The sequence below is a fragment of the Catharus ustulatus genome, chromosome 22, assembly GCF_009819885.2.
Source record: "Catharus ustulatus isolate bCatUst1 chromosome 22, bCatUst1.pri.v2, whole genome shotgun sequence".
In the NCBI taxonomy this organism is placed as follows: domain Eukaryota; kingdom Metazoa; phylum Chordata; class Aves; order Passeriformes; family Turdidae; genus Catharus; species Catharus ustulatus.
In genome coordinates this window covers 7,293,280-7,396,247 of record NC_046242.1, presented here as the reverse complement: position 1 = coordinate 7,396,247, position 102,968 = coordinate 7,293,280, and the positions used below count along the sequence as shown (strand labels likewise).

The 102,968-nt window shown below is 42.2% G+C and overlaps 3 protein-coding genes across 4 annotated transcripts; 2 read left to right on the top strand and 1 right to left on the bottom strand.

Moving 5' to 3' along the window:
• The first annotated feature begins 2,704 nt into the window (after nt 1–2,704).
• Nucleotides 2,705–33,890, top strand: ANKFY1 (ankyrin repeat and FYVE domain containing 1). Its single transcript, XM_033078183.1, has 25 exons — nt 2,705–2,764; nt 7,382–7,574; nt 9,141–9,259; nt 11,557–11,692; nt 13,096–13,219; nt 14,351–14,500; nt 14,982–15,147; nt 18,184–18,388; nt 19,111–19,179; nt 19,878–20,077; nt 20,483–20,580; nt 20,960–21,185; nt 22,116–22,214; nt 22,581–22,734; nt 23,913–24,081; nt 25,204–25,322; nt 25,665–25,821; nt 26,757–26,957; nt 28,178–28,354; nt 29,238–29,385; nt 29,654–29,744; nt 30,067–30,191; nt 30,402–30,548; nt 31,031–31,121; nt 32,107–33,890. Exons 1-25 carry the CDS (start codon nt 2,755–2,757, stop codon nt 32,237–32,239), a joined length of 3,507 nt encoding a protein of 1,168 aa, XP_032934074.1. The 5' UTR covers nt 2,705–2,754; the 3' UTR covers nt 32,240–33,890.
• A 2,026-nt stretch (nt 33,891–35,916) lies between these two features.
• On the bottom strand, nt 35,917–42,297 carry LOC117005999 (neuferricin). The gene is made up of 4 exons (XM_033078184.1): nt 42,075–42,297; nt 41,050–41,190; nt 40,319–40,505; nt 35,917–38,740 (listed from the first exon to the last, which is right to left on the bottom strand). The coding sequence occupies exons 1-4, from the start codon at nt 42,295–42,297 to the stop codon at nt 38,527–38,529; spliced, it is 765 nt and encodes a 254-aa protein (XP_032934075.1). The 3' UTR covers nt 35,917–38,526.
• Nucleotides 42,298–43,293: 996 nt separating this feature from the next.
• ZZEF1 (zinc finger ZZ-type and EF-hand domain containing 1) lies at nt 43,294–100,246 on the top strand. Of its 2 annotated transcripts, none has more exons than XM_033078182.2 (55): nt 43,294–43,661; nt 47,736–47,880; nt 48,890–49,084; nt 49,968–50,139; nt 51,571–51,770; nt 52,742–52,952; nt 54,437–54,553; nt 54,767–54,945; nt 55,971–56,069; nt 57,146–57,237; nt 58,135–58,283; nt 59,683–59,794; nt 60,732–60,947; nt 61,431–61,531; nt 61,868–62,037; nt 62,773–62,906; nt 63,205–63,275; nt 63,714–63,828; nt 64,421–64,580; nt 65,496–65,617; nt 65,717–65,827; nt 66,488–66,654; nt 67,191–67,272; nt 67,884–68,085; nt 69,784–69,932; nt 70,283–70,523; nt 72,050–72,129; nt 73,010–73,103; nt 73,671–74,187; nt 74,798–74,962; nt 75,566–75,685; nt 76,550–76,711; nt 77,343–77,472; nt 77,717–77,855; nt 78,088–78,253; nt 78,722–78,984; nt 79,925–80,097; nt 80,627–80,774; nt 81,342–81,478; nt 81,903–82,180; nt 83,198–83,372; nt 83,881–84,013; nt 84,995–85,191; nt 85,741–85,860; nt 86,754–86,942; nt 87,293–87,393; nt 87,906–88,041; nt 89,028–89,387; nt 91,219–91,362; nt 92,216–92,384; nt 94,417–94,515; nt 95,264–95,429; nt 96,071–96,221; nt 96,716–96,787; nt 97,224–100,246. In XM_033078182.2, the coding sequence occupies exons 1-55, from the start codon at nt 43,326–43,328 to the stop codon at nt 97,296–97,298; spliced, it is 8,907 nt and encodes a 2,968-aa protein (XP_032934073.2). In that variant the 5' UTR covers nt 43,294–43,325; the 3' UTR covers nt 97,299–100,246. The 2 variants fall into 2 exon arrangements, with proteins under 2 accessions (XP_032934073.2, XP_032934072.1); XM_033078181.1 differs by having other exon boundaries at nt 81,339–81,478.
• Nucleotides 100,247–102,968: the final 2,722 nt, after the last annotated feature.

Genomic DNA, 102,968 nt, shown 5'->3' with positions numbered 1-102,968 from the left:
CCTTGGGGACAAAAAGGCATTTAGTGTAAGAAGACTTACAGGGAAGGGTACTGCTTCCTCCTACAGGTGGGTTAGATAAACAGGTATGTTTGATATCTACATTTACATATTTGGAAATTAATTATGTTGTGAAATAATTTGTTAAATTAGCTTTTAAAGGCAAGTACATGCAAGTACTTAATCCCCCAGACACCAGAGCTGATTTGAGCTCCTGTTGGAGCACTTGTCTGAAAGGTCTTCAGAGCAGGTTTCTTTCCCATCAGCTGACTCCCCTTTTCCACTTAAAGTTGGGACTGTGCAGAATTTCAGGACATGGTGTCACTCTTTCCATTAAAGAAAAGACTGGAAAAAAGCTCATCTTCTTAAATCTAGCAATGGACTTACTCCCCCACTGGCTGCCCTTCCTTTTCATTTTCCACAGTGTATCTAGAACTGAGGCACTTCAAGGTTATTTGTTGCTTTCAGCAAATTCAACAGTGGGCTCTGTTTTGTCTTCTAAGGTAACACAGTTCACCATGGACTCACCTGTAATTTCACAAAATGGTTCAGAGTTTTATGTCTGCTCTCCATAATTGCTGCTTGTTCGTTCTTTAGGGGATAAGCTTGGAAATGTTTGTCTTGCTTCAGTGGTATGGAAGAACTGGGAATGAAACAGCACTGCTCCTTCCCCTCTTTGTAAATTCAAATATATATTTGGCTTACCCAGATGGTTTGTGACCCCACCTGATCCAGCTAATCCCCAGGGAGGAGAGTTACCCTGGGATGCTGTTAAGATCTGCAAGCTGCAGGTATGGCTAATGCCCAGTGACTGAATGAAAGAGGCAGCTCAGGGTCTGCTGCCAAGTGTCCAGGTTGTAGGAAGCCTATTTCACTTTTCTGTGATCACACTTGGCTCTGTTTGTTCCTGCCCCACACTGAAAGGGGCACTGGTGGAAAGCTGTCAGTGATAAAATCAGATAGGAACACCACAAGGAGCTGCAGTATTGACAAGCAGCATGAGCATTCTTGGTGAACAAGGAAGTAAAGCAGCATTCCTCAGTTTTTCTTGTACAAGACTTTATATTTGATTTGGTTTGTGCAGGCTCTTTGCATCCTGGCTGCAGTTGACACTGTAGGTTCCCCAGGGGTTTATCCTGGCTGAGGGTTTGAGCTGATTTTTGCCTCAACATGTTTGCCCTGCATTCCAGATATCACTGCATCACTGGGAGAAAATGAAAAGCATCAAATACTAATGCAGGTGTAATTAGTGTGGCCATGCTGCACCAGAGATGATCCCTAAAACTCAGGACTCTTAACTGTCACTCTAAAATTCCTTCTGCTGCAATGCCTGAAAACACTTACTGGACTTGGATGATTGATAAGCAGAGCACATGAATTCTGAGGTGATTAGAAGTGTATTTTGGGCTTTGGTAGGCCGATGTGGGGTGGACTCCACTGTTTGTACCATCTGGTGCCCTGCTCTTGGTGCAGTGCCATGGCTGCACACAGAGCAGCAGCGTGAGTCCCTTCAGAAACAGCACGAGTGATTCTAAACCAAACCAGAAGCTGCTTGGGCTTTAGAGAGACTGTCATACAACAGCTTCCTGCCCAGGCAAATCCCCAGAGGAGATTACAATTCCCTCGATGCAAAACATAGCAGTGGTTTGAAATCTGATCCCTGTGGTTACTGAGAAATTAAACTAAATCACAGTTCTCAGAGGATCAATAGTAGCACCATGAGCAGTGGGGTAATTTGCTGTACACCAATGTCACACACAGCTGTCATCAAGCTGTGCAAAATGAGACAGGTTCTTTCGTGGGATGGCTAGAAAACTACAGTCTGTGACCCTCCTGGGCTCAGCTCTGGATTTGCTGCTTTATCCAACACCAAAATAAATAGGATGCAGAGCAACTTTTAGGTCACTTCATGGTGGAGTCCAGAAAAAACTATGTCTGTAAAACAATACTGTGCATAAAGTCTTCAAACGTTAAATTCAAAGTTCGTCCTCAAAGCAAGCAACAAATTTGCTGTTGGCCCAGCATGGAGTATTTGGCATTTCTGTTGCATCTAAGCAGGAGCGATGATGAGCATCAACAGCCGAGGGGCAGCTATGTTGTACAGGGCTGGGAAAATGATCCTGTTATTGGTCATTGCCTGTCGGCCTGCAACCACTTTCCACCCAGCGGGCCCCACTGCGGTGTCCGGGAGGCACAGATTCAGTGTGCAGGGTTGTTGGCTCCGAAACGCAGCAATTGAAGCGCCGAGGAGCCCCCGTGTCCCGAACTCCCCGCCGTGGTTCCGGCAGCCGTGCGGGCACTGCCTGGGCCGCAGGTGTGTTCTCGGCTCGGGGCGGTGATTTCCCGGGCCAGGCGAGCGGAGGTGATGCACAGCTGCGTTTGTCCCGGGGCTGGCCGGTTTTCTTCCAGCGCTCCCCAGCCGTGCCAGTCACCGCTTTATTGTTCCCCCCAGCCCAGCGCTCCGGCCGGGATCTCCGGGCGCCTTCTCCATGAGCGGAGCGCACCCCGGGGCGGCTACACCTGGCGTCCCACCGCTGCTCGGTGCCGGCCGAGGGGCGGGGAGGAGCTGCAGGACAACGCGGGATAACTCGGGATAAAGCGGGATAACTCGGGAAAAGGCGGGACAACGCGGAGCGAGCGCCTCCCTCCCGGCGGCGCGGCCGGTGGCGGCGCTGTCGCGCTGCTCTCGCGAGAGCCGCCGCCCGCCCCAGCGCCAGAGCACAGCGGTCTCGCGAGAGCCGCGGCGCCAGAGCCAACATGGCGGAAGGTGAGGGGGGGAGCCCCGGTGAGGGGCCGGGCGGGGCCGGGGGTCGCGGGGACCAGGGGTCGCCGCTGCTCGCGGGGCACTGCAGTGTGCGGCTCCCGCCGCTCTCCCGTGCGGGACGGGCTCGGCCGTGCCCGCGGCGGGTGGGGCGGGCCGCCCCCGAGGTGAGCGGGAGATGGCGGGACCGCGGGCGCACACCCCGGGCGGGGCCGCCTGGCGCGGGCGGCTTTGGCTCTCCGGAGGGGCCGCGGGGTGGCCGTGGGCGGTGGGACCGGCCGGGATGTCCCGCCGAGCCGTGCCCGCAGGCCGTGGGTCAGGCGGGGCTGCAGGGGCTCCCGCCCGGTTCTTGGGGCTCATCCCGGCGAGCCCTGCCCGAGGCTTTCCCTGGAGCAGGGCGCGCTGCCGGTGCTGCAGCCTCCCGCTCACTTGTGCCGGAGTGCTTTTGTCAGGCTCGGGTGAGATCTGCAGAGCTCCTAGAGCGCTGCTGTTTTGCCTGAAGGCTGTCAATTACACCATTCAAATTAATTTAATCTAATGGGATTTGAGAAAAAAACGCTTGGATTTTTACAGTTTCTGCAAAACAAGCTTCCTCTTTTTCTTGGAGGAAACTGAGTGGGCAAACGGAGCTAAAATGCTCCAAGTTACAAAGGAAATGAAGTTAGAGTCGTGAAAGAAGAGCCTTCAACTCTTGAAGTGCAGCTCTTGGACAGTGGAGAAATTTTAGGAACATTGAGTAAGATGGAGCAGATGCTGCTGGGCTGGCATGCATCAGCTGAGAGGATGCTGCAGTCGAGCTGGTTTGATAAGTCCTTAGAGGAATTCCTAACTTTTTGTGTGCTGCAATACCACTGCTGGTATTTAGCTGACCAGTCACTTATGCTTGCTTTTAAGCCTTGGTAACCCAGTTCTGGAGGGCTTTAGATGTCCAAGTTGGCTGCAGGTAGTGAAACTTTCCCCAATGAGACCCTCAAGGATGTGAGGCTCTGGCTCAGGGTCCTCTGCAGAATTAACCAGCAGCTGATACAAACAAACACTGTTTCAGACAATCTGCACTTCTCAGAGATTCTTCCCTGACTTAAGTAATTCTCTGATCTTTTGGCTGAATAAAGCATGTGACCAGTGAATGATCCTGTGTGAACAGGAATAACAAGCTGGAGTTGTCACCCTTCTCAGTTGCTCAGGATGTGTTGGAAGAGGGGCTCATTTTGTCCCTGCAAAGGAGATACCTACGGCCACACTTTTCTTGTTAAGAGCTGCAGTTGAGTCAGCTGAGAAATGAAGACCTATAAAGGAAGGGAGCTCAAATTGTGGTTATTAGCTCAGGAGCCAAGTGCTTTTTCTCATAAGGAACTGTTGCCTGTGTCTAGAAAAATCCTGCATCAGGTTTATTGCAATTGCTATCTGCAGATTGACTGAATGTCTTAGTAAGACAAGAGCCACGTTTGTAATTTCTGGGTTCTGTACTGCTAGTACCAGAGGTTTACATGCAGGCATGGGTAAGAACTGATAGATTAATGCTTGATTGTAAAGGAGCAGTAGCTGTAGAGCTTTGGAGTGGTGGCAAGGTAATGATCAAAAGTGTGCAAAAGTGAGGAGGAGCAAGAAAGCAGTGACTTGGATGTCCTTGGGGAGATAAGGGTCAGAGTGTGGAGCAGTGGAGGGGATAAGGAAATAATTTGGTTTTTTGAAATATTTCACTCAGGTCCACTTTGTAAGTAAACAAAGTTTGTCTGTTTGGCTTCTGGGACTGCTTTTGATGAGTGGAATGGGCTCTTGATGGGTTCCCCTACATCCTCCCTCTAATTTTTGATAGGTGCTATCTGTCTCCTCAATGCCTTTTGCCTCCCTAAATACATTCAGCTGTCTATTTGCTCCTGTGTACTTCTGTGCCTTCTCCTATAAGGAAATGACAGTAGCCTTTCCTGAAATCCTCCTCAATGTCTTTGATATGAAATAGAAACTCCTGCCAGTTCACAAGATGCTGATCGATCTGCCAGAAAGTTGTTAACAAAAGCTGCTCTTACTTACCTGGTCTGTGGCTCAGAAGAAGAGGCAGTTTGTGTTTTCCACTCTGCCTAACCCAGGCATCCTCTTCACTGAGGTGTTTGGATTTCTGTTCAGCCAGAGGCTTACTGGGATCTAACTGAACCTGTCCTTTCAGTGTCTTGAGGCAAGGACCATCATTAAGTGTGTGAGTGTGCCTGCAGTAATTGTGAGTTTTATCTGTTCACTCTTTCAGTGAACATTTATAGGGAAAACTGAGGCTTTGCTCTTGTGCTGTAAATGGTGATTAACTGGACCCTGAGAACTCTCTTGAATGTGTATTTGAAATGTGCTGTAAGATTAAGTACTGTCCTCAAGTGTAGCTACTGCTCAACATGTGTGCAGATTGTAGAATAAGAGAAACTCTTCATTTTACAATTCTTGTAACTGGTACAGTAAGCAAATACTTAGATAGAAGGACTATCAGCCCTTCTCACGGGGTTTGCAGGAAGCATATGGTGTCAATCTGAAAACAAGAGTTCTCAGAGCTTTGCTTCTTTGAGGTACTTTCACTGCTGGTAGGGATTGTCTGGGATTGCCCTGAAAGCTGCAGTAACCAGCTGGATTGTTGGTCATGCACAAAGCTTCAGCTACTGCTGTTTGGGGATTTCAGGCTGATTTGGAGCTAGTGAGCTGACTTTGGTAAATTGACAGAATTTACAATGTTACCTCAGGTAGGGATTCTTTATTCCCACCTTTGCACTCCCGTGATTTGGAAGATGCAGTGTTTCTGTAAGGTGGTGCATGCACTGAGCTTCATTAGGCAGCTTCTTATTCCTAGCATTTGAATTTGTATGCCATCTAAAAGTCTCACTGGATGAGCAGTGCTGCTGCTCATACACTAATTTTTGGTGCAGTTCTCAGTGTCTTTTACTCTGGGCTCCTGTCAGACTCCTGCTCTCCCTGCTGTGATGTTAGGACTTGCTTTGTGTCCCCCAATACTGTGGAGAAATGAGGAAGGAGTAGTTGCTGAAGGGACATGTCCTTCTGGTTCTGGGAACACCAAAACTGCACTCATCTTCACAGAAAGACTGACCACAGCAGGATTTCAAACCCTCCCTGAGGCTTGGTGTGGTGCTGATGGCACAATTCTGAAATCAGAGTCTATTTCAGTAGGAAAGGAAAGGTATCCCAAAGGAGATGGTATCTATGGGATTTTGAAGGATGAAGCTAACAAAAGGGCTGCTGAAGGAAGTACCTGCCAAACCTGCTTATGTAGTATTAACTGAAAAATAAAATGGGATATGTTGCCTCTTGTTTATCCATTACAATAGTTGTTAAATTAAAAGACTTATGAGGAAGCATTTGCTGCAGGGTCTGTAGAGGACAGCTAAACAAGGTGTTCTGTCTGCAGCAGAGCCAGACTGCTGCTCTGCCCTGGGGACCTGTGTCAGAGCAAGGCCAAGGTCAGCTGTGCTGTTGAACTTTTCTACAGAAGCGAGAAGAAAACACTGATCAACAGGGCTCAGTTTCTCATTGTTTGTACTACTGATATTTTGTAAATTTTTAGAGAAGTCATTGAAATATGAATTCCTGGCTAGTAGGGAGTAATCTTGTAGGAACTTTCCCACCTAAAATCACTGGCTAGCATCCAAATTTATCCTCCCTGCCCCCTCTTATTTTAGGACTGGTTTGGGATTTGGCCTTACTTGAAAAATCAATTTCGTGATGGGGAAACAAATGAAGCACTAGGATTGATAGCAAACATACAGTTTTTGCAACTAATCCATAAACAAGCACTCATAAGTTGGATTGGTTTTATATACCTGTACAGATGTTTCCTTCCAGCAGTGAAGTGTAGAGGTTTTGAGTTTACTGAAAAACTTGTTGTGGAGTGACCAGTTAAGTGTGGTAGAAAAGTGGGTTCTGCAGTGGGGTAAAAATTCCTGTTCAAGGCTCAGATTGCCAGGTGCTGTCACTTTGCTGATCCTGAACTGAAATAACCATCATGGACTTGACTCCATTTGTGATGCCTTACCTGGGGAGTGCCTCCAGTGGAGGAGGGTGTGTGCCTGCAGGAAGTAGTTTTATATACTTATGGCTGGCCTTTAGCACATAGATTCTGGGACAATCTGTTTTGCACTCTGGCCATTTTTTGGGGAATTTCTTAGCTGTCAGATTGAGGAGTTCTAAACAGTCTGAGGTAGATATGGTACATCAGCAACTGTAGTAATGCTCATTTGTGGTTTAAGTATCAGCTGTGAAGTCAAACAGCATCTTAACTAGGCTGAAAAAATGGGTAAAAACCAAAGACTTAATCCTCTGCCTCACCATAATTCCCACAGAAATGAAGTCCTATGACTTTAGGAACTTTATGGCATTCCTGACCAAACGGAATTCTGAACTTTCTTTGCAAGTGGCTTTTATCACTGTGTTATGATTTTTCAATGTGTTTAGGAAAATGACACAAAAATAGGAGGTTTAATACTGGGGGTGAGATGCTCGGATGTTTGGAAGAGGAGAGACTGTCCTTGGAGTGTTGTAATTAAACAACATGTGTAATCTGAGGGTTAAGTTACCCTCAGATACCAAAGGTGTGCATGTCTCAGCCTCGTAGTAACACTGTGTGCCTTGCAGAGGAGGTGGCCAAGCTGGAAAAGCACCTGATGCTCCTCCGCCAGGAGTATGTGAAGCTGCAGAAGAAACTTGTGGATACAGAGAGGAGGTGCAACGTTCTGGCTGTGGAGGCCAACCAGGACAATGCCAGTGACACCTTCATCAGTCGGCTCCTGGCCATTGTAGCTGAGCTCTACCAGCAGGAGCAGTACAGGTAAGGAATCCCCTCTGGGGAAGGGGGATTACAGGAACCCTGGATTTTATTGACTGCACTAGGTCCTGGTCTTAGACAAGGAAAACTCTTTGCTGCTAGGTGTGAATAGGGTCCTGAGTTGGTGCCATGGTCTGGTTGAGGTGTTAGGGCATGGGTTGGACTCAATGATCTTGAAGGTCTCTTCCAACCCAGTCGTTCTGTGAATCTGTCAGTTGCAGTTGTAGATGGAATAGCATGCTAAAGTCATGGCATACTGAATTCAGTTCTTGAATTGAGAACTCTAAGCAGAAGTTTGTCTCTTAGGTTCAGAGAAAACTAACCATGATCACTGTCAGCAGTAAAGCTCTCTGAACAGAAGGAGTTTTGAACTGAACCGTACTTAGTTGATGGATTAATTAGACAATCGGTCTGGGAAAACTGTTCCTTTCTTGAAAGGCTTTGTCCTGAAATGTTTTAAGTTCTGTATTCCTGTTGTGTGTGAAGAAGGCTGATTAATTTGGCTTATCTGTGACTTAGTGTTACACTGTATTTTTGAATCTCAACACAAAATTATGGTTAACAGTTTCTTTTCCATAGGCACACTAAGGATCCCTTCCATATTCTAGATCCCTGAGCTGATTAAGTTCTGACACTATTATGATATTTATCAGTTTCTTTGCTGTTACTGAAAGCAATGCCAATACAGTAAAGGAGTTTAGTCATGGAAGGGAAAATCTGTTTTAGTTAAAATTTCTTTGCACCAACATCTCTTCATGAGGCTCTGTGCCTGCAAGAACTCACTGTAGCCTGCTGGGTAAAAGATTTGATAGGTGGGGTATGTGAGAAGGGTTGGAGCACTTTATTTCTGTTCAATTTCTTAGCTTTAAAGGCATTGAATAGTTGTCTAAAAGGGCCTTCATATCACAGAGTGAGAAAGGTAGCAGGTCCCAGTGCAGGTTGCATTAAGTAACATCTCTGTGTTGTAGTTTATAGCAGTGCTTTGATTTGGAAAATGGTCTGGAAAGCACACCTGCACAGTCAGAACATTTGCAAGCCATGGGATTTCAAAATGAGAAGGACAAGTATTTTCTAACTGCAGTGGGTAACCTGGTGTAAAGGGTCAGGATGAAATGGGTGTTCTTGACAGCTGCTCTCCTGGGAGCTGGGGATCCTGCCTTGCACTCAGACTGCTGTCAAACAGCATTGTTCTCTTGCTGGTCTTGCCTGAAAGCATTGGTGCTTGGCTGACAGTATTAGTATGGACACTGTGACATAAATGTTTAACTTCAAGATTGGCTTTTCCTGACTTCTACAATAATTCTCTTGCTGTTTATTCTGAAATGGTTTAAAAAACCAAGCCCAACCAAGCACTTGAAATATTAATGACTCATTGCATTTCTCCCTAGAAAAATAGGAGTTGTCACTTGACAACATGTTTTACTTAGCCAATTGTGTTTTAATGTCTCAAACAACTTGAACCTAAATGTGGATAGCCAGACATAGATATTGTGGAGATGCTGAATCTAGACATACCTAAGTGCAGGAGAGGTCTGCATGATACATGTTTGTGCTTTTTTCTCATATCAGTGATCTGAAGATAAAGGTGGGGGACAAGCACATCCATGCTCACAAATTTGTCTTGGCGGCGCGCAGCGATACCTGGAGTCTTGCCAACCTTGCCTCAACAGAGGAGCTGGATCTGTCAGGTCAGTCACTGCTGAGTAATGTGATGCCTCAGTTGTCTTTAGGGTGACTTGTGAAAGGGCCTCTTGGGAGGTTACTTAAGTGCCTTTCAGTCTAGTGCTGTCCACTGAAAGTGGTGCTTAATCTGTTGATTGCTGAGTTCTCTCTCTCTGAAAAGTGATAGTGAGCTTGTGAACTGGGTGCTAGTGATAGTTAAATCAATAACCTGCCTTCTTTCTCTTTAACAAACAGGGGTTGAGATTGGTGGCCTGTTTGTCTTTTCTAGAGTCAACTAAACATAATGAAAAGCAAATCTATATGGAGGAGCTTGACTTCTTCCTTTTTGAGGAAGGACAGGGCTGTTTGAGGTAGTATGCATAATTTCTCTGAAGCGTGCCATGGAAACACCTTGCTGCTTGTTAACATAGTGTGTGTGGGAAGTGAATGCAAGTACTGATGTGTTACTGAAATTGTTTGCTTTGCATACCTTTGTAAAACAGGTGAGGAAGAGAAGTTTTCTAAAGGATCATCTTCTACATGAACTTGTTCTGTTGTAGCTGTTTCTTGCATGGACTTACACTGGGCAGTGCTTCTGCAGATTGAACCTCTCAAAAGGCTTTTATGTCCTTAACAGTGTAGGAGAGCCTCATACAATTAATTTGTGAGCAATAAAACCAGGTATGAAGTTAAGCAGGCTTGCTGACTGGCATGTTGAACATTAAGCATTGGCTTCATGTTCTGCACTTAATCTTATCATGAATTCTAAGTGCAGACAAACTGGAAAGTAGCAAGTCCCAGCAAGCTGGTTTTATGGGACAGCATGGGCTTCCTTGCAACATGATTTGTGGATCTTTCTGCAACCACAAGAAAATAGATGCCAAGGAGTTTTGAAGCTGAGTGCTGTGCTTACAAAAATTATTACTAAAAAACTCTTATGTTAATTGTAGTGTCACTACAAGTGGCAGTCCAAAGCATTTCTAACTCCATGGCTAAATTAGAGAATCTCAAATATAACTACAGTCTTACATGTTTAACAATGCAAACACTGCTCAAATATATGCTAGTAAATGATACTTTCCACTGTAAAGTTGAATTATTGATTTTTTTTTTTAAATTGATGAATGGCACAAGGATTAGCTTAGGAAGTAGCTGGAGCAAGAAACAAACTGTTCCCTGGAAGTGGTTTTCTTAAGGGGTTCTCTTAAGAACTTACAAGCAAAGATTGCCTGAATCTTATCTTCAGAATGCAGGCAGCATTTGAGATTGAGCACTTTTAGAGTTCATGTAATCTGTAGAATTTTCTAATCTTTATACGAGTAGAAAGAGATGAACACACGTTCTCTTACTGTGAGGGAAAAAATGCACTCTTACCTCTGCCAAGGCTGAGCTGATAGTACATCTCAAGTAGGTTTTCTGATTGCTTTGAGTTTGGCAAAAAATCCTTGTCTTACTAAAACCTTGTGATTCCTGGGAGGCAGTCTGCATGCCAAGTACTGCTACTACTCTGCAGATAATCTGGGCCAACCCTCCATCTAAAGGAGATGTTTTAGGATGGGTATTTCAGTATCTTTAAGGTTTTTAATTGAATTCTTTTTTTAAAGAACAAAACAGCTCAAAGGACTAAGGGTAATTTTTAAATGAATGGTATTTCTGTTGTAGTTCATCTGATCTTCTGAAGTTATTCTTATCTACATCCTTGTTAGATGGATGGTCATTTTAATTGTGAGTTAGTGACAAAGGTCCTTGGCCACTGCACTTGTATCTCAAGGTGTGATTTTCAGTTTTTTCCACTGTGTAAAAACACCAGTTTGTGATCAGTCTTGTAAAGACCCAAAATCTAACCAGCTCCTTAAACTGGCTCTTTTGCACTTTTCCAAGAAATGGCTACCAGCAGTTTGAAGTGCTTTGTGGTCATCACCAAAGTCTAACAAGGTGTAAGTGCCTTTGTTGGAATGCAGCAGTTCCTAACATATGGCTGTTAAATTAAAAAGGTTTGTGGATGTGCATGAGGCCCTGTGTAAGGACTTTTTAAAGGCCCTTCAATATGCACCATTGGTGTAGCAGATAGATGTCATAGGGCTCCCTGCATTCTGTACAGTGTTCCAGTGTGAGAAGGTTTTCCTGCTTGGTGCCAGCACTGTTATTTCAACTTCTGACCAATTTCACCAGTTTTGACATTTTGAACTAAGTACAATTTCTAAACAAGATTGTCTTTTCCTTTTTATGGTAGCTGTTACTTTTAGAAATCAAAGAAATAGCAATTACTATGATAGGTGATTGGTTTTAGGTATTTTATTAATCCTGTTGCTCCCTGTACCAGATGCTGACCCAGAGGTAACCATGGCAATGCTGCAGTGGATCTACACAGATGAACTTGAGCTGAGAGAAGATGATATCTTCTTGACAGAGCTCATGAAATTAGCTAATAAATTTCAGCTCCAACTGCTTAGGGAAAGGTAAGTCTTAGTAAATATACTTGAACTCTTAAACCTTTTTTGAACAGAAGTAAGATGATAGCTGCTGGCAATAGGCTAGAATTATGCTTTTTTGAAGTCTTGAGCTTTTAATAATACAACATGTCATTCAGTTTATCAGGGGAAATGAAACATTGAGCTAAACTGTAGCAGACTTGTTGTAGGTTTTACGTTTGCTTTTCAGTTCTTTTCCAAGTCAGACTAATAACCCTTATCTGGTGTTGAGAGAAGATCAGTAGAATAGCATCAGGTTCAGGAGAATTGCAAGAAAGGAGTTGTTAGAGAATGCTAGGAAGAATCAGTGGCAATTAGTTTGCAGTATTAAAGTGACACAGGTGAAATTTTTGTAACTTCTGTATGTCTTGTGCAACCTTTCTTCAGAAATCAGGTTAATGTAAGAGTCTGATGCTTTCCCGTTCTGAGACTATGAACACACTGTGACACTAGGGGCTAGGTTATCTTGAATTATAGTGTTCTAAACCATTTAGAGTTAGTGAGAAGCCTGAATGTACAAATTGAAACCTCATCAAGTTTTGTACAACTTCAAAGCCTTCAATTTAGTCAAAGTACCCTTTGATAGAATAATCCTTTGCCCAAGGGATGTCTGTGGCAGTACATGACATTCATAATCTATGATTTGTATGCCTTCAACATGAAGCAACCAAATTGCTGTCAAGTGTTCTGACCAGAGAAATTGAAATCTGTAATACCAATGCTAAAACTGTTTCAAGTACCAGCCTAAGAGCTGCCCTAATGTTGTACTGTGAACTTAGCAGCTGTCTGGTCATATTAGTGCAGTGACAGGCCCACGTGTGGGACACCATTTGTAATTATGAGATGTGAATGATGGAATTGTTTAGGCTGGAGATGACCACTAAGATAGAGTGGTCATCAGCCCAGCACTGCCCAGTCCATCATTAACCATGTCCCCAGGTGCCACATCTGCTCAGCTGTTAAATCCCTGCAGGGATGGTGACTCCACCCCTGCCCCAGCAGCCTGGGGCAGTGCCTCACTACCCTTTCAGTGAATGTTTTTCCTAATATCCAACTTCAACAGCCCAGTACATCTTCCCTACTTCACAGCAGTGAAGGAGCTGCAGTTTGTACCCTTGGGAGAGCTGGGATGGATCTCTACTTGCAGACTGCTGCAGTGTGGTGTTATCATGGGACCTTGGCAGGTGGATTGTGGTAGAAGGGGGGAAGGTGTCTTCTAGGGCTGCTGATGAAAGTGTGTTAGTGTGTTTATGCACTTCAGCCTTCTAATAAAGCAAGTCCATGCCATATTCTAGTGGTACCTATGAAAAGGAGTATTGGAACTCTGTTACATGGGAGAGAGATCTAAGTAAAGCTTTTTGATAACTGACCTGGCTTTCCTGTCCTGACAGATGTGAAAAAGGAGTTATGTCACTCGTTAATGTCAGGAACTGCATCCGTTTCTATCAGACTGCTGAGGAGCTCAGTGCCAGCACGCTCCTCAACTACTGTGCTGAGATCATTGCCAGCCACTGGGTGAGTTCTGGCACAGGGAAACAACAGGAAAAATGTTTGCACATTGTAGAAACTTAATAGTAGGATTTTGCTTACCTTACCACACTGTCTAACCTCAGTTGGTCAGCTGTCTTGAGAATGTCTTGGTGGGGGGAGTAACTTCTACCCAAAGACTTGTTCTGCTCCTTATAAATACTTCATTGTACAAAGTGTCTTAGTTTCCTAAACATGAGTGAGATACAAGGACTGTCTCCTGATGAGCAAGAGGGATGTTTATCACATCTGGGCTCCAAAGTATTTAGAAGTTGATCCATAGTTGGTCTCTGTCTATACAGATCACAAGGCCTGCTTTTACTTCTAAAAATAATTAATGGAAACCAGGGAAATTTGTCTTTATCTTTATGCCAGTCTTGCTGGCAACCACCTTGGAAGTTTCACTTGCTCTGATCTCTTACTTTGAAGAAAGTTTGATTAACTGAGTAATGAATTAGCCTTTAAAATAACACTTGTCAGCAGTAGGCTTGAGGGGGCTTTAGGTTATTCTAAATCTAAAATACATACTCTAGATGTGGAGGTGTCTTTCCTTGGCTAATTCTAAGGCAGATAGAAATGTTTTGATACATTAATACATAAAAATTAATATATGTGAACCTGTGGATCAGTAGTTTTAACTCTTGACTTTCTTCTTGACTCTTAACTTTTGATGCTTATCTCTACCTGGAAATGAAATTGCTTCTGTTAAGTCAAATGAGCACTAACTCAGACCTAGGATCTTTTTATTCCTAAGCTTCTGTTTACTTTTATTTATGATTGTATGAATCAGTCTTCAATAGCTGTAGGACTTTTTGTCAGAGTTAAGAATAAGTTGGTAGAGGATTATTTTACAGACTAGATATTAATCTTCCATAGTAACATTAAAATGCTCCTTTTCCATGTCTGTAGACAAAAAAGAATAAAAATTTCACTAACTGATCTTGAAACTAAAATGTAAGGTTTAAAGCTTCCTGATTGTTTCTTCCTAATCTTAAAAGGCTATCTGGGATTGATTTTAACTGAACTTGTGTTGTGGACTTCAGAATTACGTTGTGCAATGCCTTGGCTATAAATAAAACAGGAGTATTGCTTACCCTTCTCTTTTTTAATTGCTCCTAGGATGACTTGCGTAAAGAAGACTTCAGCAGCATGAGTGCTCAGCTATTGTATAAAATGTTCAAGTCAAAGACAGAATATCCTTTGCATAAGGCCATTAAAGTTGAGAGAGAAGATGTAGTCTTTTTGTATCTCATTGAAATGGATTCTCAGGTATAGTGAGACTATCTTGATCTATATTCTAGAATTTGGTGTTTCAAATAACTAGTTCCTAAGTATTAGTCTGAACCTTGTCAGTGATTTTTGTCACTAATTCTTATTTGCATGTTTAGCATTGCCACAGCCACTTCTGTGTCTGTAATGGAGGTCTGGCTAGCAGTAGCTGCATGAGGATGTAATTTAGAAGTGATTCATAGCACTTAAAACATCTTGCATGCAATGGAATATATCTAATAAAATCAATTACCTGATATTGCTGTGCACATTTAAAGCTGAGTGGTTATAATAGACAGCTTTGCTGTTTCATGCAGTTCAGTAAGAATAATTTCCTTGAACAACTTTTCAGTTGAAGGCTGAAGTAACAGGTATTTGTTGAAAACTCCAAACAACTAGCAAATACATTGTGCCCCCAACAAAGGGCAAGGAAGAATTATTCATGTACTTGTAATGTCAGTTGGCTGTATTTGTGTTGTAGCTTCCTGGGAAGCTCAATGAATTGGATCACAATGGAGATCTTGCTCTGGATCTAGCCCTGGCCCAAAGACTGGAGAGTATTGCAACTACATTGGTCAACTACAAGGCTGACGTAGATAGGGCAGACAAGAGAGGCTGGAGCCTGCTCCATAAAGCCATCCAGAGAGGTAAGTAGATGGGATATGAAACTTTGTTAGCTTCCAGTTGTTCCCAGTGTGGAATACATATTTCAAAGTTTATTCCTGTGTCATGTTGTAGTTGACACTGCAGTTAGAAAACTGTACTGAAGTATGAACTTTGTCCTGTTTTGCTTTGTTTTTTTTCAGACATAAAAGCAAACAGACTGTTATTTGAGATCTGAGAGCCAGTCTGCTGGCTGGGCAGACTTATGTCACATCCAGGTGCAATCTAGTAGAACATTGCCTGCTAAAATAAGAAATATGAGAGAGACACTGGGAGTATTCTAATTTGACAGTATTCTTTCTGACAAAGAGTTGAATTGAGCATGACAACATAAGGGTCACAAAGGTGAAGTCTTTTTCTAGACTTGGGTTGAATTCAGCATATGCATCTTTGAGATATGGTTAACAGTAAGGGCCCTCGCTACTGCACAGCAGTTTCAGAAGAGGAAAATCTGACTGAGAGAAGATGAGGAGTAAGTAGAGGCACCTCTGCTCCAGTGCAGTTGGAGAATGGAGTCTGAATACAACTACATGATTATATTGAGCTGTTCTCCACCTTAGAGTGGAAAATGCATCTTAGGAGAACTGGAGCACAGCAGGTTCTGGTTACCATGGCCACAGTACTCTGAAGGCTTTGGATCAGCAGCATCTTGGCCTGTGGTCAAAGTGTGGTAAAAATCTGCAGCCAACACCTTGTGTTGCTCGTTATTTCTGCAGTGTCTTTGGCAGCTCCGTTCCAGAAAGTTTATTTCTAGCACCAAACTCAGACCCCTAGAAGTAAAGGAAGAAGCTGAGAGCTCTGTTTTAAGCTCACCAAATTTAAATTAATCTCCTGCATATCTAAACTGGCATCTGATCCTGTGAGTGAGGCTTCAACTGTAGGACTAGGAGACATTGGAGGCATAGGTCAGTGTTGTGATGGCTGCAACCCTATAAAACACTGGAAAAATTGCAGCAGGCTGCTCTTCATTCTTAATACTGGCATTTGTCCCTAGTTCTAATGTCTGCTTTTAGTCTGAGCTAGTGCTCTGAGAATGAACACTTGCTTTTCAGTAACCACAGCTTCAGTGAATTACAGTAATTTCACGAATACAAGCCGCACCAATTTGACCAAAATTTTGGTGGAAACCCGGAAGTGCGGCTAATATTCCGGGGCGGCTAATACATTAACAAAATTCTAAAAGCTGCCAACACGGAAGTGAGAGCCCGCGGCAGCCCCAAGCCAAGCTGGAGCCCGGCCGGCCCCGGCAGAGGTGGGAAAGCCTGGCAGAGGCGGGGCCAGCAGTGTGGGGGGCGGGCGGCTGAGCCTGAGCCAGCAGGGCGGGGCAGGGGGGCGGCAGAGCCGGGTCAGTAGGGCGGGGGAGCCTGGGAGAACTGGGGCTAGCAGTGCAGGGGAGCATGGCAGAAGCAGGAAGGCCGGCGGGTGGGGCTGCCTGGCAGCGGGGGAAGCCCAGCAGAATCGGGGCCAGCAGCGTGGGGGAGCCCGGCGGTGCGGGGGCCTGCAGTGCCGGCCAGGGCGAGGAAACGCGGCGGCGGTGCAGACGGGAGGGGGCGGCCGGCGAGCCGGGCGGCGGCGGGCAGGGCTAGGGAACGCGGCGCGGCCGGCGAGCCGGGCGGCGGCGGGCAGGGCTAGGGAACGCGGCAGCGGGGCGGTGCTGACGGGAGAGGGGGGCCAGCGAGCCCGGCGGCGGCGGCAGTGGCTGGCCCGCCGGCAGGGCGAGTACGTAAACAGCGCAGCGGCGAGGCGGCTGGCATGCCTGCCAGCGGCGGCAGTGGCTGGCCCGCCGGCAGGGCGAGTACGTAAACGCAGCGGCGGGGCGGTGCTGACGGGAGAGGGGGGCCAGTGAGCCCGGCGGCGGCTGCAGCACCACCCGGCCGGCCCCGTCGGCAACCATGAGCGGGCCGAGCCTTCCTGGCCCCGCCCCGAGCCAGTAAAGCCCTCTATGCCGCGATCCTGTTACTAATTGGCCAATTTGTGAAAGCTGCGCACGGATTCTCGCGACGAACGAAAGTGCGGCTAATATTCGGGGTGCGGCTTATCTATTGACAAAGACAGCAACATTGTCGAGGCACCGGGGGTGCGGCTTATAATCCGTGCGGCTTGTATTCGTGAAACTACTGTAATCACAGTTAGCAATCACATGTTCTGGAAATGGAGCTAAGGCAAATTGCACTTGCCACATGATTCTTGCTACTTATGACCACTGAAAAGTGGGGGAATGTCTGATATGGAAGTCAGAAAATGGAGTTTTTGTTGGCAGAGATAATCCAGCACTATAGATTGAAACACTATTCTTTGTTCTCCAGTCTTGCATTCAGGTCAAGCAAAATGTGAATAAGTCTGTGCAAAGTAGCCTTGAAGCAAGGGAGCTAGTATTTTACTGAAGTTATGTTTTTCTTTGGTGTTTCAAGTTCAAGGTTTCATGTGTCAAAGTGGGTGTGAGTTTGGACTCCTGAGAAGCTTTCAGAAGGAGCTTTTGGGAGTGCTCTGAATGATGGGTCTGCACTGCTAAAGCCCTTTTATAAAAACTCTGTATATATATAAGGGCCTGAATTCCCAAGAGCAAAGGCAGTGTTATTACTTGTTTATGTAGTAAGACTCAACAGACTGTCTTGAACTAGAAACTTTGACTAGGCTTGGAATAGTACCTTTTGTTCAAAAAATACTTGTATGTTTGGTATCACAGTTTGTCCAATGCTTTATTAAAGCAACAATGCATTTATCTTGCTAGAGGAATGAGCAAAGTCAGTGTGTCTATAACAATAAGCTTGTGTGAGAACTTGAGTCACAGGTAACCTGTGGGAAAAACACTTTTTCCAAGGGCTTGCTGTGAAATATTCTAATCCTGACTTTGCAGTGACCCATAGTTGAAGTTGCCTGTTGCTGAGGCATTCTAGGAGCAGATACTTGTGTTGGAATGAATGTATGGTATGGAGTGAAGTCATGTGTATCCATTTCCTGGAGTATAAAATATATAGGCTATATATAACTATTAATAACCTTGTTTTGTTTCACAAAAGGAGATAAATTTGCTGCAAACTTTCTCATTAAAAATGGTGCCCGTGTGAATGCTGCTACCCTGGGAGATCAGGAGACTCCTCTGCACCTTGTGGCATCTTACAGCCCCAAGAAACACTCACCAGATGTCATGGCAGAGATGGCACAGATTGCACAGTCCCTCCTGCAGGCAGGAGCCAATCCAAACATGCAAGACAGCAAAGGCAGGTAAATACTGGGGGAAGGAAAGTCTGCTACCAGTGTAACAGACAGTGCTGTGTGATCAGATGCAACCTCCTAAGGACCTGTTCAGGTCTTTCAACAAGGTACAGCTGATGCTGGAAGCAGGCATTCATTTAGCCAGTTTGAGATCTGTTGGTAGCACTCAAAGTAGAAAGTTGTGCAGGCAGAGTGGTCATGGCCTGTCATGGCCAATTAAACATAGTTGACAGAACACATGGCACACAGTTCAATAGCCTTTATTGAATCACTGAATGGTCAAAGCTAACTAAGATGGTAAATAATATACCTGAAGCTGTTAGGGACACTAAAGTGTTCTCCAAAATGTCTTTTTTTTGCAGTGTGTTTATCTGAAGTGTAGGGCCTGTAAGCTTTTTCATAGGTTAGGTTGGGTTGGCAAGCAAGTTCATAAAATAATATAGAAGACCTGGAATATAACAGCTGCACAATTCTGATAGGTGAAGCTGTTGTGCTTCTTCCCTGAAAGTTACTTCTTGCATTAGTGAGTTTCTTACTACCAAATTAATGGGAGTCATGTTCACTGAAAGTTCAGATTTCTCTTTCTTTTAAGAAGTGCTTGTGCCCTTCTCCTTTAAGCAGAGATGGAAGTTCAGCCCATGGTCCTCTAGGGACACATTGGTGACGGGGGCCAAAGTCTGAAGTGTCTCACTTAGTCCTGCTGTAACTTCTTCTGTTCTTTGCTCCAACAGGACCCCGTTACACGTGTCCATTGTGGTCAGGAATGAGCCTGTGTTCAGTCAGCTCCTGCAGTGCAAGCAGTAAGTGTCACTTGAATGTAGAATACACTGAGGTTACGTTGTACAGTGAAGATGTGAAAACTGGTGTAACAACTCCTGTGCCTTTTTGCCTTATAATAAGACTAGTAGTAGCTTGGGATGCATAAGTGAAGACGTTAAAACCGTATCAGAAGCGGTGTAAGTTTTTGCCCTACTGTAAAGAAGCAGCAAACTGCATCTCTGTGTTTTTAAAAGAGCCTGAAATAATTCCAGAGGTGAAATAATGTAGGAAGCTTGATTTGAAGTGAAACTAAAAGGAGTAATAACACTCTTGAAGTATGCCAATATATTCTTGAGTTCAGCTTGGTTTCTGCTTAGAGGTGACTTCTTAGGGTGGTGAAGCAGAGCACTTTATTTGACTCAGTTTCATTGCAGCTGCATTTGCAGTTCTTGTCCATGGCTTACTCAAGGAAATTTGCCTCTTTGTTATACTTAGTGGGACCCCAGACCTTCCAGGGATTCTACTCTTCCCTAGGAGCAATGAGCTTGAATTTAGTAGTCAGTAAAAAGTGCTGTGCTTGTTTCAGAGTATTCACAAATTCTCTGAAGTAACTGGAGCTGCAGTAGTTGTCAGAGGTATGAGATGAGCTAGCACAGCTGTTCAGACACTTGGAACTTCAGCTATGTTGGGGAACCACTTTTTAACATGCAAACTGGGGGACACTAACTCTTGTTTTTAGGCTAGACTTGGAGCTGAAGGATCATGAAGGAAGCACAGCTCTGTGGCTTGCAGTCCAGTATATCACTGTATCATCTGATCAGTCTGTGAACCCTTTTGAGGATGCCCCTGTTGTGAATGGAACCTCATTTGATGAGAACAGTTTTGCAGCAAGGTTGATCCAGCGAGGCAGCAATACAGATGCTCCAGACACAGTAACAGGTAAACCAGAGGTTTGTATTTTCATTGCAGATGGAAGGATTGTGTGTTAATTGCTTAATGCTGACTGCACTTGGAGGAGCTGCACAATGTTTCAGCAGCATTTGCTCCATAATAAATGCTAGGTGGTAGTTGCTTTACCCAGAGCTGGTGTACTCACAAGCTGAGATAGACTTGTAGGAAATGACAGAAAATCTGGAGTCATTGCCAAGTTCTAATACCTTCTTTAAAATTTCAAGATGTGTAGTGACTGAATGGAAGTGCATGTGGCAGTGCAGTGTTGGAAGGGGACTATTAGTAACCCTAGCACCAAGGGTTTTCCTTGTTGACTTCCAGGTGTAATGTTGTAAGGTAGTGGGTTAGTATCAAAGTGTGGTTGGAGTAACAGTGTTCATGGTTTTTCTTTAGGAAACTGCTTGCTTCAGAGAGCAGCTGGTGCAGGAAATGAGGCAGCTTCTCTCTTCCTAGCAACTCATGGAGCAAAAGTCAACCACCAAAACAAATGGGTAAAAGCAAAAATTTAATCTGAAAGTTTCCTTACTTCTCTTCAGAAATAAGATAGCAGAGGTCTCTTATAGCTAAACCATAGTTTAAAACTAATTGGAGTACTTTGTGAACATTTGCATCTTTTCAGGTATTTGCTAATGACCGCTTGCATTCTTGTCGCACTGTTCTTGCAGAGTCACAGTTGTTAACATGCTTTTAGCACTTACCACAGTGCCTGCTGTAATAAAATCCTTAGTGAAAGTAGCTTGTGTAGTTTGGAACTCCTAGCTTCAGCTACTAGGAGTGAAACTCTTCACACCAGCTCTTGTAGTTTTAATAGTTTGAAAGCTGCTTCTCTTCATGTCTAAAGCTGTTAACCCAGCACTCTGTTTATTAAAGGGAGAAACCCCACTGCACACAGCCTGCAGGCATGGCCTAGCAAACCTGACAGCAGAACTCCTGCAGCAAGGAGCCAATCCCAACATCCAGACTGCAGAAGCAGTGCTTGGGCAGAAGGATGCATCTGCTCCTCCATCAGCAGAGAACGTTCATCTGCAGACTCCCCTTCACATGGCTATTGCTTACAATCACCCAGATGTGGTGTCAGTCATCCTAGAACAAAAAGGTAGGTGTCCAGACTGTTGATGCTGCAGTGAATTGGTGTGTCATGATGGCATCCAAGCTGTTGAGCTGTTGTGACAAGCTACTAAGAAAGCATGTCTTCCTGTAAATAGTGTATAAATACAGCAATTAATAAGACTAGCTAACTAGTCTTAAATCGTCTGCTTGTTAAAACAAGAAAATTATTTTGTCTGTGTTTGTAAATTCTCCACTGTAGATAGAGGACTTGAATAGTTAGTCTTGGGTTCTGTTCTACCTGTATAACTGAGATTGCTTCAAAGCATTTGCTTCAGGTGAATGCTGCAATCAGTTTTGGATAAAGGCATCTTTCTGTGGTGAGACTTCTGCCTCCCTCAACTCCTTAGTAAGAGAACTTTATACAGAGCAGTGCTGGTATTATAGTACAGTTGAGACTTGAGTGCTCAAATACCAGCAGATGAGTTCATCAAATGCTACAAGTCAGCTTCTTTCTACCAGCAGAAATGGAATTTGACAGCTGAAGCAGGGCCATTTTTTTCTCCTGCCATAAATGGGATTTAAAGGAAGTAGGTGAACTGGAGTAAACATTGTCCATCCCCGGGAATGGAGAAGGAGAGATGCTGCCACCATATTGTGGAGCCTCCACTCTTTATTCTCAGGACTTTGTATATGCCACTCTATTTGGAATTGCAGCTAGAAAGAGACAGGTTAGGCCTCTTAGCTAGAAAATTGATTTTTTTGGTAGTATATGTATTAAGATCAGGCTGTAGTGGCAGTATGGTCTGAATTCTAGGCAGTGTCACATCAGGGAAGCTGGAGGTACTTTGCTCAGATCTTACAAACTGACTGCTAAAGGAACAGCCTGCTACAAAATGTGACATTGCTGGGCAGCTTTCATTGTGTGTGACTGTGGGTCAAGTACAAGAATGCCCTAATACCTTGTGCTTTCTTGTAGCTAATGCTCTTCATGCTACCAACAACTTGCAAATTATTCCTGACTTCAGTCTAAAGGACTCAAGAGACCAGACTGTGCTGGGATTGGCTCTTTGGACAGGTATGTGCCTTCAGGATGAGAATTCACAGTGATGGGGAAGCTACGATGTGAACAAGATTTTCTTAAACATAAAACAGCTGGTGTGTCTTCATGTTCTGGCTTGTGCTGCAGGGGAGGAGTTGTCAAGGAGTGCTTTATATGGTTCTTCATATTTTAAAATAAGTGTTCACATATGACTTAGTGAAAGATTTCTAGTCCTACAGCTTCTGCTCAGAGCTGTACTTGCAGTTCAGTGGAATTCTTCCTCTGTGAAGTTTTCATATCAGATCAGTGTATTGTCTGTGCACGTTAACTCCATTCTGTCAGTCTCAGTGTGTCTGTTTTATAGAACTGAAGGTAAAATACTAATGAGCTTGAACTGTCCAGGTATGCACACAATAGCAGCTCAGCTGCTTGGATCTGGGGCATCCATCAATGACACCATGTCAGACGGACAGACGCTCCTACACATGGCAATCCAGAGACAGGACAGTAAGAGTGCCCTCTTCCTGCTGGAACATCAGGCAGACATAAATGTCAGGTAAGAGCCTAACTGATGCAACTCACCTGTTTATCTAAGAGCAGAGCAGGTGGCAACTGCCTGTGTGTAATGGCTTGAGATTTGTTTCAGGTGGTGATTTACACATAGTTACATGTTTGGTACTGTTTTGTGGCACTAGTTATGGCTGAGGGACTACATATGATAACTTGGACCTATGTATGGCTCCATTGGTTGGTACCTCCTCTCAAGGCTGCAGAAGGAGGTGTCATTTAATTCCAGGTAAAACAGCATCCTCTGTAGCAGACTGAAGTCCTAGAGAGAGGCCTAAAGGCACTGAACTTCTATTGTCTCATCCATTTTCCAGCTTGTTAGAACTGCATGTTTGCTACCATCTAAATTAGATACGCATCCAGCAACAGTAGTCTGATAAACTTGCCTCCTCAGTATCTCCTAGACAACTTATATTAGATTTAACAGAACATTTGTCTGCTTACATGACTGACAGGCTGGCTGTTAAATTTGGCAAGCTGTATGTAGTGAATGTCAAGGGTACAAACTGCCTAATGCTGCTGTTTTAACTTCAACTTTTTAACAGTTGGTATTTGACTGTTGCTTGAAGTGTTGCCACATTGAAGATAAAGCTGTTTGCTTCTGTGGCAGCAGGCTGGCTCAGAAGGAACTCAGTTCAAATTATGGCTGCCCAAATATTAGCAATACAATTCCTGGAAAATACCTCTTATTTAGCTGAATGTCTAAGAAAGCAGGTAAAAGAGACAGACCTTCAAAGGCACATCTGCTGATGCTGCTTGATTTACTGTAGGTCTTTGTCATTGCTGAAAGTGAGGTAGCCAGTCCAACCTGCTTTAGATCTGTCTATCAATGTATATGGACAAATCCTTGAATTGTTAATAAATACCACGTAGTTAAGGATGACACAGTAAACCAATGAAGTATTGGTCTGGAAGACTTGAAAATAGGAATTGAATGTATCTGATCTAAGAATACTAATTGGTTTTTCCAGCTTCAGAAATCAGTTACTTGGTAAAAGTGAAGGGAGGAAGAAAGGTACACTACAGAGCTGTGATGAAATACAGGGTGTGTTGGTGATCTTACCACAGCAAAAATACATAAGAGAGTCAACTCTTGGCTTTGCCAGTAAAGTGCTGTCACTGAACTTTATAATGCATCTGTAACACTTGAAAGTGTCCCTGCTGCAGGACCCAGGATGGAGAGACAGCCCTACAGCTGGCCATCCAAAACCAGCTGCCACTCGTGGTAGATGCCATTTGTACCAGGGGAGCAGACATGTCTGTGCCAGATGAGAAAGGAAATCCTCCTTTATGGCTTGCCTTGGAAAACAACCTGGAAGATATTGCATCAACTCTGGTAAGACTGTCAGTTGGCTTTAATCTCACTTTTGTTCATCTTCCTAGCAACAAAAGGCTTCATCAGGAAAAACAAATTCATTGCATGAAGAGAACAGGCTAGTCCAATATTACTAATTTCTGGAAGTCTTTTTTTTGCCAGAAATTCCTCTTTACTGCAGGAATCTTACAAATACTGTAGTCTGCATAACCAAATATCTTTAATATAGCCACTTTAATTAAAATGTATGTTCTGCATATATTCTGCTGTCTGGATTCTTGATCTGGGAGGAGTAAGGATCTGCTTAGATCAGTCTGTAGCATACACACCTTGTGTAATGATCAGCTTTCTGAGTAAAACTGAATACTCATTTTATACTCAGTGTATGTGCTACTTTTTGTTGCATCTTAAAATTGAACCAAGAAGGTCTTTAAAGGCTTATATTTACTTTAAAGACTGTTTATTTTCAGACCTGGGTGACAAATAGACCTCCTTGTGCCTTTTTTGTAAGGAAGTTACCTGAAAGCTTTGTCTGCTAGACACAGCTATTTAAAAACTCTGCTAGTGACCTGAGAAATGCATTTTGTAACTGTTCTTGACTGTGCTGGTATTGGGTAAGAGCATTTATGGAGTCAGCACTCATAACTACTCTTGTTTAAACCTTGTCAATAGTTAGTAAAGTGGAGTAGAACAAGTCTTAAGTGCTACATTGCTCAAGTATGCAGTTCTGTAGTTGAAGAATACAAATATAACAATACAATTCCTGGAAAAAAAACACTGTTTAGCTGAATGTCTAAGAAAGCAGGTAAATGGGACAGATCTTCAAAGGCACATCTGCTGATGCTGCTTGATTTACTGTAGGTCCTTGTCATTGCTGAAAGTGAGGTAACTAGTGCAACCTGCTTTACATCTGTCTATCAAAGTATATGGACAAATCCTTGAATTGTTAATAAATACCACCTAGTTAAGGATTACACAGTAAACCAATGAAGTATTGGTCTGGAAGACTTGAAAATAGCTTCCTGAAATTCAGTGACTGTCACAAGAATAGACAAGACATCTCAAGTTCCAGAAGCATTCCAGGGACTGTAGTAGGAGCCTGTTGGAAAAACCTTCACTGTGTCATTGGGCTTCTCCTTCCAGGTTAGGCATGGCTGTGATGCAACGTGTTGGGGGTCAGGACCAAGTGGCTGCTCACAAACCCTTCTCCACAGAGCTATTGATGAGAACAGTGAACAGATTGCTTGCTTCCTTATCCGCAGGTCAGAGCTCTTCCAAAATCCAAACCCTCTAACATGTGGGGATGTCCCTGGCATAAATTAATGGACTGCTGTCTTAAATCAGTAACAACTATGTGCTTCCTTAGGCTTTTGCTGGGTGGGTGACACTTAAGGAGTTCTGACAAATCCAAAAGACACATTCTGTTATCTACAATAGCATCATGTTCTTGATGGCAAGAGTCAAACCAAAACCAGGAACTTGTGCTTTTGTAGAATGTGTCGGCAGTTGCTGGATCAGCTCTTGTAATCATTCCTGTGACCTTTTTTGAAGCAGTTTAAATCTAGATTTAACAAAATAAATTGACTGCACTGTGTTTGTTTTAGTGGGTGTGATGTGAATAGTCCCAGAAAGCCAGGCCCAAATGGAGAAGGAGAAGAGGAAGCCCATGATGGACAGACACCCCTGCACTTGGCAGCCTGCTGGGGACTAGAGGAGGTCATCCAGTGCCTTCTGGAGTTTGGTGCCAATGTCAATGCTCAGGTATGTGGACAAATCATGAACAATTTTTTAAATTAGATTCTTTGCCTCTAACATTTAGAAAACAAATTTTCCTCTCAGCTGTGTATTTTGCTTGATAGAGAAAAGAAAATCTTGCTCTTAGAGCTGAGCCAATGCAATGTGCAGTGACTGGATGCTGCTCTGCTTTCTCTCCTGTCCCTTTTTACCACACCTGGTGCTTATCTGCCCATATGGTGATTAATTCAGGAAGCTATGCTGAAGGAAAATGGTACAGAAAACTTACTGCAGTGTTAGTGGGATTCAGTGTCTTCTGTCCCTAGAGTGAATTAAAGGCAGGAGCACAGCTGCAATTAATCATTAAATCAGCTGCAGTGTAAAACTCCAGAATACTTTGTTGGTATGTTTGGGAAATGTCTTCTGTAACTGAGTAAACGGAGATGATGGAAGTATGAGTTACACTTCATTTTTGATGACACAGTAATCCTTAAACAGAAGCTTTGTAAGTAACAACAAAAGGAGTGAATGGATAACATTTTTAGGTCCTGATGCTGAAAGTTGAAAGTGACATTAAAATGAATCACAGAACACAGTCACAAAGCAGCCTTGGCTGTAAACTGCTGCTTGATGCAAACAAATATTTAAATGCCTCAGCTGACTTTGCTGTTAAATTTGAATGCTAATCTCTGGCCCCAAAATGACTGACTAAATGGGAGATGTTATGGTGAGCTATTTCAAAGGCTGTATAGCAGAGGATTGAAGTCAGCCTGTTGGGAGAAACAAATCTCAATTTACTTTTCTTACACTGTGGATTTGAGCTTGCCCTGCAGCTCTTGGTGTCCATGCTGAAGGAAGCTGGGGAGGTCACAGGACCAAACTAAGTTTCCTTGACCCTTCAGAATTAGGGAAGGATTTATATACTGAGTGCATACATAACAAACTTCCTGGTTTCCTTCTAGGATGCAGAGGGAAGAACTCCAATCCATGTTGCCATTAGCAACCAACATAATGTTATCATTCAGCTGATGATTTCCCATCCAGATATTAAGCTGAATGTGCGTGACAGGCAAGGAATGACTCCCTTTGCTTGTGCCATGACATATAAGAACAATAAAGCAGCTGAAGCAATTTTGAAGAGGGAACCAGGAGCTGCAGAACAGGTAAGCTGGAGTGTTCAGACCATGCTGGTTTTGTTACTGCACTAGTTTGTGGTAACAGCTGTCCCACTAGCCAGTTCTGTTTTATCCTTTTGTGGCTTTACATGTGATCTGTTTGCCAGATGCCAATTCTCTTACTAGGGAACTGTAGGTATGTATGTGATATGTGTAAGAACATTAAGGGTTAGTGTCTTGTGAAATCTTCTTATCTTGTCAATACTAAGCTGAGAAACGGGCATATGTGTGTATAAGGAGAAAATTCTAACTCTACTCTTGTCTTGTGCTGGACTAGTACAGAAAAAAATCTATTACCCAGCTCTCCTAAAGCTATCCAAAACAGAAAACTTGACCTAAAATAACTGAATAACAGATGCTATGCTGCTCTGCTGAACTGTAAAACCTCCAACTGTATCTTCAGGCTTCTGGTGTGACACTTCAGGCAGCTGTTCAGGAGATTCTTCCTATCCTGTGTAAGTTTAATTACTAGTAAAATATCTGAGTGCTTAGCAAGCTCTTGTAGTATACCTAAAACACAGTTACAAACACAGCCAGTTTAAATATGCTTTAACGTCAGCTGCAAAGCAAAATTGAACAACATGTACTTGGTAGTAAGCCAAAAAAATTCTCAGGTTGCCCAGAGCAGCTGTGGCTGCCCCATCCCTGGAAGTGTCCAAGGCCAGGTTGGATGGGGCTTGGAGCCACTGGACAGTGGAAGGTGTCCCTGCCATGGCAGGGGTGGACTGGATCACTTTGGAAGGTCCCTTCCAACCCAAACCATTCTCTGCTTCTGTGAATGCACTTTGCATCAGTGTGGCAGGATTCCATGTTGCTTCCTTCTCCTGGATTAATTGCCAGATGGACTCAAGCTTGTTTAATTTAACTGAGTTTATCATTAACTGCTGCTCAGCACTTAACCACAACAGCTGTTAACCTTTTGTCTGACTAACAATACTCTGTGTGGTCAAGAAATGACAAGGTTATAAAATAGAAATAAATTAGTGTGAGGCAGACTGGACCGAGCAGTTACAGCAGATAATTTCTCCGTTTGGTTATTTGATAGTTACATCTATCAGATAAGTCTCTAATGTCAACCAGTGAAAGGAACAAGATTCTACAGTTCAAGCAGAGGGTGCAAGTGTCTCCTAGTGAAAACATGTTCTACTACATAAAACACCTGTTCTGTAGGAATAATAAATTAATTTCACGTGCCCTTTCTGCTACAGGTTGATAATAAAGGTCGGAATTTCCTCCATGTGGCTGTTCAGAACTCAGACATCGAGAGTGTGCTGTTCCTGATCAGTGTGCAGGCCAATGTCAACTCCCGGGTCCAGGACGCCTCCAAGCTGACCCCGCTGCACCTGGCAGTGCAGGCTGGCTCGGAGATCATCGTGCGCAACCTGGTGTGTGCTGGGCTCACCATTCCTCTGCTCCAGGGTGTGCACTGTGCCTTACTGCACAGTACTGCAGGATCAGAAATCACATCAGTGACACCACTTCTGTGCTGGGGTCACCATTCCTCTGCTCCAGGGTGTGCACTGTGCCTTACTGCACAGTACTGCAGGCTCAGAAATCACATCAGTGACACCACTTCTGTGCTGGGCTCACCATTCCTCTGCTCCAGGGTGTGCACTGTGCCTTACTGCACAGTACTGCAGGCTCAGAAATCACATGAAGTGACACCACTTCTGTGCTGGGCTCACCATTCCTCTGCTCCAGGGTGTGCACTGTGCCTTACTGCACAGTGCTGCCAGCTCAGAAATCACATCACAGTGACACCACTTCTATGCTGGGGTCGCCATTCCTCTGCTCCAGGGTGTACACTGTGCCTTACTCTACAGTGCTGCCAGCTCAGAAATCACATGATAGTGACGCCACTTCTGTGCTGGGGTCACCATTCCTCTCCTTCAGACTGTACACTGTGCCTTACTGCACAGTGCTGCAGGCTCAGAAATCACATGAAGTGACACCACTTCTTCTCAAACAGCTCCCTTAGCTTGTACTGTTAGCTGAGCTGCCACAATAACCTTCACATGAGCATGCTGGGTTTGTGGCAATCACTGGGTAGTGTGGTTCAATTGAAAGAATCTTTCCTTGCCCTTTTCTGCGCATTTGAACACAAACACAAGTTGTAGCAGCTCAGTAACGATACCATTTTATACACTCTGGGGGCCTAGAAGTATCTCTGTACTGTAGAGTGTTGTGTGCTTCATTCACAGAAATAAACTGTTGACTAAAATAACTCTGAAACCATCTTTGAACTTATTCCTTCTTGCATCCTGACAGCTGCTTGCAGGTGCCCAGGTGAATGAACTGACCAAGCACCGTCAGACTGCTCTTCACTTAGCAGCCCAGCAAGACCTGCCCACCATTTGTTCAGTCCTTCTGGAGAATGGAGTGGACTTTGCAGCTGTAGATGAAAATGGAAATAATGGTAAACTTCAAGTTACACAAGTAAATGCACAACACTTCAGTACATTTGTTAATGCTGTCTCGTAGTGGTAGAGAGCTCACTGTGAATGGGCTTGCACTGTAAAGGTGAAAGAATCAAAGTCAGGAAATCAAAGCAGATGGAAGGAGTTGTTTGAGAAGGAGGGTTGGGAAATGGAAGGAGGGTAGTTATTAGGCTGTAATTATGGCTGATGGATACACAGAGTCTTGAACCTTTTTCCCTTTTTATTTATTTTTTTTTAACTGTTCAGCTCTGCATCTGGCAGTGATGCACGGTCGTCTGAACAATATCCGGGTCCTCCTCACAGAGTGCAATGTGGATGCAGAAGCCTTTAATATCAGGTAATTATTTATAGTCTTAACAGACTAAAAGAACCACTTTGTATTTTAAAATATGTGCTGATATGCTGCTTACAAATATATATCTGGCTTGTATTATATTATTTATACATTAGTTTAGAAGTGTGCAGATGATGCTGTGTGTAAATTATATTATATGTATACACCAAGGAAGGAAAGTTAAGGAGGGAGTTGTGTATGATGTATTGAGTTACTGAGATGTAGCATTGTTCAAGTCTGAACCAAACTTGAAAGCAAAGAGAGTTGGATGAGTAACTGCAGTAGCAAGCAGACTTTGATCAGGATAACAAACTCTTTTCCCCAGAGGCCAGTCACCAATGCATATTTTGGGACAGTACGGGAAAGATAATGCAGCAGCCATCTGTGACCTCTTCTTGGAGTGTATGCCAGAATACCCTCTAGACAAACCTGATGCTGAAGGAAACACAGGTAGGTGGACTCACCCACTATTAAACTTGAAAGTTACTTGAGTTGTGTTTGTGGTATGTCACTTTTAAAGCTGGAATAGTTGGCAATACATTAAATACAGTAGGAGACACACAACACTTGAAAACTTAAAAACTAAAGATCCTGTCTAGACTGAATGTAACACAATCTGCCACTCTGTTAACAAGGAACTCTCTGGCTTTTATTTTTCAGTGCTCCTCTTGGCTTACATGAAGGGAAATGCTAACCTGTGCCGTGCAATAGTGAGAGCTGGGGCTCGCCTGGGAGTTAACAATAACCAAGGAGTCAATATCTTCAACTATCAGGTTGCTACAAAACAGCTTCTCTTTAGATTGCTGGGTAAGTACTACTTGCTTGGGAAAGTATTTCTGGCTTCTGCTTCCAGGATACTTCAGAGGAAGGAACTCTGGACATTTGACTTAGATGACAGTATTTCCAGAGAGGTGGAACTTGTGAATTTTATACTACAATCAGTGCAGGGTAGAAATACTAATTTTTCTGGTGATTGTCTGAAAACTTGTACAATGCAGACTGTTAGATACTTCTTTTTCTGGAAAGACAGACATAGAAACTATTGGCTGGTTGTGTAGTCCAGTGTAGCTTCAAACACAGACATTGTTTTTTAACTGGTGCTGTACAGTTGCTGTGGACAATGTGATGGAAAGCAGCTATGGATTATCTACAAACGAGACTCCAGCTCCTGCAAGAGTAGTTAAATCCATTATACTGGATACAACCTAGAACTGGAAATAGCCTTCAGATTTAGTGTACTCAGGAGGTGTCTGAGCCCATTTTGCCTTCACATTTTTACCTCTTAACAGATATGCTGACAAAAGAACCTCCCTGGTGTGATGGCTCCAACTGCTATGAGTGTGCTGCCAAATTCGGAGTCACGACAAGAAAGCATCACTGGTAATATGAGCCACCTTCTGTGCTTACTAGGAAATGGAGTCCTCCCCAAATGCAGCTAGGCTTCTTCCTTCCAGAAGTTTAGGAAACCTCCATGTTAACATAGGTGTATAACCACTAATCCAGCTGAAACATTCCATCCTGTCTTAGACCAGAAAATTGTAGCCTGACTGAAATCATATTTTAAGCAGCTTGTACATGTGATACTGTGATTGGTTGTAAATGAGAAATCATGTCCAAGTTCCAGTAGTGAAGGAGGATTTAAATTGTCAGAGCACTGGGTGTTTATGCAGAGATGCACTCCACAGAGGAGCTACAATATATTTTATTAAGACAGTGAGTTAACAGAAGTTTAATGGCAGTGGTTTATCAGGACCTTGTGGCAAAGGTGCACTTGATTATTTCCTGCATGGAGGATGGGGTCAGGGAGAGCCTCCTGTGGAGCCATGAGGCTCAGAGAGGACAGCCACTGTGCCACTGGGCTGTGGCTTACACAGGAAAGACAGGAGGGAGCACACCACCATCACAGGTAAGATGACCTGCTCCAAAAGAGGTGGCAGATTTGGGCAGGTGTTGACAGCTCAGGTTTGGGATCCTGTTTGTAGTGTGGAATTGGCTGCAGATGAACATGAGCTGCTGTCTTGTAGATAGGAGTTACCTTTTTTAAAATAGTCTGAACCTGTACAAAACATGCTGGGTTGGAAGGGTGTTAAGCTGAGATTTTTCTTAGCTCAGTGTGCTAAAGGAACTGCATGTGCATCAGTTGAAGCAGTACCAGGTGAATCACTAGTACAGAACCAGCATGTGCTGTTGGCATTAGTCAGTTATTCCATCCATGACAAATATTAGGAGATACAAGACAGTCACAGCGTTTCAGTTGCTAGTGTGTATTCAGTGATGCTGTCATTGATAAAGAATGTCAAACAGTAACATCCTGGTGATCACTAGCAGGGAATTCACTTTTCTCCCACCCTTCTTCTGTCAACAGCCGACACTGTGGACGCCTGCTCTGCCATAAGTGCTCAACAAAGGAGATTCCTATCATAAAATTTGATCTGAACAAGCCAGTTCGAGTTTGCAACATCTGCTTTGATGTCCTGACTCTGGGAGGAGTCTCCTAGTATGCTGTGGAAGTAAAGGGATTCCCAGTCAGTGCTCCTGACAGCAGCTGTGCTTACAAGCCCTCTGGATAGGGAAGAGGAGGCCTATACACATCTTCTGCAATAGACTGAACTAATTAAGGACCCTGTTCTGATATACTCTGGTATAAATGATTTTGTATGACTGTAAATGTATCAGGCTGTGATAGACTTCACTAGGAATCAAGAGTGGATTGTTCAAACCAAGTGACAAAAGAATTTAGACCCTCTTCTAGTTGCAGTGGGGTATGGAAGCTGAAATTTATACTGATTGAATCGGCATAAAACAGGTCTGTCCTCAACATGGTGCTTTGCACTGAGCAACTCTATTAAGTCCTGTGGCTTTCAGGTGGCTTAGTAGAGATGGTATTAAGTTTCAGGGTAACCAGGTATCTTTCTTTGCTTTGTCTTAAAGATAAATGTTCCCCTTCTCTAGAGAAGACTTTTTGTGAAGCTAAATGGAGCTGTTGCAACCACTGTTCAAGAAACTCTTCAGACCCGGGGTAGTTCTAAGTATAGCTCAAGAATTGTGGCCTTACAACAGAAAGCTTTACAACATCTGATGCAAAGCAGTCAGAATTGCAGATCCACATCCTGATACCTCCTCAGCAAATGACTCATTAGCTTTAGCATGTTCAAGAGAAGTGCAAGATTGTTTTAGGAAATGCTCTTGCTCGTATCTGCTGGAACTGTCAGTCTTCATTGCACTTTCATATTTGCATTGCTGGTCCTTCAGTTCATGGCACTTGCATAAATGACCATGAGTTTGCTGGGAGGCCTGAGCATGTGCTAAAGGAGGAACACTAAAACTGGTGAAGTCTAACTCACAGTACAGCAATAAATGCTGAAGTGCATTAGGAATCCCAGGAGGGAGAGGAACACCTTCCTGGGGCTCCAGGGGCCTGGTGACTGCTGTGGGAGAGTCAGTAACCCTACCAAGTGTAGAATGTGCTGCACCTCTAGACACTAAACTTGGGTCCATTTTCAGTAGGATTGCTGGTGAGTGGAAGTGTACCTGGAGGCTTCCTGTTAAGAGTAAGCTGCAGTATTTTAATCTAGGCTGGTTGTACTCTCTTAAACATGCTGAATCTGTGGAAACCTACCACCACATTGTCTAGGTAAACAGGAAAGTTCTTGGCTGGTAGACCAGCTTGTGATTGGGTGGGCAAAGGCTTCAGTTAGAAAAAAATGGGTACTTAAGCAAAACTACATGCCATGTTAAGGCTGTTTTTATTTCAAGAGATAAAGCTAGTATAGGCTCAATTCAGCATTCCTCATCTTTACTCCATGAATCGGTGTGCATTTTTTAATGACTGTTATCTCTGCTGAACAGTACGGACAGGTGAAGACTTGTTGCCCTGTTTGGAGCAGAGACCTGTTGGTCTTAAAGAGCAAGATGAGATGATGAACCAGACTGCTGCTGCTATGGGACACTTGCTCAGTTTTTCTCAAGCTTGTACAAGGAGAGGATAGGAGAGGGTGTAATTGCTGACATTTGTATGATTCATTTCACATCAAGTCTCGCTTCATCTGCACTTTGATCTCCCAATATGCATTATGTTGTAACTGGAATCACCCCTGTACCACTAGGGAAGAACCATGGATGACAATACAAACTTGCCTCACTGTTGGATGTCTGCTGCTGTCATCTTGGAACAGAATGCTCTGGGTAACACAGCTGGTTTCTAACACAGTTACTAATGCAAATGGTGCATCTCTGGCATAATATTGTAGGTGAATGGGGAAAATGGTGGTGTCAGTTAATGTTAGCTACAGCAATTGAGGGTGTCAGTTAACTACAAGCTACAGTTTGGGGGGTTTGGAGTGAAAGAGATGGTGGAAAATATTGTACTTTGATATTTCAGGGTGTTGTTGGTTACAGATCTCTAGCAGTGAAAGAATGATAAAGTGCATTTGGTGAAAGAAGTCTTGCCTGTAGTGCCATGATAACATGTTGTTTTCCTTCTTGGTTTGGAGCTGAAGTGTTATAGAGGTGTAAGAGTGCTCAGAATGCTGAGAGTGCAGAGGAGGAGTTTTCCAAGGCTTCAGCCTAAGTGGAAAACTGCACAGCATGTAATTGCCAAAGCACTGAACATCACTTTTTCAGTGGCTTCTCTGATGTAAGGACAAGGGAACAGGGAGCTCAGCTCTAACAGATTAAGCAAGCTTTTTAATGATGGAAAACGTGGATCTGGTGAAAATTCAGTTTAACTGAATGGCAAGTCAAGGCTGAGTAGCTGCTCTTCTAAAAAACAGGATATTGATTATAACTGTGAAACTGTGGGCAAGATCTGGGAAGCCATCTGTAGTGCTCCTGGTTTGCTGTTTGCAGCCAGAACTGTCCCAGCCTACTGACTGAAGTCTGAAAGGAAAGCTGAGGTTATTGTTAAATATACAGCCTGAGGTGTCATTTAAAGCAACTTAAATTCAGCAAATTTGATCCTTTTAAAGTGCCTTTGAGATAGTTTCCTTCCAGCCAACTCTAAATAGCTTTCTGCCAGAGCTAAAGGGGAAAAGCTCACAACTTGAACCAAAACCCAAGTTAGTTTTTTTCTAGTTCAGCTGAGGAGCTGACCCCACCAGACAACTGGTGGGACTCAATCCCTCACACACTCTGCCTAGTGTTGGTCTGAACTCTCAGACCACTGAGATATTTTTTGGGAGTTTTGCTGGCAATGCTCCACTACAGGGTACAAATGTGAATGAGGCACTTGGTAATGTAGTGGTGGTCAACACATTTCTAACTCTAAACTGCTCTTCCCTTTTTGTAGCATAATACAGTTGTTACCAACCCCCCCACCCCTCTCACCCCTACTTTTAGTGTATATATTAACTCAAGTCTGCCAAGCACTGAACAAAAGGTTAGATGGAAAATGAATTTGTGTCCCTGGAAGTGCTGCTTCACAGGAGGCTTCAGGCACTTCAGCAGGGCTGCATGGGGAGTTGGGTGGTTCATGCTGTAGCTTTTTGTTCTGAGACTGGATTCCTTTTGATGCAGTCATCCAGCACTCTTACAAGAGCAAATACCATGGTCCAGCACTTACACAAGCACAAACCATGGTCTGGCTGAAATTTTTTGTCTGTAAAAAGTGCAGTCACTGTTTCACACCAGTGAGTGGAGTGAGAATGTTGCTGTTCAAGGTACTAACAGAGCAGAGTAAGTTGCTGGCTAAAAGCTGACAGATGCCTTAATGACTTCCCATGCTGGAGATAACAGCTTGTCCAACTGCTCATGTAGTGCTTATAAACTAACATGTAACAGTATGAAAGGCAAAGCTGGATGGTTTTGTAGATCAAATGTTAATAGGCAAGTCCTCTTTTCTGTAACCAACAGAGGTGGTCACTGCAGCAAACTCATCTAAAAAAATAAAAGCTTGTATGAGTGACAGAAATAACTGAACCTTCTAATACCCTCTGTGAAATAGAAAAGGAAGTCTTAGAACAATGGCATTTTATCTGCAATGTTTGTCTGGAGTCGTTGTAAAAATGTATTTTTCCAATATGCATTACTTTGTTGTGTAATGATTCTACTTGTAATAAAACACAGTACTAGATGATGCATCGTGAGGTGAAACCTTGCTAAGGAAGTATCTGCTCCTGTAGTAGCTGCCCCTCTGCAAGCTCATCCTTACAAACCAAGAAAACCAGGGATACAACACCCAATTGGGCACAGCAACTTTATTCTTTGTTCTGAAATGAGTCCATGTTGTGGAACTGCTACAACTGTTGTTTTGGCTGTCGAGGTCTGGTGTTCTAGTTTGTACCATGTAGTCATCTCGAATGCCTTATACTAGACTTACCTAGAATCAGTCTTGTGAAACAAACCCGAGCTCCCCACGGGCCAGAGCTGCTTCATGGAGTCCATCAGTTCAAGTTACCAACACCTGGTGCACCCACTTGTGTACTGGGGGCAGCTCAGCCCCTGGGAGAGCAGAGAGCTGCTGCAGCTTCACTTCAGGAAAAGGAAAACTTCAGTGCAATAGCAAACCCAGCCAAGACTTCTGGGTGAGATTGTGATGCATTAGTCTTTTATTAATAAAACTTATGAAGTACAGATGGATGGTGAGCTTTATTAGAGCACTGTCTTTGGGGACTGGAGGCCTCTGTAGCTATCACTGTTTTCTTCCCACCCTTTTCCACCATGGGAGAATCCAGCTGAGCTGCTGAACTGGAGTCTTGGAGCACTTCAGGTCAGTGAGGGTGTCTCCTTGTTTGCTTTAATAGATTACTTATTCCAGTGCAAGACAAACTCTCCTCTCCAGTGTTTCCAAACACTAAACTGAGGAATAAGCTGGGAACTGGTTTTCAACCAACTTCAACTTGAACCAACACCTTCCTGCCCTGCCTTTCTGCAGCAGTTTATTTGATTTTTGTGTAGCTCTTGCTATCAAAACCATCCCCTCAGCACTATTTGCATAGTGATTGAGTGTTACAGCAAGATGAAACTTGCTTAGAAAGTCAAGCTGGTCCACCTTCACTGGGCCTGGTGTGCCCTCACAAACTCCTTCTTACAGCATTTAAAAGTCTGGAATTTGCTGCAACTTTTAAATGGCTTTAAAAAGCTCTTTTGAAGGCTCTTTTAAATCATTTGGGTGGATGGTTTCACTACTTTAAATGCAATTTCTTTTTAAAGCAGTGGTGTCTTCTTAAATGTGGCAAAGGCCAGAGTTGTGGAGGCAGTGAGGTGCTGCTTTGCAGCTCTTTCCTGCACTTTTTACAAGGCTTGCTCTGCAGCACTGTGTGAAATGAGTTTCTCCCTCCACCACCAAAGACGGCTCAAGCCCAGGGCTGAGGTTTGGTTCTGCCACACATCCTGCTCCCCTGTGAGTGATCCCAGCTTCTCTTCAGGATGATGAGAGGTAAAAAACCCCCAAAATAAAAACACAACCCCCTCACACCCCCCTGTTACAACAAGTGTGTACATATTTAAGTTGCTGTGTGGCTTCATCCCTGACAGCTGCAGCATCCTCTGAGCTTTTATCAGTGAGAAATACTGCACAGGAGTGAATGCTGCCTCCTGTAAACTTGATAATTAACTAACTGATCACTTGGATTCTGGGCCTCTCTTTAGAGGTGCTGGTAGCTAAAAATCAGTTTATAAACACTTTCCAGCTGCTTAAATACAGGTGGCAGCTGCCTTAAGGAGAAGAACTGACCACAACTCAGCAGGGACTTGTGCCACCACTGGACCCTGATCTGCATCTCTCTCAAAGCTCAGCTACACCAAAACTGATTTTAACAGCAGATTCCTTTAAAACCAGCAACTGCTTCCCTGCAGCTTGAGGTCTGTAGTGCCTGAACCCTGTGCAGGTATTCCTTCCTCCCTTTTAGCCCAACCCAGAAAGGGTAATAACCTGTCTGCATTTCTGGGAGTCACTCACACTGCTGAATTCTGCCAGCTGTGATACAGCAAGTATGGATTTTACAAGTGCTGGGTCTTGTAAGGGCACATCCAGCTCAGGTTATAGTCTGAGAGGTACAGACCAGATGGGAGGAAGTCTTACACCAGAATGGAAACAGGAGGCAGATTATAGTAGGATGGTTCTGTTGCCACCCAGGCAATAAAAAGAAAGCTATTTAAAACTACTCATTCCTGATCAGAGCAGTTTGAAAGTGGTGAATCACAGACCAGGAGAGTGAGGTTAATATCAAACAACAATTATCATAGGTGGCTTCAATATCTTGGCACAGTATCTAATGCAAACACTGAGTGAGGAAATACAACTCTGGCCTTTGCCTTCTCTCCTCCAAGAATTTGATAAAGCTTGTGTGTAACTGCAGAGGAAATTCAGGGTTCTCCCTGCTACCTTTAAACTCTTTGGAGTGAGTCAGGTGCCTGGGAAGGAGCATCAGCACTGCCCTGAGGACTGCAGGAACTGTGTGCAGTGATGCTGCAGCAGCTCCTGGGCTCACTGACCTTGCTGCCTTAAACCACAGCACAGTCCCACCCTGTGCACACAAACATCCATTTCCTGACTGCACAAGAAATGTGCAGAAATACAATTCAGGCTGTGTATCTTACAGTTTGTTCCCAGGTGCAAAAATATTTCCTACAGAAATAAAGAAAGCATCCCATTCCTTGATTTTTTAGCCCCTAACCTGGCTGAAGTGTTTCCTCCTTCTCTCAACTCCATCTCCATGTGTTAGAAAGCATCACAAATAACAAGAGATTGTTCTTGCTCCCTTTGCATGGACAGGTGGAAGGGATGAAGCTGGAGCTGCCCACCCGCAGGGCAAGGTTTGAGTGCAGGACTGTCCCTGCCCTGCAGTCAGCCCGTGAGGAGCACACACTGCTCGGCCAGGGGAGGGCAGCCCTCGTACTGCCGCAGGTGGGGGTTGTCCAGGTCCCCTCTGTCGCTGTGCTGGGAGTGTGGCTGTCCCCAGGGAGGGCCCGAGCTCCTGACACACACACAGCGGCTCCCCTGCCAGCCGGGGCTGAACAGCTGCCGAGGGACTCCGGCCCAGTCTCTGTGCACGCCCCCGCTGGGAATGCAAAAGGAAATCCATCACCATCCCAACCCAGGGAAACGCTCCCAATCAACACAGAATGACAAGGAAAAGAACCTAACACAACCTGGGAAAACAACCAACACTGAGGCAGACTTTGCTCCCAGCAGCCACCATCCCACAGCTGACACCTTTCCATTGGCTGTGCTTCAGAAACCTGGGGCCTGAACCTGGTTTCATCACTGCTGCCACAGGCTCTACCCTTCTGAGTGACCAATCCTGCATTCCATGTTCCCATTGCTGGGAGAGGAATCAGAGCCTTCTGCAGCACAGCAAAATGCCTTTCCTGGAGGTATCTAAATGTTCACAGGTGACCACACATCTTCACAGAATCACAGAGGCTTGGGGTGGCAGGGACCTTAAAGATCATCCAGTCCACCCCTGCCACAGACAGGGACACCTTCCAGTAGACCAGGCTCATGTGCCTTGACTGACCACAGTGGTTTTGAGAACTGGGGCAGAACAAAAAAATTCATCATGTTTCTCTATGTCTAAGTGTCTCTATGGGCCAAATCCTGCCTGTTCCCCGACCACTGCAGCTTTTACACAAGTCACTGCCACATGACACCTGGTCCTAAGGCTGTCCCCAAGCTCAGTGACACAGAGAAGATCCCTGGGGTACACAGTGCTGCTGCTGGGCTGACATGAAGCACAAGCATTTTGCAGTGTGGTCTGTGAAATGGTTTCATCTTCAAACAAAATAGTCCCTAAGCTGAGAGATAGCTACTAACAGGAAAGTAAGTAGGAAACGATTATTCAAAGCTTAAGCTCATTTTTATGTGGTTTAAGTGAAAATTAACCAGTGTTTTGGTATCAGCCTGTGAGTCAGGCTGTGAAACTGCCTGAAAAAACACAGGTTACAGCTTGTATTCCTGATAGGTGACAGAACCTGTTTGAATCCCCATCCTACTGGGGTTTCTGTGCTGTTTTGCTGAGAACAGGAGGATCAGGTGCACATGTGGTAAATTCTTTGATTCCAGTGTAACAGAAGAGGCTCAGCCTGGAGAAAAGGAGGCTCAGGGGGGTCCTTCTCACTCTCTACAACTCCATGACAGGAGTCTGAAGCCACGTGAAGGTTGGGCTCTGCTCCCAGGGAAGAAGGGACAGGACAAGAGGAAACAGCCTCCAGCTGCACCAGGGGAGGTTTAGGTTGGATATTGGGGAAAATTTCTTTATGGAAAAGGTAGCCAGGCACTGACACAGCTGCCCAGGGCAGTGGTGGAGTCCCTGCCCCTGCAGGGATTTAGAAGCTGTGTGGATGTGGTACTTGGGGGCACAGGTTAGTGCTGGGGGAATGGTTGGACTTGGTGCTCTCAGAGGGCTTTTCCCACCTGAACAACCCAGTGAATTCAGACAGGGAGAGTCCCTGCCTGGCACATTGCGGCCCTGGCAGCACCACTGCACACACAGCCTGGGCCAGGTCACAGACCTCACCCACCCATGGAGCATGGAGCAGGAGCCAGGACATCTTCCCACAGCCCTCCTGCCAGGAGAGGCAAGAACAAAGCACAGGGCACCCAAAGAAAGCCTCTGCTCCAAAGGGGACAAGCTTACCTCTGTCTGGAGCACCAGAACCGGGTGCCTTTAGCAGAGCTCCATTCAGAGTTGCAGGGTGGGAATTGCTGCTTCCTCTGCTCACTTTCTGCTTGGAATTTGAGAGCTTCCTCAATGGCAGCCTCAACTTCCCTCAGGGCTTCTGTTGGTGCCCCATTTTCATCGTAGAATCTGCCCACCAGCTTCCCTGGGAGAGGAGATCAATTAACACCACAGTTTTTCCAGGCAAGGAAAATGCATAGTTCTGGTGGGGTTTTATTTTTAATTTGTTATTTAAAGACAAAAATAAAAGGAGATGTCACCATGGCCCAATTTTAGAACCAAACTGAGCTTACATCCCTTCAACCCTTGGCTCACACAGCAATTTACCCACATTAATAAATCGATGCAGGATAAGCTCAGGCACAGACTCATTACAGATCTGAAAACCAAAGCCAGTTTCAGCTGCACAACCCAGAATCCATTCCCACCCATGCACCTCATTTCCCAAAACAGCTTCCCTGCACTGCTGCTCCTACAATCTCCTGAGTCCTGGTGATCTCAGGCTGTCTCCATGCTTTTTGCTTGGCAGACACAATCAAGGCAGGACAGCAGCCAGGTGGGGAAACTATTGAACTTTCCATGGGAGGGGAGCAGACCTTGAAGGTCTGGCTTGGCTGCAGCTCCAGCTGGTTCCTTTCAGGGCTGAGAACCTCGGGCTGTGCATGAGCTCACCCCCAGGTGACACCTACCCACGGGCTCGTAGTTGTCGCTGTAGAAGCTCAGCCAGCGGTGGATGGAGAGCAGCTCTGCGGGTGACAGCCCCGACACGGTGTCCACCAGCCCCGCCGGGGTGAAGTCGCCGCTGGCAAACGCTCTGGTGGCATCTCTGCCTGCGGGGCAGGGGGTGGTGAGACCCCAGAGGGGGTGAGAGCTCAGACACAGAGGGAATTCCCCCAGGGAATGAACCCCCAGGCATGGAGTGAATGCCCCAGCCAGGGGTGTGACCCCAGCCTTGGAATGACAGCCCAGGGATTGCAGTGGGCTCCTCAAACAGGGGGTGACCTGTCCCTGCTCACAGCCAGGGAGTGAATGCTTCAGGGGTGAATGCCCCAGGGGTAAATCCCCCAGGCATGGGGTGAATCCCCCAGGTATGGAGTGAATGCCCCAGGGCTAAATCCCCTGGGCATGGAGTGACTCCCCCATGGGTGAATGCCCCGGTTATGTGGTGAATGCCCCAGGCACGGAGTGAATGCTCCAGGGGTAAATTCCCTAGGCATGGAGTGAATGCCCCAGGCATGGAATGACTCCCCCATGCTCCAGGGGTAAATCCCCCAGGCATGGGGTGAGTGTCCCAGGGGTGACTGCTCCAAGTATAGAGTGAATCCCCCAGATATGGAGTGACTCCCTCATGGGTGAATCCCCCAGTTATGTGGTGAATGCCCCAGGCATGGAATGAATGCTCCAGGGGTAAATCCCCCAGGTACGGAGTGAATTCCCCAGGTATGGGGTGAATGTCCCAGGGGTGAATGCCCCAGAGGTGAATCCCCCAGATATGGGGTGAATGCCCCAGGGGTAAATCCCTCAGGTACGGAGTGACTTCCCCAGTTATGGGGTGAATCCCCCAGCACGGATCATGTTCCCCAGCCAGCGGTGAGACCCGCTGGCACCCCCCATACCAGCCAGGGGGTGAATTCCCAGCCGGGGGCGATCCCCTCCCTGTCCATGCCAGACCCACACCCAACCCAACCCCCCCTCCCTGACCCTCCGGAGCTACCTGCGAGCCCGCTGTAGGCGCCGCCGGGCCCGTAGTGCTTGCGGCCCCGCTCCACATCGAACACCCGTCCCAGCAGGGCGAGGTAGAGCCCGGGCTCGCCCGGCGCCCCCCGGTAGCGGCGCAGCTCCGCGGCGCGGAGCAGGCGGGCGCGGGGCTCGAACCCGCGGCTCAGCAGCCAGGCGGCGGCCAGGCACAGCAGCCCCGCGGCCGCGCCCCGCCACATCGCGCCGCGACACCACGGCGCTCGCACGACAATTTCCTCGCCGTACGGCAGCGCGGCGGCCAACCACGTCTGGCGCTGCGGGCGCGTGCCGGCCGGCGCAGGGCGCGCTTTACGGCAGTGTGGCAGGGGGGCACGGAAACAGTCCTGGCGTGCTTGGGGGTGGGAGGGACCTTAAAGATCATCTCCTTCTACTCCCCGGCCCTGGGCAGCGACACCTCCCACTGCCCCAGGGTGCTCCAAGATCCCTCGAACAGCTCCAGGAATGGAGCAGCCACAGCTTCTCTGGGCACCGTGTCAGGGCCTCACTACCCTCACTGGGGAAAAGTTTCTTTTTAATGATGTTATTCTTAAGGACATTCACAGAATCTTCAGGGTTCTTAGTGCTCTCTAGAGATCACTCAGTCTAACCCCTGACAAGGCAGGGTCTCCAAGAGCAGGTGACACAGGAAGGTCCAGATAGGTTTGGAATTTTTCCAGAGGGAGACTCCCATGCCCTCCCTGGACAGCTCGGTCCCAGGGCTCTGCCACACCCACGCCAAGGAGTTTTTGTCAGGTTGAGGTGAAATTCATCGTGTTTTTGTTCATGGCCATTACTCTCTATGCTGTCACTGGGCACTACTGCAGAGAGCCTGGCACGGCCCTACTGGCACCCGTCGGAGATGCTTCTGTGATTTAATGAGATCCCCCTTAGTCTTCGCCACATGGACCAGGCGCAGGTCCCGCAGCCTCTCCTCACGAGAGAGCTGCCCCACACCCCTCCAACCCCGCTGCTCCCCGCCGGATCCTCTCCAGCGGCTCCTCTCTTTCCATCGGGGGTGCCGGGGCGGGCTTTGCGGCAGGGGGAGGCGCTTTGCGGCGGTGTGGCGCTTTGCGGCGGTGTGGCGCGGGTGCCGCTTTACGGCGGTGTGGCGGCCCCGCGCTGACAGGTGCGGCGGGCGGGAAGTTGCTGACTAAGGCGGGCCGGGCCGGGCGGGGACCGGCGGGAGCGGCGGCACCGGCGGCGGCTGCGAAGGGCTCCCGAGCGGCTCATGGGGACGGCGGCGAGCCACAGCAGCGAGGAGGAGGAGGAGGGTGCCGAAGAGGGCATGGAGGGGACGGCCGGCGCGCCCCAACCCGGCGCGGCCGCGCCGGCGCTGCCGCCGGCCGAGGTGCTGCTGGAGCAGGCCCGGCTGCGGGAGGCCACGGCGCGGCTGCGGGAGCAGGCCCTGCCCGAGCCGCTCGTGTCGCGGCATCACAGCGCGCTGGTGCGATGGCTGGAGGAGCGGCTGAGCCGCGGCGACGAGGCCGTGAGCCTGGAGCAGTTCTGCGAGGTGCTGGAGAGTGTGTCCCGGCTGGCGGCCGGGTCCCGCGGGGAGAGCGAGGAGGTGAGAGCCGCCAGGAAGCGCCGTCCGCAGGGATCGGGAATAGCTCGGGCAGTGAGGAACCTCGTAGATCAGCTCGTTCCACCCACACTTTCCAGTAGAGCGGGTTGCTCAGAGTTCCGTCCAACCTTGGACACTGGCAGAGATGGGGGTCCCGTGCAGGGATCCGCCTGTCCGGCCCGGGGGTGTCGGTACCGGGGAAGGGCGGCGGTGCTGGGGGGCTCGGGCAGCCCGAGCCCTCGGGGTGGGCGCTGGCCTCGGGTCCGTGGCCATCCACACGACCCTGGAGACCTCGGCCACACGTCCTGGTACATGGGGAGAGGCCAGGCCTGAGGGATCTGTACAAGTTTGGAAAAGCAGCTGCTGCTGTTAATATACAGCCTGTCAGCTTCCAGATATCCCTTTTAAAAAAAAACTTGTGTCAGTTATTAGTGATCATGCTCAGCAGCCACTTAAGAATAAAATATGCATTTAAAGCAATATTTCTCTGTTGCTACTGCTGGTGCAGCTGGGAGTACAGGTGTGGTGGGGACAGAGGTAGGAAATCCTGCCTGAGTAATTCTGCTCGATGCTTGGTAGCGTTATCAGCAAGTCAAAGTTTACCACGCTTAATTTTATTGCAGCCTTTAAAAACCAGCAGTGAAGTTGTCAAGTATGTCTTTCATTGTAAAGCAGGACTTTTGGAAAACTTGTAAGAAAGTAGTGTAGCAGAGATCCCCTTCCACAGACAGAAGGTGTTATGGTCAGCTTTTAATGGTAGAAGAGAGCAATCTTCTTTCTGCTGAGATTTCAGTTTTCCCCTTCTGTGGGAAAGGATATGGAGAATTTAATGTCTAAAACACTTAAGCTTTAGCTTTACTCTGTAGCAGTCCAAAATGCAGCAGAATACCCTGTTGGGAATTCCACACTCACTTGACAAAGTGGCTGTGCCTGAATTCCTTAGTGCAAGCAGTTCCTGAGGCTCAGCAGTCACTTCCTGCTGGCTTTGTTTTGCTCCCGAGTAGCAGAAGAACTGTGTAAACTGTTAAATCATGCACACACGCCTCAGATCAGGGCTGACAGGTGAACAAGGCTACTGGAAACTGGAAGGAGATTGATTTTCATGTAGAGATAGGTGTGTTTTTACCAGACTGGTTTAAGTAAAATGGTAAAATGCTGCTTCTACTTCCAGTTCCTTTAGGAGAAGAGCCAGTAACGAACATGTCTTCATTTGTAACAACAGCAAGGGTGAAATTAGTCCATTGGGGTTCTTCCTGTTGGCACAAACAGCTGAGCTTTGTGGGCTGCAGAAGTATTTTGAGGATTGTCTGTATTTCACCTCCTCCTCTGCATGAAGAATCTATTTGTTTTGGTTTCATTTCCTGCTCTAGGGAGTGGGGAAAAAGCTAGTCACAGGATTTACCGTGGTGCGGGTATGTGGTCACATTTGGTCTGTCCTGCAAAGTGGAGATGTTAAGAATTCTGTGGAAAAGCTTGATGTCATCGTTTCTGTAGCTGGCACTAACCCATGAGCTGTGGTATTTGAGCTTTCCTTGTACTCTGATGAGAAGTCAGTTTAGGCGTGGCAGGTCAATAGGTTTCACTTTTTAGTGTCTGTAGAGCCCTGTCAGGCACAGCCCAGGTTTGATCTGCCCGTTCAGTTGTTTCTCTGCTCTCAGTGCAGGGCTTTGAGCACAGACTTCAAATGTTTTATGATCAATGTTTAAATGCAAAATCTGTTTTCTAGATAAACTGAACCTGTGAATCCTTCTTAGTACTGCTTCAGCAGTTGTCATATATCCAGCAACATTAATGCTGCAGTTCTGCTGAGAGCAGAGGATGAGATATGAAGTTCTCCCAAACCACTTTTCAGATAGCTTGTTATGCCATCCAGCTCCTGAGCTCTGGGATGAGGGGCTGGTTTTTCCATGTGCTGTATTTCCAAGAAACTCTCACTCATCATTTCCTGTGAAAGATGTTTCTCGGATGCTTCATCATGTTCGGGGTTGGACTGTGTGGAGTTACTGCTTTTATTTAGAACTAGGGTGAGCTGGCTTGTGTAAGGCTGCTGCTGAATTGTACCACGTCCCTGTCCTGCACACAGCTCAAAAATTCTTTAAGTACAGCTTGACACTCTCATTTTTCCCCCATTTTTTTCTTTCTTTTCCCCCATTACACAGGACAGCAGTGGAAATTGTGCATGTTTTTTGTCAAATACAGAGTTTCAAAAAGTGATTTTAGAGTTCTAGGTTTGCTGCAATCTCCTGAGATCATAGAGGGAGTTTAAAAATAAAAAACAAAATACTGCATTAAGATGTGAAGAAAAGCATATAAGCAGTAATCCCTCCTTATGTGAGAGTATAAAAAAATTGGTTTAAAGTAGGTGTCACCAGATTCAGCCTCGTTGTTTGTGTTTTATTGTCACCAGTAACATCACAATTGTTCAATTTGTAGTTTAGTAATTGTGCAGTTTGACTTCAAATAGGAAGAAAAATGGTGAGTGTGATGTGAAACTGTACATTGAATTCTTTTGGCAACTGAGTTATGTCTATTGGAATTAATTCCCTCTGGCTTGTTGTCCTCGAGCAAAGGTGGTGGTTTTTTGTTTTGGGATCTGCCCAGTGCCTGGGCTGGACTGGCCATGGTGCCTGCTGGATGCTCAGCACCAGCTTTGCTGCTCAAAGTAATTTTTAAAAGGTGATCATTATTAGCTTGGGTTCAGCTGTGTGTATAATAAGACTTTATAAAGCTTCCAAGCTAAAATCCAGCTCTGTGCCACAGAGGTGCCATGAGAGCTTTAGGCAGCTAAAACACTGTGTTTCAATTCTATTGTCTTCTGGGGACTTTGCTCTCATTTTAATGGTGTAATTATGTCATGGGTAATTAGCAGGTTATTTTGAGCTAATCATTTTGGGTTACTACTCTCTAGGATAGCACTGTTAATGGTACATCAAGTCTGATAATCAGGCAACAAACCAAGAGATTGAAGCAGGAGCTTCCTCCTGAGCAGCAGTGATTCCTGACTCAGATCATCTGTTCTTAGAGACCAAATTTACTTGGCTTGTGTGGCTGAACTTGGAATACAAAGTTCAGGGCAGTGAGACTCAAGTCTTGCTCGTGAGGAAATACCTTTTGTAAGTGGATTCCCAGTTTATATGAAAAAGGTGGATGCTCCTGAATTACTGCATTTCTCTTTTGGAACAAGTTCCATTTTTAGCAATTAAACAGAAGTTTGTTTCAAAATTAACTCTGATTGTGAAAATATAGCCAGATTTTTAATAGTAGTGTTCACTGGATCATGAGGTCTCTGAAGTAGCTAGTTAAAGTAAATTACATTTATGAGCTTAGTTCTGTTTTATAGGCTCAGCTGAGTAAAAATACCTTGTATGTTTGTTAGTTCAAAGCTGTGAAAAGCTGTGAGTTACTTCTTGTACATGCTCAACACAAGTTTTTATATTAAATTTTTTATTAAGGTCAAAGTTAATAAAGCTGCCAGTGGCTCTCTTCAATAAAAAAAAATCCCAACCCTTTTCAAACTCTCTCCACTGTTGTCACAAATACATAGATGAACTATATTAAACTGATACTTTGTGTAGGAAGACAGTTTATGGAAGGAAAAATCAAATGAAAAAATATTGCTGTTCTTAAGACAATTTCTTAAATAAAGAAAATGTGTAAACCCTGAAGGAATTTGAGTGGATGCAGTGAGAGGGATGCAGCAGTGATGAGTAATGGAAGGTGTGGCTTTTGGAACCAAACCAGCCTTAAACTGAGGAGCTTTTTGGTGAGCACCTTCCTTAAAGTCCCAGCTACTCATGGAGGGATCCTGCTGATTCACTGGTGTATATGATGGGCTGTCTCCACCTAAGCATGACTCCAGTTGGCTTTTATAGGAATGCAGTGCAAATACCTTCAAACTTGCTAAACACTGCAGATTTCCAGCCAGGCTGCTTCTGGTTACTGTGACTTCAGTACTTGGGGAAATGGGTTATTTTGATTTTGTTTTAATGCTGTTGCAATGCTTGTTGCTATGGTTTCTATGAAATACCTTGCTTTAAGGAAATATGCTGAAATAAATTTTTTTTTGTTACTCTTCAGGCCTTTGCTCAGTTTGATGCTGAAGGAGATGGCACTGTGGATGTGGAGAATATGCTGGAGGCTCTCAAGAATTCTAGTGGAGCAAATCTTCAGGGGGAGCTGAGCCATGTAATCAGGCAACTGCAAGCTTGTTCACTGGTGCCAGGTATGAGAGCAGAGTGTTGGAAGAAAGGATTTCCCAAGCCCTGCCCCATAGAAGGGCTGCTGCTTCAATAAATTGCTTTAATAGCATTGCTTGTCCTAATCTTATCACAACCATCCTCCAGAGGTTCTTGGTTCTTTAGTGTCAAGCAAGTGGAGTTGTAAATTAAACATTTCCCAGAATTACATGGAGAACTTCCTTTCACAAATAAGCACTGTTTCCTTCTCTGTGTGACTGGGAGTGTCTGACCTCTGTTTGGTTTATCTCACAGACAGAAAAATGTACCTTGCAGAATTTTGGTGAGTGCCCAGCTAATGCAGTCCTGTGCTTGGTAACTGGAGGAATAAATCCTCTGTGCAGTCTATTCCAGGGGATGAGTCACAGATTTTATTATTATTATTATATTATTACTCAGCATTTGAAATCCTGATAAAACATAATTCAGGTTTTATGGTTTATAGTTCAGAAAGTGTCAGTTTTCAGAATTTGATTTCTGGGATAAGTGTCAGTTACTGGCTTTCTTTCCAAGTGTTTGGTGATAAGTGGCTAAAGGGGATTTGCCTTAAAGGATCAGACAAGAAACTCTAGAACTGCTACAGAGAACTTAGAGGAGAGGACTTAAGAGAGTGCTGTTCTGTGCATGTAATGCACTGGGATTCAGAGTACTGTGTTCAGGGACTGCCATTTCTGAGCAAGTTGGTGGAAAGCATTGGGCACCTCTTAGGAAATAACCCACAATGCCAAGCTCAGTGTAGCTCAGGGTGAGTGATGCAAGCAGCTGAATGTTAACCAAGCAGTAACTGCTTCATTTAGATTTTGAAGGAAGTGTTTGAGGCAGCAAAATAAACGTAAGATTTTTGGTAATTGTTTTGAACTCCTTCGGGCATTTCAAGTCAAAAATACTTTCCTGCACTTTTCCCTGCTGTAGAGGTTGCAGACTTGAGCTACATTCTCTAATAGCTCTACATCCTTCTTACACTGTGGTGCCTGAGGAAATAATGTCTCTTTCCAGGGTTTATTGATATATTTTCTGAATCAAAAGAGCGCCTGGGCCTTCATGCCTCAATGATCCTGAGGTTCCTGCACCGGAACCGCATTTCCAGTACTGCCATCCCTTACCCAGTGCTGGAGTACTTCAACAACATCTGCACCATGCGCTCCTCCATGCTCAAGGATTCTCTGGATCGACTTCTGCTCAAGGAGAGAGGTATGCAGTGACTTCCTTCTTCTACAGGGGGTGTAATGTGACCATGGCTTTGTAAAAGAGACTACAGGTAAAATGGAAAGCTTTCTTTACTATGTCACCTCTAACAGGCCTCTTGTTTTATAAAGTTGATCTGCATGCTTCTCTGGATTTTTGTTGGTTTTTTTAAGCATATAAATTAATTTCTGAACTACCAGCAATCTGAGTAACACTCTGGAATGTTCTTATCTTTCTCCTGGCCTGTACCAGAATCGATGGTTACTCATTTCTGATATTCTGTATTCAGTCAAATATCTTTACTAGTTGCTGGAAACTTCGTTTCCATGTGGAGGTGGATGTTTTCTGAAGGTGATCGTTCAATATTAAAAGATATTTTATCATTTTGGACTGGAGGTGGTGAATCTTTTACTGTATCTGATGGGACTGGCCTGGTTCCTACAGGGAGGGTTACTTTTCTTCAGAGCTTGACTAGATATTTTCAGATTTCTGCATTTCTATTGAAAGAGCTCAAGTTACATGGGAAAGAGAGTGCTTTGTCCCTTCCCTAAAATACATGAATTGAAGTTTTCTCCATGGTAATTTACTTTTCCCTTTTATCTGTTTGCATTTGGGTACAAAAATAATAAAGCACTGGTGAGGCCAGTAATGACAGATAAAGGCTATTGAATTCCAGGGAATGGAGATGTTTTCATACTGAGAGTGGTAGATAGAGATTATTGCAATTTCGTCTGAAATGAGACTTTGCTGTCTCCTGGTTTCTGTCAGAAACAGTCCTTTGGGGACTGTGTTTTGTGCCAACAAGTTAATTTGTGTGAGATAGCTCTTATAAAGGTACAACAATACTCAAAAAGGCCTAAGAAAAATATTTTGAATGATTTCTTTGCAGAATACCCCAGTGATCTGAATGGTAATGAGGAGTCAGACAAGCTGAAGTCTGTCACCAAGTGCTACACACACATTGAAACCTCCTCCAATTCTGCCGATATCGACAAGATGACGAACGGAGAAACTTCCTCCTTCTGGCAGTCGGACGGGAGCGCTCGCTCCCACTGGATACGGTGAGCTCAGGGCTGGGACTGAGTCCTGGGCTTCACAGCCACTGGGTGTTGGGCTGGATTGATCCTGGCTGGGTGCCAGCTGTCCTCTGCTCCATGACTCCCCTCCTCAGCTGGGCAGGGGAGGGAAAATGAAACAAAAGGCTCTTGGGTCAAGGGCAGGGAGAGCTCTCTCATCAACTGTCAGCACAGACAAAACATCCTCGATTCAGGGAATTTAGTTCAGTTAATTAAAACAGGGTGGGGTTAGGAGAAACAAAACCAAATCTTCCCCCACTTCATCCCAGGCTTAGAGAAAAAGGGAAGAGAAGTTCTCTCCTCCCCTGCAGAGGCACAGGGGGTGGGGAATGTGGGCTGCAGTCAGTTCATCACATGCTGGCTCTGCCTTCCTCCCTGACTCCTTCCTCCTGTGACTCCTTCCTCCTCAGGGGCAGGACTCCTCACACCTTTCCCCTGCACCATCATGGGGTCCCTTCCATGGGAGACAGTCCCCCTCAAAGTTCTCCAATGTGGCTCCTTCCCATGGGGTGCAGTTAGAGAATCACAGAGTGTTGAGTTGGAAGGGACCCCCAAGGATTGTCTAATCCACATCTTAAATGAGTGGCCCCTATGGGGATCCCTCAGGAAGAGGCTGCTCCAGCAAGGGTCCCCCATAGGATCACAAATCCTGCCAGCAAACCTCCAGTGCACACTGCTCTCCCCATGGGGACACAGATCCAGCCTCCAGCAACTTCTCACACTCTGTAGCCCCCCACTGCTAAAACCTTGTCACACAAACCCAATACAGGTGCAATTGAAAACAGCTGGAATTAATGAGTGAGATGAATACAGACAAAAGCAGAAGTCATTAATCTCTGCATACAATTTAAAAACCTGACTGTCAAATAAAAGTCACCTGTATCTGCTCTGGTGACACACAACCTCGTTGTAGGGTGAAGCTTTCCAAGCTGTAACACAGATTCAGTGGTTCCACCTGAGTAGAAACACTTTGCCACTGTCCAGGAAGTTCCATGAAATCAAAATGCTTAATGAAACACAAATGTTTAGTTGGTTTTTTCAGTGGTAGATCTAAGAATATGTGCTTCAAAGAAAAAAAAAATCTCATTTTGGTCATTATTGACGTTACATTTTTATTTCTGAGGGAGGAATTCTCAGTTATTTAAAATAGAAATAGAAAATTCTACAGTCTCTCAGAGGCAACTGTTATCTAAATCAAAACTTTTTAGCTTGTTCAACATGGTGTGGTGTTAAGAACATCTGTGAAGCATTAGGTAAATTTCAGAGGATTTGTTTGTGTTTGTAGAGAGGAAAATCAGAATAATAATAAATACCTATTATATATACATATATATATAATATTGTGATATATAATAATAAAACCAAATGCTTGCCTTACCTTCTCTTTGCAAGAACTCTTTTCTCTTTGCTTTGCAGTTTAAAGATGAAACCAGATGTGGTTTTGAGACACCTGTCCATTGCAGTGGCAGCTAATGACCAGAGTTACATGCCACAGCAGGTGACAGTGGCAGTGGGAAGGAATGCCAGCAGTCTCCAGGAGGTCCGAGATGTTCACATTCCAAGCAATATCACTGGCTACGTAACACTGTTGGAAAACGCTAACATTAGTCAGATGTGTGAGTCAATAAAGATACCATTGGGATTCTGCTTTGGTGCTTTCTGGAAGGTGAAAGGTTGGGTAGATCATGGAGAGATGTGTTGAAGTGTCAGTAACCAGGGGTGACACTTTGGGCCTTGTCCTTGGGTCAGAGAAATTTTCATTCTACTTTTAATTTCTAGCCTGTAAGAGTTTTCTGAGCCTTTCTCTGTAATGTGCGCTAAGGGTTGAAGAGAAAAATGACTAAAGATGCAATTTTAGCCTTTCAATGTGAAGGCATGGGGCAGTTTTAAAATATCCTTGCTTGCAGAGTGAAAGCATATGTTGGCTGATAGTATCTAGCTAAAAATCTGCATTTTTTTGGTACTGAAACTCTGAAGTTGGTTCAGTGTAAGGCAGGTTTTATTTTTGATTCTAGTAGCTCTGTGGGTGCTATATTGGAATCAATCAAGAAAAGCTGCTCCTTCCTTAGATGGTTTCTGCAGCTTCAGGAATTTTGTCCCTTCAGTTCCAAAAGATGCTTTTCTCTGAGAAGAGCTTGCACTGCCACAGAAGTGGGAAGCAAGGATGTTATTCCTCAAAAGTAATCAGGACAAGCCATCTGTGCAAAATAGTCAAGAACTTGTGGGAAAATTTTTATGTAACTTTAAACTTTACCTTTGGGCTTTTCCCTGTTATCTCCACAACCACTTGCTTCCAAGACATTCCTATGTATGTCAGTAGGAATAATCTACAATCTATTTTTCACTTTGAGGGTATTTTATTACAATTTCTCCTAGTTTCTAGCCATAGCATCTGTAATGGATCCATAGAATTTTCCAGATCAGAGGGTGCCCAGTCTGTGTGGTTGTCCATATCAGGCAGTGCTGTTCCATAGCTGCCGTTCCTTTTCCAAGAGCTCCTGCACTAATTTAATGTTTGGAATATCTGGATTCTTCTAGCTCTAATCTAGAAGAAATGGGAAAAAAGTTCTATTTTGTGTTTTGACAGATGTACAGATAAACATCAAGCGTTGCCTTAGTGATGGATGTGACACCAGAATCCACGGGCTGCGGGCTGTGGGCTACCAGAGAGTGAAGAAGGTGGGAGTGTCCGTGTGCGACGCCTCGGCCATCTGGTACTGGTCCCTGCTGACCTCTCTGGTGACAGCTTCCATGGAAACAAACCCAGCATTTGTTCACACCATTTTACAGAATACTCAGTGAGTACCAAACTTGCATGGGCTGGGATTTTATCTACTGCTTAATTTTTTAAAGAAATACTTCTGGCTTTAGTAAGCAATCTGCCATATGGAACTGGTTTCCACTCCCTCCATTAAGGTGTTTAAACATTTTTTCTGTCTCATTGTTCAGATTTTTTCTGTTTTTCCTCTGTCCATTTTGCACACTCCTGGCTATTTCATCTAATCTAGTTGTTAAACCATGACTGAATGGACACTGAGAAATAGATTTTTCACCGATCCATTTACTTGTAATGACTTTGAGCAGCCTAAAATTAATTCATTTTTCTTGTCCAGAATTAATAATCAATAAAATTAACATCTTCCCCTTAGGACTGAAGCTTAATTTAGCTTAATTTTCAGCAGATTTCTCTTTATGTAATGCCTTGTCATGCATTTTATGGGGATATAGTTGAGTATATTCACCATCTCCATGCAAATGTTTGCTAGTGGTGATTGACCATTTTCTGTGTAATGTTTCCTTGTTTGATTGCCAAACACTTCTGCTTGATGACTTGAAGGATTGGAATCCTAATAAAACCTCTCCACACCCACATCAGCTTTTACAGAGCTCAGTTAGCACCATGTCACTGAAAAGCAGGGCTGTCATTAGGTTAATGAATCCTGTAGGCTAAAGTCCACTAAACCTGTCTTCTAATTTATCATCTATGAAATCTCTTTAAAGTTTAGATAACTTCATACATGCTCATGCCTTAGTTGCAGGCTTTGCTGAAACTGAGGGCCTTCAGTTTTGGTGAAGTTTAGATATTTTTTAAAAATACAACAAGAACACTGACCTAATAAAGCATTAAAAATTATAATGGAGAAATCCTGACTAGAATCATGCTTTCAGGAATAAGATTCAGTGTTTAGATTTATAAAGCAAAAACCCCAAACTCTAGAACTGCATGGAATAAATGTAATACTGAATGGGAAAACTTTAGTATTGGATGGAATAATTTTGGTGAAACTGCTTAATAATTCCTAATTTCAGGGGTTATCACATTATCTGTGAAAATTCAGAAAAATTCTGATTTGAGCTAACAAGTGTCTGTCTTAGTTTGTCTAATTCTTCTGAGGGAATTTAAAATCAATTTCCCCTTTATTCACAGTCTCTTGCTCAATTCTAGACCAATTTAAAATGAAGCAGTGCTTGGAAACTAAGCTATTTCTAATGCTGTCATAGATTTAATTTAAAACTCCTTGATATGTTTGTGTCATTAAATCTGAGATTGAGACTAGATTCAAGATTACCCAGCAGTCATTGGACTTTGCCTGCCTAGAATGCAATACTGTTACTCCCTTTTGAAGAGATTCTGTGTAAATAGATTTTGTGCACTCAGAAGCAATTTGCAGAGACCTGCCCACACAAAGCATGAAGATTCAAGCATCTAATTCACATTAGGAATGTGAATTTTCTTCAATTCTAGCCTGGTTTCCTGACATTATGTTTCACTTTTTCCTAGGAAAGCACTGCAGCACATGCCACCTCTCTCCCTAACACCAGGCTCCACAGATTTTTCAAGCTTCTTATCACCAAATGTTTTGGAAGAAGTAGATAGCTTCCTTATCAGAATAACAAGGTGAGCTTGTGTGGTTGATGCAGTGGGAAGTGGTTTAGAAGAGTCTGTAAATCAAATTTTTCCATCTTTACTCACATGCTCTTTTTATTTTAGTATCTTGAAAAATACAAATACAAGAAACAGGCACCTGAGAGATTCTGTGGCAGCTTGTCTTTATTGAAAAACAGAATGTCCCAGATTTTCTTCTCACACTGCTGTTGTTCTCCCTCCCAGCTGTTGTACTACTCCAGAGGTGGAGCTGACACTCCTGGCCTTTGCCTTAGCCCGGGGGAGTGTTGCCAAAGTGCTGAGTTCCCTTTGTGCCATCACTGACCATTTGGACACTCCATACAAGGCTTCCTCACTTATCTCTTCCATGGCTACAGTCAGACAGAACCTGCTCTATAAATACGGTAATGGAACAATCCTGGCTCCTTCCTTGTACAGGCTGAACAAAACACACAGCTTTCAGTTGTTCCACTTGTTGGGGTTTAAAATTATCCAAATCTTCTGAATTAAAAACTATCACTGAAATCACAACCTAGCAGCTGAACTGCCCAAAAAGTTGGTGGTTGTTCAGCTTTCTGTGATCAAAGACTTAAACCAAGTAGGATCTTCTCAAGAGAATCAACATGAACTTAGTAGATCATGGCCCCTGTATCAGGGTGGTGATGATGGTGTTTGTGTTGCTTAAAAGGCAAATGACAGGAAGGATTTTTCTTCCAGTAAAACATTTGTTTGTGTGAGTGAGCCTCAGTGAGTGCTCTCTGCTGTGGGCACATGGAATTTAAGATGCATTTTAAATGTAATACATTAGCATCTCTTTATGGTACTTTCACTTTTATAAGTTGAGTTAAAATTAAGTTTTTGTAGTCTGAGTGTAGAGCTGTTCATGGTCTGGCATCAGGTGGTGATTTTGCTGGATTTGCTGTACTTGTTTGATAAATCTGTATTTTCTCAGGTGTCAACTTCTGAGATTCTCATTAGACTCCCATGGAGAATTCTACCCTTTATTTGCCTTTTAGTATGTTTTTTCAGTACTTCTTGTCTTGTGCCAAAGAACACATGGATTATTTTATAATTAATGATGTTTACTTTCAAAAATTTTGAAAATTGGTTCATTTTCCCCAGAGTAGCTAATGCCTTTTGTAAGACAAGTGGTATTTAATGGATTGTGAATTCCAAAGTGTGACAACAGTTGAAGGAACATTAATTGTCATGAATTTCATTGTCCTTCTGTCTGTATCTAAAACCCTAACTACTTTAGATTGATGTATGTCTCATATTCCAGTTTCCCTCCCTTTATTTGGGCCTGACAGTGGGAAAAATCTAATAGTATTGTAATTTTTTTCCTTTTTTTTTCTGAATGAAGAACATTGGAAAATATATTTTACCATTTCAAGTGGATTTGATAAATCTGTTGGTTTTTTTGACTTAGGAAAGCCTTTAAGACTCACTCTACAAGCATGTGATGTAAAGGGAAAAGAAGATAAATCAGGGCCTGAAAACCTCCTTGTGGAACCATGGACTGGGGATGGTAAGAGTCTGGACTTCAAATCCATAACATTAGAATCATAAAATCATTTCAGTTAGGTGATTCTACCAAACATAAGGATTGTTAACAATGCTGTGAAGGTGTTCCATATTTACTTATATATATTTGACTCTTTATAGTTTTATGCTATGGAAGATTTAGAATTTTAAAAAAAGGTAAACTAACAAACAAAAACTGAAACCAAAACAATGTGTAAATTTGATTTTGCAGCACTGTGGATTTCTCATAAACCAATTTATTGTCAAAACAAGCCAACCAAACAAAAGGGTTGGATTTTGGAGAGAGTTATTACTATTCTATGTGGAAGTCAGCAGTGAGCTGTCACAGGGAATATCCTACCAGAGCACACTTTGTGGGTTGAAGTCATGAATCACTGTTAGTTTCCCAAATATTGATGGGGAGAGAGTTTGTAGAAATCGTTTAAATTCTCACAGCACGTGCCTATTAGCTCTCCCTTACAGCCTCTCTTTGTTAATGCAATGCTTTTATGTACTGGATACAACCTAAACAAAGAGATTTGTGTTTCTTGACCTCCTTTTTCAGTGAACTGCCACCTGATCTTTTTTTTTATTATTAGTTTATTGTCTTGTGCAATGCTACTGGTAAATGAAAGCCATTGAGACAGAAAATCAGGCACATTCTAAATGCTTATTTTACACCTCTGTTTGTTCATGTGTATTATTTGAGTTTATTCTTTAGTTATTTTGTGGCTTGTCTACTGTTGTTTTGTGGGTCACAGTCTGGGGGACTATTCACTGGGTTCAGTCAATAGAACCACGAGCCAAAGTAGTATTTGGGAATTACTAATGAACTTTAATAAGGAAATATTCTTGAAACTGCTGCAGTGCCCAGAGAGATACTGCCTGGAGAGTCCTGTGTAAAATACAATTTTTAAAGTAGTCCCTTTTATTTGGAAACACTTGCTAATGAGCATGTCACTGGAAAAGCCTTGTGGTTTTGTTTCCCCCCTTCAGCCCACAATCCCACTATTCTCTTTCAAATATTAGCACTTGCTTTAGCACTCATTCAAACTCATTCTGTTCCCACTGCTACTTTAGGTTTTCTTACTGAAACTGGGAGAACCAGAGCAAGTATCATTCTTTCTACTGGAACTGAATCTTCATTTCAAGTGACACAAATTAGAATAAAGGTATGTAGCTGTAGGGAGCTTTTGAAGTAGAAGACTTACTTTTTTTCCCTAGTGGTGGAATTGAATTTGGATATTTTTATATGAACTGAGATTTAGATTCATTATGAAATACTGTTATTTTAAAGGTTTTTTTTTCTATATCTTGCAATATATATATCTCAAGACAGAGACACTTTGGTTTATGGTTTCACTCTAAAATGTGTGGATTTATATGCAAGGTCTTTTCTTTTATGTCTAAAATAACTTTCTGACTCTGTGAGTAGCAGATACCAAGATACAAAGCATGAGAGTTCAAATTAAATGAAGGTGTTTCAAATTCTGTTTAGAGACACCAGTGTAATTTGAACATTTGGTGTGACTGTTAACTGGTTTCAAAGGAGGGTCTTGTGATTAAATCTCATGGCCAAGACAAAACTTCAGTGAGGTTTCTGCTGTTGAATTGACTTACTTGCTCAAGGCAAAGCAATGGTATTATTTAGTTCCCAGAGCAACAATGTATATTTCTATGTCAGAGATTTAAACATGAATGGACTTCTGGCAAGTAAATTCTGACTGGAGATGGAGAGGCAGCTGAGTTGTTTTGCAGTGTAGTGATATTAATAGGGAAATGTGATTTTAGTTTAGTTTATTTTTTTAACTGTAAAAAGAAAACAAAAGTAAAATGGGAATGAATATGGGGAACTCTAGTTCATGTCAGGGTACTGACAGGGTGATAAATACAGTAAATAGTAACCATCTCCATGATCTCAAGTCAGTGGGTTACAGAAGTTTCCATAACATTTCTCTAAATGTGTTTCATTTTCCTGTGCAGTTCCAGAGAGCAGGATTGTCAGGATTTGGTTGCTTTCCATAAGTTCCTGTTGTCCTCACTGCCTTGCTGTGTTTTTGCCCTTGCAGGTGCGCCGAGGAGCCATTGGGGCGCAGTGTGGGCTGGTGTTTGCCTACAATGGTGCCACAGAGAAGTTCCATGCTGAGGAGCACTTCAGAAGGTTTGAGAGATACGACAAATGGAAGCTGAGGGAATTCAAACAGTTTTTAAAAACCAGGTAGAAATGGATTTTTGCAATGCATACATGGAGAATAAATGTTGTATTTGATCATTTTGCAATGCCACTTGAACTACTGAGAATTGTTCCAAGTGACTTAAAAGTGGTGCATCATTTACAGTAATTTCACCATTATAAGCTGCACCATTTTGACTAAAATTTCGGTCTGAACCCGGAAGTGCGGCTTATAATCAGGTGTGGCTTATATATGGACAAAGAATGAAGAGTTGCTGTTTTAGTTTGGAGGACAGGTGTCTACTGAGAAAGGCAGGAGCTTCTCTTTGAAATGGAGAATGTAAACCCCCTCCCTCCAAATTATTATAATTTTGAAATCAAGGGGCTCTCAGGCAAAGATACGGGAATTAGGAATAACAGTTCTTTTCTAGGGAAATTAAAATAGAAATACAGCACTACAAAGAAACAAACCCCAAACCCTGACACAGTCAGAGTACAACCTGACACCCCGTCAGGCAGGGTGTTGGCAGCAGTCCCATCCCATGGTGGCTGCATCCTCCTGCAGTGACAGATGTGGCTCAGCTGGAGCAGTGCTCCTGTACAAGGTGCAGTTTCCCTCTGGAGCTCCAGTGGTGATGTGGAGAAATCCGGTTTTCCTCTGGAGTCCAGTGGAGAAAGGGGCTCCCTTAGTGTCCCAAAACCTCTGTTTTTATCTTGGTAAGAAATGCTGGGCTCTTCCCCCTGGCTGGAGCAACTCCCAATGGGATGCAGTAATTTTATCAGTCCCACAGTGGGACTCAATGGCCATGAGCAGAAAATGACTGGCTGGAGGAAGGATGGGTTGTGAAAAGATAAAGAACAATGCCCTGCCTGGTTTCAATGGATGGCCCATTAGCAGAATATCTCCTGTGGAGATAAGGATCACTGCCCCCACCCTCAACAGATGGTGATAGAACAGATACCTTTTATCACACTCTGGATTGTAACCCAAGACAGTTGCCGACACCCGGAAGCGCGGCTTATAATCATGAAATTACCGTACTTGTTTGATTTTAATGCGTCTCAATTTGAAGTGTTGAATGAATTATATATATAGCTGTTGTTTTCATCCACTTGATTTAAAGGCCTGGTATAAAAGGGTTATAGCAAAACAGACCTTCTGCTTGGGATGCAGATCAATGACAACGGACCTTTTTAAATTAAGTTTTATTAAATTAGTTTTCAGAACTGTTGCTTTGGAGTAAGGGGAGGTTAAGGGGTCAGGACAAAGATTTTCGTGATTTTTCTTTTATCTTGCATGTGATAGAGTTTTGGGTTTGTGAAACTTCCTGTTGTCTTTCTTCATCAAAGCCATAACATCTTCTAAGTATTTTGTCAGAGTGTCAGCTTTGCAATGTGTCTAAACTTTTTCCCTAAAAAGTGTGTTACATTCTTTTATACACAGAAACAGTTCTTCATGTGATGATTTGGGAGATGATGATCCTATTGGCTGGTTTGAAGTAGAAGAAGAATGGGATGAAGTTGATGTCAAAATGCAGCAGTGCAGAGTTGCCCAAGTAAGAACCCACAAAATCCACTTGGCCCAATCACAATGAACTGGGACTCTTTTCTGTGTCAGCTGAAATAAACCTAATTCTGTATGAACATATATATATATATATATATAGCTGTGATAATGTGCAGATTACTGGTGTTAATATGTTTGTTGCTTTATTCTAGAATCTACACCATTTAACTACTGTGTAGTCATAGCATTTATTCTTTCAGAGCCAGATTCTTCAATCCATGTTTCAGTGGGCAAACAATTACAAAGTGTTTCCTGACCCAGGGAATGGAGACTCATTCATTTTGAGAATGACAGAGGATTGTTTTGATTTATAGTGCTTGGTGCATTTGCAGGGAATGCTGCATTTCAGACCATGGTTCTGGAATCAGCTGCTGTAGTTCCCCAGTCCTTCTGCACTGTGGGAATTAAGAGAACTGGTGGCATTGCTGTGTCAGCTGGGATTTTTTCTAACTCTGTTGCTGCTTGCTAAGTTACTGCTGCTGCAGAGTAACTGAGTACATGTGAATGGCAGGACTTGCTGTTCCTTCAGTTTTGTACTTTGCATCTCACTGAGAACAGAGTGATCAAAGTATGTTCTAAATATTATGTATTGATCCTCTGCTTGCTTTTAAATGCAGCTAAGAATTATTTATCGTGCAAGAATGCTGTAGCTGTGGCAGTGAGGAGCAGTATGTGCAGAAAGAATGAATTGATAATGAATTAGCTTTGCAGGCACCTGTCATGGAACCATCCCTGTGACTTTTTGGAAGTAGGGAGAGATCAAACTTAGCTTCAATATCAGACTCAGTATTTTAAACCTCTGCAGGTGAGAGACAGGGGACTAAGGCTTCCCCCCTCAATCCTCACCTATGTGCACTCATGCCTTTCAAAAGCCCAGTTTGTACCAGCTTTTAAACCCAAATCTTGTGCTATTTTTGTCTGTCTAGTACTTGATGATAAAGTTCCTGTGCACCAGACAAGACTCAGCAGAACGGCTCGGGGTGCAAGGGCTGAGTGTTCTGGGCTATCTGAGACCCCTGAGAGAGGAGCCCTGCAGGACCATGAGCTGCCTGCAGTGCAGCAAAACTGAAGATGACACAGTTTGTGGCACAACTCTGCTCCTGAAGACACTTCATTTCATCCAGCAGCTGGCACAGGACCTGGTATTTTTACTTCTTAGTGTTTTTTAAGCCTCTGTTTGCCAGGCTAGAAGGAATAAGGCTGTGCAAACAGCAGATGTGAATGGGCAAAGAAAAGTTGGGGTACTTTTAACAAAGGGTAAGAAGCATGTTGTGGAAAAAATATTTCTGAAAAATGTGTATGTTTGCTGGAGGTTTATTACTTCCAATTAAATTAGATGGAGAGGTAGAGGTTATAAATTCTTCTGGTGTAGAAAAAAGGGGTGGGTTCCTAGAAATCCAAAAAGAGGGAAGGATTCTGTGAATAAGAAGGTTTCAGCATGAGCTGCCACATTTAGACACCAGACTATCCAAGAAATAACTTAAACTGGAATTCATGTTAGCAACAAATTTATAGGAAAGCTGGTTGTGCTTTCCTTTAAGCCCAGTGCTCAGGGATTTATGTTTTATAAGTGTGTTCTGTATAGAGTTAACTTTCCAATCCTACATTTTCTTTGCCTTTTTAAGGTTCAGCAGAAGGAGAGTGGATTAAAATACAAGTCATTTTTAGATTTCACAGGCCTTGATTTGCAGCTGTTCTGGAATTTTTACAATAAACTGCACCAAAAGTAAGTTTCTTCTTTAGTCTCTGTTGAAGCACTAATCAGTGTATGTGTGTATAAATAAAATAGACTTTGTTTAGTTACAGCAGTTTGTTCTTCTTAAACTGCATCATTTACATAAATCACATTTCCCTACTGCTGCCATATGGACTTTTAACTATAAAGTTATGTAGAAACTCAAGCTGTAGATTAATTGAGCTCATGGTTGCACTTCCTCTGGCTTTGTCTCTCCACTCAGTGGTTTTTATCTCTCTGAAATGGTGGCTTTCATGCAATACTTATTTGGTGAAAAAGATCTGCTTTTCTAGTTTTTATTTCTATTTGTTGTATATCTTCTTACAGCCCAAGGGAAGAATGTATCTTTGCTCAAACACTGCTGTTGCAGCTTCTCCAGAGCTGCTTCTCTGTACTTACTGGAGATAATAAAACTGCTAAACCTCAAGAAACTCCTCAGAGCAAAACAACTGGTCACACAGAAGCTGCAGAAGAGCTTTATAGACATTTGTGTGAAGGTAATTTTTTTTCAATATATATTGACTGCTTTGTCTGATTAGGAAAAGATATTCATTCCTAGAGGCCAATTCAGCTCTTGCTCCTTTGTTTCTCCTTCAGGTTATTGTACTAATTAGTCCATCACTAGAAAGTTTCCTTGGCCCAAAGAAATGATTTTGTTTCTGACAATGTGGTCTGGAAACAGCTGCAATAGAAAACTCCTTCTGAACGTGTCACCTGCTTGTACCACCAGGGAATGTGACCCTTTGATTATGGGGTTTATTTATTTCTGATATTGCATATCAGTATAAATGAGCTCATGAGCAGACTTTGAGGTTTACAGGGAAGGTTCTGGAGCCAGTGAAGAGAATGGGAATTAGAAATGAGATTTCATTGGAAGTAGGGTGGCACACTCTCTATTCAATCATAATTTGAAGAGTCTACTGTAAAGTGAGCTAGAGGAAAAACACTTGATATAGAATCTGTCACATCTTGTAAATTCTGTTAGCTTTGATGGGTGTCAAGTTACAATTTTCCTAGAATTCATTGACTTGATTGATAGGTATATTCTTCTTAATATAAATCTTTCTTGCTACAAGCTGAAAAGTTTCCCCTCATTTTCTGTATGTATAATGGGATTGGAAGGGCTTCAAGTTGTGTAGACTAACTAATATTTAATTCAGTTATGCTTCCAACATTTTAGATGGGGTATTAATTTGAATTTGTAATTTTGTTTCCCTTTTTTGTCTGAGCAGTAGTGGATATGGAGGACAGTAACTCCATGCCAGTGAAGATGCTGAAGGAGGAAGTTAAGAACACCTTACTCGGTGGAGCAGCAGTTTTTTTCCCAGACAGACAGACCAGGCGACAGCAGCTCTTCACCATGATGGTAAACATTGAATGAGAAATTGTTTGTTTAGTGCCTACTTTCTTTATACAGAAGAGAGGACAAACCTGAGGAGTAGTTCTCAAATAATACATACTTTGTCCCATTCAAGTAAAAACCTTATTTTTTTCTTTGCCTCTTTTTACCCTTCCTCTTTTCTCTCTGCAGCTTATCCAAAGAAAGAGGAGCTAACCCTGCCTTTCTTACCAAAAGTGAATAATAGAACACAGAAATTAGAATTCTTTGTCACAGAGGAGGAAAACAGAATGTATCATAAAAATAAATCTTTTTCCTTTTCTAGAAAAACATCACAGAGCAAGAACATAAGCAATCCGTACGTCTTGCCTTCAGATCCTTGTGTACCCACTTCAGGTAAGGGGTCCTGAAATTGAAAATATTTATCTGATACTCCTGATATTTATTTGGTAATAAGTTTGTACCTAATCCTTTTTAAAAACATTAATCCCCTGAAGAAGAATTCTCTGAAGTAATCAACTAATGTTGATTAGTCAATATTTTAATTAACTGAATAGCTCTATAAAACACTGGCCAAGGTTGGTGCTGAAATCACAGTATATTGCTCTTAGGCTTCTCCTAGGCTGTCTTCCAGTTTTTTAAGTAATTGTTTGTCAGTGCTGATGGTTGGTATTGATTTAATTAGTCTGGAGTAATCAAAGCACAAACTTTTGATTTTCTTTGTAATGATACAGTAGGTTCTGTACAGATTTGACACAAGAAATACTAAATTTCTCCTTTGGAATTTTTTGGAATTCCTTGTTGTTGGTTAGTAAGAATATCTTTGTTTTGTAGTGATCAAGATCCAGGTGGACTCTTACTATTACCAGAGAAAGGAGTTTCTGCAAATTTTGACATAAGTGAAGTATTATCAGTCATGGACACCCTTCTGCTTGTGGCAGCAAGAGAGGTAAGAGAGCTTTGCTCCTGCTTCTTTGTCATGAGTTTTGTAGGCACTCAAACATAAGGGCTTCCCTGCCCTTCTGGACACAACTGTTCATGGCTCTGCAAGTCAGTAGGATTGGCTTTTCCAACCAGCTGAGCGTTTTCCTTTAAGCATTAACATTTCACAATAGTAGAGGAGGAAATGAATAATGCTTTTCCAGTATGAAATATGTAAGATGTGGTGTTTTTCCATAGCATTGAAAAGACTCTATGGAGAAACACTGGGATACAGAAAGAGTCATTCCATTTTGAGAGGAGAGGATTGGACTTGTCACTGAGGGAGGTGGAAATGGAGGAGGGTTATTTACATATGCACAGAAACTGTGCTGAGAACAGCGAGTGACTCACATGGAGCTGTTCCTATTTAAAATTGTGATATATCAAAACAAAATGCATCACTTGCTACATGGTGTTACATGCTGCTTGTCATTTGCATTTCATCTTTTTCTGGAGTGAGTGGGATGATGGTGTCCATCCCAGTTTACTTGGTGCATACTGTGTGTCATGCTGCAGCAGAAGAGCCTCCATTACATTCATCAATGTTCCTTGTTTTTCAGTGTGAAATGATGATGCTGGATGTTGCACAGCAAGAGAGTGGCACAGTCTTGTCTTCCTTATTCTGGTCTGTTCAGGGCAGCCTCCTGTCCTGGTGCTATCTGCAGCTTAAAGGCACTGATGATTCAGCCAAGGATCTTGCAGTAGAAATACTTACAAAGTGTAAGTGCTGGGATGGAATACAGAATTAAATATGGTGCAATACAGGACTTTAAATTGTGATTTTGCAAATTGCAGTGTAATTAGGGGTCACCAAAGGTTGCCTGAGGCATACTTAGAACTGTCATAGCATTTTTAATCTCTCTAGGAAGTAATTAGTGGCATATTAAGCAATTTGGAGTTTTAGCTGATAATCATATCAGTACAGCTAATCTTACAGTTGGGAGAATCTTCAGAAAGCATTTCAGTAAGTCTTGGGGGCCAAATACTGAAAAAAACACCAAACAACAAATAATTAGAGGCTTTCACTTGAACATTTTAATTTCTTAGCATCCCTTACTTTGGTAAACTTCTGGGTGATGATGTGTGTTTTCTTGATTATTTGTAGTAGCAAGAGAAAAGGAGCTTGGTTAAGAAACTGGGTACATCTGTGGGGTTTTGTTGGGATTTTTGTGGGGGGCATTGTTAGTTTTTTTTCAATGCAGCAGCTCCATGTTGAGTTAACAAAGATGTAATTTCATGTAAAATTGCATCATAGTGATGTTATATATAAATAAATTTGCTGTATTCCTGTCTTACATTTAAAAATGGCATAAGTCTGTAGCTAAAAATTCCTACCCTCACTTGTTACTTCAGCTGCATTTCTTAGCAGTGTATGGAGACTACTGGATGCATGGAGGTTGTTGAAACAATCTTGGAGTGTTTGAAATTACTCATCACTCATTTTTTCAGTGATATGGTTGATAAGCATGGCTTGTTTCCACAACAGAAATATCACAGAAAGCTTCTCTGAAGTGTTGGGAGTTGCAGCCTTGGGGCAGCAGTTCCTCTCCTGCTGTGTTTGTCCTTGTGCACATCACCATGCACCTAATGTTTGAGAAGTGGATTGTAATAAGGATTATTTTTTTTCCTCTTCAGATGTGGGCCAGTTCCTGTCAAATATCAGAACAATTTTGCGATCACTCTTATCTCAATATAATGGCAAAACAATAGTAGAAAAAATAAGTAGCTCAGTCTTTGCTATGGCAACTCGTCAGCTGGTAAGTGACCTGTGGGAAGTGACCTGTGGGGTTTTATCCTGCTCCTGGGGGGCATGGCTGGCAGTCTGGCATTTTCATGACACCTGTGTTTGCTCCTAGGTCATCTTCTTGTTGGATTTTTGCACTTTAGACATTCCGTGCTGTACTCTGCTACAGGGATTCAGCACTTTGATAGAACCACTGAAAAGCCTTTGTAGTGAACCTCATAAGGTAAATAAAGACACAGGCACTATTAAACATAGTGAAACAAAACCAAAAGTGCAAGAAAGACACAGAAAACTCAGGTGATTCTGTTGGTGAGCATTGGAAACGAGCTAGAGAGCTTCTAAAAGTGTGGGATATGTAATGAAATATTGAGTGAAGAATGAGAAACATACCTACTGATATGGGAGATGGGCAAATGGTCAGAAAGTGCAACTGGAATGAGCAGCCTGCAAGGTAGATGGGTAGGAGGGGATTCTGAGTGTGAAGAGGAAAACAAATTTAAAATAGTATATGCTTAACATTTTTAGCTTCAGTGCTTGTGGTGATGCAAATAAAGTCTGTATGTCTGTAGTGTAGATGTTTAAATCTGCATTAGTCAGCCAGACTCTTTTTGTCATGACTGGAGACTTGTAGTCACTTGTGGGTGAGAGTCTGCTCCTGAGTCTCCTCCTGCAGCACACTGGGTGGGTTTTGCTTTAGAAGTGCTTCCTTATTATGATTACCAAGGATGGCTTCAGAACTAATTTCAGTGGAGATCAATGCTGTAGCCTTTTAAATGCCATTTGTATGCACATCTGGCAATTTCAAAGTGTAGACACAAAAATTTAGTGTGGTAATTAATTTTTTTCGTACCTTTATATCTAAGAATGCATTTTTGTTGTACAGATGGACATGGAAAGCTGGCAGCAGGAGCAACCTGTAGTATTGAGAACCTGGACAATGGAATCACCTCATAACTATGAAGATAATTGCCATGATGTCTCAGTCTTCCTGTGTCATGGGGCAACTTACTTTGAGGTGGAATTTGATGAAAAATGTGAAACTGAAAGGAGGTAATTTAATCTGTGTTAAATTCCAGTGTCTGTTTGCAGAGGGGCAATTCATGTTTCAATGGGCACTCCACAAATGCCATTTCAATTTCTTCATTGTCCAGAGCAATACACAATGTGTATTTTTTGAATAACCTTGTGCTGAAAGCTACTTCTCCTGGCAAATTCACAGACATGCTGTTCATATGAATTTTGCTTCCTTTGGCCTTGATCTGTTTTATAATAACGCTGTGACCACCACAGTTTGTGCTCGTGGTGTTTATTTTGCCCTCTTTCTATTGGCTTGGTTTCTCTTGGTAACACATCAGGCTACTGCTTAGTTCAAGCATTTGCCAGTTGTTAGATTTGGCATCCATTATCAATTCCAAAGTCCTGCAGGACAGCAGAAATAAATTCCTTAGCAGTCACATGAAGGTGTGGTTCAGAAAGAAGTGACAGGGTGTGCTTAGATACAGCACTTGTGAAAATCCAAAAGCAAAACCATTCTTCCCCAAAACTTAAAAGGTAAATTTGGAAGTAATGAATTGCAATTTTCACAGGTATGATTACCTGGAGTTTACTGATGCCAGAGGGGCAAAAACTCGTTACGATACAAAAGTTGGCACTGAGAAATGGCCTAAGGTGAGCACCTTTAAAATTCTGAACCAAATGATTTATCTAGTACCAAATGATTTATCTAGTCTTAGGAAGTCCTTATGATCCCTGTGGAAACCTATTATGTAAAAGAATATGTGCTTTTATGTGTGGGTGTGTTTATTAGATTTCTTGGGTGGGGGGCAGGAGATGGGGAGGAAAGTCTGAAATGCTGCAAATAAAAGGAATAAATGAGTAAAGAATCTCTCTTTGCTCCTGTTATCAAAAGAACAATAAGGTAAAGTGAAAAGGAATAATCATGTTTAACTGCCAATAATACATGGGTAAAACTTGCTGTGCCCTTGCAAGTTTTTGTATCATAACACAAGTGTGGCTTCCTGAGGCTCTGTCCTCAAATGGGATGCTGCTCTTCTGTTTTGTGGCTCTGATTTTTAAAGCTCAATCATATATAAAATTGCTCATTAAGCTGTTGAATAGAAGTTTTACCTGCTTAGTACTGTGGGTTTCTCATTGAGATGGTGGGGGAGATTAGAGCTGAAATAATACTGAAACCCCAGAGTTGCTGAAGGGAATTCATTACCCTGAAACATTTTCCTGTCGTGTACATTTGGCAAAATGACTGTTTTGTTGCTCTGTAGAAAGTGACCTTTAAGGCTGGCCCACGGCTGCAGTTTCTCTTTCACTCTGACAGCAGCAATAATGAGTGGGGCTACAAGTTCTCCGTCACTGCTTACGGCCTCCCAGACGTTGCCGTGTCTTGGGGCTTGGATTTACAGCTGCTTGTGTGCCGGCTGATGGGGCGCTTGGCTTCCCGCAGCATGGCCCTCCGCTCCCCCCGAGGTGAGTGCTCCCACACCACACCTGACTCCTGCACGAGGAGTTCAGCTGCAGCATCCCCTGATCAAAGCAGAAAAGTATCAAGGATAAAATAGTGAAAATTTTGTAATTTCCCTCACATGCACGACACGAAGAAAAGTTAAGATTTTAGCTAAAAGATAGATTTGCTGGAATGAATTAAAGCAGATAGATTTATTTCCAGCAAGGCCTATCTGAGTTAGTAGTTAGTTAAAAGAAGTCAGATTTGAGTTAATTATCTCAGATTTAAATAATTAATTGCTTGTCATTTTTATGTTTGCTCAGTGGGATTTGCAATGAGAAAAGGAGAAACTGATAGATCTAAAGAAACACAAAAAATTGTGAATCTGTTACATCTCAAAACCAATTCAAAAGTCATGAAGGGAGAAAATTTGAGTTCTCCCAGAGATCATTTGTATTGTCATCTGTAGGAGGGGTTGAAAGTTCATGGTGAGGAAGACTCACCTTACTTCCTCTTTTCATGACCCCGCCCCATAAAAAAACCACAGACCCAATTGAGAAAAGCAAACCATGCATGCTTAATAGCCATTAATTACCATGGGAGGCAGGGAATGGGAGGTGCTGGTGTTGTGAATATGTAATCATTCAAAACTTTGTAAATAATTAGACTCTAAGTCTATCTAAGTAATCACTTGTAACTTGGCAGTGTGTTTTAGGGGATTACCCCACACAGCTGCCTGGTGCTGAATTAAACATTCACTTTCTAACTGAACTGTTAGAGAGGCTTTAGTCTGTCACAGTTGGGTATCAGGATTACATCAATACTCATATTTTACTAAATCACATGAAGGTGGAAGTCTTGCTGTGTTGCAAGTCCATGGAAGACATGCACTCATGGAAGTAATCCTACTAAGCTGAATTACATTTATAAAGTAGTAGTTCCTTTTTTTTTTTCCATTTAAAATTGTTCCCTGGTGCTGTCATCCATCCCACATTGGGATTGTGAATATGGAAAAATGGCAGGGCTTAGTACACAAATGATTTTAAGTTTTGCATGATCATTTGGTATTGAATGAAATATGAAGTCACAAATTAAGATTGGTTTATTTCAATAGTTAAATACACTTAGGATTTGGGCCTTGAACATAAGTAAAATATTTTTTTTTAAAATTTATTGTTAAATTAAAAAACAAGAACACTTCTCTCTGTCTTCCTAAATCTGAATTCATCCATCACTTACAAGAAGTTAAATAAGGGTAAAGAGTTCTTGCTCCAGTCAGGTGGTCCATGCTTACCTTGGAAAAATTGACAGCTATTTACCTGTGAATTCAGGGAAATAATTGAAGTGTTTCTTAATATAAGCATGCTTGCATATAAAGAATTAGATGTTTAGAAGGAAAGATAGCTTTTAAATTCTTTTAAATCAGAAAATTGATGTAATTATAATACAGTGAAAATGTTTAGTTAGAAATCCTTCCATATTGTAAGATTGTCACTGTAAGATAAGTTGTTGATGCTGCCATTAATGAAAGGGTACATTTTCTGTACCATGTTAGAAAAATAGACAACATTGTTAAATTATTTGTTCTGTCTATTTGCATTAACTTTTTGTTGTGTGTCAAGTTTTTTCCCTACTGAATGTTTAGCATTTATTATTTTCATTTATCTGTAAAAATGAAGAAATTTATAGTAACTGAAGGGTCTGTTCTGAATTTCTTGCAGAATTAGGTAGTGAAGGAGACTTGCCTCCTTTGAAAGTAACATCAGTTCTCAATTCTCCCCTGTGGAAACCTGTCTTCAGGCATCAGATGTGTCCTGAGGCACTCCCGGGAGCCAGGCAAAGCAGTGCCAAGCACCAAGACAAAAAAGAGGTACTTACCCTGCTTGTGGTCCCCTGGCTGTCACACAGCTTCATCTGGCTTTATGGAGCTGGCATGTCCTTAAGCACATGCTGCTGTGCTGAACTTGGCATTTGTGCTCTTGGAGTCACATATCGAGGAAGGAAGCTGTTGTTCTGGGCCCTGGATTAGTTTCCATTTTCATGGAATCATGAAATGGTTTGGAGAGACCTTCAAAGACCATCTGATTCACTCCCACCTTATGCAGGGATGTGTTTTGTTGTTCAGTTTACTCAGCTGTAGTGATAAACTGCAGGTTAGAGTTCATTGCTGTGTTTTGTCTCAGCCAGGACTGAAATCCCTGTGTTCACCCTTCTCTGCAGGCTCGGAGCTCTCCCCACGACGTCTGCCGTAACTTTCTTATCGACTTTGCAAAATCAGATCCTGCCCAGGACTTCAGTGGGCAAAAATCTGAACTTTTCAAAGGACTTATACAGGCATGTAAAAAACAGACCCCAAAGACAGATATAGTTGCTGGTCCTACTGTTGATCAAGCTGTGAACTCAACATTTGCTGCTTTGGTGTATCTCACTCCAGATTTATTTGAGAAGCTTCAAAAATATGGTAACTCTAATATTATTAGATTATCTTAATAATGAAGACTTACAGTTTGTAAAAGGTTCTCTTACAGCTGAGTTTATAACATTTAAAAATCAGTTTAGTGGGGCAATTTAAAGAAGATATTCTGTAGAGAAGTATAATTTAGGTAACTAGGTAAGATTTCTCTCTCAAGTGTTTATCTTTTATTAATTATATTTGTCTTCAGAGCACTGGGAAAATATTATTAACCATCAGAAGCTGCTAATTCTTTAAAGCTATACCTAAAGAGGGTAGTGATGTCCTCTGGGGCTTTAGTTCAGAACAATGTAGCTCCTGTTATTAGAGGTTCTTGGATCATTTTCTAGATTGTACTTTTTCTAAAAAGCCAGCAACAATTTCTGTTATTACCTGTTGGGGTTGGAGGAGGTGTGAATTATCTCCCAAAATACCATTCTGTGGAAATCAACCCTGCCATCCTCAGATTATGTATTTAACTTTTTTTTTTTCAATAGAAGATAATGTTTTGCTTTTAACTTACTGGCCATTGTATTACAATTTATATATTTTTCAGTAGATAAAATGAACAACTTTTTGACTTACAGCATCCTTCTATTAAATTCATTGATATGTTTGAAGTATTGGATAACAAGATGTTACTTGGTTTTGAAGAATTTCAATTTAGGTTTTCACTTTTTGTCATAATTTTGACACTAAACACTTTACATTTTCATAGAATGATTGAGGTGTTTTTTGAGCTGTGAAGTTATGAGTAAAAATGACTGACACAAAGAATGACTTGATGACTAATGTGGTTCCTGCCTTTAGTCATTTTGTCTGTGTCTGATAACTGAGCTAATTTTCTGAGTGACATTGATAACTGGACAAATATTAATGAGTGTTTAAAAAATCCATCCCCTGTTCTGTCAGTATCTTCATCTGCTGGTCATGCTGGGGCAGACTAATTTCAGCTCCCCTGTTCACCTGTGCTTTGGGCACTTTGGAGAAGGGATGCTGAAAAGGATGCAGGAAAAAATTAGAGAGGGAGAATGGAAGAGGGAAGACTGAATAAAAATGAGTTTTTCTCCATAGTCATTGTCATGGCAGTTTGAATAGAAACTGATTTGTCAGGTTTTTAATTTTCATAAATTGGTCTTGAAAGTCCTTCCAGAAATTCATAGTGTAAAACAGTAGAGAAAACAAATACATGCATAGAGCTTTAAGTTACTACTAATCATTTGTTGGTTTTTCTGATAAGTTCACATCAGTGCTATTGCATGCATGAAAGGATTTTATTTTCCATGGCTTCAGGCATCAGTCTTGGGAAGAGAGGAGAAAGATACTGGTAAATTAACTTTGTAAATAAAATCAGTCAAGGTGCACTTCATGTGTTTAGGATGTATGACAGTTGGCAGGTTTATTCTCTATTTTCCTTACAGGTATAATTCCAAGTATTGACTAAGAAGTAAAGGGAAGGCTGTAGCATAATTTAAGTAGTTGTATAAAAATGGAGCTGTAAATAAAAAGGACTCTCTTCTTTCTCTCATTTCCAGTCAACAGTGGAGGCAAGGTGCCTTTGAGTGATGAATTTGCACAAGTATATTCCCTGGCTGATTCCATTAGAATATGGATGGTAAGAACACTCAGGAGGCTCTCTATTAATGTCTAAATATTAAGTAAAATAATTTACTTTAGTACTTTACAATGTTGAGTAGGGTGGTAGAGTTTTTCCTTCAGTTACTCTTCACCAACTATTTTCACTTAGAAAGAAAATATGTTTACTTTGAAATTTTGGACTTAAATGTTTAAGTGCATCCTTACACTCATCTCCTTCCCTCAGCCCCAGATGTGTCATCATGGGCAGTCAGGACTGAATTTGAGTGCAAATCAATTAAATTTGTGTTATATTTTAGCAAGAATGTATGCTGTAAATTAGAAAGATTCTTACTGTGCAGTTGGAGTTCTTTTGAGGTGTATCAGAAAGGAGTGTGTCTTAAACATCATTCAATTGTCTCGTGGCTTTCTCCCTCCTTTTTCTGCCTAAGAACTCCTGGCGGGTTGATGTACTGGAGTTACAGTGGGTGCAGATGCATGTTAAAATGAGTAATTGCCTTGGCCCGTGGCATGACAGGTGATATTTGCATCTGACAGAGCTTGCTAGGGGGGTGAATGTTTTTGGAGGGCCTTATTTCAGAACTAGATGTATTTTTCTGAGTGCTGAGGGGAAATGAGAAGCCTTTTCCTTGGAGGATTGATGCACATCAAATCACAAGACAGGGAATGCTCTCAGCCTACAAAGCTGGAGCAGCTCAGGGTGAGGCTGTTACTGCTCTGACATTTCAGGTGCTGCTCTTTGAGGCTCCTGGGTGCTTTGCTCTGCAGTTGGGAATAGTAACTACTGTCATCTATTCCTGAGATTAAATTCCTTTCAGTCATTACAGTCCTCATCCTGCCTTGCTGTATAGATACACAGAGGGAATCATATTTTAACTATATTAACATCCTGTCTACAGTTGGAAATGAAGCAGAAATCCCTGATGGGGAGGGGAAATGATGCTGAGGAGAAGCAGAACACAGAAGCAAGTGAGGTGAACCCAGAAACTCTTGGTGAGTGTTGCCTTGTATGTTTGAGCATTCCAGGTAGCTTAGGAAAGCATTGCCTTGTAAACTTGAAGACATTATTTTTGCTGTGAAAGGTAGGTTACCAACTGGGGTTACTTTTTCATACCTCAAGAGAGAACCTAGTGTATATTGGATTCATTATCTGGGATTGTGCTCTGCTATTCTTTGCTTGTCTTACTGAAAACAGTAAGAAAGTTCTGCAGGGAGTGACCTTTCACTTGGGTCACCTGGTTCTGAACTTATGTTCATCTGTTTTTGTAGATACTTTTTACCACATTTAACTGATGTTAGCAGCTGATTGTTATTAGAACAAAATGTGTTCTCACTGATACTCTGTACTTCATATGGTTCAGTGTGATTATTCAGATTTAGCATTTGGAATTCTGAACTTAAGTAACCAGTAGCATCGTGACCAGTATAACAAGAAAAATAGTATTTTGTAGCTGTCTCAGCTGAGAAGAAATGAGATAAATAACTTTCTTCCTAAGCATAAGACAGCAATTTTGTTGCTCTATTGTCATGATTTTAACTCTTCCACTTTTTATCCTGCAGCAAAACTCTGTGTGCAGAAGAGCCTTTTGTTACTGAATTTTTTGCCTGTAAGAGCAAAGACAAAAGATTCTGCCTCAGAGAATTTGGAATCCCAAGACATGGATGATCCCCAGCAGACTATGAGTGATAAATACCAAAGACAAGGATCAGCTGTGGACATGAACTTCCAGGCAGCACCACCAGTGTCATCCAGTGCACGAATTCACCCTGCTTCAAAAGAAGGGGGTCAAACATCACAGTCTGATCTGAGAGTTAAACAAATTCCAGACCTCCACCAAGCAGAAACTGCATCTGCATTTCACAGTAAGCCTGTTGAAAATCCAGTGTCCCAGCAGGAAGATGTGTCATCCCCTCCTTCCACTCCTACACGGAAGTCTCAGCTGGGCCGTGGCAGGCTGAGGCTGCTGTCCTTCAGGTCAATGGAGGAGCCAAGGGCTGTGCCTACTGTGAAGGAAAAATATCCTATCTTGAAGAACATATTAGACTTTATTAAGGATCAATCACTTTCACATGAAAGGTGAGCAAATTGGAAATGTTGTCAGTTATAATATACAGAAGCTTGTCTTCACACCTCTTCAGGTGGAATAAACTAATTTAGCAGCAAGGTAATATGGCAAAAAAATTTGTATATAAGCAGTTGTCAGACTCATTTATCAAACTTCAGCTATTCACAAGGATCTAGGGACTCAGAGAGTACTATTTCATTTGCTTTAGAACAGAATGTAAAAAACAGTCACTTGACAATTTACTGTCTTGCTTCTTCAGATGTGTTTGCAGAGGTGTTTTGCTTTATAATCTACAAAAGCAAAGACAAGGTATATCACTATTACCAATCCTCAGTACCAAATAGAGATGAGTTACATTAAATTACCTGGTATTCTGAAAATGTAAATCAAAAGAGAGATTTCCAATTCTCAGCTTGTCTGTTTTGGGCTCTAAAACATGGATGGTGCAGGAAGAGCTGGATTCTGTTTGAAGCTTTATCACTCACTCCAGCTAATACACTGAAATACAGCTGGAAATTCAGATACAAAGCAATTGTGTAAAAGTCAAGAACTTCTTGAATTTTTTTTTATTTGTATTGTTTTAAGCACAGTGTTTTGAAGTTTGATATTTTTTGTTTTCAGTGTTCTAAAGGTTCTTACTTTGAGAAAATCCCAAGGGCAGAGTATTGTGGAAGTGCTCAAGACCATCCGCCAGTGCCTGGACTCACTTGGGCAGCCACACTGCTTCCACCCACCCTGTGTGCTTTTCCTCCTGGAGCTTCTAGCCTGTCAGAAAGATTTTACAAAGTAAGTAATTATTTAGGCAAATCTCAGCCATGTGATTTGCTGTCTTATTCTTGTGTTCCTCCAGGCATGTATGTTGACAAGAGTAGAAATTTTTGCTTTTTTTCAGGACTTGAGGTCCAGTTTTCAGGCTAGCAGGCATATCTTGTGTACTTCATTAAAAAAAACCCAAAAATTAATAATTATTTTCAAGTTGGACTTGATTGCACAGCTGTGCATGCCATGAATGTGTGTAGGTCTGATTTCTGTGTTGTGTCTGGCCAGTGCTGTCAGAACTCTGTCACTTGGCTTCTCACTTGTTCATCCTGCAATGCACTGATTTCCTTTAAGATCTTGATTAGATTTTTGTAAAGCAACTTTTTAATTTAAAGGAATGTTCTCAATTCTATGAGAATATTCTCTTTGCCTGTTTCTTTTCTTCACTTCTGATTCCTGATACAGGATTCTTTCATATTTGTTTGAAACTTCTAGACTGAATTTTTAAGTAAAACTAACATCCACTTGTGGGGAAGGATTCAAAAGGGCCTGTTTGTGAAATTTGCACCAATCATGTTACCTAAAATATCAGTGAATTCTAGGCTACTAAACTGACTCTTTAATTTGCAGCTACTTTGGAAACTTGGAAGGCTGTGGTGCTGAGCTACACAAAGAGATTCGAGAGTCCTACTATCAGCTTGTTTTGTTCCTGGTCAATTCAGTGAAGGGATTTAGTACAATTAATGACAGGTACAGTACATTGCTTACTTTATTTATGTAATTTTTTTTTGCATTCCTCCACACCTCCTCCCTTGTAATTTGTTGTTTGTCATTTAATGTCTTAATTTTATCTATACTTTCCATTATTTACAGAACTAAATATGGGGAGCCTTGATCTTGTGATCAAAAATGCCAAGTTAGCTTCTATTACTAGAGAAATAAAGGAAAACACAAAAACTTATCAGTGTTAAAAACTTGACTTACTGCATTTTGTAGTTACAGTTCTGCAATGTGTCTCTGAAGCTTAGTAGTAAAATACTAGAAATAGCAAATTTATCATGGAATACTTGAGCAATGGTAATGCCACAACATGGCAATTTTGCAGCCTTGCTTAAATGTTAAAACTCATGTTTTGGCAACATTCTGGTTAGGATTTATAGCCAGGTGTCCTAGAGAAATAAGAATTTATGGCTATAATGTCAGTCTCTCTGATAATAACTTCCAAGTCCTTTGTTCACTTTCAAGTGAAAATGTCAAAAAGTTTTCAAATAGAATAAATTCCTGCAAATACCAAGAAAAGCTGTACTGTAGAGAAGAGACAAACCCTCTTGCTAATGCTCAGGCAAGCATTAGCTTGATTTTAACTGAATCCAGAAGGAAAGCTGTCTTTATTTTGAATTCCATTGTTTGTACTTGCTAAATTGTGCAAGTTGAATACTTTGATAAACCTGAGTTTCTGCCACAGAGTTACTTTTATGCATAGTAAAGCCTGAAAATCAGTGTCTAGGAGTTTTTCTACCCTTCCTCTTCCCACACACAAGTTCAACTCTAGGTCTGTGAACTTCAGGTCAGCTTCAGAGCTGTCATGTTTTAATGTCTTTTGTTTTTGTTTAGGTCGTTGCTTCCTGCCTTATCCTGTGTGCAGACAGCTCTCCTCCACTTCTTGGATATGAGCTGGGAGCCCAGTGATCTTTCCTTCTTTGTGGAGATCCAGCTGCCACATCTCCTCATGACAACCTCTCAGGAGAACATCAGCAGCCATGACAGTGTCATTTGGTGAGTCAGGAAGGATGCAGCTTTCACATACTACTAAATACTGATTCCATTTTATCCAGAAAAGTTCCTGAGCTCTGTGCTGGAACAAGCAGTAAGGATACTCTTAACAAGCATGGCATCATTCTGCTCTGTATCCAAGGGCTTAACTGAAGTATTTCAATTTTTTTTGCTGCTACAAAAACTATTGGAATTTTATGTTTAACCTGATTACTACTGGAACACTTTACTTGTTTTGCAGTGTAGCAGGAGCTATACAATACTGTTTCTTGCCTTGATGAATGTCAAATATTTTTAACACCTTCATATGACAATTTTATAGTAGTTGTACTTGCACGTGAGCAAATGTGAAGGCCAAAAAAATTTTAAAGCATCTGGCCTGATCTGATCTACCAGCATTCCAAAAGCTGTTTTATAAGAGTAAATTTTCTTGATTTTTGCATTATGTATTTAAGAATATGTCACAAAAGCATGAAGCAACTGTCTGTATGGTCATTTATAAATGCAGTGAATTTCTCACAATTCTGTCTTTATTAGCATGTTATAGCACTTTGTTCTTTGTTAAAAAGCAAAGCTTTATTAAAGGGAAGCCTGATAGCATTCAAACCTGATTTTAAGCTTATTTTTCTTTTAGTCAGTGGAGTGAAGAAGAGGAAATTGCAGACTACAAGCAAAACTGTGAATGGATGGATGAATGTCAGGATGTAACATTTGAGACCTGGTATGAAAAGATAGCTCAAGCTGACCCGGAGAAGCAGAGAAAGGTGACCTCATGTTTCGTACTTTTATCTGCAGAAGGGGTAAATAAGAGACCTTTAAAAACCTAAAGGGAAGAAAGAAGTCTGGTTTATAATTTTTATTAGCTGGATCTCTGTAGACTTTCAAGAATCTAAAGTGATTGAAAGATCCCCATTCAGTTTTGGCAGGGGCAACATTCTGCTTCCTGTCTGAAGCTTTCTCAAAGTCAGAAAAAAATACTCAAGTAATTGTGTTGATTTATTGCTGCAGATGCACATGTTTGTGGCTCGTTACTGTGACCTGCTGAACGTGGACATATCCTGTGATGGCTGCGATGAAATCGCGCCGTGGCATCGCTACCGCTGCCTGCAGTGCAATGACATGGATCTGTGTAAAACTTGTTTCCTTGGTAAGAGCCATTCAACAACCCCCCCAAAACCCTGGATTTGAAGCCAAAACCCCCCCAAATCCCTGGATTTGAAACCAAAACAGTATCTTGTAAATTATACACAAAATGAAGTCAAACATTTTTCTTGGGTTCTTTGGAAATGTTTAACTGTTCTTTCCCTAGTATGAATGTGAACTTGAAATTAGGAAAGGTCCTTTGGCAAAAAGATTTACAGGGAAATCTTTCTTTACAGGTGGAGTTAAACCTGAAGGACATGAGGATGACCATGAAATGGTGAACATGGAATATGCCTGTGATCACTGCCAAGGAGTTATCATAGGTCGAAGAATGAACTGCAATGTTTGTGATGACTTTGACCTTTGCTATGGATGCTATCATGCAAAGAAATACTCTGACAGGTATTGAAAATGGGATTTGCTTTTCCCCATGTGGCAGAAAGATAATATTTAGTAGCTAAATACAGTCAGTCATTCTCATGGTGCTTCCAGAACATCTCCTTGGTCTCCTTAGGGGAAATAGGATAGGAAGAAGAAGGAAAGGAAGAAAAAGGAAAGGAAAAAAAAGGAAAGGATAGGATCAATTTGGCAAAAATGTTTGGAAACCTTCCTCAACTTGTGAAGTCACTTGGTAGCAGTTGTTTCCTGGATGTGGCTAGAAAAGCTGCAGAAGGAGTTGCCAGTATGACAGGATAGAAGAGAGAGTCCCTGCTGTGGAAAACAACAGTTGTCAGTGTTTGACACCAGAGGTCATAAAAACCAGATCCACAGTTTGAACCTGTGCAATGGGTTGGGTTCTCAGTGGTTTCCTGTGATGTGTTGGTTAGCAAACCCAGCTGCACTGCTGAGTGATGTCCCTTCTCCTTGCAGCCACCTCCCCACACACAGCATGACCGTGTACCCCATGGTCACCATCCGGATCAGCGACCGGCAGCGCCTCATCCAGCCCTACGTCCACAACTACTCCTGGCTGCTCTTTGCTGCCTTGACCCTCTACAGTGCAGATCTGGCAAATGGGGAGGAAGTAGAAGGAGAGAAACTGGATCCTCAGGTCCTCAGTCATGCCAGAGTTCTGCAGCATCAGTGCATTCAGCTCATTGGGGAGTGCCTGATGAGAGCACAGCATGGAAAAGGTGAGTCAGCTCCTGCTCTGAACAATGCTTTCTACAAGTGTCAGAAATGTCTGTGGTTACAAGTTTCCAAAGGAAAGGGGAAGCTACTGTGTACTTCACTGAGAATAACTGTTTATGTAGAAAGCAAATGTAGAACAAGTGTCCTTCAGGGTCACTGGAACACGGAAAATAGAGTGCTTGAGAAAACTAATTTTATGATTACATAAACATTGGAGACAACTTGGCAAGTCTTTGAGTGTTTTTTTTTCCATCTTAGCTGTTGTAAAGGGATCAGTCAATACAGCTTCATGCTCTTTTAGTAATGTATCACTGACAGCTGAAGGACAGCAAATAACTCGGTGGAAAAGTTTTTTGTTCTGCATCTCTTGGGAAGAGATTTTTAACCATGTTTGTGGTATAAATTTCTGTTCATTTGTCTGGAAATGGGGGTTTCTGTGAACAATGACCTACTACAGAAAATAGGGTTATACAATAGGGACCTAATTTGAATGTATCAAAAATTCTAAACCAAAATTCAAATAAGTTCACTTGTAGTTTTTGTGAGTAGCTCTAACACGAATACCACCACCACCAAATATTTACACATGCTCAGTAATTAATCTCTTTACAATATACAGTTCTATTGTGCAAGTGGTCAGAAGATTGAAAAATAAGGCAAACATCATTTGCTATTCATAATTTATACTCTACTGCTTTCTTAAATGAAGACCTCTACCCCAGTGGCATCCCTGAGGTGGGAGATGTCACCATCTGTCCATCACTAGTATTTAATGGAACCACATAATTATGTGAACTTGATAGAAAACATGTTTTTGATGGAGTTAATGTTCAAAAGAAGTGTGTAAGAAGTTTCCAGTTCTCTTTTAAAGTGTTTCAGTTCTGCTTTTTGTCTGTCTTTCACTCAGCAGCTAAATAACTTTCATAATTTTTTTGCTCCCAGGACTGAAAAATTCAGCTCTCCTCTGCATGTTACCAGAAGATGAGTCCTTCTCAGAGAGTGACACTGTTTCAGGCAGTCCTCCCAAAGACAGTGCTCCAAAAAGTCATCCTGGTGATAGAGCAGGGAGGAGAAGAGATGAGAAACACAGCACAGGCTCTCTGGTGCTTCGTGGTGTAAGTACCTGTTATTTCTAGAACCCCTGGTGTCAGATGTGTGATCTGATAGGAAACATCCTCAGATGCTTAAACAGCCTGTTCTGAATGTGGGACTGAAATAAGGGGTAGTAATGATTTCATTTGTAGGTAAAAATTGGGGGGAAAGGGAGCAGTTGTTTTTGTAATTAGATCTGGCTGATTCACAAAAGTGTTGCAGGAGAGGGACATGTCTTGTTCTTTGTGAAAGGACTGTCATTTCCCCTGGTTGTTAGCACTCTTGAGTAGGAGTATGAGTTTCCTACAGTTTTATACAGTGTTTAAGACTATTATAGTGTAGTAATTTTATGCAGGGAGATATGAGCAAAATAAAAGAACATAATTTGTGTGGAAACTTAAGTCATGAATACATCGAGAAATTCTTCAGTAGAAGGTTTTAATACTCAAAGAAGAATGTTTGTCAAGTGCAGAAGACTGAATTCTTTCCATGCTTGCTCCTGCAGGTATTGCATATTGTTTTAATCTTTTAGTATTTCTGTTTTATTTTTAGGGGAAAGGAGATACTCACAAGGAAATCCAGTCTCCTGCAGAAGATAAAGCAGGGAAACAAGAAATTGAAGTCAAAGCTGTCTCTGTAAAGAAAGCTGTTGTGAGACAAGAGTCAGACTTGTCTGTGGATGGGAATGGTCCTGCAACAGGTAAAAAATCATTTCTCATTTTCCCTGTCACAGAAATACCACTCATCTGCAAAGAAACAGCTGTCTGTTTTATTCCTAATCCAGTTCTGCATATTTTCAAATGTCTAAGTCTGCTTTGTGAAAACCTGCCAGACACTGCTTTGAACAAGTGCCTTGCAGTCTGTTTAAAGGAGTCTGGAAATCAGAGTAGTTTTCCACAAGTATTTATCCATGTGTGAGATTATAGTCCCAGTTGGTCTAACACAATACTTGTGTGTTCTGATGCACTTTAACCACAAAATAAGTGTCTTACCCTGTTAAAGACAGAGTGTAAGAATGTTGATAGTTAAATGAATCTGTCTGTAGCACTGTCCTTTATATGTTTTTAGTAGTTGGTCTAAATTTCTTTACCTTCTCTTTCCATACACTTTTATAAAGACTTTATTTTTATATTGTAATAAAAATAATGATTTTTATAATTTCTATTTATTTTTAGATTTGGATTATAAAAATGAAGCTAGCACTTATTTCTTTTATTTTTAATGTCACTTAGGGGATTTTCTTTTTTTGTTTTTATTTATAAAGCAGGTGACTCCCTCTCAGAGGATTCAACCCAAAAACCAACAGAGAAGGTTTTAATACCTAGCCAGGAACAAGTTTTTGCTGAATGCTCTCAGAAGAGGATTTTGGGGTTGCTGGCAGCTATGTTACCACCTTTCAAATCAGTTAGTTCCTTTTACTTTCATCTGGGTAGTTTTCTAGGTGCACAAATAACATGAATAAAATTCATAGGAATTAAATGTGGGATATTGGCCCATGTTGCTTACATGTTATGAAATGTGAATCAGAATGTCTTCAGACACTGACATCACTGAGGAATGCAAGGGCTTCTTCCTGGGTGGGGGAAGAGGGAAGGGAATTTTAATGTATCTGTGAAGCAGTGGCTTAACTGTTTAGCAGAGTTTAAATCCTCAGTTTAGCTTCACATGCCAGGTCACACTAACAAGCCAATAACCAAAGTAGGAATGTAGTTTCTCATTCCTTCTGCCCCATTTGAAAGACCTTTAGAACAGAAGCTTTTGCATGTGCTGACTTTGACTAAAACTCTTGTTTTCTTTCCCTGACTCACTGAGATTTTTCTTTTCACAGGGCTCCACAATGTCTCTGATCAACCTGGAACAAATACTTCCACTGATGTTTCATGTTGTAATCTCAAATGCTGGCCACCTGAATGAAACTTATCATTTAACCTTGGGACTCCTGGGCCAGCTAATCCTCAGGCTTATGCCTGCAGAAGTGGATGCTGCTGTGACTAAAATCCTTTCAGCCAAGCATAATTTGTTTGTACCAGGAGATGGATCTGCAGTGCCAGAAGGATGGAAGACAACTCATCTCCTCTTCAGTCTGGGAGCTGTGTGTTTAGACAGGTGCTTCTTACCTTAACCCAATTAGTTAATCTCTGCTGAACAGTAATTTTCTTTCATGTGTGCCTCGTGCATAGAGGCTTTTTTATGGAAAGGTAATTAAACCTGTACCTTGGTTATGGAAGGGGCTTAGCATCTACAGCCTTTGTTGCAGTGGGAATCCTAATTTCCTTCCAGAACAAGGCAGGCTGCTGAAGAGTGGCCCAGTTTTGTGTGCTTACCTACACTGCATGTCATGGAGGAAGAAGTGTGGTTTGGAAACTATGAGGAAAACCAAAAAGTCCTTAATTTTTTGTGTGACATTAATTCTCTCACATTGTTACAAATCTCTTGTGTAACTTGGGAAAGGAGGAGAGTGTGTCACAGAACTATCACCAGTGCTGAGTTCTGGATCTGACCCTTTCTATGTAAGAGTATTTGAGAGAGAGGTTTTTTGTAGTAAAAATGCATTAGGAACATCAGGGAGGGACAGATTTTGAAGATCCTGAGAAGGCTCTCAAGCATTCTGAGATTAATGTCATGACTGTAATTTTTTATTGTAGCTGTATTTTACAGAGAGGGTTCGTAAAATGTTAAAGCATATGAAATTTAAAGGCAGAATATCCAGAGCATAAGCTTAGGGAAAGGATTTTCTCAAAAACTAACTTTAGTGTAGGAGACCAGTCCCTGTAGGTTGTGTGATTCACAGAGTGAGCAGGTGGGAAATAAACCTCATGCTGCCATGCAAACAGAAACTTCTGAGTTCTAAACTCAAATTCAGAGTTAGCAGGGGCAGTGTTCAGGAACACTGATTTAGGACAGTAGACCCTCTCAGAAAACACAACAGTATTTATGCTTTATGGGAAGCAAAGCAGAATTCTTGTGTCAGCTGCCGTGAAAGCTTCAAGTATTCAGAGAACCAGTTCTGTAATAATTTGAAAGGTGCAGCTGTGACAGATTACCAGTGACATGTCTTGAGGAAGAATAGCTTCAGGTGAGTGTGCAGCCAGCCCTCCTAAAGCAGCCTGCTCTGTCTTGCAGCCGTGTGGGTCTGGACTGGGCGAGCTCCATGGCAGACATCCTTCGGGCTCTCAACTCCTCTGCACAGTGGCACCATGTGATTGCTGCCTTCACTGACCACTGCATTAAGCAGCTGCCCTTCCAGCTGAAGCACACCAACATCTTCACCTTGTTGGTGCTGGTTGGTTTTCCTGAGGTAAGTGACCTGTCAGTCCTAAAGGAAACCAAATTGGTTAAAGCTTTTAGGTATCTCTTTCTAAATACTACAGATTCCATCAACTGGGGACAACCTTCATAAACTCTCAAAACCTGGTGTGTGTCAGAGTTCACATCTGTTCACTTGTGCACAATTAATGTTGATCTAATGAAGAATAATGAGTTGGTTTTGCCTGGCATTACTTTGGATGCTTCTTACAACTGCTACAAGCAAAGCAGTTTCATTTGTTCCAGTATCTAAAAGGGCTTTCATAGAAGCAAAACAATCCATTCTCCATCTTGATGTTGAGAACTGACACATTGCCTATGCAATATTAAGTTGGTTGTTGTAGACATTTCTTTTATAGACTCAAACTACCATTTTCTAAAGATCAGCAAACACCAGGCTCCAAAAAATACAATGGCAAGATTAAGCAAATATAACCAACGTGGCTGTGTATTTGTAAATAAGTATTCCAAATCCTAATGAAGTTCTGCTGCTGTTTCAGGTGCTGTGTATGGGCACTCGTTCTGTGTACATGGATAATGCTAATGAGCCTCACAATGTCATCATCCTGAAGCACTTCACTGAGAAAAACAGGGCAGTGGTTGTAGACATCAAAACCCGAAAGAGAAAAACAGGTTCTGTGACATTTTTGTTTTATCAGAGAATCTCAGAGTATTTCCTTACAGTTTGTTATGAATACTCAAAAGCAAATGTTAACTAGAGCACTGTGCAGGTCTGCAGAGTTTGAATTCCATTATTGCTAAGTTGCCTGACTTTCTGCTCATAGGTTACCACATTCTGCTTGCAGGTCACTGCCAAATTGTGAAGCTTCTGCAGTAATTATTTCAATTATCTTTATTCAGAAAACTGTTGAGACCATTCTGTTAATTGAGAAGTCTCAGTAATAGGCTTTTGATGAAGAATGAAGCAGTTGTTTCTGTTTCAAGATATATGTAGTGCTTGTGTCTTACCCTTTACAAACCTGTGCTTAATGTTTTAGAACTATTGCTAATTTAAAAAAATAATTGGATATCCCTAAAATTTGAGACCAAGTGAAACATTTAATAATAACAAATCAGTTGGGTTTTTAGGAGTAAGGGCTTTCTCTTTGTATGACCTAATATTGTGAGGTTAATAAAGCAAAGGTTGTCCTAAGATTTGACTACTGAAGCTGTGTAAAAGGCATTTGGAAAAGTCAACAGACTGAACCACTTTTTGATATTGAAGGAAGATTTGAATATAAAAGCTTTTTTTTTTTGTTTAACTGATGACATTTTAAACAGTAAGACCAGCAATACTTATTTCATCATATCAATTGCAGGTCAGAACTTTCCCCATTTTAGTTGTAAAATACAACATGTGCAAGCTTTGCCTGCTGTAGTGCTAATGTACAAATATGTGCTGTTGTCAGAAGTGACCTGGGGATTTTTAACTTGTACTGAAAAATGAAATACTTTCTTGACTGTTCAGGGAATCTGAGATAATTTTGTATAAGACCTTCATTAGAACATAATTGATGTAAGGATGTCTCATTTCTCAGCCTACTCATATCTACTGAGAGAGGACTACAGCATTTTCATGTGAACCAAGTGAATTGTGTTTTTTCTCTCCTCCAGTGAAAGACTATCAGTTGATTGAGAAATGTGGGCAAGAAGGCAGTGATTCCCAGACCCAGCTGAGACAGTACCTGCAGCACTTTGTCCTCATCTCCACCCACCTCCTGCAGACCAGCATGGACAGCAGCTATCCTGAGGCAGTGGAAACAACCTGGGTCTTGTCACTCGCTCTAAAGGGGCTTTACAGAACTCTGAAGGTACCTGATACACAATGTGACAGAGAAATTAAAATTGATGTTCTACTCTGGGCTACAGGAACTTGGGTATTGACTGAGCACACTGGGGAATTACTATTCTCACAGCTGGATCCCTTTATTCCCAGTCTGTAGGGGGTTGAAAATGTTGCTGGCGTTTAGATAGCTTTTGTGAGTCTGAGCTGGAAGTTGTTTTGCTTCTCCTCTGTGGGGGCCAGCCATTCAGGAGAGCTCAGGAAGAAATTTTAGAAAGAACATTTTATGGAGTGAAGCTCACTCCTGAAGTATTTGAAGAGGAAATTTTTCTTTCCTTTTTTTATTTTTTGACTGTCAGATCAAAACAGATACTCAGTTACTATGTGCATGTCATAGATGATTCCTTAAGGAATTTGAAGTAGAGATTTTTATTTCAGCAAAATGAAAGAATAAGATTCCCAGTGTAGTTCATCTGGGCAGGAAATTCACCCAAGGCTGTGTGACAAGGCCTTGCAAGCTCTGTGATGCATTGTTCCTTTTTTAGTTATTTATTTCTCTGTGTGTCTGTGTGTGCAGATTCATGGCTTTAAGGAGATCCAGTCTGCCTTTCTTCAATCTGGTTTGCTCAAACTTCTCGTGAAGAAGTGTAGCAAAGGAACTGGCTTCAGTAAGACTTGGCTTCTCCGAGACTTGGAGGTAAGAAAAGTGACATTTTTGCTCACAGTCAGGTTTCACACAGTGGCATGAAAGGTTATGGCAGTTATGCCCTCCTGGGGACTCAAGATTATCTCTAATTAATCTCTAAAAAATGCTCACTTAACTGTGTCCCTGCATCTGCCTCCTTCTGCCCATCATAATCATGTGGATAATAAACTAAATTCTTTAAAGCAGGAGCTGATTTTCACTAATCTGATTTTATTAGAAAAGAAATTTGCAGGATGAGACATTACTCACCTACCCAGATTGTTTTATGGATTTTAGTTAGACTGTTCTTGAAAATTCTATTCTTCAATTTAGAAAATAAAGAAAAGCATGACTTGCACAAGGTTTTGCTGCAGTGCTGGTGGGGAGATCAATGCACATGTGAGCATATTCTTTCACAGTGGTTGTTAATTGCTGAAAGATAAGAGGAGTTCAACTGTCAGTTATGTTTTATCTCTGCCTGGAGTTGTGTTAATTCATTTTTAGGACTGTGATGAAGCCAAAGGGCTGTTTTCAAAGGAGAAGGGTGTGTAAGGCATCACTGGCATTTTGGTGATAGTCACTTTTGCTCTGGTTTTGTCTTGGAATCTTCAAATCTTTGATGTACTGAAATGGTTAAATAATTACTTCCTCAACTTTCTTTGCACTTTCAGCTAAGCACTGAAGTTGTCTTTGCAGCAGCATGGAAGGTGTAACTCATTAGTGAAGTGGGAAATAGTTTTGTTTTGTGTTTTGGGGTTGTTTTTAAATTTTTAGGTGTGCTTCTTTGTAAAATAGCATGTGATAAGTGCTGTGCAGGTTTGATAATGTTCCTCTAAGATGCCGATTGCAAATAAACTAATAATGCCTACAGCTGTCACACCATATGCTACCTTTTTTCTCTGTAGATTTTGTCAATAATGCTGTATTCCTCAAAGCAAGATATCAGTTCCCTGGCTGAACAGGAGGATACTGAACTGGAAGAGAGGGAGCAAGATCAAGATGTGGAGCAGCCTGTTGTTGCTCCTGTTGACTCAGAGCAGAACAAACCAGATCCTCTGGAGGGCCTGGATGAAGCCACCAAAATATGCTTCTTGGTATTTAAATTAGTTTACCTCCTTCTGGGTAAATGTGCATTTGCTAGTTGCATAAAATATTTGGTAATTCATATGTTGTTTTTCTTCTAAATTTATAAAGTATGTGACTATGACTTCAATGCATCATTCTTTAAAGAAATTAAGATATAATCACAGTAATGAATGCTACAAAATCATTATACAGTGTTTTGCTAAATTGCTTCTCATTGTTATTAATCCAGATACTAAGTTCATTAATTCTCTACCCACAAAGTGGCAAATAATGATGATCCTTAAAGAAATTCAGTCTTTCTTTTCCACCTCTAATGTGTTTTTGGGGTTTTTTCCATTTCATTTTGCTCCTTGCTCAGATGACACACGATGCACTTAATGCACCTCTCCACATTCTTCGAGCCATGTATGAGTTGCAGATGAAGAGAACTGATTCTTTTTTCCTGGAAGTTCAAAAGAGGTATGTGAAAGTCTGGGTTCAGCAGAGAAACAGTGGTGGAGAAAAATCTAAAATCCTCTCAGTGCTGAATAGAAATTCTTCCAAGGATAAGATTTGGTTTTCACATGTGAAAAAGTAAGGAAATAAAATCCTGCTGAGTTGTATTTATGGAAGCAAGTCACCATCTTCTGAAACACATCACATGCTCTTTTCTATGTGGTAGCTCCCATATAGAGATCCACTGTGACTCTGAATTCTGTGAATTGAGGCAGAGTCAAGAGCTCACATGTGGCTTCTGGTACTCAAAGCATCTCAGAGACACCATGTTCTCACAGAAATGAGTGATTGTGTAACATTTAAATCCTTCTGCCTGTTAGAACAGGGGAACAGTTAACATGATAAAAATAGGCAGAGTTTAATCTTCCTAAAACAGAAGGTGGGAAGATTTAATTTGCATTTAATTGCCCTAATTGAGTTTGCATTACTTTGGAAACACATTTGTGTATTTTTGATGTTCTTTTGCCTCTGCTAAGGTTTGATGGGGATGTGATCACCACGGATGAGAGGATCCAGACGCTGGCTCAGAAGTGGCAGCCCAGCAAACGCTTGAAGCTGGAGGAGCAGAGTTCCAAGGCAGTGGATACAGATATGATCATCTTACCCTGTTTGGTATGGACACCTCTACTAACAGGAGCACTTGGAAAATAATGAATTTTGGCATTCAGTAGCTTCTATTTTGACTTTTGACTTCAGACCTCAGAATTTTTTTATACATCTGTAATAATCCGTTATCAATGTTTTATGTCAAAATGAATGAGCAGGTACAAGATGCAAGTATTTCTTCCATGTTATTCCTTCCTTAAGGAAGTGAAACTTGATTCCCAGGTCAGGAGAACAAATTGTGATTGCAGGCTGTAATTTCCTCCTCTTACACAAGAGAGATTGTATCTCATTGCTGTAAGCTTATGCCATGCTACTGTTTTAGCATATCATTGTTATCTTACAGTAAATTCAGCAGAACAAGGAAGCAATGAATTTATCTTGTAAAGTAGACACTACACTCACAAGCTTTAGGTTTTGCATTCAATAGCAGGATCCCACAGCTCTGCTTTATTTTGAGGCTCACTCCTGGCCATGTGGTGTCACCAGCACAGCTGTTTATCAGTTGCATAGCAAAGGGGAAGGAGCTTCCTGAAGCAGTTTCATGTAATTATAAGAAAAGAAATAGGCCTTTCAACAGCTTGTACAGAGGCTGTGAAATATCCACACCTGGAAATTGTCCAAACTTTAATGGACAAAAGCCCTGGTTTTGAATTTATCTCAGCCTTAAGTCAAATGTGGATCAAGTGATCTCCAAAAGTCCCTCCCAGCTTGCCTCATTTCAGGGCACTTGGTAGCTTTACCTCTGTAGGTGAGCTTCAGTAACACCTGGAATTCTATCTGCTGTTTCCACAAATGCATCAGTGTATGGTGAGGTGTGTAGACATAAACAGTGTTTCTCAGGAAATCTGTAGCTGTGTGAGAGATCCCACTTTTGTGGGGCTTTTGGCAAATTAATTTGTAAATCCAGCTTGCAGTTTGACTGTTCAGGTATTAAACATAAGGCAGTAAATTACTGACAGCCTGTTTGCAAACTTGCATTTCTCTTCTTGCAGTCAAAGCCTGTACTCTGTGATAAAGCAACAGAAGAAACCAACCCTGTTGCCCAGAAACTCATCACCAACACAGAGAGTGACCTGCAGCTCAGCTACGCCAAGCAGCGGCGCACCAAGAGCTCCATCCTGCTGCACAAGGAGCTGGACTCCAGGAGCAAAAAGGCAGTGAGGGAATACCTGTACCGTGTCAATGAGGCCATTGCAGTTCTGTATGCCAGGCATGTGCTGGCATCCTTGTTAGCTGAGTGGCCTGATGATGTGGCAATCAATGAGGAAATCCTAGACCTCAGTGGCCCAGCCCATATGACATACATCCTGGACATGCTGATGCAGCTAGAGGAGAAGCAGCTATGGGAAAAAGTAAGAGGATTTCACTTAGATATGTGATCAAAACCTGTGCCTATGTGCCATGAGACTGACTAACAAAAGTACTTTTTTTAACTACATTGAAACTCCAAAATTTAAATCGGTTCTGCAAAAGCAATTGGAATCTGTCAGTGTCTTGATATGCTGATCTTGTTAACAGAAAGTGAAAAAACTAGCTGTGTAGAGAAAACTTTTTCAGTAATGAAAGAGAAATTGGTAAAATAGGCACTCTGTTTTAAAAACAGACCATCTAGATGGTAGTCTAGAGAAATTGGTAAAATAGGCAGTGCCTTTTAAAAGCTGCTTTTTCTTGGATCTCAATGTGTATATGGTAATACCTGCTACTCCACTGATGAGCTGGTGGTGGAAGTGATCTTGGAATTACAATAGAATGTTGAAATGAAAGTGTCAGCTCAAGGCTTCACAGCAGTCAAAGCAAACGAAGTGATGGGAATCTGCAAAGAGGGAATGAAAAATAAAGCAGAAGGCATTGATATGCCACTGAACCAATACTATGCACACTTTTGGACTGCAGTGACTCTCATCTCATTTAAAAAAATAAAATAAGATGTAGTACAACTGAAGAGGCCTAGACAAGAATGGCAGGGGTTATTATAGCCATGGAATAACTTCAGTATGAGGAACCAAGTGGTTTTCTTCATTCAGGATCTTTCCCCTGTGGGGCATTGAGGGAGAAGGAGTAATGGAAAAGTCTGTTCCTCTTCCTCTGTAGATTTAAAGCAGTAAATAGCATACAAAAGTTAAGAGCAAGTATTATTCACTGGCCCTCCCAGTAAGAAAACAAAGGAGTGTCAGATTAAGGTAATAAGTGGCAGGTCCAAAACAAACCAAAAGAACAGGTTCTTGACACAGTAAGTCATGGAAATTGTTGCCCTAGGGTGTTTTTATGGGTTCAGAAAAGGGCAGGATGAGCTGATAGAATAAAACCTGTTAAGGCATATTAAATGCAAAAGCTTAGCCTTTGTCTTAGGCTGTTCTGCAAGTGCAAGGCAAAGAATGCATTCAGGGAACTGCTACATACTGCCTTTGTTTTTTAAACTCCTTTTCCCAAGAAATCAGTTTTTGATGGATTTGCTGCCTGAGCTGGTGTATTCCATTTTATGGAAGAGTTAGGAGATGGCAGGTGAAGACATGGAATGAGTTGCTCTGATGACCTGAAAGGGCCTCAAGTAACAGAATTCCCAATTCAGCGCTTTTATGCACTGCTATAAAAATAAGAAAAAGGGAGACTCAGGTGGCTCTGAATTATATTTAGTGTGTCCTGATAGATTAAAGGGCATTTTTTGGGTGCTTTTAAACACCAAGGACTTGCATCTGCTGCTTTCAAAACTTCAGCCATCAAATTGATATTTTGTCATTTTTTCTTATGCACAGAGTTGTACATTTATTTTGATGGCTGAAATATATGACATAGTCTATTCAAATCAAAAGCTGTAGGTATAGAAGGTGCCTGTTTAGTATGTTGAGTTGTCTCACTTAATACAGATCTACTTTCCTGTTAATTAATTAATTGGGTGAACCTTGATTCTAACAGTTATGTGAGGAGATATAGCCAATATCTGTCATGTTTTTATCAAATAAAGAATGAAAGATCTAGAACAGAGGACAGAGTGAAATCTTTTGTGCTTATGGAGATCACACTTGTAGGCATCATTTGTGAATTTATCTTGTTTCTTGCTGGTACCTTGATTCCCTCTTCCAAAATACTGTGTGGCTGGACATGACTCATGTCAGCCATCAGCATGACAGTTATAAATGTTCTTTTGACAGTAAATTGTATTTACATGAGGTTTCTCCTCCCCAGATTCTCCAGAAAGTGCTGCATGGGTGCAAGGAGAGCATGCTGGGGACCATGGCCCTGACAGCCTGTCAGTTCATGGAGGAGCCAGGGATGGCAGTGCAGATGAGGGAATCTCAGCATCCTTACAACAACAATACCAACTTTGAGGTAAGGCAGCCATGGATGCAGGGCATGACTTGGGGCTGAAATCACCCAGGGCTTGGAGCAGAAGCCTCTCCAAATTCCATGTGGGTCCCTGTGGGACTTCTGTGCTTGAAGCACCTGTGAGGTCTGTCCAGTCTTGCTTGGAAAGACTGATGTCAGATAGCTCAGGCCTTGCCCTGTGTTCAGTCAGGCACTTGAGTGTAATTCTAATTCAGTCATATGAAAAGTGCATCACTTACCTGCTTTTACTGGGCATGTATTTGAAGCAGATCAGATTTGTAAATAATTTCAAGGCTTTAATGATCAAATGTTTCTACCCTTCCTGCCAAAGCTTTGTTTCAGTTGGCCTGTTACTCCCTTGTGCTGTTAGATTGAAGTAGGAGTGGTGTCTTTTTTTATTGTATTTCTCATTTTAGACTCTTTTCCTGACACAGTTTTTTCTCTTGATACTGTTAAAAAGCATTTTTCTGATATAGTTTGGTAGAGTAATTATTGCCTCTGGGGCAATCTTGAGATTTTTAATTTCCCTGCTGCTCTGACTCTGATTTTTATTTTAAAAATGCATATAACCCCTTAGGTTCTGGCAATGAGATCAATATCAGCAACAATTACTGCTTTTGAAAAAGGAAAGCATTGCTGACAATTCATTTTACATGCTTAATAGCTAATGTGAACAATAGGCCACGCTTTACATTTATTAACATTAAATTAGCTGTGGGTAAAAATATCAAAGAGTTTTTTACTCACAGAGATACTGTAATATTTTTTATATCTCCCTGGTTTTTATGGTGAAAGTTAAGTGGGCTCTGGCTGGTACAGTGTGACAGGACTCAAAGCTGCTGTGTTCATTCCTCAGGATAAAGTTCACATTCCTGGTGCTATCTACCTCTCCATCAAGTTTGACTCTCAGTGTAACACAGAGGAGGGCTGTGATGAGCTGCTCATGTCCAGCAGCAGCGACTTCCAGCAGGACCGGCACAGCTTCAGTGGCTCTCCCCAGAAATGGACTGACTTTGAGCTTCCAGGTGATTCAGGGCTCTACAGGGTATTTATATAGGATGGGGCTCCTGAGAGAAACTCCTGATGAGTTCAGTGTGGATGTTCCTGAGATGTGTAGGAAAAGAGCCAATTCTTTCCTTGTCCCACTCTGTTTGCTCTGACGTGCTGCTCTTGCATTTGTTTCTGAAAATTGGCTTATCTGTTGTTGTGCTGTGACCTTTTCTTTCCACCCCTCAGTCAAAGCATGCACTCAGCTACTGGAAACAAATTTGATCTTGATTCTGTTCCAGCACAGTCCTTGTTCTGCACGATATTCACTTACATTGTTTATGCCTTGTCTTACTTTCCACAGGAAGCACATTTTTTATTTAAAAAAAAAGAGAAATATATGCTTATCTCTGTCTCCATGCTCTGCTGCTGCTCTGAGCAAAGAGAGCCAGTGCCAGCACCTTGGCTCCAGCTGGTGCCACAGAGCACAGCTGGAAAAAACCCAGGTTTGGCTGCCAGCTGCACTCTGGATTCTCTCAGCACATTTGTGAGAGCACATGAGGGGCAAATGCCAGGGAGATCAAGGACTGCACAGTCCCCTGCTTCTGATTTTAAACTGTTTTAACCCACTGAGCACTGGGGTGCTGCAGGAAGCTCTTGACTTGAAGGACTCTCAGCACCTGTAAAGAGAGTTAGGAGCTTTCTTAGCAAACCAGTTTGGGTTACAAGGTGCTGGTTTTGGGTTGCAAGGTGCTAGTTAAAAGCAGATGTGCGTTCTGTAGGAATATTTTGGATTTTTTTTAACTTCTACATGTCTTTTTCTTCCTCCCTAATAGTTGCTGAGGTTTGCCAAGGAGCTGAACTTCTCAGCCCATTGTTTAGAGCAGCCTTGGCTGTGAAATTCGAGTTTCACCTAGTGGAAGTTCATTTCCAACCAAGGCTGGCTGGATTAAGGCTCTTGATTCCTGCAGGTTTTAGCTGAAACCAGACATTTAAAGGCTTCTGGGTTTTCATTTGATTGAAGGGCTTTCTCTTATGAGTAGGAGAGAACACTGCCTATTTCAGGAAATTTATACAAACCACCACACCATTTCATGATAAAAAGGGAAATTATTTTACAGATATTTCATTTTAAATCCTAAAAAATGTTTTCAGAATTTTTCTTGTTCATGAAACTTGGAAAATTCTGTTTCCCAATGAAATCTAGCCTGCTTGTCTCAGGGTGACAGGCTTTTTCATGGGGCAGAAAGATATTTTAACAGTGTTATAGTATATTATATATGCTAAATATATATTATATTATATATATACTGTATATTTTATATATATGTACACACTATACACGATATATTTGTATATATATAAACAGTATTATAGAGCAGAGTAGGTAAGATGTTTTGTGGAGTGTAACAGCCAACTACCAGGATTTATCTCTGAAGGTGTAGATGCTACAGTGGCAAAAACCTTTTTAATGTTTTTTGCCTGATTGTAAAGTGGTCACATGTTTTGATAGTCCTTCTGTTTTTAAGTGATTAAGTTTAAGTTTTCTTCCTTGGTGGAAAAATGTTCCATATAATTTTATAACTTTTAAATATTTTAAACCTTTTGTCCAATGAGTTCAAGTGTTGTTGTAAATAACTTGGCTGCCTGTATAGTGGTTCTTGTTTCATAAATGAAGTTACATATGTAGAATATGGAGTTTCTTAATTTTCCTCTATTTAGTTGACCAAAATGTAAAAGACATTATCCTTCCTGCCCAGTATCTTTAGACAGGGGAAACCATTGTGGGTTTTGCTTCAACCTCCTCTTTGTTACTTGTTCTTTGTGCTTCATAGTTACCAAAAAAGACAAGACCACCTCTCTTGAATGAAGACATCTAGCATAATTTAATTTCAGACTTTTCATTTAAATTGTATTTGAGATAGCAAAACAAACTCAGAAAAGACCACCTCTCTTGAATGAAGACCTCTAGCATAATTTAATTTCAGACTTTTCATTTGAATTGTATTTGAGATGGCACAACAAACTCAGAAGATAGTAATGTGGGCTTGCTTCCTTCCCTGCACATAGGAGACACACTCTACTACAGATTTACTTCTGACATGAGCAACACCGAGTGGGGCTATAAGTTTACAGTGACTGCAGGTCATCTGGGAAGGTTTCAGACAGGTAAGAGATGCTCAGAATTACTGAAAAGGGCCTTTTTTAGTCATTTTGCTGAGCTTTGAGAGACCTGTGCTTATTCCTTTTCCTTGACTTAGAATTTGCATTCAGTGTCTCAGAAATAACGTGATCAGTTTTGTTCAACTTGAAACTCAACTGGTGTCTCTTATTTCCTGTGACTTTGGGGTAGAAACACAAAATCTTCACAGAGACTTGGACATTACAATTAAAATAATCCAAAATCTCATTATATGATAGTAATTACACAGAGTATTTAGTGAACACTCCAGGATGCCATAATTGGAAACAGAAATAATGGTAATTGCATTTTTCTAAAGTGGTTTTCCATTAAAATAGGATGGTTCTGGGTCTAATTTCTAGCATAAGAGGTTTTGTTAGTTTATACTAGAGTTTAAATATTTTTAATGACATTGAGGCTGGTGGATAATTTCCCATCAGCAAAACTCTACTGCATATCATATTGTAGGGAGGGTGAGTGTTTTGTTTGCCTTATTTGGGCAAAAATTTAATTTTGGATGTGATTGTTTCTAATTTTATGTAAGTTTTGCCTCAGAAAAGAATTGCCACATCAGGATGTAATCTCAGTTATCTGAATTATCTCAGATTTTTGTTTGGTATTTTATTTCAATATTTCTGGCTTGCAATACTTGGTGTATGGAGAAAACTAACTGTATGAACAGAACGTGTCCCCACAAAACTGACCAGCTGTTTGAATTTTTTGGGTTTTTTTCAGGATTTGAAATTCTAAAGCAGATGCTGTCAGAGGAAAGGGTAATTCCTCACCTTCCACTGGCCAAAATGTGGGAGTGGCAGGTGGGAGTGGCGTGTCGCCAGACGGGGCACCAGCGGCTCAAGGCCATCCACCTGCTGCTGAAGATCGTGCAGTGCAGCAGCCAGGGGTGAGTGCACTGCTCCACATCCTGCCCCAATGGCCAAGGGAACACAAAGGCACTAAACTCATACTGTTTTGAAACAAAAAAACCCTGTGGTTTGAAGCAGGTATTCTTAATTTGCTTGTCAGATGGAATTTGCAGTGCTTTGGTAGCAGAAATGTTTTACTCTTCTTTCCTGGCCTTTAAAGAAATCCATTAATTCAAATGTCATTGTAAAGAAAAAACCATCATCACAAAACAGGACAAAGGTTGATTTCAATTAATTTTCTAGACATTTATTCTCTTTGTATTAGTTATACTGCAGAATTAAGGTAAGAATGAAATAAACCTGGTGAAGTGATTATTTGATACCCTGTAAAATAAAAGCTTTTAAGTTATTATTTTTAGTTGTACTACTAAACCTGTAATTGAGTTTTAGAAGGGGTATGTGTCCTTTAGCTTTTGTATGTATGGCATGAATATTTCTAGATGCAAGAACATTTAGTAAAGTGGTTATTTTTTATTTTTAACTGTCACAAATGTATGGTTTTGGTCTCTTAAATTTGATATGGTTTTGGTTTTCCCTTCACCTCCCCATTCCCAGAAATGGGCATGGTGGTTACTCACTATTTCACCATGATTTCATTTCAGTTACTTTTTTTTTGCAGGGATTGTGACCTCACCTTATTGAAGCCACTTTGGCAGCTTTTCACCCATATGGAAAACAACTCATGTCTTGACACGGCCAAGCCTGGTATTCTCCTTCCTCTTCATCGTGCACTGGCAGAACTCTTCTTTGTGACAGAAAACAGAGTTACTGTAAGCACTTCCTGTCCTTCTATCCCTCCTTTCCTCAGTGCTGGGAATGAGAGAATTCAGTGTTCCACTCAGTGCAGTTTTCCTTTATCCTTCATAGCTACACAAACATTAACAACTTTCACTTTTGGAGTGTGGCAGCAAATTCTAATTAGAGGGGAATTCTGTTACCTTATCCATCGTTGAACTTTAAGTAATAGTCTTGACTATTAAGGCCTTAAAGCCACTGTTCAGTCTGAGAGGAATTCTAGTTTAATAATTAATTTAAAGGTATTTGCAGGTGGTTTTCATTGAATTGGTTTTGAACTTTAAACATGAACAGTGTCATGAGCTCATTTTTGTGATCACAAACTGTTCCAGTCTGGGAGAGTCTAGTGTGCAGTTCTGATACCTTTGCTTCTTGGGGGCTGCTCTAATGACCAACATTTTAATGTTAATTAGCAGATTATCACCTTTGGTAGAAACACTGGTGTTCATTGCATGTTTTCTGGCTGCAGGAGCTTGGATCTCTACAGGAGTATTTGCTTGCCTTAAATACTGAAGATCATCTTCATCGCTGCACAGCACAGGTAGGATTGCACAGCCCCAGGGCTGGCTGGCTCTGGGATCTTTGTGGCACACACTGAATGATTTCTCATTGTATAAAAGACATATTCATGTACTTGGTCATTACAGTACTTCTGAAAGTTGTGAGTGAGCTATGCACAAATGCTTCTCTAGGATATTGGGAAAGAATTCTTCCCCATGAGGGTGGTGAGGCCCTGGCACAGGCTTCCCTGTGAGCTGCCCCATCCCTGAAAGTGTCCAAGGCCAGGTTGGATGGGGCTTGCAGCAATGTGGGCTGCTGTCTGTGGCAGGGAGTGGAATGAAATTATCTTAAGGTCCCTCCCAAACCAAACCATTCCATTCTAGGTTTCTATTTCTGTTTAGTTTCCTACCATTTCTTTACACTTTGGACCTGAGGAGAATATTTGGTGTGACTTTGTTTTTCCTTTTCTTTTCTAGGCCCTGAAAAACATTGCTGCTATCAGCCTTGCCATTAACTATCCAAACAAATCAACAAGTTTCTGGAATGTTTAATACTGGCTCAGGCCGGAGTGCATGGGATAGAATAGTTTGTCCATAGGACATTGGAACAAACATCTTAACTCCCTTCAGGAGAAGTTCCTTCAGCTTCAGTGTATGAGCACTCTGCAGCCTTCCTTCCTTCCACCTTGATGTAGAATTTGTACAAGTAACAGCGCACTTCAATGAAAAAGCACATCTCAAAGTAACTCATGCGTCGCCTACAGTTATGTATGCACATATTGTAGCATGTTAGAGTAAACAGAACAATATTGTTTTTTATTCAGAGGAAGTAAAGGAAAGAACGTAGCTGAAGTATGAGAATGGAAAGCCCCCACATTTGTATCATCTGCTCCTGAGGAAACTTGATCCTTGAAAGTGTCAGCTTCAGCAAACACTGCTGCACTCGGGGTGATGCCACCAGCAGCATCTCTTGTACAACTTCAGAGGGAAACAGGCAAACCAGAATATGGTGGCTGCTGCAGCAATGGTCCACGCTTGAATCCTGTCATTTTTGCTTTGGAAGCTACTTCCCAAGGAAAAGGATTTCAATTCTTACTAAACTACAGGTTGTGAAACAAATTGTGGGTGATTTGCAAAGCGGTTGAAGGATTCCAGTTTCACAGCATCCTCGTGCAAGAGCTTTATTTCTCCTGTTCTTTGATTCAGTCACCTGGGTCACCTGTTCTTACCTTGCTTTATCTCCAGTGTATTATTCCAAATAGCCCATTCTTGTAGTGCAGAGGGCAGAGGCTGGCCTTCAGTCACAAGGCAGTGGTGACATGAAGACCTGAAGAACTTACACATTTCTCAAAAATCACAAGAAATTAGGAGGCTTTTTTTCCTTCAGTTATTTTGATATTAGTGGCTTAGGAGGTCCTTCTTGGCAATGCTGGGAACCTGAACTCCCAGCACTCAGGGTGGGGTTAATGATCAATCCACTCTTATCTTACAGAGCAATAACCACATTTCTCTTAGTGAACATGGAATGAATTGCAGACCTTCTATGCTGAAATAAATTGGCTTTCTTCCTGCACAGCTACATTGATTGTTACATTTCCAAAGAGGTAAAAAGAACACAGGAAGGTTTGGGGGTGTATTTTGGGTGCCATTGCACAGTTTGTAGAGCAGTTCTTGTCAAATATAAATTCAGATTATTTTAATGCTAATTTTGTTCTTCACTTCTTCACCCCAACACTGGAGTATGGAAAAAAAAAGGCAGCCAAAAGCTCTAGTAGTAACTGAATGCAAGTTGTGTATAGCAGTGGCTCTGTCAGAAGGAAATGTATTTATTGACCCTGCTTGTCCAAAATTTGAGTGGTGCCCAAATACCAGTGCACAGGAGCCCTGCTTTGGGGAGTGTCCTCTGAACTGATGCTCTTGTCAGCTGGGGCTGGAGTTCAAGGGTGGCCCAATCTCCCTCTGAGAGGGAAACATGCAGTAATACATCCCTCAGATTTTTTTTTAATGGGCTCTTGTGCTGTAGAGTTCTGTTTTGACTTCTGTTCAGCCAAGTGAGTGCACAGTGAGTGCTTGAATCAGAATGTGATTATTCTGCCTGAAAGACTTAAAATTGAAGGCCAAGAAGCCATTGCCTTGAGGAATGGAGTGGCTCTCTTAGCAAATGAGAATGCCAGGATTCAGGAGAAGTGTAGTATTTGTGCAAGACTGAAAGGAAGCAGATGCTGCTCTGAAAGCCCTCCTTGAGCTTCCTGAGTTGATTTCCTTAAAGACTTCGAGATGGGAAGGGAATTACCAAGATTGTGGTGTACTTAATGCACAGATCACTCTGTTCCCACATCCACACAGGGTGTCTGAGTTTGCAGCCTCCCTGCAGAGGTGTCAGAGGTCCCTGGGGAGCCCAGTGCTTCACACCTTGGCATTGTTTGAACAGATCCTGGGCTCCACCAAAAGGAGATGTTTCTAAACTGGTGTTAGGGAGTCTATGGATGGGGCAGGTGAGCACTTGGAAGTTGCTTCTCTGGAGCAGTAGGACTTCTCTTCACTGCCTCAGTGGGCATCCATGGCTGAGGAATCACAGATATGCAATGGGCTGCTGTGCTGAGCTGTGCAGCTGCTGAGCTCTGCCTGCTCAGCCAAAGAAGGCTTTTTCTTTTTTCACATCAGGGATGAAGACTGTAAATAAACCATTCACAGAACCTGTCACAGCTCTGCCATAGTCACATTTTTTTCTGTTGGACTGTCCTTTTGCTTTCTGGATGAAGACATGAGGCTGCAAGGATGACACAGGAGTGGCCAGAATTCCTTGCTAGGCATTACCACTCAACCTACTCTACCAGCAGTGACTGGCCTCGTCAGTCAGTCGTCTTGCCCTGAAGGAACTGTCTAGGAACAGTGTCCACTAAATATAATTTCTACCCACTAGATGGAACTGAAGGACTGTGACCTGAGTTGACACTGAATCTGTTGCTGCCTTATAACTCAAATCATTAATTATGGATTTTTTAACAGACAAGAAACACTGATTATTTTTTTTTCTTCTGGTAGCTCTAAAGAGAGAGGAATAGAACACCAATAATGAATATTCATGATCTATCACATTTTGAAAATTATGCAGAAGTTTCAAGTGGATGTGAATGATGCTATTGAATTGTATAAAACTGTCTGGAAAACAGGTATGCTGAAAAAAAATGTGCCTAATATAAGAAAAACTAAAAAAGTTGTCCTGCCTGAATCACCTATGATGTGTTTAAAACAAACCATATTATTCCTAATGATACATTTGACTTGCTTTCATTAAACACTTAAAAACGAGAGTTTTATAATTTCTTTTCTTACGGGTTTACTACTTTGCAATTTTTATCAGTTGTTTAAAATATATCAGACCTTTAGATTTATTCCAGTTCAGTTCAACATGTAAAAAGAAAGCTACAGATGTGGGTAAAATATGCAAATGAAGAGAAATATATTGTAAAAATTCTATAAAATCAAAAAAAGTACAACACGGTGTCTGTTTTTTGTTTGGTTTTCCCCTCTCCTCACTGAATGTTTCATGCTGGAGTTTGTGGTGAGATCCAGGGTTTTTCTTAGGAATCCTCATTTTCCATGCCTGTGAGCAAACCTGCTTGTCCTCCTGTGGTTGGTAAATATCTGATATTACATCCAGCTATGCAGGAACCAGACTGCTGGAGTCATCTCTTAAATTCCAGCCCTGCTGTTTACATTCCTGTGGCCTCACCTGAAAAATTCACTTTTCCTGTGGATATCCCATTGGTTTCAGTGCTGTGTGTATCTCCTTTGAGACCTGAAACACACATCTGGAGGCCCCAGATGTCTCCTGTAAAGCTGAGATTTGTATTAGTAGCTGCTGATTCTGACTAGTGATGTTTATCAGCAGAGGTGTTGTGCCTACCTGCTCCAGTGGGTTTCATTGAAAAGGTTTTTTGCCTTGGGTTTGCCTTGAGGAAAGGGCTGTGTCAAAGTCAACATCTTCCTGTATTTGCCTAAAGCTACAAGCTGTTCCCCTGGAGAATGGTCTAATTAGGTAATTTTATTAAACACAAATAAATAATAGGATTGTGAGGGTGTGGGAGAGCAAGGGCTGTTTGAGATAAAGGGAGGTTTGAGATAAACCTGAAACAATTCAGTGTAATTGCTCTGAAATGGAGTGTGGTGCCATTGGAATGTGACAGAGGGCACATCCACCTTGGATCTTTTCAGGTCAAGTTCCTTTAGATTGTTTTTCTTCCAAGAGATCAAAAGTAGGCTGCAAGTTAGCTTAGAGATGGGTGACTTTTGAAAAATCTACTTTCATGAGAAGGCTGAGCTGTGATTAAAAGAGGACTGGCCCAATCCCTCTTTTCACAGCCCAGCTCAGCTCTGGTGTTTCCTGTGGGTTTTGTGCTTTCACTAACACGAGGGCAGCACCTGCCTGTTTGTACCATTCTAAACCTGGAATAAGTGTCTGCAACTCCCTGGGATACCCTGCTATAAAATCTGGGCACCCTGGGGCAGAAAAAGGCCCAAAAATCTGATTTAATCCCCTTTTCAATGATGAATCCCCCTGCAGTGAATTGTGTTGGGTCTGCTGGGGAGGCACCAGGACAAGCACTGTTCCTGTTTCCAAAACCACAACCAGGGGAATCTTGGAAAGCATGAGCTGGCCTTTAGGGAAAGCTCTAGAATGTTGGAAAACACATTAGTGTATGTGAAGAGGTTAGTTTTCAGCCCTGGACCAGGAGGTCAGGCTGGATAATAACTGGAACAAAGAATGTTTGTTGGTAACAGGGCCTGGAAAAACAGGAACTGTGCTGGGTTTTGTAGGGGGAAACTCAAGTCTGGCCCACCTCACCTCTGCATTTACAGCCAAGTAGTCAACCCTGATTCAAGTGAATAAGAGTGAAATCCACTGTGAATAAGAGGTGAAGGAAGTGAGATTAAAGCTCATTCTTTCCATGACGATCAGGTCTAATGTAATCAGGTCTATTCTGCAGTCAAATCTTTCCTGATTTTTACCTAAGAAAGAAAAAATAATAAAAAGCTGTTACCCAGCTCCAGCCCAGACTGCAGTGAGCCTCACATGTGGGTATGTAAGAATAGACCTGGAATAAACACTTGAAAAGCAAAACCCAAACTCTTTTTCCCTCCAAGTGGAAACATCCACAAGCATTCCTGATAAATAGATGGAAATCTTAGGCAGTTTTGTAGTGGTTAGCATTTCTTAGCATTTAGAAATTCCCATTCCTTGAATATAAAAAGAATCAATGTTTGGATTCAGGGAGCATGAGAAAAGAGGGGGGGAAGAGGGAACTGGTCTGTGTCAAGGATGGGGTCTTTCCTCACAAGGGCTGAGCAGTTGGCTGGGGAGTTTTTCCTACTAATCCTTTGCTGACAACAGCAATGAATTTTTTTAAAGCTGGTTTCTTCTTTCCATTCCCCACTTTAATGTCTGACTTTCCATAATCTTACTGCATAAATCTTATTGCATTTTGGAGTTTTTTTCTTAACATTTGCAGTGCAAATAACAAATATTTAAACTTGTGTTGCATGGAAAAAGTCAGTTTTATGAAACTTAAGGAAATTTGAAGTGCCTGCAAATGTTTGTCAGTGGTAGCTTCCCTTACAGGCTCATTTCCAAAACACTTTGTTGGCATCTCCTCACAGCTGGATCATCACATCCAGTAGGTGTTGGTAAGGCCATACTAAATTCTTTTTAGCTCTGTATAATGAGTCATTCTTACACTGGCACAGGGTGCCCAGAGCAGCTGTGGCTGCCCCATCCCTGGAAGTGTCCAAGGCCAGGCTGGAGCAGCCTGGGACAGGGGATGGGATGGGATGGGATGGGATGGCATGGGATGGGATGGCATGGGATGGCATGGGATGGCATGGGATGGCATGGCATGGGATGGGCTTTAAGGACCTTTCCAATCCTATTCCATGATTCTCTGATATTTGCACACCTTTGTGTGGTGGGCTGCACTTCTGTTCTCACCTCACTGCCTTTCAGACACCCAAAGGTTTTAACTTCCTCAACCACATAACATTTCTAAGAACCAACAAAACACCTGAGGAATCACAGGAAATGCTTCCCCTTAGGATTTTTCACTTTCTAATCAGCAAAAACATCCTGTGCAGATTTTCCTCTCCAATAAGTCCAGGATAAGACTTCCATGTGCGTATGTAGGCAGACATTTAGTGGGGCTTCAGTTCATCACTGAGCTTATC

Coding starts and splice junctions, on each gene's coding strand:
- ANKFY1 (XM_033078183.1), top strand. Junction 18,389..19,110: donor ATGCAAGACAGCAAAGGCAG/GTAAATACTGGG, acceptor TTGCTCCAACAG/GACCCCGTTACACGTGTCCA. Junction 20,581..20,959: donor TCAACCACCAAAACAAATGG/GTAAAAGCAAAA, acceptor TGTTTATTAAAG/GGAGAAACCCCACTGCACAC.
- LOC117005999 (XM_033078184.1), bottom strand. CDS start 42,297: ATGTGGCGGGGCGCGGCCGCGGGGCTGCTGTGCCTGGCCGCCGCCTGG. Junction 41,191..42,074: donor CGCCTACAGCGGGCTCGCAG/GTAGCTCCGGAG, acceptor CCTGCCCCGCAG/GCAGAGATGCCACCAGAGCG. Junction 38,741..40,318: donor TTCTGGTGCTCCAGACAGAG/GTAAGCTTGTCC, acceptor TTGCATTCCCAG/CGGGGGCGTGCACAGAGACT.
- ZZEF1 (XM_033078181.1), top strand. CDS start 43,326: ATGGGGACGGCGGCGAGCCACAGCAGCGAGGAGGAGGAGGAGGGTGCC. Junction 64,581..65,495: donor AGTAGAAATACTTACAAAGT/GTAAGTGCTGGG, acceptor TTTCCTCTTCAG/ATGTGGGCCAGTTCCTGTCA. Junction 66,655..67,190: donor AAATGTGAAACTGAAAGGAG/GTAATTTAATCT, acceptor CAATTTTCACAG/GTATGATTACCTGGAGTTTA.